Raw genomic sequence first — 144,179 nt, 5'->3', positions numbered from 1 at the left:
GTAGTATGGTTGTGAGTAGCACGTTTTCTTTACGTGTTATTTGAAGGTTCAGCCTACCTGTGGCGTAGTAACGAATTGTTTCTCATTATAGCATCCGATATTTACTTACTTATTTACTGCAATGGCAACTAAGAATGACAGTGACCGTCAAGGAACGTATTCAACAAATAAAAGCTTTAACTTTGATGCTCTGGACAAGCTTGGATATGCAAAGAGTCTTTCTGAAAAAAGAATTCAGATGTATGAAATGATTTCCAATAGTGGTACAGAGCTAATAAGGCGTAGAACAAATGAAGATGTAGATGTAACTGTTGCCGGGAGCCGCGGGGAAGGTATGTGTGTTTCATGTGACAGTGATGCAGACGTTCTGTTTATCCAGAGGAATGTTAAGTGTACAGATACTTTTCAAACTCCTTTCATTTCGGACGAAACGATAGCTGTGTTATTTCATCTTGATTTTGAGAATGTTCCAATTGGATATTCAAAACTGCGATTAATGTCGTCTGATAACTGTCAATTTGTGCTTAGAAACAACGTTGAATTCTTAACAAATCTTATAGATGCTCTTGTTGAAAGAAATGGTCAGAAATACCTCAGAAATGACAAGCCAACAACCCTTGTCTTTCGACATGATCGGATCGGCTGGGTTAAGCAACAATCTGTTTTTGACGAAGTTACCGGACCTGCAAGGACGTTAAGAATTGAAATGCCAATGCTACCCGAAGTTTATGTATCCCTTGACTGCGTTCTTACATTTAAATGTGAATATCCATCAGTGGTAGAAGACTGGTGTAAACGAGAACGAAAATATAGCTGGCCAAACAAAGACCTGGTCGAGAGGGTGAAGAATTTAGACGTTTTAGTTGTACCTGCAGGATGCAAGGGAAGTCCGGACGAAGACCTCCAATGGAGAATATCTTTGACATTAGCAGAGCAGGCGCTTGTACACTCATTCAACGATATCCAGATAAAACTATATGCTGCTTTGAAAATGCTAGCAAAACATGAATTGAAGCCGATATGTGAAAACATCACTTCGTATATATTGAAGAATTTATTGTTCTGGACGTTTGAAAATACCGACATTAATAACGTAACAAAGGACACCTTCGATGAAACTTTGATAGGAATACTTGAACATCTGAAGATGTGTATAACCTGGAAATATTTACAAAGCTACATGATTCCTTCCAAGAATTTGCTACAATCTAAAATATTTGAAATTGAAAAGAGAAAGTTGATTCAACGACTCATAGACATTATTTATGAAAATCGCAGTTTGTTAATAACATGTCCCGTGGTAAAACAATTATCACATTTATCAAGCGATGAACTTGAACAAATGATTGCCTTTAGAGAGTTATTGGAACAGGAATTCACTGCAGTATGCTGGGTGAGTGCAACCCATCCAGAAATAACAGACAAGATATGGAATAACACCGAGGAACCAATGGATGTTTTAAACACAATTGTAGACAAAGTTTTCCCACTAATTCGAAGACACAATCCAGACAGACTTTTTGACCGCTTAAATTCAATTTCCAAAGAGGATTTATACTTCTGTTTTGTTAATGGAATTATACGTGGCTACCATAAGTCATAACAGTAGTAATAGTTCTGACTGCATTCACAATCAGTCGATGGACATGGAGGTCATCATGCCTGTTTTGTACTGATGACCACTGTGATGACCACTGTTGTATATCATAACTTATATATTCAGAAATACGTTCAGATAATAGTGTACTTGACACAATTGTGTTTCTTGTCACTTTAAATTTCTTTACTTTAACAAACACACTAGTGTATCTTTTTTACTACCTTTTGAATCACATACAACCCGCCAACACGTGTTGCTCAAAATGGAAGCTTTCCGTTTGCCATCCCCGCCCCAACACAAAACCAGTTCTTTCTGTTGTCTGGTCAGTGTATTACCCTAGTATCGTAATTATAATGTTTCTGATATGGCATTGTTTAGTTATTCCTGAAAATATATTGTCTGTAAGCAGCAAAAGTAACAGAAGATACAGTGGTGTTTTACCCTGCTTTTGATGCAAGTCACGGAGAGACTCAGAACCAGCTGCACTGTAAGTGATCCTACACAGGTTTCAGTTACCACTCATTGAAAGTAAAGTTTTAATAAAAATTTGGCTTGGCCTTGTGTTTCTTGTCATTTCAAATTCATTTACTTTGACAAACACACTAGTGTATCTTGTTTACTACCTTTTGAATCACATACAACCTGCCAACACGTGTTGCTCAAAATGGAGGCTTTCCATTTGCCATCCCCGCCCCCACATAACAGTTCAATCTGTTGGCATAGGAAATGTTGTCTGTGGTTAGATTATAGATGTCTGTCTTCAGGGCTGCTGCGAAGTTTGTGTTAAAAAATCGTTTGTCATTGAAGTGTATCTGTCATTGTATGAGAACCAATAAAGTCTGAAATGAAAAACAGGGCAAATGTTAACGTGAAGTGACGATCAAAACAACACAGACATGTTGCTGGAGTTCAACACAATAACAAGATACAAACCAGAATGCAAAACAATTACAAAAAGATACTGTTTCTGCTAAACAGCTATTCTAAAGCACCTGCTTCTCGCTCGGTTAGAATGATACTGTTAGACAGTTAGACAATAAACAAGCTCATCAAAAGTAAAATGACGAGAATAATTTTTGTCGGTTATCAGTCTGTCACTAATTGACCAGACAGTCTATAGGGACATCTGGTCAGTGTATTACCCTAGTATCGTAATCATAATGTTTCTGATATGGCATTGATTTGTTTAGTTATTCCTGAAAATAGATTGTATGTAAGCAGCAAAAGTAACAGAAGATACAGTGGTATTTTAGCTTGCTTTGGTGCAAGCCATTGCGGGGCTCAGAACCAGCTGCACTGTATGTGATTCTACACAGGTTTCAGTTACCACTCATTGAAAATGAAGTTTGAATAAACATCAGGCTTGGCCTTGTCTAAGTACTTCTCTTTCCGGATGTGGTTGGTAGGAGGATTAATGTATCTATTCGCCTTTCAACAATGTATCCTTAAAAAGATAGTGTTGCTAATTAAGCTTACAATGGTTGGAATAATGGGATATACGGCTGTTAAGGAAACTTATCTTAATCAAAACAAAGGTTCCTGGTAAAAGTAGTTATGATCGTTTGACTTTATTTGCTTCATGGTTTAGTTTACTATATCCTGTAATATATCCCATGTTCCTTGTCCTGACTATGTTCAATATAAAGTCATAGCAACAGATCTTTCAGTCCAGTAACATAAAAACGGGCCTCTGGTGAGCTTTTAGAAAACCTACCCTGTATACTCTATGACTTACTTTAAGTACCGTGTGGCGGCTGTAAAAAGTCTCCCCGTACTTGGATTCAATGTTGTTATATTTTCTAGTCCTTTGGGATCATGGAGTTTATTCAATAGATGTGTAATAGTGTTCCGCTTAAGCCGGTGTTAGGGGTCGTGAGAGATGTTGCACAATTCCATTACCTCTCATGAACAGACTCAATCAAACCGAGTCTACTATTATTTTTTTTTGGTTGCATTCTATGCTTCCAAGGATCTTTTTACAGATTTTATTACTGTACGTAATGGCGCTGTATATAGGGAATGGCGATAATAAAGGGAATCGGAATAGACCCCGTAATGATCTCAAGAAAAGAATTTGATTTCAATGCCTGGCATTACCATCGATTGTTCGTCATGAGAAGACAGACTTTAATGCTCAGTTAGGTACCTGAAACTTTAAGCTAATTCTGATAGTCTTTTTTTTTTCATTACAATATCCGGTGCAGAAAATATCATCAGTACAGATCTGCGATTGAAACAAATAATAACACTGGCAAAAAATGTCAATCTTATTTAAAACAGATCTAGAAGATATGTTTCATCAGTGCTACTGTGTAGTCGTTTCATTTAACAAGATAAAATCATCACTGTAAATACAATTCCAACGTATCACCCTCCTTTATCTGTTTTCTTTTTCTATTTTCGACTGAATGATTATAGTCCTCTTACACTTAGGATTATCAATCTTTACAAGTTATATAACAAAAATTATTTAAACCACTTTTGTCCTGGGCGTATTTTATATTTCAATGATCACGAACCCCTTTAAAATACCATCCCGCTATTCGCAAATAAGACCGCCTGTTTCAGTCCCAAATAGCCCCATAAATCCACTTATAGTACCACTTTTAGAGATTTCATTCTTTCTGTTTTGTGCGGTCTAGGCGAAATAAAATACTGTGTATTGTAAAACTGTCATTTTTGTTAAACACAATTTTTTTTTTTCAGCTAAATTGATGTGTTAAATGAACTTGCTTTTTGTTTAATCACTGTGTATATTGCACAAAACAAAAACAAAACATTAACATGTATAAAATGATGAACCACAGAAGTTGCAGAATAGACTATATTCCAGATGTTTCTAGGAAATATCAGAAAAGTCCTGAATACCAGGCACTTTTACAGTCCTTGAATATTTTACATGAAAATTTGAAAACAATTACACAGTCGGCAGAAGAAAACAAGAAAATCGTTCAAGAAAATCAGGATAAGGTCAAAGCAGATATTCATAAAGTTTAGACATGAAATCAACTATGCCTTAGACAAATGGGAAGATCTGATGTACAAGGAAATTGAAAGACTCTTTGCCAGAGAGAAACAGAATGTTGATTCAACACTACACCTATGCCATGAACTGAAGCAAGAGATCGAAACTCAGCAGAAGATGTTTCAGAAGCTAGAGCTGGAAAACAAAAGCAACGTTTTATACACCCAAGGCAAGACGAAAGAAAATACCATAAAACGTGTAGAAAGAGATCAACAAAAACTGCATCGTGAAACTGTTTTAAACAGCTACATATTTCAACCAAATGCGGCAATCAGTAACTTGCTGATAACAGAATCTTCCCTGGGAAGACTTTTCAATCAAAAGAAATACTAGTATGCGATTTCTTCAAACGAACAAGACGAAAGTGAATGTATGCAAACACAGCAATCTAGAGACATCCAGAAACCGAAATTTTGCTATTTGGCTTATGAAAACATTTCTGCTGAATTTTCTCGTTGTGTTAGTGTAAAAACAGCTTCTGACAAATATAATAGCAGTATAACTGTTCTTGCTATCATTGATAGTAAACATCTTGCTGTTGCAGATAACTCTAATAAGAAGATCAAGGTTATTGATGTTATGCAGAAACCGGCAGTGGTTTCTGAATTAAAAATGAGCCGCGCCATGAGAAAACCAATATAGTGGCTTTGCGACCAGTATGGACCCAGACTAGCCTGCGTTAGGTCGCTAACGGTTTCTCTAATTGCAATAGGCTTTTAAACAGCATGAATCCTGACCAGACTGCGCGGATGCAAAGCCACTATGTTGGTTTCTCATGGCGCGGCTCAAATGATTTCGAATCCGTGGGACGTGACATTGTTGCCAAATACCTTCTGCATATTTGATCAAAATATTAACATTTTCTAATGGTTTATCAGACGTTCGTCAATTGCAAGTTGATAAAATGTGCTACGGATTAGCTTTCAGTGAAGAACGCCTAATAGTTGGGATGACAGAAGGAAGAGTACAGATTATAGATTTAGGAGGAGAGGTTTTGAAATCATTTGGCTCTATCAGACGACACTGCATATTACGTTGCAGCAAGTAATGAAAACAGGAATATTTATGCCTCGAATTCGTCTGGCGTTCTTTCTTACAGAAATGCATGTGATCAGATTGACGGCCACTATAAAGTCAAAATGACGTGGCCGTGTGGACTATCTTTACTGGAAGATGGTTCTATAGTAGTATGTAGTGGAAGCACATAAGCATATTTAATTTCTGCAGATTTAAAAAGCAGCAGGATTTTACAACAGGAAAATTAATGAGCTCATACGTTTATACTCTCGAGGACTTGACAGTGACAACTAAAATCTGTATGTAAGTAGTTTCTCATGTGACAGCTGCATACTTGTGTATAGGCTAAAATAAGATATGAAATTGATTCATAGACTGTGAGGGGCGCACCACAGCTTGCTATATATTGAGTACATCTAAAGACACACTAATGTAACGTAATGTTATGTCATGCAGTGTAGCATTAAAAAGTTACAATTATAATCGTCGTGTAGATCAAATAAAGAAAGTTTACCAACTTTGGACCATAGATAGCATTTCAACGTAAATCAAAATCCTGTAACAAGAACTGAGTTTAATACGCAGTGATCTCCCCTTACGGCCTCAACAATATTTATCAGGATTTCTTTTTAACAATTCATATCAGATTTTAGATTTTAGTTATTGAAATTGTTTTAGCTAGTGTGTGATGAAATGAAAAAGTAAAATCGAAAATCGGAAGCAAGAAAACCGAATTTCTTTGCGATGGTTGTAGGATTTTCATCCCGTAGTATGGTTGCAGCGATTAATGTAGCACTAGAGGAAAAATACTTAAAGGACATTGGATATATACTGATATATCTACAAAGGACCGGCAAGGACTTCACAATTCACACTTCACATTTTTCACTTCAGATTTCGCACTTTTTATTTCAAAATTCAGACTTGAATAATTATAATATTATATTTCGACTATGTCTCGAATTCTTCGAGCCCTTAAGACATGATATTAACATATACTAAATAAAAGTATCGCTTTATGTCGATGCTTCATTTTGAAACACAGATCGGGTACGTTGAATAGCCCGTATTATAGTGTTCACTCGGTTTATTATATTTCGATCTTACACTAAAACAAACAAGTATCCTCTGTGTAATTGAAAATTGATATGCGCTACGTCTAATACATTCCCTTACAAAAATGTACTCGTATAAGCCGAACATTTACCACAGACGGCTTTGTTGTATGATTATTCTACCGAGCTGCCTTTCTGAAGTCCGCAAACTTAACCACATTTGAAAGCTGGAACAAGTATACTTGTCAAAAGAGTAATTCGTTAAAATTTTAGATATAATTTAGAATCTAGTACTGAGCGATGTATTTGAAGGCAGAAAATGAATATACAGTGTTTCTTTATATTTTCAGTTTGCTTCATGTTTTTACATTTAATAGTTGAAGATTCAGATATTTACTTACTGTCTAGACAGTAAGGGTTCATAAAGTCACTCTTATCCAGGATGTCCTTTTCTACCGTATGGTCCGCTGGCACCAGACCAGAAAGAAAATACCACTGTACATGGTACATGTTATACCCTACTCCTAGCTATACTATAAGAACCATGGTCATAAATAATAAATATTCTAACACGACCAGCGAATATTAACCTACATACATGTAGAGCAAAATCTATCTCGGGTTATTCTGCAATAAACCACTCGCGTGCAATGACGTCATCCGTGCGTAGCACGGTCGTAAAAAGTAGTTACCGTTTTTGCTAACACTGTTGACACTAGTATGTCGTGTTAGAATCGAAATAACAAGTTCTCAAGTGTGGTTTATCGTAGAATAACCCTAGTTTTTCGTTCTTACGCGAAACAATATATCACTCAGGCCTACGGCCTTCGTGATATATTCTTACGCATAAGAACTCAAAATACGGGTTATTCTACGATAAACCACACTTGGGAACTTATTATTTCTTAAATATGCACTAACCCAGTCCAATCGTACATTTCTCACCCAATGACCAGTTATGGGAGAAATCAACAAACATAAAATGTGGTTAAATTGTCATGAAATGACCTTGTTTATTTTTACATCAGAAAAGTAGAAAAACAAATAGCATATGCGTATTGTATGAAAGAAACAGGTTTCTGAATTTATTTTACAAAGCAAAATAAATTTATAAAAGTAAATAAAGTAAATAAAATGTGGCGGTTTCTTTAGAAATGGCCAAAAAGATAGGACTTGAAAGAGAACTATCTTCCCCCACACTTTCTTACCGAACTGCGCGTTTTAGGTGAGAAGTGCGCGATTGTAATGGGTTAGTAAATTTTCCTGTTCATGACCATGGTTCTTATAGTATACCTGGGCCTAGGGGTAGGGTACAGTCTGGCCAGATTAACATTAAAAATGTGTAAAGATTTGAATATAGGATACGTTGCACCGACCTAACTCGACAATAAAAGACGGTACTAGATATTGTGGAATGTTGTATGTGGACTTTACTTGACATTTAAACAAATATAACGAAAAAATGTGTCTCGAAAGTCACTGGACATGAAAAAAGTGCAATAATTGCATGCCGAATGTTGCATATTGAACGCGCTCGACATCTCAAAAGTGTAAATATGAACATTGTATGCCTTTTTTCAAGCAAAATCGACATTAAAAAGAATTTGAGTTTCGAATAATACTAAGCAAACTGGTTCGATATTGAAAAATGAAAAATAAATCAAATGTCGCAATAGACATGACGACTGACAGACAGAACGGGCAGACAGGCATACATACATTCTCTCAGATATCATAAATCATTTAGACAGTCATGTATACTTTTAAAGAGCTAGACAGACAAATGGACGTTCATGTCACAAATTGTAAAGAAAGGGTTTTATCAATAAATAAACTGACTAGATTGTGCATTTATATTTCACACTATAAATCACACACATATTTGATAAACAACTCGGTCATTAATCATGAACAAAGATACACTTGATTAAAAAAGAGATAAAGCTGAATTTAGATGAGGGTTATTCAATGGGGGTATATTTTGAAAAAAAAATAGCTTTATGTACAATCTAAATGTTATCTAAATCTAAATCTTATACTGCGATAACTTATGTAAAGCACTATAGATCATCACACAATTTAACGAGCAAAGTGTTGGTTTCAACAAAAGTAGTTGAAATTTGACACCATAAATGAGTTACATATGGTTATCATTCATAAAATTCATAGTTTCACTGCGGAGAATCACATGATCAAAATAATCTCTTAACAAAAATAAATTTAGGAATAATATGGGATAATATTGAAGAATCTTTACACCATGGTATCACTAAAGCGTTCAACAGCTTGTCTACTTCTCTTCCTAAAATGGACATAGCTAATCAATAATTTAAGATCGCCTAAATCATGAAACAATTTTACAGCGTGGAAAGCAGAAATCATAGAACTTGGTGAAAGCAATTAATGATGCCAAATATATCGCAAAAGGAAATGTCTTAGCAGGCAAAATGTCCCCACTCCCAAACCCATTACACTCTGCCCACCTTTTCCAACAACAACTTGTATTTTCCACTCTGGACTTTCGTAACAAGGCCGGGAGTAGGTCCATCTTGTCTGCCAAGACTTCAGGTAATTCGTTAAGCGTCATTATTTATATTTGTCAACATAATAGTAATTTGGGAATCATTCCTAATCTTTTGCTGAAAATCTAAAATATAGCCTATCATATGCCAACATACATGTATCCTAAAACTACATAGATTTCAATCACAATCACCTTCTGATTATCTGGAACACTTCAAGAAACTGATACTTATTATTTTCCTTAGTGTTTGTAATTACAGGATATCTATCATTATCGCCAACTACATGATAATTTAACAATTTTCATTAGTCACACGATCACACTGTATAACCGGCTATCCTGACGCCCGCTGGAAATGTAACCCAGCTGTAAATCGGTAGGTAAAGTTTTTCATTTATTTCTATTTAAACGAAGCCAATTCTTGCAAATCAACTCGACAGTTTTGTCAAGGAATGACCATGGCTTACATTTACAATTTCTGGGCCAAAAACGATCGTTATGTTTTGAGGTATTCGCTAACAATTTCTTCAGTTTGAAAAAATCGAGCAAAAATCCAAAGTTTTGCGCAAATTGTTTTGTTTATGAACAACCTGTGAAAACTTTTATCATCTGGTTTAAAGATGTGGCCTTTCGGAACACCTGTGTGAAGTTTCCGGGTTCTACGTTATTTCTGAAAAAGTATATTAGCCGTTAAATAGGTATGGTCGAGAAAAAAAGACTGTCGAAAACGGCCACTGTATTTGAAATAGGCAGTCGGTGAAGTCAGCTGTATTAAAGTAAAAAAACTGTCTTATAGACATGGAATATGCTCCGTAGTGTCTCTTCTTTATGAATATTTTGTATCTGTTAAGTCTGTGTGTTTTTGCGATTTCTTTCGTCTTTCATTTGTGTAAAATGTGTATACTTGCAGTCAGTAAACAGTTTGAATATACTTATGTATGGTCCTTATTGCCATGTCGAGTAATTCTGATTGATTTCATGATCATTGCCCTTTTGGTTTAGGGTCTAAAAGTTGCTTTCTTCCTTCCGTCCGTCCGTCCGTCCGCAGTGTCTTGTCCGGGCTCTGATTCTACATGCATGGACTGATTTTTTAGTATTGATTTTTAAACTTCAAACATGTGTTACCAACGATACAAGTACTAGTGAGGCCCATTCATTAATGACCACCTCCAATGTCAGTATAACAAAAAAAATCTTTAACACAGAGCTAAATGTAAGTATTTTGTGTCAGACTGGCAATTCCTACATGCATAGATATAATTGGTGCAAGAGGATTTGGTACCCAGTACACGTGAACACTTTCCTCGTGTGCAGAACCTGAACTTGTCCTCTAATCGTGTTCTGGATCTAGGATATCCAAGTGACTTCTATTATGTTTTGAACTACGGGATTGGCAGTACAAATCGGTATCACTTTACCTCTGAGTCACATTTATACACACATCTTAGTATACACGAATACACTAAAAGTCTGTGTTTTATGGCAGCATAAAATAATACTGTGTATGCGTAAAGCATTTATTTTTATACAAAAAGACATTACGTATGCGAAACAATGTACAATACCTAGCGTTGTACAAAATAACAGTGTAAGACAGAAAGAGCAAATGCGTAAACTGCAAAAAAGGGGGATAACTCACGTGACATAAATTCTGTGATCCGGGATCGTAAGATCGTTCACAATCATAGAAGAGGTCCGATCTACCTTGTTATATGTTGATTAAAGCTACATGTGGCTTCCATGTTAAAATATAACTGATTGACAGTCATGTGAGATTTTGCAAAGTTCTGCTTATTTAGATTTGAAACAATCGTTTTCAATCGTTTGCCTCTTTACATCAACAACTTGCAGTTTTAGACCATGAATAAACTGGTATTTGTTAAAAAGGTATTTATGAATAAAACAAAATGGCAGATTTACATTAGGAGCAATTAAATAATTATGTATGAGCAAATAAAATTATACACCTATCTAGCACCGCACTAAGAACACTTTTCAAAACAAGAACGGGCATTTCAGATTCTTTAAAGATACTGAATTCTTCAAACGAAATTAAAAGGACTGACGACCAGAAGCAATCATTTGCACTTGCAAAACCCGAGGTGAAATTACTTTCTGTAGTAGCCCGGAGGCACATGTAGTGGTTTTCCTCCACCATCAAAAGCTGGCAAAATGGCAATATGTACTATATTGCTTCGGTGTAACTGCAAAACATATATGGTTGGCATTCGTCATAAAAGTTTTCACAGGTTGTTCATAAACAAAACAATTTGCGCAAAACTTTGGATTTTTGCTCGATTTTTCAAACTGAAGAAATTGTTAGCGAATATCTCAAAACATAACGATCGTTTTTGGCCCAGAAATTGTAAATGTAAGCCATGGTCATTCCTTGACAAAACTGTCAAGTTGATTTGCAAGAATTGTCTTCGTTTAAATAGAAATAAATGAAAAACTTTACCTACCGATTTACAGCTGGGTTACATTTCCAGCTGGGTTACATCAGGATAACCGGTTATCCAGTGTGATGATAGGCTATGTTTTAATTCCATATCTTATCATGACAGGAAATTTATTCATGTTCTTCAAAATATAACTTTGGTTTAGAGACTATTTTGATCATGTGATTCCCCACAGTGAGTTTATTTCCTTATCTTTTTAACATATTTTACTGTCTGGAAGCTTATCTACAATCTTAGATATATGTAAACTGAAATTTAAGCTTAAAGTTTATGGTACCACCTAGTTCATCATCATTTTAAAAACCATCTAAAGTAAAAGAAACATTTGAATCATGTTTTTTTACCAACTGATGTTGGTTTAAACATATCTTATTTATTCAAGTCATTACATGAATAATATACAACTGTGATAAAGGAATCAAACAGAAAGTTGATTAGCTTACGGTTGTCCTTTCCCTGCACGTGTTAAAAACAAGGATAAACATAGAAGGAAAGATAGTAGATATACATTGCCAAAATTTCGAAAACTACTTTTAATTAAATTTTGGATCAAAACTATGATCGCCGGATAGGAAATGATATAACTCAGAAAATGAGTGCTAACACTTTCATGTATCACGTAGAAAAAAGAACGTTAGTGTTACTCTTGTCGTTTCGGCATTCATGCAACACTGAAATACGTTCATAAATATATGGATTTATCAATATTTAAGATCTCGGCTTAACCAGTCATATTGCTTAAAAATGCCTTAAAGTAAATTCACCAACCACAATGCTCTCCAGTAAACACTTTTGCTATTATTTTACGAAAAGCGCACCGTAGCGGACAGGTACTCACAGGAAATGTCTTGTTCGCAGTGAATACAGAACTTCATTTGATTGTTGAATAATATTCATTACTCAAAAATAATGCAAGAAAAATTTCCAGTTGGTAGAAAAAAAATAATTTTCTTTTAAAAGATCAAGCATTGGCCAGAAAATGGGAAAAATGTCATTAATAAGCATAAAGACACATGAACGCGGCAAATAGGTAATGACGTCACCGTGACACCGGCTTTCCATAAATTTTGCAACGTATGATATTCGCTGTTACAGGTATGATGACACTAAAGTTTTTTGTTCTTTTCAAGGTTAAAGTCAGTAATTCAAATCCTTCTTTGTTTCATATAAAAAACGACAACTTCAGATCGTTTTTACGTATCTTTAGAGAACATCACTTTTTCCTACACCTATTTTTCATGAAAGTTCTATCAAAAACTAACAAAAAAATGAAAAGAAATTAGGGGGTTATGTAGTTCCTAGTGAAATGCCAGTCAGTTGTGGTCTGCTACCCTAAAAATGGCGCATATTTGCTCTCGTCCGCGCAATAAACACCTACTTCCGGTTTCGATCTGCAAAACATGCCAGGTGGGGTATATGAACATGAAAACCGTCTCATTTCATGCAGAATGTATTCTAGTAGTGAAAAATGGTGATTAAAGCACTCGTTCTACACGAATTTGCGCGAAAAATGGGAAAATTAGGATCTATTTATTATGGACTTCTTTCGACTACACCACGGAAGCACATTTTCGACCGAATTACTGGCCTTATTCCTCAAGTGAATAGGTTCTCGCGAATTATTTTGAGCAGTGAATAGTTTTGTCGTTTTAGCTAAGCTCGCTCAGAGGCTTTGCCTTTTTCATATCAATATGTATACACTGTGTTAGACAGTTTTATCGACATTTCGTAGATTTTCCTTTGCTTAAGGAGGTAGGTTACCTTAATATTTGTATGTGCGCATGCCCAATCGGAAGCTAACTTGACGATTTACGACGGCGTTAAGGACAAACTAAATGTGTTTATATATCCATTCTTCTGAAACACAATCATGAACCTGCCTCCGATCTGATGCTTCAGGGTTAAATAATGCAGAAATAATGAATAAATTGCCGCAAAAACCCTTCAAAACATTGTTGCCATAAAATGAATGACGTCATGACGTCACGTGTCGATTACCGCGCAAAAATAATAGCTTTTATTTTGAAAGTACGTAATTCTGTGCATTTTCTTTATTTGAACTATTTTTAAGAAGCCATTATTTGCAGAAATATTTTTATCTTTCGCTCTGTATAATAATCAATATTTTGCTTCTTTCATGTAGTTATATTGAAATGTTAGGCGGAATGTAAGAAAATGGATTATGATAACTGATGTTATTGAGAAAATAGTTGGATGAAAGGTTACTTATTAAGGCCATTTTCAAATAAAAATTGGACAGTTTGATTTGTTATATCTATTTTTCAGTTTCCGTTGATAATTTGTTACTTATATACTAAAACGAAGTTCTAAAATTGCTCAAATTTCAATAGAAAATTGTGGTTTCTTGAATTAAAATGATGTTACCATATAAACGAAGCCCGTGATCTATATATCTAAATGTAAATTTCAAAAGCGTTGACGCTGGACTATTTAAGGAACACAACTTCAGCTTTCTATTGCATTTCAACAAGAATAATAGCAGCATGCATAACGATTTTTCCATAAAAAATATCAGACGAGAGGTACTGCTTTAAGTGTTTTAAGCTGTAAAGGTTTGCATAAATGCAAATAACACGAAAATATTACTAACGTTAGAAATAAGATGTTTAAAGCTACATTAACAAGACAGATAATTTTATTTTATATCTTTTATAAGAAATTGCGATAAAAGCAAGATAAAAGCGATTTCAAACATCTCTTTTACTATGGTTACTTTAACCATTAAGGACAAAATAGAGTACGATGTAAAATGCTTGGTATTTTGCTAATGATATTACCCAAATATTCCATGTTGGTCATTAACAGAGTGACACTGAAGCCGTCGAAAACCCCGTTTTCATACGTAGTTGTTTAAAATGAAAGAAAGTGCATTACCATGGAAACACGAGCCCCGCGACATTTAAAGCTTAATTACTAGTAAAATTATCAATTATGAAGACTTCTATGGATAACAATGAAACCACAATACAATGAAAAGTGTTTTCCTTCTTCTTTCAATATAAAATACCTAATGAGGGTCATGTACTTCAAACTTGGAAAAAAGTTTACTTGGAGGGACAGAGATAAACAAAATTGAGATTGTAGCAGTTAAATATAAAATTACACGATATACAAAAAATTGCGGTGGTTTAACTAATTTGAATTTATCCTGGTAACAAATTAACCTACCTCCTTAACACTGCATGTGCTGTGAATCATTTTGCTCATCTTATATTATTTAACAAAACATGTTTTCAAAATCATTTCTTCTACCATGCAAAGAGTCCTAGGTTTTGTTCCTTGTAATGATAAAAACATGGTTGATAAACATTTAAAACGAGAAGAAAAATGCTGGGATTCAAAACCTGCATCATACAGGTCGAAAACAACCTTCAGATTACCCATGGAGACTTATGGGTCCAAGGAATAACAGATGTCGATGATAATAATAGCATACAGCATTTGTGACTTTGGCTCAGTTTTGTTATATTTTCTAGTCTTTCGGATCACGGAGTATGTATAGTAGAATTCTTCTAAGTCCGGTGCTATCAAACGTTAAGCTTGGACTGTTTGATTTTATTCTCCATTATCTTATCTATAAGATAATTATCATAACGATAATTATTTATAAAATTTTCTTTTGTAACAACACACCTGAAAGATGAAGGACCAAACCTATGACTTCATAAAATGAACACCATGGTATCACTAAAGCGTTCAATAGCTTGTCTACTTCTCCTCCTAAAATGGACATAGCTAATCAATAATTTAAGATCGCCTAAATCATGAAACAATTTTACAGCGTGGAAAGCAGAAATCACAGAACTTGGTGAAAGCAATTTGTATTAATGATGCCAAATATATCGCAAAAGGAAATGTCTTAGCAGGCAAAATGTCCCCACTCCCAAACCCATTACACTCTGCCCACCTTTTCCAACGACAACTTGTATTTCCCACTCTGGACTTTCGTAACAAGTCCGGGAGTAGGTCCATCTTGTCTGCCAAGACTTCAGGTAACTCATTCTTATCGTCTTTATACAGAGTAGGTCAACTTTTTCTTCGAAGACTTCAGGTAACTCGTCAATATCATCTTTACACGACTGCAAAAATAAATGTATAACGAAAAACTAATTCATATAGCATGAAAAATATGTCTATATTTATATGATCATAGTATTACTATGTAACATGCAAACATCAATATCTTGCATAAAATATTTATACATATCGCACATTTTCAAAGTAAGTCCATGTTATTCCACCATTGTATTTAATTTCTCCTGCAGTGCTGCTTTATTTCCGGCAATTCTGCCTTATTTTCATCCTTATACGTCTGCAGAAATAAACAAATGATGAAGAAAAAATAATATAGCATGAAAATTATTTCTATATCCAGGCGGTCGTTTGGCATATTTTTAGAAAGAACTGCATATTTACCTAGTTGATTTGTTACCTTTTAAATTAATATTAAGTGTTTATCATTATAATAATTAATGTCTAAAGAGCAATACCTCTTCCTTTTATTAAAGCTTTCTAAATTGGGCAGTCATGTTAAAAACGGTGGCAAACGTGACTAGATGGATCTGGAAAAACCAGACTGTGGCTTCTACTTGTAATTAATACCGGGTGATTTTGCGGGCAAAAATAAATATTTTGATAGCTTAACCTACCCTATGTCAAGCTTGTGCCTAATATCAGGGGCTATTTCAAAATGACAGTTTTACGAAATTTATATTACATGATCATGAAATATTGGTTGTAACTGCGTACTGAATAAAATAGAAAATGTCAATAAATTATCTCTCTTTATATGTTTTAAACAGAACAAGGAAGTGTAAGCTACATTACAATTCCTTAGAAAACAAGATATATTTTTGTTGACATTGACTTCATAAACTGTCTTCAAAAAACAGGAATAGAAAAAATCAAAGTGTTTCTTTTCGACCAATGGTAAGTTCGTTTTTTATGTATCAGCTTAATATTGTTAGAAAAAAATAAAAGTGTATGTAACTGAAGTACGGGCTAGAGAAAAATGAATGACATGGCGTTGATTTCAAATACTACCAATATTTATATATGTGCTGATGACTACACCTTAAATAAATCCGCCCATATTATTACGAATATTCAGTCTGAACTTCAGTATAGCCTCAATAATGTCCATAATTGGTGTAAAACAAATAACATGTCACTTCATCCTTCAAAACCAAAATGTATGTATTTAGCGCTAGAGTCAAAATTAAACGTACCAAAACCCTAATTAATTTAGATTGTTCAGTTATAGAAAACGTTGTGTCAGAAAGTTTTAGGTTTATACTTCGATGAAACTCTGTCTTGGCAATTCCATGTTAGTATCGTGACCAATAAATTAAACTCAAAAATTGCACTACATTTTTGTACTTAGAAGAATTGCATTTTTTTCTTAACAGGCGGGATGAATCTATTGTTTAACAATACATATATTATGTTGACCATGGAATATTGTGGTTAAACGTCAGTAATTCAAATCCTTCTTTGTTTCATATAAAAAAAAACGACAACTTCAGGCCGTCTTTACGTATCTTTAGAAAACATCACTTTTTCCTACACCTATTTTCCATGAAAGTTCTAACACAAATTAACGAAAAAATGAAAAGGAAACTGGGGGTTGAGTAGTTCCTAGTGAAGTGTCAGTCGGTTGTGGTCTGCTAACCTAAAATGGCGCATATTTGCTCTCGTCCGCGCAATAACCACCTACTTCCGGTTTCGATCTGCAAAACTTGCCATGTGGGATGTATGAACATGAAAACCGTCTCCTTTCATGCAGAATATATTCTAGTAGCGAAAAAAAGTGTAATTAAAGCACTCGTTCTACACGAATTTGCGCAAAAATGGGAAAATTAGGATCTTTATTATGGACTTCATTCGATACACCACGGAAGCATGTACATTTTCGACCGAATTACTGACCTTATTCCTTGTTGCAATGTCTGGGGATTTTGTCATAAATCGGACACTGATAAAATTACATCTTTGCAAAGACACGCTATGAAAATAATCACAAAATCAAAATCTGTCAAAACTTCTATCTTTTTAAACAGATGCAAATGTCATATTACATTACTAGTGTACAGCTGTAGTAAGAAAAAGAGATTGTCCTATATACATTTAGGATTTACTAATGATTTTGCTAATGATTTTGCTCATAATGATCGTTATATAATCTGCTTTCATCCGAAAACAATGATGTTTCTGTTGTTAAACATAAAAACGAACGTTTAGTTACAAAGCTGCACACATATGGAATTCACTTCCTTCTTACATAAAACTAAACTTAATAAAACATGTTTGCGTTCAAACGTGCTTTAAAGAATTTTCTCTTGCTACAATAGGATCTTTCTATTGTTAAACGAACTACCTGAAATAAACGTTTAGTTACAAAGCTGCACATTTATGAAATTCACTTCCTTCTTACACAAAACTTCATAACAATATGTCTGCGTTCAAGCGTGCTTTAAAGAACATGTATATTATTTCATGGAACAGACTTTCTTTTTTTGCACGTCTGATTTGTTGTGAATTAATCTTATAATAACTATCCAACTTATGTGGTTACAAATCATGGCAACTTCTCTGTTACATACATGCAGGTTTTGTAACACATGTATTTTTACAGTAAAATCTGGTGAGCATCAAATACCCGTATGCGGGGATTGTGACAACAAATTCTAGACTTCTTTTAAAACATAAGTACTACTGTTATATTTACATTTTTTGTATATTCTGCTTTTAAGACTTCTAAATTTTGAGACGTGTTTGACGAAGAAATATTTAAGTTATTCTGATATATGTAGTTTTGTATAAATGGTTAATTATATATGACTGTATGATTGTGTAAATGTATGAATGTATATAAATTTAATTGAAGGCCATACTGGAAATGTTTAGTATGCAACCTTCAGAAAATAAAATTCTTATCTTATCTTATCTTATCTTATCTTACGGTAGTTCATCAAAAGCATTGTAAACCACTTCCAATAAATTTTATTATTCATGTGATACTATTCATATACTGAAATTATTTCAAAAAGAAATAAAAATGGGAAGTATTTGAAAAATAATTGTTAGTAACAGTTGTACAAATTATAGTAGTATATACATGTACAAGGCATTAAACCAAACTACATTTTTCTTCTTCTTAACAGTTTCTATGGAAGTGTCTGGAAGAAGGGACAGAAAGGGAGATTTCACGTCATCCCTTTCCCGTAGTTCTGATGATGCAGACCAGATATACTGTCTACCGTGTAAACAAGATGGATCTTGGGTACCAGCCTACGGATACTGCAAGGACTGCGCAAAACATCTGTGTGAAACATGCTACAAGAGTCACAGGACACCAGCACCATGTAGGAACCATATCCTCCTAGGCAAGACAAAAATGCCAAATACCTTAAGTCCAGGTACTACTTATCTAGACTTAACAGAAACATGTGATCAACATCATGGTAAAGCCATAGAATATTTTTGCAAGGATCATGAATCCTTAGGCTGCAGTCAATGTATGACGATGAGCCACATAAATTGCAAACTAGACTACATTCCAGATGTTTCCAAGAACTACACAGCAAGCTCTCAGTACCAGTGTCTTCTAAAATCATTGCAAATTTTACATGCAAATTTGAAAGCAATCAAAATCTCAATACAGAAGAAGAAACGCATTCAAGAAAATCAGGATAGAATTAAGGAAGACATTAAAAAGTTTAGACAAGAAATCAAAGCTACACTAGATAAATGGGAAGCTCAGCTCTACAAAGATGTTGATAGAGTCTTTTCCAGAGAAGATCAGAGGACAGATTCCACACTATCTCAATGCCACGAAATGACAATAAACATTGAAACACAGCAAAGGAGCTTCAGGTCGCTCGAACAAGACCAGAAATACAACATGTTGTTCATACATGGCATGAAAAAAGAAGATTCAGGGTACACGAAAATCGAACAAAAATTGATAGAAGAAACCAAGTTAAGAGTTACATATTTCAACCAAACCAGGCAATCAAAAATCTACTGAAGACAGAGGATACACTAGGAACGTTATTCAACACTGAGGAGGAGTCCAAACCTAAACAATTACAAAGCCAGGCTGCAGACAATAAAACAGCATTAGCCATGCGCAGTCAGTTGCAGCCAAGACATCATGCAAGCGTGTCCGCTTCTGACATCTCTGTTACTCTATTAGATCAAATTAATGTTAAAACCGTCAGCGATGAGCGTGGTTGCAGCATAACAGGACTTGCAGTAACTGACACAGATCGACTTGCTGTCGCTGACTACTATAACCACACCATTACGATTATTGATGTGAAGCAGAAGACAATTGTTTCTGAGCTGAAAATGACATCAAGACCATGGGACGTAACATTGTTACCAGATGAAGAGCTTGCAGTTACACTTCCGCATGAAAATTCGATACAAATTTTGTCATTTTCTAATGGTTTATCAAAAGTCAGGCAACTGACAATGAATGACGCATGCTATAGATTAGCTTTTATTGAGGGAAGCATGATAGTTGGGATGAGAGGTGGAAAAGTAAAGATAGTAAAATCAGGGAACATTTTGAAAACCCTGGTCTTTGGTGAAGCAGATGATGTCAGATATATTACAGTATGTCCAAAGTTAAGATATATCTATGCTTCATCTGGTAGGAGTGTAACTCGTTTCAATATGTCCGGCGGAGCTGTAAGACGATTTATGCCTACATTTGAAAGCCTAAGGACGCAAGATGGACTAGCTGTATTGAAAGATGGTTCTATATTGGTATGTGACGTTAGTAACAGAAGCATTCACCTGATTTCAGAAAATATGAATTTCAGCAGGATGATAATGAAGGAAAAAGATGACCATATGAAACCGTTCTGTATGGCGCTTGATTATGAAAAGAAGAAACTGTATATAGGTAGCGGCACTCGATGCAACTACCTAAATGTGTATAGTCTAAAATAAGGTAGCTCTTCGTCATTCAAAGTTAAAGTAACTACAATAGACTGAGACTGTTTTTGTAATTGTAATATTCTAGAGATCTGTCCTATTGTATGTAGTATGGACATTGTCCATTGTTATTAGTTTTTTATCGACACCAAAACACTTATCCTACAACAATCAAGACATATACCAGTATATTACCAGGACTAGAACATCAGGTATTCATAAGGAAGAGCATTGTGCCATATACATTACATGTACCGAGAGCTACATTACATAGAACTTTTTTTTGCTATTTTGCTATGTTCACTTAACCGGGGCTGGAATAACTACCGCAAGCATTTACTACAGTTGTGTCACTAACTTAATTTTGTTCTCTGTCACACAAAGTTTTTGGGAGTTTATTTTTTTCTAAAACTAATCCATATACCTCTCTTTCGTATTATCACTGAATTTTTATATAGCATACTCTATGATACAATACTCTATGTGCGTTTATATCTGTCTATACAATTCTATTTTGATCAGGCTTTGCTTATCCGATTTATTAATTATTTTGTGATTCGAGATGATTTATTTCGACATACAAGATCAGGTTTCAGAAAAATACGATTAAAATTTTGTTAGCAAAAATATTAAACAAGAGACCCAAATCATTCAAGACCGTCCAAGACATGTCTATATTTCTATGCTTCTATACTCTCAATATTAGCTTCCCATCCATTTGAAAGAAATGTATAACAGAATTGTTGACAAAATCTAATCTACGAAGCTATGTATACTGATGTATAAATGAAGTAAATCCTATTTTCCTGTTTGTGATATTACTGTGGAAGGGAACCAGATTTGCTTCAAGTTTATATATCCATAGTGCATACATCAGCATACAATGTACATTGACAGTGTTGTTGCATTTTGCAGTCCTTTGGAATCATGAAGAAGATTGTGTTTTACTGTAATAGAATTCCATTTAAGATCGTGCTAGAAGGAATGTTTTGCACAATTAAGTATCTCTCATGAACAGCCTGCTGTTAGGTTGCTTGGATGATTCTATGCTTCTAAAGGCTCTTTTCACAGGTTATATTATTTAAACCCATTTTTCAGTCGGTGCTCCCGAAAATAGGGAAAGCTTGGAAATTATACACTTTACATTTTCACTTTCTCTGAAAAGATGTTTGAAATCTAAAAATTATTGGGTTTATATTTGTAGCTTGTAACATCTATTACATCATTATTCTGGCAGTTAGAATGATGAAATGAAACCATAAATGTGTCTTGTTTGAACAAGTCAGTAAATGTACTTCTTCAATAACAAGAGTGTCAAAAGTGTCTCAGAATACGCTCTTCACAGTCAATTACTTTTGATTTTTTAAAATACTGTACCCATTGCCATTTTTTCGATTTTGACTTATTCAAGGGCCATAACTCCTGCTGGTTATCAAACTTGATCACGGTAATATGCCTATAAACATTTTGACTGTAAGATTGTAGAACATTCGAAAAGAAGTGCTTAAGTTAGTAATCAGACACTCAATTCTCAGAATATTTTGTAATTCAGGGGCAATAACGTATGCCTGATTGGGACTACCCAGTTGTTGTCAGAGATATTATTCCCATTAACATTGTAACTAAGTCTGGAGATACTGGTCCGAAATAACTAGTTGTTAAACTTGGCCTAGATTTTAAAGTCATGCATCTTCTGTGTAAGTATGGTTGACAGCAAAGAAGAATTACTCGGGTTATCGAGTGGACACTGTCAATTTTGACCAATTCAAGGATCACAAGTCTGAAGATGCTGGTCCGACTTGCTGGTTATCGCACTCGGCCTATTTTTATAGTAATAGATCCTCTGTTTCAGTATAGTTGACAACAAAGATGAATTACTCGGGTTATCGAGTGGACACTGTCAATTTTGACCAATTCAAGGATCACAAGTCTGAAGATGCTGGTCCGACTTGCTGGTTATCGAACTTGGCCTATTTTTATAGTAATAGATCCCCTGTTTCAGTATAGTTGACATCAAAGATGAATTATGGGTTATCGAGTGGACACTGTCAGTTTTGACCAATTCAAACCTTTAAATCTAGAGATACTGCTCCAAACTTGCCCGTTATGGAACTTTGCCAAAATTGTATGGATATACACAATTTTCATTTAATCGTGATATAGAATATTCTACTTATTGAGCCGACACATATTGTTTCTGCCCACCATACTGCCCACCCATCCGTAAAGGGTGAAAACATAATATGTCCCTTTTCAGACGTGCTTATAAACAATCTATCACACTTCAGCATTTTAACTGAATTCCGTCAGTTTTTATCAGGAAGGAATACATTCGTTACTTGAACTCCACAAGTGCATTACATTACACCCCTGCTCAAGTTATTATGTTAGACTGTTTTTGTCTAAGATCAAAGACAGTTTTTGTGAAACTGAAACTAGAACTGATTAATTTGATTAAACGCCTATTTTTATACAATAAAATATTCAATGGCGTTGTACCTTTGATCTAACAAGCTTTACACAAAAATAAAATCTAACATCTACTGTTATCGCATTTGAAACAATTATCAAAAAAATCAAAACAATGCTATAAAGTATCTAAAAAACAGTCTTAAGATTTTGTTTGAATGTATCAAGTGATTCGCTTTAGGGTAATGCTATTGGCAGTTCATTCCACAGTTTAGGACCAATAGTACAGAAATCTCTATCAATGACTGTTTAGCACTTGTATGGAACAGCATAACGATATTTAGAATTTTCTAATGATCTCAAGCTTTGTCTACTAGGAACATACTCTGTAAGCAGTTCTGTTAAATACATAGGTGCTCTGCCAATGTGACAGCTATACATGAATAAAAGGCCACCAATGTACATGTAAGTCATACAATGCTTGTTTGGAACTGTCACATTTCCTCCAGTTAAGGACAGGTTTTGTGCACATGTTTTGAAAACATTGAATCTTACACACATCACCGTTAGCTACACTACACAATATGACATTGCAGTAATCCGGATGTGAAATAACTAGAGACAAAACTAAAATTTCAGTGGCTGCTGTGGTCAAATATTGTCGTACAGTCCTGTTGAATTACCTACTTAATTCGTAGGTAATGCAACATGACTGTACGACATTTGCGATTTATATAATTTTCAGTTCAAGGTTTCAACAAGAAATGCACCAAGATATCGTATTGTGTTTTAACGTTTGATATCATCACCATCAATGTTAATCGAATTTATAAAACATTTGTTCAATTGAGGTACTAGTATGCTACCAACCATATTACATTCAGTTTTTGAAGTATTCATTTTCAGTTTGTTTCTGTTCATCCAGTCAATGATTGTAACTGCGCTACTTTCGAGGTCTCCGACCGCTTGTGATTCTACGGAAACAGATGCAGGACGAAACCTTTTATTTGCTATATGATCATCAGCAAAACCGTAGACTGATATGGATTTGGGATTGACATAAAAAGAGAGTTCCAGCATAAGTGAGATACAGCCACGGATCAACTGCCTTGGGACACACTGCATTCAAGCTGGCTGTCTGATGAATATGCATTGTTGATATTAACCTTTCAAGTACGAGGCTTAAATAGGAGTCTTCCTAATAAAGAGACGTTTCATAGACACCATAATTTGCTTTTAGAACGTCTAGCAGAATGCCGTGGTCTACAGTGTCAAATGCCGCACTTAAGTCGATTGCAATAAGGGCCGTGACCTCCTCTTAGAAGATCATTAACCGAAGCAGCGCAATTTAACAGAAGTGATAGTTTCCATATTCAAACTGGTTCTTAAGCAAAAGACAGTTTTGAGTTTCATGTTTGTTTTATCAAACAGCATTCTCAAGTTTTGATAGAAATGTTAAGTTTCTCACAGGACGATAGTTGGAAAGCTCTAGTTCAAGACCTGCTTTTTAGCAAAGGTATAAAAACACCTTGTTGTAATGAGAGATTCGCCAATTTAGTGGTACTAGGAAGAAGTTCATGTACGTGTTTTTCGGCGAACGCCGTCTAAATTCGTTTTCGTTACCTATGCCACGTGAGTTCAGTTTGCAAATCAAACTACTTGATAACGCATTATAGATAATTTATCAAAATGGAAGATTTATGCAACACTCTGCCTGATTGGATGAGAGTGTCAATTTCTTTCACTCTGTTGATTGTGCTACGCTGAGTGAAATGTAGACAAAGCGTTTATCCTAAACGACGCTGTTCACAGTTTTAAAGCTAACTTTGGCTCAGTATATTTAGCAAGAATATTGATATATCTCAAAATGATAAGTAAGTTTAATATATATGATAAAAACCTGTTCAAATACCAACATATATCAAATTAAAGAAAGAGCTGAATACGGTCTGCGTATCACATGAATAAGGGTGTGATAAGAGTCTTTTATGTAGAGAAGTGCTTTTTAAAAGATTTTCCTTGTTACAATTGTCGTCTGTATATGAAAAGGTTTCTTGCTTTTGTGACTTATTCAGATTGCATATTAAAATGAGTACTTGTTTGCTTTGATATATTTGTTATAAATTATTTAACTGATTTATTATATATGAATATTTTTCTTTAGTATGGTATGTAAATATTGAACTCAGTTGAAATCTGTTTTATTATATATATGCTATATAATGACTGAATCTCATTACACTGAAATGAAGGTACGCTGCATACAGTTTATCTATGTGATATGACTACGGTCAAACTTACAGAAATATTGAAATAATTACGATTGTATGTTTTGCTTGACCTTCACTTTTTTATAGGTGTGACGTCATTGTCCAAAGATTCATGAATAGCGAATATGCATTTGTTAAAGCGGGATCAGTTGGCCTATTTTAGAAATAAATAAAAATAATAAATAAAAAAATCCTTGTATTGATTTTTTCTCATGTATTCTAATCCAAGTTGATTTGTAGCATCTTTATTAGGCCCGCAGCCAACTTTGTTCAGCTGGGACATTTGACCCCTTTTAGGGGCTGCTAGAGCTAAAACTAGAAATGCCTTTATACAGCGTCTCATGAACAGCTTGGTGGATCTTTGTCATACTTGGTCTGGAGCATCATTATAAGGTCCTCTTCCAAATTTATTTATATAGGAACTTGGGCCCTATTAGGGACCACTATAGCTAAAAGTATATATGCCTTTCTTCGCATTAACCACTAAAATGTAATGGATTTTTATCAAACTCGATGTGTAACAATATCGTAAGGTCTCCTGCTATTTTGTTACAAATTGGGATAGGGACCAGTTTAGCTAAAATATAAACACGTTTAATGACGTCTTCTCATGAACCGCTTCATGAATCTTCATCAAACTACTGCTGTAATTATTCGTCTAAGGATAAACGAAACAAAATTGCAACCCTACGAAACCTTTGCGAAAAATTAAAAGAGAACCATTTAAATTGTTAAAGTGCGGTGTTTAGTTTTGCAATTTGAAAAAAATGTTAGATGAAAGATGAATGTTACATGAAAAATTCATAAACTTCTTTCCTTATTACAATTCGCCGACCATCATTTTTAAAGATATTTCTTGTTTGTATTGTTAGGTCAATGTTACAGCGGTCAAGTCACTTAAATGACTCAAGGAGTCTGAAATGCGTGCTAGTTTTTTTCTGGTATTGACCGGAAACCATTTGCAGTTCGTGAGGTCCCTATAAGCAAAGCAATATACTCACTCATCTTCCCAGGAAGCATAAATATCAATCAAGTTAAAACATCCTTTATTATTATATTGTAATAATGTCACTAAAAGTCTAAACTTTCGAAAACATTATACTATGATGTCTTAATTTAAATAAAAGAAGTCTGCTTCATCAGAAGAACCAACTGACAAGTATTTGAGATAAGAGGGGTCTATGCTTTAGGCCGAGTTTATACTTCTTTGCACTTTCACTTTATTTCGGTTCTTAATAAATAAATATAATTCAAATTATGAAAAGTTGCTCCACATCATCACTGCCTTTGTATGTATTAAAAGCACGTTTGAATGTTATTATCACGAAAATGTAGCTATATAACTCTGGTATATTTTAATGCTTTCGAAGAACCTTCTTCTATTCACGACAATTCTGAGTAAAAAAGGGCACAATTCATTCAGTATTGTGCCATAGTTATGGACCTGGTGTCATATGATGTGGATGATGATGTGAACATCTATTTTAAGTTTAAATCAAACATCAAAAAAAAAAAGAGAGAGGATATCGGTGTCTATACATGTATTTATATCTGCGACCTCAGTAAGCTCAAAATGTATTTTAGTAACCATAAACTTTTTAAATAAGCATTTTAAGGTATCCTATCCACAAATAGATAACATTTCGATGCCCCGTGAATCCATATTGTCTTTGTTTCTGGGGGTTTTTTTTGTATCATTTGAAAGCTTTTTGTCTGCTAAACGAAGAATACGACCATAATATAATAAAATGCATGAATGACTACAATCATGTTTTGGACTGTTAAATGATAAATCTTAGCACTGTTGAAGTATCATTGAAAACTATAAAGTAAAAAAAAATAAAAATTCTATACATATTTTGTCATGTCATTAATAATTCTCTTTTACAAAATTCACCACTAATAGCTAATAAAATTTACTGAACTTCCATAAACATTGTTCATCTATTGCGCTGGAAACTAGCTTTCATCTTTACAACAAAGAGCTGACCTAAACAATTATATATTGAATTAGTGTCTATGAGAAGAAGAACTTTCATGGAATTATCGAATACATAGGGATGATTAGAATTGTAATACAAAACATTCCAAGCTTATAGATTATCACTAATACAGTCCAACAAAATATTAGCAATCGTGTGCACATTACCATTACAAAATCCATTAAGTATACCGGCATTAACAACAGTACATTTTCGGATGGTAGGGACATTGTATTGTATGGCAATACTCCATTCACTTGTTTATAACTATGTCAAAGGTCACTGTCACAGGAATCACTCAATACGTAAAGAGTATTTTGTAACAGAGTTTTCACACTCCGTCGGATGAATAGATTTACAAGGTAAGGACGCGGACGTGGATGGCTGCGCAAGGGTGAGTAGGATAGCTCTCCATATAGTTTGTATAGTCGAGCTAAAATTGTTATCATGTTAAGTATTAATTTCTACACTGAACGCTCACACTGACCCATCGGCACCATGTACGGAATTAAGTCACGGTATCTTAGTAATCAAGAGTTTTTTGTACTAAGCCATTCAACCTGTGGGCTGACTGATATAAATACCATAATCGAGATTCTTTGAACAGGATATCTGTTTTTTATTCGTTAAAGCACGAACAATTTGCTTTCTTAGCAACACATATAAGACAATAAATAAACGCATACCAGACTGTATTTTTGAATAATAACAAACAGTTTCAGCCTTCTTACATATCGCGTCATGTTAGAATAAAAAATAAATGAAAATAACGTGGATAGTTTCAAGTGTTGTAGATGTGTTTCCGTGAATATCTGTGATGCGATAGTATGTTCGTGCCCGGTGTTGGACTGCAGGGAATCCAAGTATCGTCTATACAAACATAGAAGTAAGATAATAGATCAGCATATGGTTGTTTTCTCTTTTGATATGTTTAGAACTAAATTCAGTTCATTTGTTACCAAGCAGATTCTCTTTTGATATGTTTAGAACTAAGTTCAGTTCATTTGTTACCAAGCATGATTGTGTGTCACTTTGCATCATATTGATTACTGCCTTTGTATAAACATACATCTACATGAATACCGCATTCCCAACTATCCTAATATATGACAAATAGGTGCGAATATGTCACACATTTGTGCAAAAATTATGTTCTGTACCTATACCCCCTCAAGGCAGAAACGTTGTTCATACGGAAATTTCACACATTCCAAACCACTGGCGCCAGACCAGAAAGAAAATGCCTCTGTACATGTTATACCCTGCCCCTAGGTATTCTATAAGAACCATGGTCATGAAGGGAAAAATATACTAACCCGTTTCAATCGCGCATTTCATACCTAAAACATGCAGTTCCGTAAATGTGTACTATGGGTATCAAACAAGTGGTTATTTATCTTCCATTGTGTACCGGTCACATTTCTTCAATACATCTTATCTTCGAAAAACAACGCGTATTTTATAGTTATTTCAATGTAACACAAAAAACTTGCTTGAACTTCCCTGGTGAAGTTCCGTTCTAGATTACAAAACCATTCTGATTGGCTAATGTGAAAATGTATGTCAATCGTCATTTTACTAGACGTGTTCGCTACACGTGTTCGCTAAAATGTGAAAATGCAGCATAAATGTGCAAACTGAATAAAATAAACAGAACAGATTCAGACCAATGTACGAGTTCAAATTAAAGGTCATATACAAGATGAATTTCATTCATCATTTCGAGTTTTATTGTAAAAATGTGATTTTTTTAATTCTGTTTTTGTTTGTTTACATTTCGCCAAACATGTGCACACTGCCGTGACCTCTAGACCGGATGTTCATAAGGGAAGGTCAAGCAAGATTTTTCTGTAACGTTGACGAAAGCATAAAATATGTTGATAATCTCAGCAATATGGAATATTGAGACAATGTGACTGGTGCACGATGGAAGATAAACTATCGCTTGTTCAATATACTAGGTACCCATTCACCGAACTGTGCGTTTATGTTGAGAAATTTACGATTGAAACAGATTAGTATATTTTCCCGTTCATGACCATGGTTCTTATAGAATACCTAGGGGTAAGGTATAACATGTGCAGAGGCATTTTCTTTCTGTTCTGATGCCAGTGTTCCAAACAACACATTATGCCATTTACACAGATCGGGGGCATATTGTTTTGCTATGCTTGACAGACCCTCATATTTCACAGGATGACAGAACATATTGAGTAGATGGTCAATGCAGAATTTGGGTCATTGGATCAAATGTCAAGGTCACAGAAGGTAAAATGTCATATTTTTCTGCACTCTACATCTTATTCATTTGACATTGATAATTCTGTCCACCACATTTCGTGTCCGGTCAATTATGTCATGATTCACAGATTGTTTTGCAAATAACTTGGCACATGTTTTGACCACATCATGACAATGTGTAGCGAGCAAGACCCAGGTCCATAGTATAAAGGTCAAGAGCACAGTGCACTTTGAACTTTGTTGATTTTCACTATATAAGAATAGTGATAGTGTTGTTGGTGTATTTGGCATTACTTTGCAGTGCATAGTGGGATTATAGAATGACTTGGAAAAGAAAGTTTACAATAAGACCTGCCGTCCACTTACAGCCCAATGCTTTGCGGAAGAGTTGCCGATAAATTTTGCTGGTTTCGGGAACCTTTCGGTATCATTAATCAATAAAATGGGCGGAGCCTTGACATCGGAAAGGTTGCGGTAACATTGAAGAACATGCTGAAGAGTTGCCGAATCGATCCGATAGAATGCTAAAATGTTGCCGGTTTATAAATAATGCTGAACTAATATCTTGTGGTGATAATTCAGTGATAGAGCGCACGACTTGGAATCTAAGAGTCTCGGGTTCGAGGATCACCAGGGGTTTAGTGCACTAGTCTTTCCCAGGAAAAAAAGCCCCAGTGTATCTGTGCTAAACATCCGGTACGTTAAGGAACCAAGGGAATCTATTGAAGAAGAGTTAGGGCCTCGTGCCCGGATTCCCTTGTATATTCACTCTGTCTTAAACTGCTCTCCATTGAGCAAAACCTGTGAGGTAAGTCACCTACACATACCTCGAAAAGATCGCTCGGTATCACTAAAAAGATAACGAAACCTTGCAGAAGGCTTTCCGAAAATGCCGAGTAAACGGCGACGGGTTCCCGAACATCTCAAATGGCTGCCGATGGTTTGCAGTTTGAAGATCCCGAAGCCGTCTCGAATAAAGCATTCGGCGTCCAAACTTTTAAACTTTAGATGCTCAAAATGTTTCGATACTGACTTGGCCCCAAAGTGCAAGAAGGGTTTCCAGAAGGACACGGAAGGGTTCCAGAACATCGCAAAGACATGCCGAAACATCCCGAGTTTGCGAATTCTGCCTTCGGGGAGCTTCAGGCGGTGGAGCTAGTGGACGACAGGATTAACATAAAAACATGTCACTGTAAGGTCCGTAGGCAACGGAAAAGGCCAGAGTGCACTTTTGAACTTTGTTGATTTTCACTATGTAAGTATGGTGTATCGACGGTACAGATGGTCTTGCGTTCAAATCTCGGCACTGGCATTCTATTCTTCATGATTATTTTGTTACTTGCTTTTCTTTTCTGAAAATAAAAATAAAATAAAAAATATTGCTGGTCAGTTGGTCAATAGCTTAAGTTTGCATTGTTTTTTGATAATATAACACGTTCTCTTCAAAATCTAGCCAGTGTTCAGTATCGGCCAACTTCAGTGTTTTCGTTGCTTTGCAGAATAACTCCAGCAAAATAGCAGAATAGGAGAACAACTTGCAAAATTGTTCACTTTTAACCCTGACCACACCCCACCCCCTCTCCCCTAGATAAGCCCTAGAAATTTGTCGTTCTGCTGTTCTGCTGGAGTTTCCTGCTATTCTGCTAACTTTGACACGCATCATCCCCAAAATACACCCCATCCTCGATCCCAAAAGAAAAGTGTTTTCCGAGATGTCCATCTCTGACCTTAATTTGTCCCTCCCCAACCCCCCACGAAAAAAAAACCCTGCCCCGCAAGTGATGCTCGAACCCACGACCCCTGGGTTGAGCGGCCGACACCTTAACCACTAGACCACCGCTCCCCTTACATCCGAATTGGTCGCATGTGTGAAAAATTTATACGAATGCCTCACACATGTAGGACATTTTTTGTGAAAATTTCGTTAGTACTAAGAAGTGGTTAAAAAACGGGGCTCCAAAAGTTCACAAATCCTACTAGTGACACATTCGTACGTATTTGTCACGTAATGTGTAAGGAATTCAAACGAAATTTCCACACGTGTGACGAACTCGTTTGTGTGAAAATTATGGTTCAACAAACGTCACTGCCGAGCACACCAGTTCAATTAATTTGTATAGAAACTGTTCTTTGAAATCAATCTTGATGGCAAGAGCATCTATTTTTGTTTTCCGTTTCACGTAAAGTCTTTCATCTTAAACATTGTACGAAAGTTTTCAGTCATTTAGCACTAATAGGAAAAACAAAGAAAATTAGAACGTTAACAAAATAAATGTTTTGAGAATAGCTTGCAGCCCTGTAAATAAAACAATGCCTATAGATAGGAACAAAAACTTGGACAAAGCAGAAAAAATCGCCATATTACTTTAATTGTGTCTGTTTGACTCTTTGTCAAACAAAAACAAAACAAAAAATAACTAGACGATGAACTATATACGTAGACATACTGTGATAACATACTAGTATATCATCGGCGAATCTTGACCCCTTGAGTTTTGTGACATTTCATTTTTCATGCAGAAAGTCAAAAGTTTTCATTTTGTGAATGCGTGCGCGTGTCATTTGTTTAACTCTATCAATGTTTTAACTTTTGTGATATATAGTTTGCTACTTTATTTTATATCGAATAAAAAATCTATTGCGCAAACTGAAAATTGATGTAATACGAATGAATATGTTCGAATAAGATATGTGTTATAGTTGTCTTCCTATAAAATGCGATTAAAACTTTAGATACGGGTATAACACGTTCATTCAAATACGTGCAGTTGCACTTGAATTAATATAACTCAGATGCTTATTAGTAAACCAGTCATAGTCAATGAACTTAATTAGACAGTTTTATTCATGTACATCATTTCGCTTTTGTGTTTCAAATGGCGGCCATTGTGTTTAGAAAAAAATATTGTAATATATGGCAGCCATCCTGTTATAAATAATGTTGCCTACAATCTCTACTTTGAATGCAGTCTTTCACTTTATTTGTACATGTATATGTTTAAATAGAAATAATATCAACATTAAAATGATTCTATTCGTCGCATGCTATTTTGAAACGGCCGACATTTTCATAGATATTGGTCTCTTTAATGATATTTGCTTCTTTTTGATTTCTGCCTTGTTCCATTGTGATTTCTGCTTTGTTCCCTTGTGATTTCTGCTTTGTTCTGCTTTGTTCCCTTGCTTGTGATTTCTGCTATGTTCCCTTGTGATTTCTGCTTTGTTCCCTTGTGGTTTCAAAGCAGTTTCTGCTTTGTTCCGTTGTGATTTCTGCTTTGTTTCCTTGTGATTTCTGCTTTGTTTCCTTGTGCTTTGTTCCCTTGTGATTTCAAAGCAGTTTCGACTTTGTTCCCTTGTGATTTCTGCTTTGTTCCCTTGTGATTTCTGCTTTGTTCCCTTGTGCTTTGTTCCCTTGTGATTTCTACTTTGTTCCCTTGTGATTTCAAAGCAGTTTCTGCTTTGTTCCCTTGTGATTTCTGCTTTGTTCCCTTGTGATTTCTGCTTTGTTCCTTTGTGATTTTTGCATTATTCATAGTGATTTCTGCATAGTTGCATTAGTTTATGTCACTTCTAATGTATTAATGTACTGTGGTGGATGCATGTGTGTATTTGGTGTCTTATTTTTGATAGCAATGTTGTAAAAGGTGCTATTCATAATTTTAACTTGTCCAAAACTTTGCGGAATGATACTAATTTCACTTGGGTAATGATTACATTTTACTCGGACTTTATCATAGACTCCCTGTGTAAAATCAAAAACTTTTAACTAAAATAAAGGTATTAAATCTATATAATATTTCAATGAAACTTCATAGTTTTGTTGTTTGTAGCATCATCTGGGGCATGTACAGTGACAAATCTTAATTTGATTTCTTAAATAATGTGGTATTTATTTCTAAAATCACTGTATGTTCAGTGTAAATATACTTAATTATACCCAAGTGGAAACTGGCAGGTGCTCGAAAATGCAGCTCTCTGATTGGTCAGTTAGAACCCTTAATGTACTGTGATGTCATGATAAAGTTATGAATATTATAATTTCCTTCATAATCAAGTTATGATATAAATATAAATTAAAATTACCAGTACACGCATGAATATCTTTTAAAATATATATACTGGATTTAATAATTTCTTTTATAAAGTTAATTTAACATTGATATTTGAACACGAGGAGTAACTGTATATTGAATAAAACAGAAATTATCAATAAATTATCTCTCTTTATATATCAAATAGAACAAGGTAGTTTAACCTACATTAAAATTCCTAGAAGAAAGGACATATTTTTGCTGACATTGACTTGATAAATTATTTATTTGAACAGAAATAATCAAAATCAAAGTGTTTCTTTGGACCGATGGTAAGTTTGTTTTTATATTTTATTGTGAGAAAATAATAAAGAGTGCATTTAGTTGAGGTACGGGCTTGATTCTTTTAAATTCAGATAATCTTATTACATCTATGTACTCATTTGATATTTCAAATATACTTTGGCGTATAACGTGTTTACATTCAGAATATGTAACTATATGCCTGATAATAAAAATAAGGCGTAAAAAATGTTTGTTTCCGATATCCCGACCTACTCTAAATTTTTAGCCCGACCCTAAATGTTTTTATTGCCTTGGAGAAAAATGTTTTCAACTTTTTTGATAAAAAGTTGCAAAACTGCACTTTTCCTGCCTTAAACATGGTCAGGGATGTTAGAAATCAACTTACTGATGCTCTAAAGGTATAACCCCTTTATTTGTATTCATTTTTTGACACAAAATAATTTCCAAAAAGTCCCATTTAATAAAAAAAAATCCAAAAAAAAATATTTTCCGACCTACCTACCCTAATTTTTTTTAGCATGTTACCGGAAACAAAGAATTTTTTTAGGCCTAAGAAGTGGTATTGTTTCAAAAAGAAAAAATGGGAATATTATGAAAATAATTGTAATAACAGCTTTACAAATTACGGTAGAAAATACATGTACAAGTGATAAAGCAAACTACATTTTTCTTCTTCACAGCTTGTATGGAAGTGTCCGGAAGAAGAGACGGAAAGGGAGATTTCTCGTCATCCTTTTCCCATAGTTCTGATGATGCCGATCAGCTATATTGTCTACCGTGTAAACATGATGAAACTCGGGTACCAGCCTACGGATACTGCAAGGACTGTGCAGAACACCTGTGTGAGACATGCTACAAAAATCACAGGAAACCAGCACCATGTAGGAACCATATCCTCCTAGACAAGACAAAAATGCCAAAAACCCTGAGTCCGGGTACTACTTCTCTAGACTTAACAGAAACATGTGATCAACATCACGGTAAAGCCATAAAATATTTTTGCAAGGATCATGAATCCCTAGGCTGCAGCCCATGTATGACGATGAACCACAGAAGTTGCAAGATAGACTACATTCCAGATGTTTCCAAGAACTACATAGCAAGTTCACAGTACCAGAGTCTTCTAAAATCATTGGAGACTTTACATGACAATTTGAAGGCAATCGCTAAGTCTATAACAGAGAAAAAGAAACTCATTCAAGAAAATCAGGATAGAATTAAGGCAGACATTCAAAAGTTTCGACAAAAAATCAACGCTACACTAGACAAATAAGAAGTTCAGCTCTACAAAGATGTTGATTGTCTCTTTTCCAGAGAAGATCAGAGGACAGATTCAACACTAACTCAATGCCACGAAAGGTTGAAACACAGCAAAAGAGCTTCAGGTCGTTCGAACAAGGCCAGAAATGCAACATGGTGTTCATACATGGCAAGAAAAAAGAAGATTCGATAAAAGGGGACACGAAAATCGAAGAAAAATTGAAAGAAGAAACCAAAGTTAAAAGTTATATATTTCAACCAAACCAGACAATCAAAAATCTACTGAAGACAGAGACTACATTAGGAACGTTATTTAACACTGAGGAAGAGTCCAAACCTAAGCAATTACAAGTCCAAGCTGAAGAAAATAAAACAGAATTATCCACGCATGGTCAGTTGCGGCCAAGACATCATGTGGGTGTGTCCGCTTCTGACATCTCTGTTACTCTATTAGGTCAAATTAATGCTAAGAATACCAGCGATAAATATTTTTGCAGAATAACAGGACTTGCGGTAGTTGATATATATAGACTTGCTGTTGCTGACTTCATGAACTGCACCATAAAGATTATGGATGTGTCCAAGCAGAAGACAATTATTTCTGAGCTGAAAATGCCTTCAAAACCATGGGACGTGACACTGATACCAGATGACCAGCTTGCAGTTACACTTCAGCATGAAAGCTTGATACAAATTTTGTCATTTTCTAAAGGCTTATCTGAAGTCAGGCAACTGAAAATTAATGAGGCATGCTATGGATTAGCTTTTTTTGAAGGAAGTCTGATAGTTGGGATGAAATATGGAAAAGCGAAGATGATAAATCTAGCAGGGGAAGTTCTGAAAACCTTGGTCTGTGGTGAAGCAGATGATGTCAGATATATTACACATGTCCAAAGTTAAGATATATCTATGCTTCATCTGGTAAGAATGTAACTCGTTTCAATATGTCTGGAGAAGCTGTAGGACGGTATACACATAAAAGCCTGAACCAGCCACGTGGACTATCTGTATTGGAAGATGGTTCTATGTTGGTATGTGACTATGGTAACAGCAGCATTCACCTGGTTTCAGAAAATATGAAAAGCAACAGGATGATACTGCAGGAGACAGATATAAGTATGAAACCGTACTGTATGGCGCTTGATAGTGAAGAGAAGAAACTGTACATAGGCATCGACCGTCAATGCAGCTATATAAATGTGTATAGTCTAAAATAAGGAAGCTCATGCTATTGATACTTTGCCATGTTCACTTAAGGTATTAGAAGGGTAACAGAGTACCTCCTTTTTGAAGAGTATTCAATTCCTACCATAAACCTTCTTTTACTGCAATTCTCGGGGTGGGGGGTGGGGGGGGGGGGGGAGGGGGGCGTAGGTTCAAGCCCTACTGGAACCAAATTTTTCCCCTTTTTTCTAGTAAGTTTTTACTTCTTTCAAGACTTCTAATTGATTATTGTACAAAAATGAAAAAAAGTAATTTGATAAGCGATTTCTTGCTGTTCAAAGTGAATTTACTACTTAAACAGAAGGGGTAGAGTTACAAGTCTTTAAAAATATTGAGTTACATGCGGTAAAAGTTCTCTATTTTGCTTCCATTCTTTAGATTACATATCGTGGAAGAAATTTAGGTAGGTTTTACGTCTGCCCCAAGGTTATTTTTGAATGAAGTAAGCAAAATTCAAAACAGAAACTGGAGTCGACCTTATTTTTTCAATGTTGAAGTAAGAATTCTGTCTCATTAAATCCGTTAACTTGAGGCACCCTAGAAAAAATCATATTCACATTTTTGTTTTGTGTTTTATAATTGTTTACCAATAGTTTGATGTTCCTTTTATTAAAACTAATGGTAAAATGGGTTCTCTGCAAACGTTTCGGATAGTGGCCATCACTTTGAAATTTGTCTCTACTTGAGCTTGAGGAGATACCATAAGTTTTACAAAATTTATACAAAACAACGGCACGGTAAAAGTTGTTTAAAAATTGCAAAACACTGCAAAACGCGGTCACCTTTAAGAATATACCAGGCAAATGCCATTTTGTAAACATTGCTATAAGGAATCTAATACCTTAACTGGGATGGGTATAACTACTGCAAACATTCACTGCAGTTGTGTCACTAACTTATTTATGGTCTCTGTCACACAGTGTTGTTGTTTTTTTCTAAAAATAACCCATACCTCTCTTTCGGATGATCACTGAATTTAAATAATATTGCATTATCTATGATACAATGTTCTATGTGCGTTTTATATCTATTTATACCATTCTAATTTTATTTTGATCTGCAATTTTGTACGAGCTTGTTAATCCGATTTTTTTGTAACTGAAGGTCATTTAATTCGACATACAAGATCAAGGGGTGTTCAGAAAAATAGGCATAAGAATTTCTTAGAAAAATATTAAACAAGAGACCCAAGTTACCGTGAAGGACATGTCTGTATGTCCATGCTTCTGTACTGTCAATATTAGTTTCCCATCCATTTCAAAGAAATGTATAATAGAATTGTTGTCAAATTCAAATCTTGCGAAGCTATGTAAACTGCTGTATACATGAAGTAAATCTTGTTTTCATGTGTATGATATTACGTCTGAAGGGAACCAAAGTTTATATACCCATACTGCATAAATCCGCATACAATGTAGTTTGACAGTATTTCAGTGTTGTTGTATTTTCTGGTCCTTTGGGAACACGAAAAACATTCTATTTTACTGTAACAGAACTCCTAGGGGAAATGTGTTGCATATTTCAGTACCTCTCATGAACAGTCTGCTGCTAGGTTGCTTGGTTGCTTCTATGCTTACAAAGGATCTTTTTACAGGTTTGCAAACCCATTTTTCAGCCGGTGTTCCCGAAAATAGGAAAAGCTTGGAAATCATACACTACACATTTGCACTTTCTCTGAAAGCATCTTTGAAACCTACAAATTATTGGGTTTACATAATGAGAGATTCACCAATTTAGTGAAACTAGCTAGGAAAAACTTCTACGTGTTTTTTTTCTACTGTTAGGTCAATGTAACAGCGATCAAGTCCCTTAAGTGACTTCAGGCAATCATTCTACTGAGTCTGAAATGTATGTTTGTCTTTTTTCAATTATTAACTGGAAACCACTTGCAGTTCTTGAGATCCCTATAAGCAAAGCAATATATCACTCATCTTCCCAGGAAGCATAAATATCATACAAATTAAAACTTCCTTTATTATTATATTGTAAGTACATGTATGTCACTAAAGGTCAAAACTTTCGAAAAATTATACTATGGTGTCTTAATTTAAATACTTGTGTTCATAGACAAAATAAATCTGCTTCATGAGAAGGACCAAATGGCAAGTATTTGAAATAAGAGCTTTAGGCCAAGTTTATACTTTTTTGCACTTTCACTTTATTTCGGTTCTTAATAAATAGATATAATTTAAATTTAGAAAAGTTGTTCCACATCATCACTGCCTTTGTATGTATTAAAAGCACGTTTGAATGTTATTATCACGAAAATGTAGCTATATGACTCTGGTATAATATAATCATTATAATGCTTTCGAAGAATCTTCTTCTATTCACGAAATTTCTGAGTAAAAAATGGACCTGGTGGATGATGATGTGAAACATCTATATTAGGCCACACCAAATTGATTACTTGGTCAACGGATTTCCCGCTCCATTTTTTCCAGAATCAAAAACAATTTTTTTTTTTTTTTTTTTTTTAAAAAAAAAATCAGCTTCCGCTCGCTGACCGATTTCAAAACTTCAGGACGGGCGTTTTTTGTTGTTGTTTTTTTTTTCACTGTTTAGGGGCCTTATTGTCACTGTGAAACGACAGTAATTAATAAATTTAATACTTTTAATCATAATTGTCCATTTAAACACCAGAAGAACATATCTGAGGCCCTGTGTTGCCCCAGTTGCAAAATTGACAGCCGAAATGACGAAGAGAAGAGTTTCCCAAAGACATTTTTTTTCTCAAGATGAACATCAATATCTCATTATTTAAAACAGTGTCATCTAATACTGGCTGGTTATTAGAACAACGTTTTGCTGCGATCCTTAAAATTATACACATATATCAGCAATAACTTAAATGACGAACAGGCGGTATAATTCAGTTTGGACTTCACATCCAGTGTTACATCATAAAATAATGTATTGTTGAAATAACTTTTGATTTTAAGGAATGGTAAATTGCTTCTATCAGCTGTGTAAAATGATCACAATTTCTGGCGGAGACGGGGTATGCACATAGAACTTTATTAGGGCAAAGGAATACTAAATAGCTTACTAACTCACAATTCAAGAAAACATGCATTAAAGGCTTACTTTTTTATTTTTCAAGTAGAGTTGAAATACAAGAACATTATATAACTGTTTATAGACCCTTTTTCAGATTTGTTTAATGGGAACCATCAGATCTATTTATCAGAAAGAAACTGAGGATGATAATGCATTTATTATTAAGACTTGCATTATCAAAAGTAAGTCTTTCCTTATCTGCTAAAGTTAAATGTGAAATCAAAGAACAACAGAAAAAGCAAAATTTGTTACTGAATTTACAAGTGAATTGGGCCATCAGTGGATGATGGATTTCCTGGCATCTGGTGAAATTGCATTGAAAGTTGACAGACACTATGACATATAGGTCATGGGTACCTAATGTACTGGTGAGGTGATTGCAGTATTTTCCATATATATAATGATTTCTATTATACACTACATGAGAGTGACAGTTTTCTTATTCTTATGTAGTGACGTAGAATCTAAGGCGAACCCCTTTATGTGGCTAGGGTACTGGCTTGCCTAGGATACAAACTTAGCGAACACATTAGTTCTATACACAAGAAATATGGTCGAACTGCCAGATTTTTTTCGTATCCGCCTGTTGTCCCTCCAGTTTGTTTAAATGTCTTAATGTTTGTAAATATTACAAAGTAGCGCGACCCGGTAAACATAAAGATATATTTGAGTCAGATATCGAGTGGCTGCCATGTATTTTGGGAACAGCTTGTCATCAAACCTGCAACATTTAAAGATCTTTGGTTCTTTTATGTATTTTTTAGCCATTTTGATACGTTTTTACAGTGCTTGTTGATTCATGTGACAAGGTTTTTGTTTGTTTTTTTTCTTCAAATCGCTTCTCGCCCGCTCCAAAAATAGGTGAAATCCAAAAACAAATTATTTTTTATTTCGCTCGCCCGCTCCTACCTTTTTTGGAAAAATTCCGATGACCAAGAAATTAATTTGGTGTTGCCTTAAGTTTATATCAAATATCAAAAAAAAAAGGGAGGATATCGGTGTCTATACATGTACTTATATCTGCGACCTCTGTAAGCTCAAAATATATCTTAGTAATCATAAACTTTTTAACTAAGCATTTTAAGGTGTCCTATCCACAAATAGATTACATTTCGGTGCCCCGTGAATCCATGTTATTTTTTATATCATTTGAAAGAGTTTTGTCTGCTAAACAAATAATACGACCATAATAAAATGCACGAATGACTACAATCATGTTTTTGGACTGTTAAATGATGAATCTTAGCACTGTTATAACTGGATTTCTGTCGAAGTATCATTGAAAACTATAGAGTAATAAAATAAAAATTCTATACATATTTTGTCATGTCATTAATATTTCTCTTTTTCTCTTTTACAAAATCCACCACTAATAGCTAATAAAATTTACTCAACACTGAACTTTCATAAACATTGTTCATCTTTTGCGCTGGAAACTATCTTTCATCTTTACAACAAGGAGCTGACCAAAACAATCACATACTAAATTAGTGTCTATGAGAACAAGAACTTTCATGGAATTATCGAATACATAGGGATGATTAGAATTGTAATACAAAACATTCTAAGCTTATAGATTATCACGTATACAGTCCAACAAAATATTAGCAATCGTGTTCACATTGCCATTACAAAATCCATTAAGTATACTGGCATTAACAACAGTACATTTTCGGATGGTAATATTAGCCGGTAAGGGACATTGTATTGCATGGCAATACTCCATTCACTTGTTTATGACTATGTCAAAGGTCACTGTCACAGGAATCACTCAATACGTAAAGAGTTTTTGTAACAGAGTTTTCATATTTCGTCGGATGAATAGATTTACAAGGTAAGGACGCGGACGTGGATGGCTGCGCAAGGGTGAGTAGGATAGCTCTCCATATAATAGTTTGTATAGTCGAGCTAAAATAGTTATCATGTTTAGTAATCATTTCTATACTGAACGCTAACACTGACCCAGCGACACCATGTACGGAATGAATTCACGTTATCTTGGTAATCACGAGTTTTTTGTACTAAGCCATCCAACCTGTGGACTGACTGATATAAATACCATAATCGAGATTCTTTGAACAGGACATCTTTCCTTTATTCGTTAAAACACGAACAGTTTGCTTCTTAGCCACACATATAAGGCAATAAAATCACTTAAAAAAACTGCGAAGTATGGGTGCATCTATTTCCCCCAGGCATGCTCTACGGTGATAACCTGGATTAAATACAAGTAGTTCAACAAGTTAAAGCATAGCAAAAGTTCCTTCTAGGGCACATTTATATAAATATTGTAAAATTTTGGTTGCAATGTCTGTTAGTCATCAGTGTGTGGAACCCCAGGATCAGACACAAGAACAAGACCAATCTACCTTATTGACATTCCGTATCCCCCCTGTTTAATCAAGGAATCAGTGGCGCATTGGTTAGCAGTTTGGACTACAACGACAGCGCTCCGGGCTAGATTCCCGCACCCGGATCAATTCCCGGTTGTGGCTAATAACCCGACTAGTGTTCAGTGCTGTGTGATTTACTTTACTTGGTACTGTTTCCAACAGTTTCGGTCTAGACTGAATGCTAGATAAGCTTACTGTCGCTGAATGGCTGCTTTTTAATTTCTGACTTTTGCAGCCACCAGTTTAACAGTCACAATAAAACAAACTGTATACGTCGGATAAGTTCGACTAGTCTGGATGCTGGGGAGATAAATATGACGCCTGCCGTGGGCTTGGCTGGAAATAAGTTGTTCCATCCATTCCTGGTGGGGCCTTTCGTCGACTACCCATGTTAAGTAGCGCCCCTAGGGCGTTACATTTTGCACCAAGGATGCGTTTATTTCTGTACCAAAATACAGAGAGAAAATCTAAAATTTTGAAAAAAACTATGTTGTTTTATACTGCCAAAATTGTCAAGTAAGTATTTATGCTAGTTATTTTTAACATAAATTGTTAAATCCAACAACAAAGTAAATCCATTTTCAACTTTCAGTTGAGTAAATACGGCAATAAGACTCCTGTAAGTATTCCAAAATCAAGGAGTTGGATTGAACAGCTTCAAATATTACATCAGCTTTCTATTGTTATATTACATCAGGTTTCTAGGTCAGCTGCCCATGATCAGTCAAGTGTAACATACCAAATTAAAGAGTTCTTTCGGAAAAGTTGCGGTAACATTGCAGAACATGCTGAGGAGTTGCCGAATCGATCCGATAGGATGCTAAAATGTTGCCGGTTCATAAATAATGCCGAACTATTATCTTGGGATGATAATTCAGTAGTAGACCGCACGACTTGGAATCTAAGGGTCTCGGGTTCGAGCCTCACCAGGGATTAAGTACACTAGTCTTTTCCAGGAAAAAAGCCCCAGTGTAACGGTGCTAAACATCCGGTACGTTAAGGAACCAAGGGAATCTATTGAAGAAGAGCTAGGGCCTCGTGCCCGGATTCCCTTATATATTCACTCTGTCTTAAACTGCTCTCCATTGAGTAAAACCTGTGAGGTAAGTCACGGTAAGTCACCTACACATACCTCGAAAAGATCGCTCGGTATCACTAAAAAGATCACGAAACCTTGCAGAAGGCTTTCCGAAAATGCCGAGTAAACGCCGACGGGTTCCCGAACATCTCAAATGGCTGCCGATGGTTTGCAGTTTGAAGATCCCGAAGCCGTCCCGAATAAAGCATTCGGCGTCCAAATTTTAAAAGTTTAGATGCCCAAATTTTTTCGATACTGACTTGGCCCCAAAGTGCAAGAAGGGTTTCCAGAAGGACACGGAAGGGTTCCAAAACATCGCAAAGACATGCCGAAACATCCCGATTTTGCGAATTCTGCCTTCGGGGAGCTTCGGGCGGTGGAGCTAGTGGACGACAAGTTTTAACATAAAAACGTGTCGCTGTAAGACCAAGGTCCGTAGGCAACGGAAAAGGTCAGACTACACTTTTGAACTTTGTTGATTTTCACTATGTAAGTATGTTGTATCGACGGTACCGATGGTCTTGCGCTCAAATCTCGGCACTGGCATTCTATTTTTCATGATTATTTTGTTACTTGTTTTCTGCGATTCTGCTTTGACCCACATCATCCCCAAAATACACCCCATCCTCGACCCCAAAAGAAAAGTGTTTTCCGAGATGTCCATCTCTGACCTTGGGAAAAATTAATTTGACCCCTCTCCCCACAAACATGGCCTTGAAAATTGTCGTTCTGCTATTCTGCTTGAGTTATTCTGCTATACTGCTGGATTTGTTCTGCTATTCTGCTAACTTCACACAGACCCTCTGTTGAACCGTAATTTTCCCACACGAATTAGTTTAGTTTATACTAATTTGTTTTAGCTCGATTGGGATGAAAGCTTCAAGCTTATTGGAACCACTCTCGAGTTCGCTTCCTGGAAAAACCAATACTGGTGTCATATGAGAAGTCATGGTCGTGACCCCTGGGTTGAACGACCGGCATCTTAACCACTAAACCACCGCTCCCCTTACACACGAATTGGTTGCATGTGTGAAAAATTCGTACGAATACCTCACACATGTAGGATATTTTTGTGAAAATTTCGTTAGTACTAAGAAGTGGTTAAAAAACGGGGCTCCAAAAGTTCACAATGCCTACTAGTGACATATTCTTACTTATTTGTCACGTAATGTGTAAGGAATTCATACGAAATTTCCACACGTGTGACGAATTCGTTTGTGTGAAAAGTACGTTTCAACAAACGTTACTGCTGAGCACACCAGTTCAATTAATTTGTATAGAAACTGTTCTTTGAAATCAATCTTGAGGGCAAGAGCATCTATTTTTGTTTTTCGTTTCACGTGAAGCCTTTCATCTTCAACACTGTACGAAAGTTTTCAGTCATTTAGCGCTAATAGGAAAACAAAGAAAATTAGAACGTTAACAAAAATATGTTTTCAGAATAGCTTGCAGCCCTGTAAATAAAACAATGCCTATAGATAGGGACAAAAACTTGGACAAAGCAGAAAAAATCGCCATATTACTTTAACTGTGTCTGTTTGACTCTTTGTCAAATAAAAGCAAAACAAAAAATAACTAGACGCTGTACTGTATACGTAGACATACTGTGATAACATACCAGTATATCATCGGCGAATCTTGACTCCTTGAGTTGCGATATTTAGTTTGCTACTTTATTTTATATCGAATACAAAATCCATTGCACGAACTGATAATCAGTTGATGTAATACGAAAGTCTGAGAATATGTTCGAATAAGATATATGTTATAGTTGTCTTCCTATAAAATGCGATTAAAACTTTATATATGGGTATAACACGTTCATTCAAATATGAGTTGCATTTGAATTGAGATAACTCAGATGATTATTAGTAAACCAGTTCATAGTCAATGAACTTAATTAGACATTTTTATTCATGTACATCATTTCGCTTTTCTGTTTCAAATGGCGGCTATTTTGTTTAGAAAAAATATTGTAATATATGGCAGCCATCCTGTTATAAATAATGTTGCCTACAATCTCTACTTTGAATACAGTCTGACACTTTATTTGTACATGTATATGTTTAAATAGAAATAAGATCAACATTAAAATGATTCTATTCAAATGCTATTTTGAAACGGCCGACATTTTCATAGATATTGGTCTCTTTAATGATATTTGCTTCTTTTTGATTTCTGCATAGTTCCATTGTGATTTCTGCTTTGTTCCACTGTGATTTTGCATTCTTCATTGTGATTTCTGCATAGTAGCATTAGTTGATGTCACTTCTAATGTATCAATGTACTATGGTGGATGCATGTTTGTATTTGGCGTCTTATTTTAGATAGCAATGTGGTAAAAGGTGCTATATTATAATTTCCTTCATAATTAAGTTATGATATAAATATAAATTAAAATTACCAGTTCACACATGAATATCTTTTAAAATATATATACTAGATTTAATACCATTTTTTATAAAGTGTATATAACATTGATATTAAACACGAGGGTTTACTGCATATTGAATAAAACAGAAATAATCAATAAATTATCTCTCTTTATATATCAAACAGAACAAGGTAGTTTAACCTACATTAAAATTCCTAGAAGAAAGGACATATTTTTGCTGACGTTGACTTGATAAATTATTTATTTGAACAGAAATAGTCAAAATCAAAATGTTTCTTCGGACCGATGGTAAGTTTGTTTCTATATTATATTGTGAGAAAATAATAAAGAGTGCATTTAGTTGAGGTACGGGCTTGATTCTTTTAAATTCAGATAATCTTATTACATCTATGTATTCATTTGATATTTCAAATATACTTTTATAACGTGTTAACATTCAGAATATGAAACTATATGTCTGATAATAAAAATAACAAGTGGTATTGTTTCAAAAAGGAAAAAATGGGAATATAATGAAAATAATTGTAATAAAATTACAAATTACGGTAGAAAATACATGTACAAGTGATTAAACCAAACTACATTTTTCTTCTTCACAGCTTCTATGGAAGTGTCCGGAAGAAGAGACGGAAAGGGAGATTTCTCGTCACCCCTTTCCCATAGTTCTGATGATGCCGATCAGCTATACTGTCTACCGTGTAAAAATGATGAAACTCGGGTACCAGCCTACGGATACTGCAAGAACTGTGCAGAGCATCTGTGTGAGTCATGTACAAGAGTCACAGGAAACCAGCACCATGTAGGAACCATATCCTCCTAGACAAGACAAAAATGCCAAAAACCATGAGTCCGGGTACTACTTCTCTAGACTTAACAGAAACATGTGATCAACATCATGGTAAAACCATAGAATATTTTTGCAAGGATCATAAATCCCTAGGCTGCAGTCCTTGTATGACGATGAACCACAGAAGTTGCAAAAGAGATTACATTCCAGATGTTTCCAATAACTACATAGCCAGTTCACAGTATCGGCGTCTTCTAGAATCACTGCAGACTTTACATGAAAATTTGAAGGCAATCACGAAGTCCATAGCAGAGAACAAGCAAAGCACTCAAAGAAATCGGGAAAGAATCAAGGTAGAGGTTCAAAAGTTTCGACAAGAAATCAACGCTACACTAGACAAATGGGAAGTTCAGCTCTACAAAGATGTTGATAGTCTCTTTTCCAGAGAAGATCAGAAGATAGATTCAACACTAACCCAATGCCATGAAATGACACGAAAGATTGAAACATAGCGAAAGAGGTTCAAGACGCTCGAACAAGACCAGAAACACAACATGGTGTTCATACATGGCAAGAAAAGAGAAGATTCAATAAAAGAGGACAGGAAAAACGAACAGAAATTGAAAGAAGAAAGTAAAGTTAACAGTTACTTATTTCAACAAAACTTGGCAATCAAAAATCTACTCAAGACAGAGACAACCTTAGGAATGTTATACATCATTGATGAAGTGTCCAAACCTAAACAAATACAAGACCCTGCTGCTGATAATAAAGCAAAATTATCCGCGCACGTTCAGTTGCAGCCAAGACATCATGAGAATGTGTCTGCTTCTGACATCTCTGTCAAGTTTTTAGGTCTAATTAATGTTAAGACTGTCAGCGATGTATACGATTGTACAATAACAGGACTTGCAGAAACTGACACATCTAGACTTGCTGTTGCTGACTGCGTAAACCAAGTTATTAAGATTATTGATGTGAAGCAGGAGAAAATCGTTTCTGAGCTCAAAATGACTTCAAGCCCATGGGACCTGACTTTGTTACTAGGCGGCCAGCTTGCAGTAACACTTCCTTCTAAACACTTGATTCAGATTTTGTCGTTTTCTAATGGTTTATCTAATGTCCGGCAGCTGAAAATTGATCAAAAGTGCTACGGGATAGCTTTTATTGAAGAAAGCCTGTTAGTTGGGATGGCATTTGCAAAAGTGAAGATAATGAATCTATCAGAGAAAGTTTTGAAAACACTGGACTGTGGAGGAGCGGATGATGTCAGTTACATTACAGTAAGTTTAAAGTTACGATGTGTCTATGCTTCGACTGGTAGCTATGTAATTCGTTTCAATATTTCCGATGAAGCCGTGCGACAGTATATGCATCGAAGCCTGATAATGCCAAACGGACTAGCCGTATTGGCAGATAATTCTATATCGATATGTGACCTTGGTAACTGCAACATTCACCTTATTTCACAAAATATGAAAAGCGGCAGGATAATACTGCAGGCAGCAGGCAAACGTATGGGCCCCTTCTGTATGGCGCTTGATAGTGAAGAAAAGAAATTGTACACATGCAGCTACCTTTCTTGTAATTTCATAAATGTGTATAACCTAAAATAAGGCAGTTCACTGTCATTCATAGTTAATGCATCTAACTACAACAGACTGAGACTGTTCTTGTACATAAATTATTTCGATTTCTGGAGAATCTATTCAGACACATAAGGCATTGTGCTCTCTGTAATCGTTTTTTTAATCAAGACATACACCCGTATATCACTTGAAAAAAAAAACTCATTTTTAAATCATGAAGTACTTTGTGCCATGTATGCTTTAAATATACTGGTCGCTATACATTACTTGTACCAAATGCTCCATACATTAGCTGATAAAGCGTGCGGATAACTTTCAGGTTCGCTATTTTCACTTACAGAGACTGGAATAACTACCGCAAAATCTCATATCATTTGTGTCAACTAACTTTTGGTCTCTGTGCCAGATCAAGGTTTTGCTAAAAATAACATACATAAATATGTTGTTTTGAATGAACACTGAATTCTAATATGGTGTAAGATATACGTTCTACATATTCTATGTATCGTTACAATACTATCGTGATATATTTCATTCAACGTTTAAATTATGATAATGTTTATGCTAAGGAAAAATGACAATTAACTTTTCTTTATTTCTGCAATGCTTATTGCTACCATGCACAATTTCTCACATGTTCATGTATTTATCTATTTCTTAGTTTCCAAGGAATACATTGTACTTCAACTGTGACCATTTATTAACTTAATATCTCATTCATCTGTATTTTGTGCAAATGCCTATTTCCAAAAACTACTCCTGAAATTTATTGCAGCGTGTAAAAATACATCGATTTTCATAAATTTTAGCATTTTGTTTAATGTGCATTGATAGGGTGTTAGAAACATATTTTATTCAATAACTGTCACTAATAAAACTTTACATAATTGTTCATTTTTGTACAAATAGTATATTTGTTAGGTCAGTCGCGGTCTAAATTTGAAACTTTCATCTCCGGAATTCCTCGTTTATTGCATTAGTTACATTTTATCTACCCAAAAATTGTCTGCATCATTTGATTTGCTACCATAAGAGATGTTGACATTGCGTTATATTGCTCACATTTAGTTGTATATCATGTTATTTCTGTAATTTTACTTGGATATTCCGCTTAGTATATTTGAGGAAGAGATTTCCTACCGAATCTTGATTGGCTTAGAAAATTCCTAATTGCAATCTGATTTGTTAGGGCCTCTCTCATAAAATCCTAAATAAGTAGAGCGACGAGTCTCACTTTAATTAGGACAGTTGCAAGCGTCATTATTTATATTTGTCAACATAATAGTAATTTGGGAATCATTCCTAAATTTCGAATTTCAATCTTTAGAATCACTGAATTAGCAGTATTTAAATACAAATATAGGTACAATGTATATATGAAATCGTTTTAGTACAAATTTTAGAAAATCCTAAACTTAGGGTTTTATAGCTTTTAGGAGTACTTTCTACTAATTACTGGGGCAACTGTTCCCAGAGAGAGCTGGCGTACTTTATGCTTTATTATCATTTAGGACTGAGGATTGCTGTTTCCTATGTTATTGTCAGTTTTAATGTAGTGCCACAGCTGATATCGTTGTCATCTTCTATTCTTTGCTACTGCTGGTGTATTCACACAACCATTAGTCCCGTATATTGTAGCGTATTTCATAAAAGCATCCTGACCCCTTGACATAAGTGCCATTAAATGGCATAAGATATGACACAATATTCGACATGCGTTTATTTTTGTTTATTTTTAATTTTTTTTTACAAATATGCATTATTATTATTGTTATTATTATGATTATTATAATGATATAGCACTCTGTTAATGCACATGTACATGTTCAAAAGTGCTTTACAAAATAAACTGCAAACAATACAAACAAATACGTATTCAACACAAACTAAAAATGCATTTCACATTAACAAAATTTATTAATGTAAAACATATAGATAAAACAAGACAACATGTATACATACTTAAAAGTATTTTAGTGACCCTAGGATAAAATACTGTTCATCGCTGTGTTATGAAAAGAAAAAAGAATAAAATGTATTGGTCAGTTAATGAAATGTTGTACAAAGAAGGGGTTTTAGTAGGCTTTTGAAAGCATCCAGCGTGTGAGCTTCTCCGATCTTGACGGGAAGGGAGTTCCAAAGCTTTGGAGCAGTGAACGAAAAGCTGCGATTGCCATACATCATGTTTTTAGTTTTTGGCATAACCAGTGACAGCGTGTCTTGTTATCTTAGGTTTCTGACCGGTTTATACACTTCTATCATATCCCTAATATAGGCAGGGGACTGATTGTGTACAGCCTTAAAGGTGTGGGTCAGAACTTTACACTGCACCCTGTATTTCACTAGCAAACAATGGAACTCTTTCAGAACCGGTGTTATATGATTGCGACGGGGCGTCTTTGTGATAACGCAAGCTGCCGTGTTCTGGACATGTTGCAACTTGTTAAATGTGCTGTTTGGAATACCACTTAACTAGGCATTAAATAGTCTAACCATGAGGTAACCAGGCTGTTGACAAAAGTCTTTGTGGCATCACGGGTAGGATACCGTCTTATGTGACCTATTCTACGTAGGTGTGCATATCCAGCCCGGCACATAGAGTTGACTTGTTGTTCCATATCCATACTGTTGTCGAATACTGCACCAAGACTCCTAACACATTGTGTGAATTTTATCACAGAGTCACCGACCTTCACCGAGATGTCGTCAATGTACTTGGAGTTATGCTTTGATGTGAATAACATTATCTCCGTTTTATCAGCATTGAGCTTCAACATGTTGCAATGCATCCACGAGACAATTTTAGCCAGACAGCTCTCAATGCGGCGCAAAGCCTCACTTCTAGCCACAGTTTCTATCGGCAGGACAGGTATAATTGAGAGTCATCGGCGTAGAAATGATGAAAAAGTCCATGACGTTATAGCACCAACGGGTTTAGTGTACATCATATAGTTCTTTGGACCAAGTACTGATCCTGGGGTACACTGTATTTCATCAACATATGCGTCGACAACTCACTATCAACGCACACAGTCACTAAGATATGATGACATACATGCAAGTGCTTTGTCTGTGACTCCAACATGATGTTCGAGTCGGTGTAACAGTGGTCAATCTTGTTGCATGCGGCAGACAGATCGAGTAGCACAAGGACTGTTACAGAAGTTTGGTTGAGAGATTTGAGAATGTCATTTTGTACCTTTATCAAATCCGAATCAGTTGAATGAAACTTTCTGTTTGCAGACTGCAGTCCCTATCAAGGTCACTGTCAATTGAATTCTCGACATAGTCTCTCAAACAATTTACATATGAAAATGTAATTGAATCACTAAAAGATGCAGTCGATTAGCAATTCAAATAACATAGAGAAAGTGCATTATACCTGTTAGTAGTACTGTTTCAAGATCTTCAAGAGAGATCATAAGAACTGCTAGATATAGACAGCCTTATCAAGAATGTAACTTTTAAAGATTAGCCAATATATTACAATATCAGATACTATAATAAAATCAAATATGAATACGTCTGGCGAGATAACTGGCAAAATCTGGTCAGGTGAAAAAAGACAACACATATTCGGTAAATGAAATATTAAACTGCAAGGCTTGCTTCAAAATAAAATGATATTGTATACAACAATAAAAGTAAAATTGTTTAATTTTCTTGTGGAGTTTTAACAGAAGTTCATAATTTGAGATACCGTGAACATATCTGTTGCCATGGCTACTAATTGCCCATGCATATTAAGATTTTATACCAATTTCGCCAGTTCCATGTATTTTAAATTTTTAAACGTCGGTTAAGGATTTGTAAAAAGGAAAATCAGTTTCTACTGTTCCCTATATTTGATCACTGTTTCAATGTCTATTTGTCAATATTTTTAACCCAGAATTTCAAAGAGAATATAACTCGGCTCATATTCTTTATGTTTCGATATGTCATTTTAATTACTATTCTTTTCACTTTTTTAGAAAACCACAACTTTTAAGGACGTGTATTGCAATGTTTATCTAGTTATTTGTGTTTTAAGTAACTATACCGGAAGAAAAAAACGAATATGAAGCTACATGGTATCAAAAGGTGTACTAAATGAAATAGTTCCAACTGGGGAAAAACAATCTGCAAGGTTACGGTGTGCGTGTTGTTTTTGTAAAATATGAAAAGATCATTACAAAAGTAGCTTGATCTTGGAATTTGCATTCGGCTCTCGTAGATTTTACCAGACCGTAAATTAATAAATTAAGGGGGAAATGAGATTTTGTTACAAAACGAATAATTTACGGGAGGTTTGGTCGAGTACGTAGCAATATACTGTACTTGATAATTTATATACCTACCTTACAAAAATGTTCTCGTATAAGCCTAACATTATAACCACAGACGACTTTATTGTATGACTACCGAGCTATTTTTCTGAAGCCCGCAAACTAATCCACATTTGAAAGCTGGAACAATTATACTTTTCAAAACTGTTATTCGTTATAATTTTTGATATGATTTAGAATCTAGTACTGAGCGATATATTTGACGGCAGAAAATGAATATAATGTGTGTTTCTTTATATGTTCAGTTTGCTTCCTGTTTTTATATTAAATAGTTGAAGATTCAGATATTTAGCCTACTTACTGCCTTTAGATGTAGCATATTATACAGAAAGGGTTCATAAAGTCACTTTTATCCAGGATGTCACATTCTTCCGTATGGTCCGCTGGCACAAGACCAGAAACAAAATGCTAGGTATACTATAAGAACCATGGTCATAAACGGGAAAGTATACTATCCCATTTCAATCGTACATTTCTCACCCAAAACGCGCAGTTCGATGAAAGGATACCAAGCTTATTGAACAAACGATAATTTATCTTCCATCTCAATATTTCATATTGCAGAGATACTCCACATATTTTTTGTTTTGGTCAACTTGACAGAAAAGATCTTGCGTGATCTTTCCTAATGTACATCCGGTCTAGAGGCCATAGCAGTGTACACATGTTAGGCGAAATGTAAACAAACAAAATAGAATGCAAAATATTCACAGTTATACAATATAAATCGAAATAATGAATGAAATAAGCGCTTATTATCGTGTTTTCGCCCCGCGCCCCCGACATACCAGTAATTAAATCTTGCCCCGCGTCCCCGCTAAATAGCGAGTTTTCGCACTGCGCCCCGCCATTTTAACTTGTTAATTCTCGTGTTTTCGCTCGGCGGGGTCGTGGGGCGAAAACGCGAAATGGCAGAAATCAGCCACCATAGTATCTTCACTACAGAAGTTCATCCAAGTTTTTTCTGTAACGTTGATGAAACTATAAACTAAGCGTTAATTGTTTCTGCGGTAAGAAATGTCGAAGGAACGGTACACAACGGAAGATTAATTATCACTTGTTCAATATCCAAAGTACGCAATTATGACCGGGAGAAATCAAGCAACAAAATGTGGTTAAATGGTCATGAAATGACCTTCTTTATTTTTACATCAGAAAAGTAGATAAACATATGACATATGTTTATTGTATGAAAGAAACAGGTTTCTGATAAGTAAATAAAGTAAGAAAAGGTTTCTTTAGAAATGGCCAAAAAGATAGGACTTGAAAGAGAACTATCTTCCCCCACATTTTCTTACCGAACTGCGCGTCCTGTTCATGACCATGGTTCTTATAGTATACCTAGGGCTAAGGTACGGTCTGGCCAGCTTAACATTAAAAAATGTGTAAAGATTTGAATGTCGAATACGTTGCACCGACCTAACTTGACAATAAAAGACGGTATAAGATATTGTGGAATGTTGTATGTGGACTTTACTTGACATGTGTAAACAGATAAAACGAAAGTCACTGGCCATGAAAAAAGTGCAAATAAATGGATGTTGAATGTTGCATATTAACACGCTCGACATCTCGAAACTGTAACTATGAACGTTGTATGCCTTTTGTCAAGCAAAATCGACATTAAAAAGAATTTGAGTTTCGAATAATGTTAAGCAAACTGGTTCGATATTGAAAAATGAAAAAAAATACCAAATGTCGCAATAGACATGGCGATGGACAGACAGAACGGACAGACAGACATACATACATTCTGTCAGATATCATAAGTCATTTAGACAGTCATCTTTACTATTAAAGAGCCAGACAGGCAAATGAATGCATATGCCAGAAACTGTAAAGAAATGGGTATATCAATAAATAAACTGACTAGATTAAGCATTTATATTTCACACTATAAATCACACACATATTTGATAAACAACTCGGTCATTAATCATTGACAAAGATACACTTGATAAAAAAAGAGATAAAGCTAAATTAAGATGAGGGTTATTCAATGGGGGTATATTTTGAAAAAGAAACATTGAGTAAAATCGGCTTTCAGTACTATCTAAATGTTATCTAAATCTAAATCTTATACTGCGGTAACTTATGTAAAACACTATAGATCATCTGTAAACACAATTTTACGATCTAAGTGGTTATTTCAACAAAAGTAGTTGAAATTTGACATCATAAATGAGTTACATATGTTTATCATTCATAACATTCATAGTTTATTTCCTAATCTTTTTAAAACATATTACTGTCTGGAAGCTTATCTACAATCTTAGATATACAAACTGAATGTAAACTAAAATTTAAGCTTAACGTTTATGGTGCCACCTATTTCATTTTCATTTTTAAAAACCATCTAAAGTAAAAGAAACATCATGAGTTTTTTACCAATTGATAGTGCCTGAAATTTATCTGTATTAGCTTTCATTTTATTATCAGAGAACGATTGAATCAATGGCATGCTAATGTATGTTTTAAAGTTTACAAATTTCATGAGAAAGAGAACCATTGAATCAATGGCATGCTAATGTATGTTTTAAAGTTTATAAATTTCATGAGAAAGAGAACCATTGAATCAATGGCATGCTAATGTATGTTTTACTTTTTCCAAATTTCATGACAAAGAGAACCATTGAATCAATGGCATGCATATGTATCCAACCGAACAGAAATGGTTCTCTTTCTCATGAAATTGCCCCGTAAGTTGTTCCTTTTTTATCAATAAATCGAATTTCCATACATGGTTATGATTGTTTTCGTCAGTTTGAAGTGGCACTGTACCCCTGATAACATGTTAAAACTTAAGGTAAACATAGCAGGAAAGATTAAAATATATACATGTATTTATCTCATATTGATAAACCCATATATTTATGAACGTATTTCAGCGCTGCGTGAATGCCGAAACCGACAATGTACAGTAAATATGTTCATAAATATATGGGTTTATCGATATGTAAGATCTCGTCTAAACGCAGCAAAAAAAAAATATGAATATGGAAAGAATTTCGTTTTTAGTTTTTACCCTGAAAAGGTTGTAGTCTTGAATATTTTTTCTTTTTCTTTTTCTATTTTATCTGAAAATAGAATTTTTTAAAGTACTTTAACAAGATCTGTGTAAGTAAGTCTACTGGGCTGGATGGTATTCCCGCTAAATTTGTAAGAGACGGTGCTTCAATTATAGCTTGTCCTCTCACTCATGTAATCAATTTGTCATTGATTCAAGGAGTTGTTCCTGATGATTTAAAATCAGCCAGGGTTGTCCCCCTTTTTAGGAAAAATGATAAAACTGATGTCGGTAATTACCGCCCAGTGTCCATACTTAGTATTAATTATTTCCAAAATCTTTGAACGGGTTGTGTATGACCAAGTTAATTAAATGATAAAATGTTATTGTATAGATTCCAGTCTGGTTTCGGAAAAAAGATTTTCAACTGAAACTTGTCTTGTACATCTTTCTGATTATATATAGTTTGAAATGGATAAAGGTTACCTCGTCAGTATGGTTTTACTTGATCTTCAGAAAGCGTTTGATACTGTTGATCACTCTATCCTTCTGATGAACATTGAATGGCTCGGTCTTGCAAAAGATATTATTCGTTGGTTCAGGTCATAATTATCCGAGAAACAACAGCTTATTGATGTTTCTGGTACATGTTCTAAACCTAGCAAAATTACATGTGGTGTTCCACAAGGGTCAATTCTAGGACCTCTTTTATTATAAGTTTATTATATGTCTGCAGTAGTCAAAAATAAATAATTACTTTATGCTGATGGCTACGCTATCTTGGTATCTGGTAAAAATAGGTCAGCCATTGAAAAAGAGCTAACAGAAGATCTTGAATCAGTTAGTCAGTGGTTAATTGATAACAAGCTGTCCCTGCATTTAGATAAAACAGAGTCAATTTTATTTGGCTCAAAGTCCAGGTTAAAATCAGATAATAATCTTCATATAAGTTGCAATGGCCAAACTATAATGTCCACTTCATCTGTCAAGTATCTAGGTGCAACTTTAGATCAGAGTCTTACTGGTGAATACATGGCTAACTCTATTAACAAAAAGGCTAAACAGAAATTTCTTACTGATCATACTAAAAGACTTTTGGTTTCACGGCTTATCTCAATTTTGGAAAAACAAGCTACAGGTTACCCAAAATAAATTAATCAGGTTTATACTCAATCTGAAAAATAGGTCCCATATTGCCCAAGAACATTTTATTTCATTGAATTGGTTACCCGTCTGTTAAAGGGTGGAACAAATAACATTGTGTCATGTTTTCAAAATTAAGAATGGTCAATCTCCTGACTATATGAGTCAATACTTTGTGACCCAAGATTCTGTGCATTCATATAGAACAAGGTGTAGTGACAGTGGGTCTTTTATGCTACCTAGGGTGAAAGGCTTTGGTTTGAAGCCTTTTTCCTTTTAAGGTTGTAAATTATGGAATATGCTTCCATCTCAAATAAGGAATCTGTCCAGCCTTGCTGTTTTCAAAAGTGCTATTAAGGATCTTTTTTAAAAATATTAGATTACACATGCAGAAATTTGTCCTTTTGTGCCAAACTTTGTACCTAGTCTTTAATTAAGTGCAAATTTTAATTAAATATCTTAAGTCTTTAATAATTAACATGGAACATTACGTGTTTTATATAACAATAGTATCTTCATTTAAGTATTTATTTTTATTAAAATCGTGTTACATGCCTCTCTATGTCAGAACATCACTTCCAGGGACCACAATGGAAACAAGAGCCATGTTAGACATGGCCAATCCCCCCGCCGGGCATATTATAATTGAACGCTAAAGTTCCTGGCAAGTTAGTGTCTGAAAGTATTCATTTTGGGAGAAGCTTTGAAAACCCGTTTAGTTGTGGTCCACATCAGGGGTTTTAAAGATGTGGAAGAAAGAATTATTCAGTGGTGAGGTGGTTTACTGCTAAATTTTATTAATTTTCATGAACAGTATAGCTGTATGATGTTTTTCTATATGGCTACTGTAAAAAGAAGGAATGGAAAGCTAACAGGGAACAAGAGTGCCAGAATGTCACAATATATGCCCGTCACAGCAAATTTCTTTACTCTAGCAGCTGTATTTGCAAATGGAATTTTAATTTTGTGGTTGTTTAGTAATCATTGTAAGTCTTTTGTTTTTCTAAGTCCACAAAAAAACTCCTGACCAGGTAGAGATGTCTTAAAATACACCTAAAATTGGAAAGTAACATCCAGGTTGTACCACAGAAAAGTGGTCTTGTTTTTTCCCTGTGGTCAATTATAAAAATGTTACAACATAAGTTATTTATAGTAACAACTAATGGAAGTTAATCTTTTAAAAAAAAAAAAAAAATGTAAGTCCACACAAAAACCTTTACTAGGTAGAGATTGGTCAAAATACACCTCAAAATTGGATGTAGCATGCATGTTGTAATACTGAAAAGTGGTCTCGATTTTTCCCGATGACTAATAATGAAAAAGTTACAATAAAAGCTATTTTAAGTAACAACAAAGGGAAGTAATTCTAAAGAAGGGAACTGCGCATGACACTTCGTCTCATGATGGTGTATAATTGTGCCAAGTTACATCAAAATAACTCCATGCATGAAGAAGAAATGCTTCGGACAAAGTCATTCTTGTATCTGACCTTTGGCCTCTAAGTGTGACCTTGACCTTAGACCTAGGGACCTGGATCTTGCGCATGACACTCTGTCTTGTGGTGGTGAACATTTGTGCCAAGTTATATCAAAATCCCTCTATGCATGAAGAAGAAGTGTTCCGGACAAGGTTTTCATTCTTGTATCCTTTGACCTCTAAGTGTGACCTTGACCTTAGAACTAGGGACCTGGTTCTTGCGCATGACACTCCACCTCGTGGTGGTGAACATTTGTACCAGGACATATCAAAATCCCTCCATGCATGAAAAAGATATGCTGCGGACAAATCTTTTTAAGAAAATATGATAAAGGGAAATAACTCAAAAAGTAGGTAAGGTAGAGTTATTGTTCTTGCACACTGCACTTCCTCCCAGTGTGTTCTATCAGTGTATGAAGTTTGAAGAAAATCCCTCCAGTACTTTTGGAGTTATGCTCCGGACAAAATTTTTAAAGAAAATGTGATAAAGGGGAATAACTCAAAAAAATAGGCAAGGTAGAGTTATTGTTCTTGCACACTGCACTTCCTCCCAATGTGTTCTATCAGTGTATGAAGTTTGAAGAAAATCCCTCCAGTACTTTTGGAGTTATGCTCCGGACAAAATTTTTTAAGAAAATATGATAAAGGGGAATAACTCAAAAAATAGGCAAGGTAGAGTTATTGTTCTTGCACATTGCACTTCCTCCCAATGTGTTCTATCAGTGTATGAAGTTTGAAGAAAATCCCTCCAGCACTTTTAGAGTTATGCTCCGGACAAATTTTTTTAAGAAAATATGATAAAGGGGAATAACTCAAAAAATAGGCAAGGTAGAGTTATTGTTTTTGCACACTGCACTTCTTCCCAATGTGTTCTATCAGTGTATGAAGTTTGAAGAAAATCCCTCCAGTACTTTTGGAGTTATGCTCCGGACAAAATTTTTAAAGAAAATATGATAAAGGGGAATAACTCAAAAAAATAGGCAAGGTAGAGTTATTGTTCTTGCACACTGCACTTCCTCCCAATGTGTTCTATCAGTGTATGAAGTTTGAAGAAAATCCCTCCAGTACTTTTGGAGTTATGCTCCGGACAAAATTTTTTAAGAAAATATGATAAAGGGGAATAACTCAAAAAATAGGCAAGGTAGAGTTATTGTTCTTGCACATTGCACTTCCTCCCAATGTGTTCTATCAGTGTATGAAGTTTGAAGAAAATCCCTCCAGCACTTTTAGAGTTATGCTCCGGACAAATTTTTTTAAGAAAATATGATAAAGGGGAATAACTCAAAAAATAGGCAAGGTAGAGTTATTGTTTTTGCACACTGCACTTCTTCCCAATGTGTTCTATCAGTGTATGAAGTTTGAAGAAAATCCCTCCAGTACTTTTAGAGTTATGCTCCGGACAAAGATCGTTGCGGACGCACGGACGGAGAGCATTTCTAATATCCCCTTCGCCTTTGGCGGGGGGATAAATAAGGGATATTTTCCCTTTTTGTGTTATCCCTGATATTGATTTACTGAGACGGTTTATTACATATGCATCTTTCATGAATTTTATTATTTTGTACCTTGCTAAAAAAATTTAATATCATATCATGAATGTTGTCATTGTTACCATTTTGTCAATATCGAAATAAACAAACAAAGCAATCGCAAACAAGGTATTGCTTAAAACTGTCTACTCACATTGCAATCAAGAAAACACTCATATTGTCTTTATTTTATTAGGTGTTAATAATCTATTTTTAATTATTATTTCAATATATCATTTTATTTGTTGATTTTCCAGTAAGTGATATTGATATGGCTTTTATATGTTTTAGGAGTAATAACATATAAATATTGCATACTTGAGAGGGCGATATGAAAACTTTTCACCCCTCGAAGTATGAATGTATGAATGTAGACCACCTCGGCTAACGCCTCGGTCAATATTCTTCTATCTCGAGATAAACATTTTTCATATCACCCATTCAGGAATGCAATACTGATATAATGGCCACCAACTTGGTGGTATCGTTTATGAAAGAAAAACACACCACATATAATTTGTCCTTTGGAGTGTCAAAGATATAGTCATTCTTAACTGCAAACAACATTTTCGTCACGTCCACCCACTGTTATCAGTTCATTATCTTGATGCATTAAAAGGACAGGGAGGTTGAAGTTACATTAAAATTCATACATGCTGTTACGTACTAAAATGTAACAATTTTGTTACGGACTGGGAGTTTGGTAAGTTTGATTTTGAATGCATTCGAAGAAAATTACTGGAGTTGTTACTAGATATCTACAATGTAACATTAATGTTTAAGTGAATTTTTATGTAATTAGCAGTACGGCAAAATAAAAAATATAATTACTACATTCCGATATTTTTAGTTAATTATGTTTGTTTGTTGTTGTTGTTTGGGACTTGTTTGTTGGTTTTGTGTGTGTGGTGAGGGGGGGGGGGGGGGGGGGGCTGTTTTTCAACAGTAGTTCAGTTATGTAACGGCGGGCAGTTACCTAACCAGTGTTCCTGGATTCTGTACCAGTGAAAACCTGTTCTCCGCAAGTAACTGCCAACTTCCCCACTTGAATCAGAGGTGGAAGACACAATGTATTTTATCAAATCGTCAAGGAAAACATACGCCCCGCCCGGGGATCGAACTCATGAACCCGTGATCCGTAGATCTCCCTATTGAGCTAAACGGGTGGACCTATGTTAATTAATTATATATCCTTCGACAAACTAAATAGAAAAGTTTTAAATACAAACGACGATCTTCTTTGTTATTTGAAAAATGTGCAACAAAATAAAGTTATTTCTATGGTTATTACTTAACGAATCTTAGATTTGAGTCACGCATACTTCTATAATCAATTAATTGTTTATGAATAAATTATTATTTTATAATATGTATATATATTTTTGTGCTACTGGACAGTTTATCGACATTTCGCAGATTTCCCTTTGTTTAACGCTGAATATGCTGCGAATCATTGTGCTCATTTTGTATTATTTAACAAAATAAGTTTTCAATAACATTTCTTCTACCATGCAAAGATTCCGAGGTTTTGTTCCCTGTAATGATTTAATAAATGGTTGATAAAAAATTAAAACAAAAAGAAAAAATGCTGGGATTCAAAACGTGCATCATGCTGGATAAACTAGAACTCTCACAGGAGTGACGAATAATACCCCCACAATACGGCCTTGTCACAGAAGTACGGCAACCATAAGAAAGAAATGGCCACGTCAAAAAATGGGGGTTTGTAGACAAAGTCGAACTTTACCTGTATATTATGATGTGTACCAAAATTTATTAAAATCTGTAAAGCCTTTCTTGATTTACATTCCGGAAACCATGAAAACCAACGGACTGGCAGACCGATAAGCTCACTCCTATATACGCCTCCAGCCCAAACTTCGTTTTGGAGGGTATAAAAACCGTCAGATTACCCATGGAGACTTATGGGTCCGTTGAATAACAGCTGTTGATAATAATACCGGCATAGCATTTGTGAAGTTGACTCAGTTTTATCATATTTTCTAGTCTTTTCGGATCATGGAGTATGTAATAGTAGAATTTTTCTAAGTTCTGTGTTATCAAACATAAGATTTCATTCGCCATTACCTGTTCCATAAGACTTTTGTAAATTATCATAACGTTAATTATTTATAAAGTTTTCTTTTGTACAAACATACCTGGAGGGTGAAGGACCCAAACCTATGACTTCATAAAATGTACACCATCAAACTTTGTTCCGTCAAACTATATTTATCAGCAAATACTGTTAAAATGAATTTCAAAAATATAACTTCATAGATGTATGATGTTAGGAACTCTGAATTAACCTACGTGTTAAACATGTTTATTTTTAACAGCTTCTATGGAAGTGCCTGGAAGAAGAGGCGGAAGGGATGATTTCTCGTCATCCCTTTCCCATAGTTCTGATGATGCCGATCAGCTATACTGTCTACCGTGTAAACATGATGGATCTCTGCTACCAGCATTCGGATACTGCAAGGACTGTGCAGAACATCTGTGTGAGACATGTTACAAAAGTCACAGGAAACCAGCACCATGCAGGAACCATATCCTCTTAGACAAGACACAAATGCCAAAAACCATGAGTCCGGGTACTACTTCTCTAGACTTAACAGAAACATGTGATCAACACCATCGAAAAGTAATAGAATATTTTTGCAAATATCATAAATCCCTAGGCTGCAGCATATGTATAAAGATGAGCCACAGAAATTGTAAGATAGACTACATTCCAGATGTTTCCAAGAACTACACAGCCAGTTCTCAGTACAAGAGTCTTCTAAAATTATTGCAGACTTTACATGAAAATATGAAGGCAATCACTAAGTCTATAATAGAGAAGAAGAACCGCATTCAAGAAAATCAGGAAAGAATTAAGGCAGACATTCAAAAGTTTAGACAAGAAATCAACGCTTTACTAGATAAATGGGAAGTTCAGCTCTACAAAGACGTTGATAGTCTCTTTTCCATGGAAGATCACAAGACACATTCCACACTAAACCAGTGCCACGAAATGACAAGAAAGATTGAAACACAGCAAAAGAGCTTCAGGTCGTTCGAACAAGACCAGAAATGCAACATGGTGTTCATACATGGCAAGAAAAAAGAAGATTCAATAAAAACGGAAACGAAAATCGAACAAAAATTGAAAGAAGAAGCCAAAGTTAAGAGTTACATATTTCAACCAAACCAGGCAATCAAAAATCTACTGAAGACAGAGACTACATTAGGAACGTTATTTAACACTGAGGAGGAGTCCAAACCTAAACAATTACAAGTCCACGCGGAAGAAAATAAAACAGAATTATTAGGAACGTTATTTAACACTGAGGAGGAGTCCAAACCTAAACAATTACAAGACCAGGCTGCAGAAAATAAAACAGAATTATTAGGAACGTTATTTAACACTGAGGAGGAGTCCAAACCTAAACAATTACAAGACCAGGCTGCAGAAAATAAAACAGAATTATTAGGAACGTTATTTAACACTGAGGAGGAGTCCAAACCTAAACAATTACAAGACCAGGCTGCAGAAAATAAAACAGCAATATTCACGCACGTTCAGTTGCAACCAGGACATCATGCGAGTTTGTCCGCTTCTGACATTTCTGATGCTCTATTAGGTCAAATTAATGCCAAGACTACCAGCGATAAATATGATTGCAAAATAACAGGCCTTGCAGTAATTGACACATATAGACTTTTGCTGTTGCTGACTTTAATAACCGCACCGTAAAGATTATTGATGTGAAGCAGGAGACAATCGTTTCTGAGCTGATTATGACTTCAAACCCATGGGACGTGGCATTGATAGGAGGCGACCAGCTTGCAGTTACAATTCCGTTTAAAAACGTGATACAGATTTTGTCATTTGCTAGCGGCTTATCTCAAGTCAGGCAACTGACAATTACTGAAAAATGCTATGGATTAGCTTTCATTGAAGGAAGTCTGATAGTTGGGACGGAATACGGAAAAGCGAAGATAATAAATCTAGCAGGGAACGTTTTGAAAACCTTGGTCTGTGGGGAAGCAGATAATGTTGGTTATATAACAGTATGTCCAAAGTTAAGATATGTATATGCTTCATCTAGTAGCAGTGTAACTCGTTTCAATATGTCCGGTGAAGCTGTAGGACGGTATACACATGCAAGCCTGATAACGTCACGTGGACTTGCTGTATTGGAAGATGGTTCTATATTGGTATGTGACTGTGGTTACAATAGCATTCACCTGATTTCAGAAAACATGAAAAGCGGCAGGATATTACTACAGGTAACAGATAAGCGTATGAAACCCTACTGTATGGCGCTCGATAGTGAAGAGAAGAAACTGTACATAGGTAGCAGCATTCTAGTTAACTACATAAATGTGTATAGTCTAAAATAAGGTAGTTCTTCGTCAATCATAGTTAATGTAAGTAACTACAATAAACCGAGACTGTTCTTGTAATATTTTGGAGATCTTTCTACTGAATGTAGTTTGGACATTGCCCACTGTTAGTGTTTTTTTTATCGACACAAAAAAACGCTTATCCCACAAACATATACCAGTATATTTCCAGGACCAGAGCATTAGGTATATATTCAGAAGAACATTGTGCCATATATACATTTAATACATTAACCAGTAGCTACCTTACAATGAACTTTTTTTTTTGCTACATTGCTTTGTTCACTTAAATGTGAGGGAAATAACCACCGCAAAACATTCACTGCAGTTGTGTCACTAACTTTTGGTGTCTGTCGCATAAAGCTTTTTCTAGAAATAACCCATACCCCTCTTTTGAGCGATCGCTGAATTTAAATACTGCCTCTATGATATAATATTCAATGTGCGTTCTATACCTGTTTATTCAATTCTAGCCCCATGTGGTTCTTGGACGATCTATGTATGAAAAGAATTGGAACCACTGCCTTACCCTTGCATGATCGTAAGAGGTGACTAAGGGTCTTAACACTTGGTTTTGCTGTAACTCTGTGATTCCAGCAGGTATGCAAACTTTGATTCCATACCTCATGTTTTTATTTCGTTGTAAATGAGATGTGAAACCAAAATTTGTAGTCCTGCTATGCGCCATATAACCTATAATGTGTTGGTGCGCCGTAAAACCCAAATAAATAAATAAATTATACAATTCTGTTTTGATCTGCAAATTTGTAAGAGGCTTTGCTATTCCGATTTACGTCTATCTTTTTTTGTAACTAAAGATCATTTAGCTCGACATACAAGATCAAGAGGTGTTCAGAAAAATAGAAATAAGAAATTCTTAGAAAAATATTAAACAAGAGGCTCAAGTCATTCAATACCGTACAGGACATGTTTATATTTCCATGCATCTGTACTCTCACTATTAGTCTCCCATCCATTTGAAAGAAATGTATAATAGCACTGTTGACAAATTCAAATCCTACTAAGCTTTGCATACTGCTGTATAAATGACGAAAAAGTGTGTGATATTACGTCTCAATGGAACCAAATTTGCTTAATGTTTATATATCCATAGTACATAAATCAGCATACAATTAAAGTACTTTGACAGTGTTTCAGTGTTGTTACATTTTCTGGTCCTTTGTGAACACGAAGCACATACTATCTTACTGTAACAGGATGGTGCTAGTGGGAATGTGTTGCACATTTTAGTACCTCTCATAAACAGTCTGCTGTTAGGTTGCTTGGTTGTTTCAATGCTTCAGATTTGATAAACGACATTGTGTCTGAAAGCATTAGTCCTCCACCTCTGATTCATGTGGGGAAGTTGGCAGTTACTTGTGGAGAACAGGTTTGTACTGGTACAGAATCCAGGAACACTGGTTAGGTTAAGTGCCCGCCGTTAAATGGCTGAAATACTGTTGAAAATGGCATTAAACCAAAAAAAAAAAACAAAGGTTCCTTTCACAGGTTTTATTAAACCCATTTTTTATCCGGTGTTCTCGAAAATAGGGAAAGCTTGGAAATTATACACTATACATTTGTACTTTCTCTCAAAACATGTTTGAAAGCTACAAATTATTGGCTTGATATCAAAAGCTGGTAACATATATTTCATCATTCTGGCAGCTAGAATGATGAAATAAAAATACAAAGGCATCCTGTTATAAACAAGTCAGTAAATGTACTTCCACAATAACAAAAGTGCCAAACTTGTCACAAAATACGCTCTTCACAGCCAATTATATTTTTGACTTTTAAAATACTGTACTCATTGAGTTGTCAGTTTTCCGAATTTCGGCTAATTCAAGGGCCATAACTCCAGAGTGACATAGACTATCCTGTTGGTTATCAAACTTGGCCAAGGTAATATGCCAATAAACATTCTGACTTTAAGTTTGTGGAACATTCGATAAGTTATTAATTGGACACTCAATTCTCACTTTTTTTTGTAATTCAGGGGCAATAACTCATGACTGACTGGGACTATCCAGTTGGTAGTAGAACTTGTAAGAGATATTATGCCCATTAACATTGTAACTAAGTCTAGAGATACTGGTCTGAACTGGCTGGTTATCGAACTTGGCCTAGATTTTACAATAATACATCTTCTGTATTAGGGCTGGAACGATTTCAAAATTTTGAAACCGGTTAATCATATGTGTGAAATTGAATCGAACCGGTTAATCAGCCGCCATATTGAAAATGCTGTTTTCTTTCCTGGCAACCGTATCAAGGTACTTCCAGCAGCTGACTTCATTAGGAACTTACGGCCTTTATCGTTTGCAAAGTGTGATAATTAATAAGTCATATTTTGGTGTATCTGATTTTAAATATATCACGACAGGCAAATCCAGTACTACTGATTATGTTGGTGTGTTTTAGTGGAAATATACTGCGGGTCTAAGTGCTGGTCAAAGAAATGTCACAGGGAGAGAAAAATGTGCAGTCAGCCCGGGGCTCGAACCCGGGACCCCTCGCTTACAGGGCGAGTGCTCTACCAACCGAGCTAACCGACTGTCTGACACATCTTCTCCCTTAACGTGACCAAGTCCGTACCATGACAGAAATGTATAAGATAAAAATGATGTGTATTGTTTGAGAGCGATTAGCGGTTTTGCAAAATTGAAACCGGTTTCACCTAGTAATCGAATCGGATCCGTTTAACAGAGTAATCGTCCCAGTCCTATTCTGTATAAGCATGGTTGACATCAAAGAAGAATTGTTATAGTTATCCTTGTCCGGAGTATTTCTACGTACCCACTGATGATTGTAATCTATAGCGAAACTTCACAGACTTGTTGTTCCGGTCAGATGATTTTTCACGGAGTTATTGCCCTTTGACTATTTAACAGTTCATACAGTAATATACTGTTATCGTTCAGAGTTTTCTCAACAAGCACAATTTGGAATTTAGCCGCTCTTCATAGGAAGCTTTACTATCAAGAGGGCATGTGCATAAACTTATTTTATTTGTGTTCCGGTCTGATAATGTTTCGAGTTATTGGCCTTTAATTAATCAAAAATAGTATACTTTAGTACAATTCTTGTTTTGAGTATTTCTCAGCAACCACTGGGTGGAATTTAGTGAAAATTGATAGGAAGCTTCACTATAAAGAGGAGATGCCCACTATTATTATCTTCATGTTCCGGTTTGATGATTTTTCGAATTATCGCCCTTCAATTATTCCACAATAGTTTACTATAGTACAGTTCTTGTTAGGAGTATATCTCTGCAACCGCTGGTTGGAATTTAACAGATCTTTATAGAAAGTTTCAGTATCAAGAGGATGTTATGTTTAGGTTCAGGTTGGATGAATTTTAGAGTTATTGCCCTTTCATTATTTAACAGTAATATACTATAGTAGGATTATTTCTCAGCAAACACCTGTTGGAATTTGGTGAATATTTAATGGAAGTTTCAAACTTAAGAGGAGATGTGGATATGATCTAAACAGATGTCAATATAGCACCAAATACCTGTCTCACTTGTTCTATATGGCCACAGTAAATGAAGGTCAATATAACACAAAGTTCCCATATGACTATGCTCAACATCTGAAAAAGTTTTTAAATGCCTTATATTAAGAAAGCCGACTTGAATTTTGAATACTGTTAAGCAAACTTGTTTGTTATTGAAAACAAATTTAAAATACCGCAATGGACACAAAAACGGATTAACAGACATACATACATTCGAACAGATATCATATAGATATTTAGACGGGCATGTAAACATTTAATGAAACAGACAGACATAATGGACGGACAGGTCACGCGGATTTTATTACTCATTTAAATTTACACTATAAATCACAGATAATTGATAAATACACCTCGTAATAGACCTTTCCGGCGTAAATGTATACGACTGTGTACATGTATTATGTTCTTCAGACAAAAGTAGGGGGGTTGTCTCAAGACAACAAAGTATCACCGGTTACTATTAATCCCAAGTCTCATAAGCATGGCACAGCTGACTTTGACCACCCTTGAATATTGAAATATTCTAAACGAATAAATATTCCAAAATGATCGGATATATGTGTCTCTTTTTACGCTCGACCTCCGTAGTTTTGTCGCCCAGTGTGAAATGTTGAAATCACAATCGTATTTCATAGCAATCCTGGAGCCAAGAAGCTATTCCTATATTAAAGCGATGACTATTAGAAAATTAGGGGCAAAGCTGTCAGTAAAAAAAAAACACTCCAACATTAAACTTAATATATATTAGTAGTCTTGTCTCAGTAACAAAGAAAATAAATGTCTGGAAATATATTCTAAAATATCATAGGACATTTTGCTCGCTTTACTCTCAATAAATATTTCAGTATTACAGCTAGCGGTCATGTATAATTTGCCGACCCTACTGTGTCGTTCATTTCAAATAAACTCCGGAAAAAATCATTTCTTATATTTACTCTACACATTGTTTTTCTTTTCCATATGCAAACAAGGTTATATTAAAAATTGCACACATTTTATTGCATCAAACATCAAAATCGGCTTGCCAGCTATTCTGTGATCTGTGAACTAATCTCAGAAACGCTCTCTGGACGTCGTCAAAACAGCGGCCCGTTCTAACAGCGTTGTCGTAACTTTGGCGTGTTTCTTGTTTGCTACGCATACAAAATGAACGTCATAATTTTCAATTGAAAATAATTGGGCGAATGTAAATATTACAGCAAGGTTATCCACATACGCTTCTCGTGCAGTAACTATGTTGCCTATTACAACTAAATTTAAGAAATGACATGACAAAATTTTACCTTTGTGTCCGACTGTCTACATCGTAATAAGTTCTTATTATACATAACCTGTGTTGTTTCACATATGCCTTTCATCCATTTATTCATGTCTATTTGCATATGATATTGTTTACAGAAGAAGTAAATTATGGTTGGAAAAAAACGCACACAATTGCATCTCGCAACTGTTATGTTAACAGATGATTTTCACCAAGTTTTCTATGTACGTAAATAAAATGGAAACGAGTCTCGGGAAATTCTGGAAGCCCAGGCTCATCTAACTGTCTAATGGCCATCTCCTCATTATTGAATCCCCAGCAGGGCTTTTATTCCACGGGTGTCGAAGGCCCACAAAGCATGCGGTATCCGTCGTCCATCTGTCCTTCATCGTGAATAATTGTTGTTTTCAGCTTTTTGTAAAGTTCTCATTTAAATCAAATAAAACTTGATATAATCATCAAATGCCTATTTTCGCTACGCAACCATTAATTAAATATTAACACCAAGTCTCATAGTCATTGCACAGCTGAAGTTAGACCACCTAAGGAAAAACTGATCTTACTAATCGCACCGCCGGAATTTTTATCAAGCACTTCCTGTTTTGACTGCTAAAATTATTGCTATTCAAAATATTTTTTGTCCAGTGTTTTTAAAAAGTCGTGTACATTTCCATTTACTCCGAAAAGGTCTAAAAAAATCTCGGGATAAACGTTAAGCATGAAATTCACCACTAATCTGAAGTACACACATTATAGAAACAAAGAACAGAATGCATCAAAAAGAAGAAAATAGTAGATTCGGACTGAGGACTGAGTAAAATGATTCCCAAGGCTTCAAAACTTTTAATACAGTTTCTTGAAATGTCGAAACTGTAGAAAAGAGCACGGTTACATTTTACATTCTATGTCTTTCAGTTTCCAAAACATATACACATTTTGAAAAGAAAATAAAAAAATAAATAAATCATGGGAAATAAACATTTGATAAAATGATAAAAACATAACAAAAATATGTAATGTTTAAATTCTACACAATATGAAGTTAATTATAGTTGCAAAATGATCTATTTTAGAAGGATCCGTTTAAATAGATTTGAAAAAGCAGGAAAATATTTCAAGACAATGTAAACTATATACAGACAGTAATATTGTTACTTGTTACATGGTGGACCTCCGTGACCGATTACTTTAAATCATTTGACCACAACCACCCATCCCCCACCAATCCTCCTCCCCTCACCGATGTGAGTTCGATACCTCGCTTGGGATTTAAAATCTTTCATTTTAGAATGTCACCTTGCTAGACTACGGAAGAGTGGTGGCTCTAACCAGATGCCTGCTCGTGCATAAAGAGGAACATCACTAGGACTTCCGCTACCATCAAAACCAGGAAAAATCGCCATTTGATTTAAATTGTCTCTGTCAAACAAAACGAAACCAAAAAAAAAACATAGACGATGTACTATATACGAAGACATGATGTGATAACATATATATTGACTTCTTTGGTTTTTACTGTTGAAAAACGGCGTTAAACCCAAAACAAACAAACAAACATATCTTTTGTTTTTTTGATATTTCACTTTTCATGCACAATGTCATTTTTTGTTCATTTTGTGAATGCGTGCTCGTGTCAGTTGTTAATTCTATAATATTTTTAACTTTTATGATATTTAGTTTGCTACTTTATTTTATATCGAATAAAACAATCCATTGCAAAACTAAAAATTAATCGATGTAATATGACTAAATATGATCGAATAAGTTCCGTTATTTAATAATAGTAGTAGTGGAGGACGGCACTCTAGACCACTTTTTTCCTTCTTTGTCTATAGGTTATAATGCAGTAATTCGGTCCAAAATGTGCTTCCGTGGTGTAGTCGAAAGAAGTCCCTAATAAATAGATCCTAATTTTTCCATTTTTCGCGCATTTGCGCGTAAATCGGGGGCCAAATGGGCATTATTTCACTCGTGGAAAGAATTTTACATAAAATAGGACACGTTTCATGCTAATACTGGCATGTTTTCGAGTTGTTTACTTGAAAACGAAAGTAGGGTGTTTATTCTGCAGACCGCTTTCTGAAATGCGGCAATATGAGGGTACCTGACTTCAGCTGACTTGCATTTCACTGCATACTATTCAACACCCCTTTTTCTTTTCGTTTTCTTGAAGCAAATGTATGGATATCTTGTGGAAAATAGGTCTACGGCGTAGTGAAAATCTAGAAACTGTAACAAAATTGGTCTGAAGTAGCTGGATTTTATATGAAACAAAGAACAATTTCTTTTATTGGTATATAGCCTATATAAAGCCGCCATCTTGGATTGGGGAAATTGGGAGCAGTCAATTTTCGGGATGGGACTCAATAACGTCACGTTCATATATGCTTGTCCGCCATTTTAGATTTATGAAGAGAAAATGCTTGAGAAGAAACTCAGGTAAGGAGTTATATAAAGTATTTTTGGGTGGCGTTCACGCCAGCCCAATGTCGTACATGGGATTTTCGATCAATTTACCTCCAGTGGATTAGTGCCCTTGAATAACGTATACAATAATGTAGGTACACGGTAGATTCTGAGACGGTAGACGGCTCTGCGCGATAGACCCCTTGCAAGCAAGGGAGATTTTCTACCCTAACACCGGTTGTCCGCCATATTGGAGGTATTCGTGAAACAAAGAAAAGCTGTAAAGGCTGATCACTACCAAATAGAATGTCAGCCTCCGCAGGTCTATCACAAGTAGTCCAAATATAAATAGTACTTATCTTTTTTCCTTTCCTAGTGCATTTTCTCGGCAGCAACGTGCTTACTTTTACCCTACCGCGTTTCAGTATGTATCACTTTGCATTGTAATGAAATCGGCATGTTCCTATCGCTTGCTTGATAAAAATGGCGGCGTAAGAATTTAATGTCACAAAAAGAGAAATTGAAAGAAGCGAAAAGTAGTAAATTCAGCGGGTTGTATTTAATGAACTGTAGTTTTCTTATATAAAAGTTAACACCCCCTTTTCTTTTTGTTTTTCTAAAGTAGCGATCTAGTTCTTTATGGGAATATAAGTCTCTGAAAATCTGATATGCTAGAAAATGTCGAAACACCGTTATGAAGTGAGCGGATTTTATATGAAATAAAGAACAGCTGGATTTAGTGGTGTTCAGCCTAAACAAATATAATATTTCAAAATATCGTCTACTTTAGATAAGATAATGACTAGTAAACAGTCAAATTTGTCAAAACGGAGTAAAGTATTGTACAGGGATACTCTCGAAGCTACAGAAAGAGCCAGATATGACAGTAAACTTACGGTAATTGGGGGAATTGCCAACGACCCCTACGAACTGAAATCGTTTTCTGACGACGTAAAATTTTTACCAGCTGTAACTTACCCAGATATTGTCAACTATTTTATATTTACTCCGAGCCCTTACACGACAGATGACTTGAAATGCTACAAAGGGTTAGAGGCGTTCAACCAGTTCGTCAGTGGATGGGTGTCTGGTGAGAAAAAAATATAATTTTGTTTGTATCATGGTGAAGATTTTCAATTTAAACGTTGATTTTATTCCTTAGTAGATCTAACATGCAGAAATAAATTTAATATTCTGAGGCATCTTAGCACATGACATCATGATTATAACTCCTTGATGAATTATTTATGTAAATAGCAGGTGCATATTTTGTGCTCTGAACCAGTCGATAGCTGTCTGTCGGCTGCTCATCACTAAACTAAATCTTGCTGAGACAAAGTCAATAGAAAGTTATAAAACACTTATTTTTATTAGATCTACTTGATTAGTAATATTTCACCGGTCCATAACAATAATTAACAAGAGTGCCAGAATGTCACAATATACGCCCGTCACAGCAAATTTCTTTACACTAGCACCTGTATTTGCAAATGTAATTTTAATTTTCTAGTTGTTTACAATGTTTTGTTTTTTTAGAAATTATTGTAATTCTTTTATTTTTCTAAGTCCACAAAAAATCCTTACCAGGTAGAGATACCTTAAAATACACCCAAAATTTGAAAGTAACATCAATGTTGTACCACAGAAAAGTGGTCTTGGTTTTTCCCTACGGTCCATTATAAAAAAGTTACAATGTAAGTTATGTATAGTAACAACTAAGGGAAGTTAATCTTGAAAGAGAAAAAAAATCAAAAAAAAATTACAAGTCCACACAAAAATCCTTACCAGGTAGATATAGCTCAAAATACACCTCAGAATTGGATGTAACATGCATGTTGTACTACAGAAAAGTGGTCTCGATTTTTCCCTACGACTTGTAATGAAAAAGTTACAATATAAGCTATTTATAGTAACAGCAAAGGGAAGTAATTCAAAAGAAGGGACCAGTGCATGACACTCCGTCTCATGATGGTGTACAATTGTGCCAAGTTACATCAAAACCCCTCCATGCATGAAGTAGAAATGCTCCGGACAAAGTCATTCTTGTATCTGACATTTGGCCTCTTAAGTGTGACCTTGACCTTAGACCTAGGGACCTGGTTTTTGCGCATGACACTCCGTCTCATGCTTGTGAACATTTGTGCCAAGTTGTATCAAAATCCCTCAATGCATGAAGAAGAAATGCTCCGGACAAAGTTTTCATTCTTGTATCCTTGACCTCTAAGTGTGACCTTAGACCTAGAGACCTGGATCTTGCGCATGACACTCCGTCTCATGATGGTGAACAATTGTGCCAAGCTACATCAAAATCCTTTCATGCATGAAGAAGATATGCTCCGGACAAAGTTTTCATTCTTGTATCCTTTGACCTCTAAGTGTGACCTTGACCATAGACCTAGGGACCTGGTTCTTGCGCATGACACTCCCTCTCATTATGGTGAACAACTGTGCCAAGCTACATCAAAATCCTTCCATGCATGAAGAAGATATGCTCCGGACAAAGTCATTCTTGAATTTTTCATTCTTGTATCCTTTGGCCTCTAAGTGTGACCTTGACCTTAGACCTAGGGACCTGGTTTTTGCGCATGACACTCCGTCTCATGATGATGAACAATTGTGCCAACTTTCATCAAAATCCCTCCATGCATGAAGAAGATATGCTCCGGACAAAGTCATTCTTGAATTTGACCTTTGACCTCTAAGTGTGACCTTGACATTAGACCTAAGGACCTGGTTCTTGCACACGGCACTCCGTCTCATGATGGTGAACAACTGTGCTAAGTTTCATCAAAATCCCTCCATGCATGTAGAAGATATGCTCCGGACAAGGTCTGTGGACGCTGCCCGTCCGCCCGCCCATCCGCCCATCCGCCCCCCAGGGGCGTTCCCATAATATGTCCCGTTTTTCAAACGGGCGTATAAAAATGAAAATACATTTACAATTAAGTACTTACTGTCAAGCTGACGGGCAAAATTTAGTCGAAATTGTTTGTATTTGGTAATGTGGTCTTGTAAAGGAAGCCATTCATTGTATATGTGTTATAAAAATAAAATGCACATGACACGGTCCGTAGTTTAAATTATTATAGCCTCGATATAGAGTTTTTCTATATTTCTATCCAAAAATATGCATTTACATTTCAGGTACTTCATTCACAGAGACTACGTGAGAAATCCCTGAATGCTTGGGTTGTGACGGAAGCAAATGGAAAAATATTAGCCTCTCATTGTGACTGTATGGCTGGGGTAGGTGAAGTATGTTCACATGTAGCATCTGTTTTATTTGCGATCGAAGGAACTATTCATATTAGGGACTCGAGGACAGTGACACAAGAACCTGCATATTGGCTACTTCCTTCATCATTGAAGAAAGTTGCATATTCCGAGACGAGAGATATTAACTCCGCTTCAGCCAAAACTTTGAAGAAAACATTTGATAGTTCATGTGACAACCCTGTTAACGTTAACTCATCCGCAAAAAAAGCGTAAAAAGGTAGTTCTAGAACCAACGTTAGATGACGTCGCGCTGCTGTTTACTAAGCTACATGCTACAGGGAGAAAACCAGCAATTTTGTCTGTTGTACCAGAGTACGCTGAGGCATATAGGCCAAAGGTAGAACAGTTGAACTTTCCCAAAGTATTGACTGATCTTCGAAACAAGAGTGCGATATTACTTAACTATAAGGATTTAATAGATGAATGCAGCACTTTGTCTATAACAGTTACAGAAGAGGAAGCTTCCAATGTCGAAATGTCAACCAGACAACAATCGGAGACCAAGTATGGTTTAAGCTCAGAGCTGGGAGAGTAACTGCCTCCAAAATGAAATCTGGTGGTACCACTGATATTCAAATCCTCGCAGAGTCTCATAACGGCCATTTGTTATCCGACTGAACACCGTTTTTCTTCTGTCGCGACCAGTTGGGAAATTAAAAATGAAAAAATGCCCTTGAAAAATTTGTGCAGGCTTTTACTTCAGAGCGACATGACAACGTAACTGTCGACACTTGTGGATTATTTATAAGTACTGAACATCCTTGGATAGCTGCCACCCCAGATGGCATAATCTCTTGCGACTGCTGTGGTAAAAGTATAATTGAGATAAAGTGTCCGTACAAGGAGAAGGACAATTTATTGAAAGATGAGGGAAACTTATATTTAAAGCGAGGAGAAAACGGAGAACTTGGTTTAGACAAAAAACACGCATATTATTACCAAGTGCAAACGCAGTTAGGTATCACAAAATGTGAATCATGTTATTTCGTTGTGTAGACTGAGAAGGACATTCATATTGAAGAAATCCTGTTCGACGAGAATATGTGGGAGGACATTGTTGAAAAATCTGGAAAAATATTTCACACGGCTATTTTACCTGAACTTGTGGGGAAATTTTACTCCAGACTACCTGGTGCAGGAGTACCATCTGCACCACTAAGAGTAACATCTGGTCCATTACAATTACAATCACAGGAAAATGAAAATAACATTTGCGTAACTGGGGGAAAAAACTTGGTGCTACTGTGACCAGGTTGAATCTGGGAAAATGGTGTTCTGTGATAATGAAAACTGTGACATAAAGTGGTTTCATTTCACATGTCTTAAAATGACCTGTAAACCAAAAAGCAAATTTTGGTACTGTCCGGATTGCAGGAAATTGCCCGAGTTTTCCAGGAAAAGGGTGAAAAGATGTTAAACAGTATACATAAACAAAGCAAACACATATAGATATTGCCTTTTAATACAGTCCTATAAACTAAAACAAACATAAGATGACGGATATCACTGTATGTTCAATGTTCATAGTGAAATTGGGAAATTTTATAAAATAACACATTTTAATAAGAAGTGTAAATAGTGTTTCAACAGTACCTAATGATGTTAAAGTATATTGTATGCCTGTAACTACATGTATAAATTATTAATGAATTCCCAACTTCTTTATTACTTTCAAATTTTATTTAGAAGTTTAACTTAGTGAAGTGTTATATACTATACTCGAGTTCTGCAGGTAAAAAATATCATTCGGTTAAAGGATCTGGTAGAGTGCACATAACGGTTTATGCTGTATGAACAATTAAATTAGGTATATCTGATTCATTTTCGTATCAGGTAAATAGAAGAAATTAATGACATTTTGCTATAATCATTTCTATAATTATGCATAAAGCGTTAACGCGCTGTTTCAAAACAATATATATGTACACTATAACGTGGATTAGACGTAAAGCAATACATGTCTTAACCTGCCAGGTGTATTGGAAAAGTGTTACCGCTTGTCAAAATACTGCATTGTGATTGACTGTTGGAAGTAAAACGATATTTATATTCAACCATCTAAAGTTTGATTCATTAGGTAAATTGGTCCGGAAGAAAAGCGCATGTATGTATAAATAATAATTTAGTTAATCATTTATATTTTATTTCGTATCAGGTTTATTAAAGAAATTATTATCATTTCTATAATTATATTAATGCGCTCAGAAATCGCGCTATGTAAAATCATCATATTTGTACGTTATAGCATGGTGTACAGGTTTAAGCGTGTCAAAAAAATTTATGCTCTGATAAGTATTCAGACTATGATTACGGATGTCACTTGGCGGTAAGATGAAGAAGAGAACACGTTGCTTATAACTGATTGAACAAGTTAATATTTTTTTTAAACATTTCTTATTGATACTATATTTAACTTATAAATCATATTGTATAAAAGTGGCTGGATTTGAATCTTGGATGTCGTGACACCAGCTTAGTACAAAAATTTGAGTGTCCTTTCATATGGGAGTCATCTTTGTGAAATAAGTATCTCAACTTTTTTATAAAAAATACTTTATGTAACTCCTTACCTGAGTTTCTTCTCAAGCATTTTCTCTTCATAAATAAACAAGCATATATGAACGTGACGTTATTGAGTCCCATCCCGAAAATTGACTGCTCCCAATTTCCCCAATCCAAGATGGCGGCTTTATATAGACAAAGAAGGAAAAAAGTGGTCTAGAGTGCCGTCCTCCACTACTGTTGGCTGCGTATAAAAGTGATAATTTTTTCGAAGTGGCTTGATTTGGCATAATTTCAAGACGTCTTTATTGATTCTGCCTTTGCGACCAGTGTAGATCATGATCAACCTGTACATCCGTGCAGTCTGACCATGATCTGCACTGTTCACTATTCTGTCAGTATCTTTTTCGTAAATACCCCTTTTTAAGAGTTAATGGCACTGTCCAAACGGAAAGATGGAGTTTATTATAGAAATTACGCTGGGTAAGGTTTAATACATAAGATTTAGATGTATCAAGTTCATTCAAAATATGTGCTGTTGCATTTGAATTTATTAGTAAACCAGTTCATAGCCAATGAACTTAATTAGACAGTTTTGTCCATGTACATCATTTCGCTTTTCTGTTCATATGGTGGCCATTTTGTTTAGAAAACAATATATGGCACTCATCCTGCTATTAATAACTGTTGCCTAACATCTCTTCTTTGCAGTCTGAGATTTTATTTTTACATGTATATATTTAAAGAGAAATAAGATCAACATTTAAATGACATTATTCAAATGTTATTTTGAAAATGGCCGTCATTTAAATACATTTTGGTCTCTTTAATGATATTAGCTTCCTTTTGATTTCTGCATAGTTTCATTGTGATTTCTGTATAGTTCACTTTCTGATTTCTGCATAGCTCCATTGCGATTTCTGCATGGTTCACATTGTGATATCTGCATAGTTGCATTGTGGTCACTGCATAGTTCACAGTGTGATTTCTGCATAGTTCACATTGTGATTTCTGCATAGTTCCATTGTGATTTCTGCATAGTTCACATTGTGATTTCTGCATTGTTCCATTGTGATTTCTGCATAGTTCACATTGTGATTTCTGCATAGTTCACATTGTGATAGTTCACATTGTGATTTCTGCATAGTTCCATTGTGATTTCTGCATAGTTCATATTGTGATTTCTACATAGTTCCATTGAAGTTTCAGCATAGTTCCATTGTGATTTCTGCATTGTTCCATTGTGATTTCTGCATATAGTTCATATTGTGATTTCTACATAGTTCCATTGAAGTTTCAGCATAGTTCCATTGTGATTTCTGCATAGTTCCATTAGTTCATAAAATATACCAGTGTAGTGTGGTGAATACATGTGTGTATTTCGAGTCTTATTTTTGATGGCAATTTTGTAAAGAGGCGTTATATTATAATTTCTTTCATAATTATTGTTTTGTTTTGGGTTTAATGCCGTTTTTGAACAGTAATTCAGTTATGTAACGGCGGGCAGCTAACTTAACCATTGTTCCTGTATTCTGTACCAGCACGAACCTGTTCTCCGCAAGTAAGGCCTAAAAAAAATTCTTTGTTTCCGGTAAAATGCTCAAAAAAATTAGGGTAGGTAGGTCGGAATTTTTTGTTTTGGATTGTTTTTTTTTTTATTAAGGGAGACTTTTCGGCAATTATTTTTGTGTCACAAAATGAATGCAAATAAGGGGGTAATGCCTTTAGAGCATTAGTAAGTTGATTTCTAACATCACTGGCCAAGTTTAAAGCGTAAAAGTGCAGTTTTGCAACTTTTTGTCAAAAAGTTGAAAAAAAAATTCTCAAAGGCCATAAAAACATTTAGGGTCGGGCCAAAAATTTAGGGTAGGTCGGGATACCGGAAACAAACAATTTTTTTTACGCCTAACTGCCAACCACCCCACATGAATCAGAAGTGGAGGACGAATGATTTCAGACACGATGTCTCTTATCAAATCGGCCCTCGCCATTTTTATGAAGTTTAAATTGCATGAATATTGAACACGAGGAGTAACTGCATATTGAATAAAATAGAAATTATTTATAAATTATCTCTCTTTAATATATTAAACAGAACAAGGAAGTTTAACCTACATTAAAATTCCTAGAAGAAACGACACATTTTTGCTGAGATTGATTTGATAAACTATTTATTAAACATGAATTAGACGCAATCAACGTGTTTCTTTGGACTAATGGTAAGTTGGTTTTTTTACATTATATTGTGAGCAAATAATAAAGGTGCATGTAGTTGAGATAGGGGATGACTCTTTTAGTAAAACAGCTCATCAAAAACATTGTAAAATACTTCCAATGACAGAATTTGCATTATTTGATATTTTTTTATATACTTTGGCGTATTATGTGTTTATATTCAGAATATGAAATTCTCTGTCTGTTAATAAAAACAGGAAGTAGTCTGTTGATTCCAAAAGAAACAATAGGCGTATTTTGAAAATAATCGGAAATAACTGCTAGTAAGTATATAAGTGGTTAAACAAAACTATATTTTCTTCTAAATAGCTTTTATGGAAGTGTCTGGAAGAAGAGACGGAAAGGGAGATTACTCGTCATCCCTTTCACGCAGTTCTGATGATGCCGACCAGCTGTACTGTCTACCGTGTAAACATGATGGATCTCGGGTACCAGCCTTTGGATACTGCAAGGACTGTTCAGAACATGTGTGAGACATGCTACAAAAGTCACAGGAAACCAGCACCATGCAGGAACCATATCCTCCTAGACAAGACTCAAATGCCAAAAACCATGAGTCCGGGTAAAAATAGTCTAGACTTAACCGAAACATGTGATCAACATCACGGTAAAGTCATAGAATATTATTGCAAGGATCATAAATCTCTAGGCTGCAGTCCATGTATGACGATGAACCACAGAAGTTGCAAAATAGACTACATTCCAGATGTTTCTAGTAACTACATAGCCAGTTCACAGTACCAGAGTCTTCTAAAATCATTGGAGACTTTACATGAAAATTTGAAGGCAATCACTAAGTCTATAACAGAGAAGAAGAACCGCATTCAAGAAAATCAGGATAGAATTAAGGCAGACATTCAAAAGTTTCGACAAGAAATCAACGCTACACTAGACAAATGGGAAGATCAGCTTTACAAAGATGTTGATAGTCTTTTTTCCAGAGAAGATCAGAGGACAGATTCAACACTAACTCACTGCCACGAAATGAAAAGAAAGGTTGAAACACAGCAAAAGAGTCTCAGATCGTTCGAACAAGACCAGAAATGCAACATGGTGTTCATACATGGCAAGAAAAAAGAAGATTCAATAAAAGGGGACACCGGAATCGAAGAAAAATTGAAAGAAGAAGCCAAAGTTAAGAGTTACATATTTCAACCAAACCAGGCAATCAAAAGTCTACTGAAGACAGAGACTACATTAGGTACGTTATTTAACACTGAGGAGGAGTCCAAACCTAAACAATTACAAGACCAGGCTGCAGACAATAAAACAGAATTAGCCGTGCGCGGTCAGTTGCAGCCAAGACATCATGCAAGCGTGTCCGCTTCTGACATATCTGTTTCCGTATTAGGTAAAATTTATTCTAAGACTATCAGCGATCGAAATGATTGCAGAATAACGGGACTTGCAGTAATTGACAGACATAGACTTGCTGTTGCTGACAACATCAACGGCGCCATAAAAATTATTGATGTGAAGCGAAGGACAATCATTTCCGAGTTAAAAATGCTTTCAGAACCATGGGACGTGACATTGTTACCAGACGACCAGCTTGCAGTTACACTTCCTTATAAAAACATGATAAAAGTTTTCTCATTTCATAACGGCTTATCTAAAGTCAGGCAAATGTCAGTTAATGAGTTATGCTATGGATTAGCTTTTTTCGAAGGAAGTCTGATAGTTGGGATGAAATATGGAGAAGTGAAGATGATAAATCTATCAGGGAAAGTTTTGAATACCTTTGTCTGTGGTGAAGCAGATGATGTCTCTTATATAACAGTATGTCCAAAGTTAAGATATATCTATGCTTCATCTGGTAGGAATGTAACTCGTTTCAATATGTCCGGAGACGCGGTAGGACGGTTTACACATCAAAGCCTTAAGCAGCCACATGGACTAGCTGTGTTGGAAGATGGTTCTATATTGGTATGTAACTATGGTAATAACAGCATTCACCGGATTGCAGAAAGTATGAAAAGCTGCAGGATAATACTGCAGGAAACAAATTATGATGTGAAGTCCTGCTGTATGGCGCTCGATAGTGAAGAGATGAAACTGTACATAGGCAGCGGCAGTGAATGCAACTACATAAAAGTGTATAGTCTAAAATAAGGAAGACTTTCCTGGTCACTAACTTTTGATGTCTGTCATATATAAAGTGTTGTTTTTTTTTCTAGAAATAACCCATGCCCCTCTTTCGAATGATCACTGCGTGAATTTTATTAATATGGCATACTCTATGTGCTTTTTGTATCTGTTTATACAATTTCAATTATATTTTATCTGCAAATTTGTTTAAGGCTTTTTAATCCGATTTACTTTTTTTATTAAAGATTACTTGATGACATACAAGTTTCAGAAAATACAAGTAAGAATTTCATAGAGAAATATTAAACAAGAGAACCAAATCATTAAATACCGTGTAAAACATGTCTTTATTTCCAGGCTATATATTTATAAGTTTCTAATCCATTTGAAAAACAATGTATCACAGAATTGTTGACAAATTTAAATCCTACGAAGCTATCAATAATGCTGAATAAACGACGAAAATGCTATTTTCACGTGTGTGATATTACGTCTGAAGGGCATCAATTTTGTTTGAAGTTCTCAATAGTGCATAAATCAGTATATTAAAAGTACTTTGACAGTGTGCCAGTATTGTTATATTTCCTGGTCCATTGAAAACACAAAGATCATTCTATTCAACTGCAGTAGAATTCCGCTAAGGTATAAGAGCACAAATAGTCATGTTTACAAAATGGCCTTTGCTTGGCATTTTCTGAAAGATAACCGAGTTTTGCACTATTTTGCAATTTTTGAACAACTTTTATCGTGCCATTTTTTATAAATTTTGTATAACTTATGGTATTTCCTCAAGCTCAAGTAGAGACAAATTTCAAAGTGATAGCCACTATCCAAAGCGTTTGCAGAAAACTTATTTGACCATTAATTTTAATAAAAAAAAACATCAAACTATTTGTAAACAATTATAAAATACAAATAAAAAATGCCAATATCCTTTTTTCTACGGTGCCTCAAGTAAACGGATTTAATGAGACAGAATTCATACTTCAACATTGAAAAAATAAGGTCGAATGCTGTGTTTCTGTTTTGAATTTTGCTTAATACTCCAATTAAAAATAATCTTAGGGCCGTCTTGAAACCTACATAAATTTCTTCCACAATGTATAATCTAAGAGTGAAAGCAAAATAGAGATTTTTCACCGCGTGTAACAGGATATTTTTAAAGATGTGTAACTCTAACCCTTCTGTTCAAGTAGTAAATTCACATTGAGCACCAAGAAATCGCTTATAAGATTCATCTTTTTCCATTTTTGTACAAGAAATTAAATAATCTGTCTTGAAAGAAGTAAAAACTTACTAGAAAAAAAGGAAATCAAGGAAAAAAATTGGTCCCAGTAGGGCTTGAACCTACGCCCTCGTAAGAATTGCAGTAAAAGTAGGAATTGAATACTCTTCAAAAAGAAGGTTCTCTATTAGTGATCTAATACCTTAAGATGGTTCCAGGAGTAATGTGTTGCACATTTCATTACCTCTCAAAAACGGTCTGCCATTAGTTGCTTGGTTGCTTCTATGCTTCCAAAGGATCTTTTCACAGGTTTTTAAAACCCAGTTTTCATCCGCTGTTCCCGAAAATAGGGAAAGCCTTGACATCCAATTTGAAAATTATACACTACACTTTCTCTGTATTTTATATCTGCAGATTTTAACATATGTCATCATTATTCTGGCATTTATAATGTGATATAAAAACACAAGGGTGTACAAGTCAGTAAATGCACTTCTAAAGTATTAAGCATCGAGTGCCAAACTGTCAATTACTTTTGACTTTTAAAATACTGTACTCGTTGTACAATCTAGTTTTCTGAAATTTGATTTAATTCAAGGGCCATAACACCAGAACGACTAAGACTAATCTATTGGTTACCATGGTAATATACCAATAAGCATTCTGACTATGTTTGCGGAACATCTGATAAGAAGTTGCTCAAGTTATTTATTGGACATTCAATTTTAGTATTTCTTGTAATCAGAAACAATAACTCATGATTGACTGGGACTATCCAGTAGGTCATTGAACTTGTCAGAAATGCTATGCTCAATAGCATTGTGACTAAGTCTGGAGGTACTCGTCCGAACTGGCTGGTTATCGAACTTTGCCTAGATGTTATAGTAACACATCTTCTGTATAAATATGGTTGACATTAAAGAACTATTCTAGTTATCCACAGTCAGTTTTGACCAATTCAAGGGCAGTCTGAAGATACTGGTCCGAACCGGCTGGTTATCAAACTTGACTAAGATTTTAAAGTAATACATCTTCTGCTCATCCTGACCTGATTACCCTGAGCTCAAAATAAAAAGAAAATTAAGTCATGTTATCCGAGTAAACTTAACGTTTTTTGTATTAAGCCATTCAACCTATGCATTGTCTAACAAGAGGGTCACGATGACCCTGGATCGCTGACCTGAGTGAAATGAGCCACGTTTCAAATGGCAAATTCATGCTAAAGTAGGTCAATAGATCACATTCATAGTCACTGAAAGTCACTTTTAAGATCGGTGTGCAAAATTGTACATGTAAGCAAAATTTCAAGGCTGTGTCTTAAAAAACAAGAAAGTAGATCAGTAGGTTAAGGTCAGTCACGTGACTCGTAATCACTTGGGGTCTTCGGGTAATTGTAATTAAACAGTCTAGGAAATATGATCTGATACTGTTTGAAGTACTTTTTCCTATAAAACTCGTATTACAACCAAACCCCAGGGCGGGGCCACTTTGTCACCCCAGGAGCATAATTTGAACAATCTTGTTAGAGATCCACTAGGCAATGCTACGTACAAAATATCAAAGGCCTAGGCCTTGAACTTTCAGACAACAAGATTTTTATTTTTTTCCCTATATAAGTCTATGTTAAACTTGGGACCCCAAGGACACTTTTCACACCCCAGGGACATATCTGAACAATTTTGGTAGAGGAACACTAGGCAAAGCAAAATACCAGATATCAAAAGCCTATGCCTTACAGTTTTAAGCAAGAAGAATTTTGTTTTTTTTCCTATACCAGTATAAGACTATGTAAAACGCGAGCCCCCCCCCCCCCACCCCCCGCAGCCTCTTTTTACACCAAGAACATAATTTGAACAATTTTGGTAGAGGACCACAGGGCAATGCAACACACCAAATATCAAAAACCTAGGTCTTGCAGTTTCAGATAAGAAGATTTTTAAAGTTTTTTTTCCTATATACATGATGTGTCTATGTAAAATTTGAGACCCCCACCCCCACCAGGACAGTCCTCTTTTCATCTCAGGGGCATAATTTGAAACAATTTTGGTAAATGACCAAAAGGCAATGATACATACCAAATATCATAGGATTAGGTTATGTGGTTTTAGACAAGAAGATTTTTTAAAGTTATTTGCTCTTTAAGTCTATGTAAAATATGGCCTCTTTTCATCTCAGGGGCACAATTTGAACAATCGTCATAGAGGACCATTAGATGATGCCACATGCCAATTATCAAGGCTCTACCCCTTAGGATTTTGAACAAGATTTTTAAAGTTTTTCCTTTTCAGGGGTGTAAAATTTTTTTTCACACCACTCGCCCTGCAGGACTAGTAGCCAGTAATATCTACTCGCCCTTAGTGCACAGCCACTCGCCCTAATAATTGACATTTTTAATACTGTCACTTTTATGAAAGGAGTATTATGTACAATAGTATAGAAATTTTCCCGAAAAATATTTATTTTGAAAAGTGTCTAAAAAATTTGGACACAATAATCATCGTCCATCCACCCATGTTGAAAGAGAGAAAAAAAAACGTTAAAGATTATCGGTAATTATTCAGTTGATAAACTAAGTAATTGACCTTGTTTTCATGATCAATTTACACCCCCTCAAAGAGCTAAAAGAAGAGTGTCAGTATCTTGACATCTGAAGTGGAGATCAAAGCGGTATTTTTGCTCGAGATTGTCATGGCATTACGTCATGTTTTCGCGCCATGTGACACATCACTGTCTGATCGTACCGCATCGGTTCTTAAAATTGCTGAGAAATAGAAATCAATAAAAAGTTTCTTCTTTAATTTGTTATCAAAAGCGAATGTGCTATATCCCGTATAAAAGGTAAATGTCTCAAATGATAGTTACTATAGTGGATATCCTACCTCTGTGACCTATTTGCCCTCAAGGAATTTACATTATTGTTTGACAAGAAAAACTTTTAAATTGTTGGTCAAAAAATACATGTACAAAGATTCATTTAAAACTTATTAAAAACCGCAGTGACATCACATTGCTTTATTTTAAAATCGCATTTCTATTTACGTTCACGAGGTCACCCGTAACTCTATTCTGCCGCACTAACAGAAATCTGTTTGCCAAAAATCGTTTTACTCCATGTATTGTAATTGCTGCCGCTTTTTCATTATTTAAGATTTTTTATTCTGTTTTTTGTACTTTCTGGTCAAAAATCTGAATTTTATGCCCAGAGTATTCATCATTTATTTACTTTTAGAAAGAAATAAGTAACTAAGATCGCGCTGTTTGAATTTTTACAAATGATTATATGAAAATTCGACCGTTTTTATAGAATTTTGCCTACATTTCTGTCGATATCTTATTAAAATCATTATAGAATTCAAATAGTATTATTTCTCAAGAGGTGCTGAAAACTTGAAGCGAAAATGTTAAAAAATGAATGCACTACGCACGGTTTTTGTGTACGTGTCGATGTAAATTAGATATTACGATAGGTCGCACGTGCTTGTGGAATAGAAAATTACCGGCATGACGTTTTGATATCTTTACGATTTGCGGGTAAATTCCAGTCAATCCAGGTAGCGACTGAACCATCTCAAAGTTTGTTGACGTTTTGTAATGTAAGTTCTGAATTTTGGTAAAGTAAGGACGTAAAAAACCACTCGCCCGATCGGTCGAGTAAACAGCGAGGTCCACTCGTCCTACTCAGACTTTAACTCGCCAATGCGAGCGGGCGAGTGGAATTTTACACCCCTGCTTTTAGTTGCCATGGAATTCAATTCTTTGACGATTTTGGGAGGGGGCCACCAAAGGATCATTCCTGTGAAGTTAGGTGTGACTCTGCCCAGTGGTTTTCAAGAAAGTTGTTTTAGAAAATGTTGACAGACTGACGACCCATGACGAACACTGAGCGGTCACAAAAGCTCACTATGAGCCTTTGACTCAGGTGAGCTAATAAAAATACCACAATAAGACTTTCTGTACAGGATATCTTCCTTTATTCACTAGTAAAACACTAACATTTTGCATCTTAACCACACATTTAAAGCAATCACTTTTTCAGCAACATATTTCTAAAGTCACTATTACTCATCCCAGACGTCTTTGTGCTACTCTTAGAATCACTTAATGTCTCTGAGGAGCTTTCATTTTTGTTCTGGGTAGCTGCAGAGCTTGTCTGCTTTGATTGGGTTTGAGGTCTCTTGGTTACTGCCCTTGGCATCAACATAACTTGTGTTCTTGCATGTCGACTGAAAATAAAAGGTAAATTTAAAACAAAGTTAGAGTTTTACAACATTTATATAAACAAGGAGCTGCGTTCAATAAACACTCGATGCCCCCGGTGGCATCCTTGTCGATACGAAGCAACCTAAGTCCAAAACGAGGTCAAGGTCAAACTGAGGTCAGGTGATGTTTGAAGATGAGGAATGGTCACAGGTTACATCTGTATTAGTACCAATTCAGTCTTGTAAGCAGTATTTATGCTAGACAAAACGGTCCCATTTGGTTAACCAAGAGATGGCCCATATTAAGCAACCTAAGTCCAAAATGAGGTCAAGGTCAAACTGAGGTCAGGTGGTGTTTGAAGATGAGGAATGTTCACAGGTTACATCTGTATTAGTATCAATTCATTCTTGTAAGCAGTATTAATGCTAGACAAAACGGTCCCATTTGGTTAACCAAGAGATGGCCCATATAAAGCAACCCAATTCCAAAATGAGGTCAAGGTCAAACTGAGGTCAGGTGATGTCTGAAGATGAGGAATGTTCACAGGTTACATCTGCATTAGTATCAAGTCATTCTAGCAAGGGGTATTGATGCTAGACAAAACGGTCCCATTTGGTTAACCAAGAGATGGCCCATATAAAGCAACCTAAGTCCAAAATGAGGTCAAAGTCAAGGTAAAACTGAAGTCAGGTGATGTCTAAAGATGAGGAATGTTCACAGGTTACATCTACATTAGTATCAAGTCATTCTAGCAAGGGATATTGATGCTAGACGAAACGGTCCCATTAGGTTAACCTCGTACGGACGGACGAATGGACGGAAGGACAGGACGATCACAATATGCCTCCCGCATCAGTAGATGCCGGGGGCATAATAAAAATAACTGTATAAATTTATCATTACTGCTCCTAAAACATTGCAATACTGTTGCAATGAAAGCATTCTTAAATACTGCAATGGATTTTAATAAAGCAATTATTAATTTTCAATTTACTTGAACTTTTTCAAATATCAATGAAAATTTCATAGCAAGTGCTCTGCAAAGCAGGACAACACATGCCCAAAGTACTAGATCAGAGGAAGAGGAAGTGTAATTGAAAGAATATTGTTTTTGGTGTGTGGCACACCACAAAGGACTAATGAAATGTGGTGGTGGATTCCTGCACTCTGCATATCATTTCATTGCCACCTACCTATATGTCAAGCTTTAAGTCAATACTCTAAATAGTTACACAGTTATGCTCCGGGCACAAAATATGAGAGGCAAATCTGACCACTTTGTGACCTTGACCTGTGACTTACTAGCCCTGTTCATGCGTTCTGCACATCACCTCATCCCCATCTACCAAATCGCTGAGTTTTGAGTAAGTATCTTGAATGGTTATTGAGTTAACGCTCCTGATATAAACTATGACAGACAGAGGTACAGATGCACCTGCCATCTAATAATACATCTTTTTTTTTCAAAACGGGCATATAAAAATATCAACATTGTTAAAACAGCAACATGTAAGTGTCCTCTATACTTTCAAACAAGACGTATTTGTAAAACACAAGCCGTCCATGACTGACTGTTGGAGACAACTGGTTATGTGAAATAGTCAGTCCTAGCATGCTGTAATCATGACCTTTTAACTTGCTGTTGATCCCATGGACATAAAATCGGCTTTTCTGTATCCATCTTTGATTAACAGCAGATCTATGCCAAAGGTTATAAACCCAGTCTCAACACATCACAATCTGATTGGTTGTTTCTGAGCATTAATTTGAAAGTGATCAATAAAAAGGCTGCATTCTAAGACTGGTACCCAAACTCATTTCCATGCTTAAACCAACTGGTTAGTATGACAGAAGTCAGTCTCCATTCACTACCAAAAACAAGGTCTATTTGACTACATGTTTTCATATTAGTTTATCAAAAATATTTTTATAACATTTAAATACAAATGCAGGTAACCAAATATCACTTCAAATCTGATACCTCTGTGTTTCCTTCTTTCCTCCTCCAAGAGAAGGTATAAATGAAGATTCCTCCCTCTGTGACACCGGAGTTTTTCTGGCAGGCGGGTTGCTAATGGCAACTGAGATCTCATGCTCTCCAATCTTAATTCCATCTGTTTTCACCACAGCTTGGGCTGCACTATGCTGTGGAATATATAAAGGTATCTTCTTATCAAACATTCAAGGACTTAGCATTGTATTTGTCTGATTTAGAGTTCAAATGTGCAGGAATGGAAATGCGGCAATACTCCAAATGATTATTATTCAAACATTTGAACAAGAGGGTCATAATGACCCTGAATTGCTCACCTGAGTAATATGAGCCACATGTTTAAAATGGTAAACTGATGCTAAAATATTAGAAAGTAGGTCAGTAGGTCACATGTTTCAAATGGCAAACTGATGCTAAAGTAGGTCAGAAAGTCATATTCATGGTCACTAAATGTCAGTTTTAAGATCGGTGTGAAAAACTGTACATGTCATCAAAATTTCAAGTCTGTATCTTGAACAAGAGGGTCATGCTGACCCTGCATCACTCACTCAAGTAATATGAGCTACATGTTTCAAATATCACTGATGCTAAAATATTGAGAAAGTAGGTCAGTAGGTCACATTCAAGGTCACTGACAGTCAATTTTAAGATTAGTGTCCAAAACTGTACGTGTCTTCCAAATTTCAAGGCTGTATCTTAAACAAGAGGACCATGATGGTCCTGAATCGCTCACCTATCCCCACATGACCCAGTGTTGAACTGAGTATGACGTCGTTATTTCTATTATTTGACATAGTGACCTAGTTTTTGAGCACATGTGACCTAGATGTCATCAAGATAAAAAATTCTGACCAATTTTCATGAAGATCCATTGAAAAATATGACCTCTAGAGAGGTCACAAGGTTTTTCTATTATTTGACCTAATGACCTAGTTTTTGAAGGCACGTGACCCACTTTTAAACTTGACCTAGATATCATCAAGGTGAACATTCTCACTAATTTTCATGAAGATCTCGTGAAAAATATGGCCTCTAGAGAGGTCACAAGGTTTTTCTATTTTTCGACCTACTGACCTAGTTTTTGACCGCACATGACCCAGTTATGAACTTGACCTAGATATCATCAAGCTGAACATTCTCACCAATTTTCATGAAGATCCATTGAGAAATATGGCCTCTAGAGACATCACAAGGTTTTTCTATTTTTAGACCTACTGACCTAGTTTTTGACCGCACGTGACCCAGTTTCGAACTTGACCTAGATATCATCAAGGTGAACATTCTGACCAATTTTCATGAAGATCTCTTGAAAAATATGGCCTCTAAAGAGGTCACATGGTTTTTCTATTTTTAGATCTACTGACCTAGTTATTGACCGCACGTGACCCAGTTTAAGATTTGACCTAGATATCATCAAGGTGAACATTCTGACCAAATTTCATAAAGATCCCACGAAAAATATGGCCTCTAGAGAGGTCACAAAGTTTTTCTATTTTCAGACCTACTGACCTAGTTTTTGATCACACGTGACCCAGTTTCAAACTCGACCTAGATATCATCAAGGTGAACATTCTCACCAATGTTCATGAAGATCCATTGAGAAATATGGCCTCTAGAGAGGTCACAAGGTTTTTCTATTTTTAGATCTACTGACCTAGTTTTTGACCCCACGTGACCCAGTTTCAAACTCGACCTAGATATCATCAAGGTGAACATTCTGACCAATTTTCATGAAGATCCATTGAGAAATATGGCCTCTAGAGAGGTCACAAGGTTTTTCTATTTTTAGATCTACTGACCTAGTTTTTAACCCCACGTGACCCAGTTTCGAACTTGACCTAGATATCATCAAGCTGAACATTCTGACCAATTTTCATGAAGATCCATTGAGAAATATGGCCTCTAGAGAGGTCACAAGGTTTTTCTATTTTTAGACCTACTGACCTAGTTTTTGACCCCACGTGACCCAGTTTCGAACTTGACCTAGATATCATCAAGGTGAACATTCTAACCAATTTTCATGAAGATCTCATGAAAAATATGGCCTCTAGAGAGGTCACAAGGTTTTTCTATTTTTAGACCTACTGACCTAGTTTTTGACTGCACATGACCCAGTTACTAACTTGACCTAGATATCATCAAGCTGAACATTCTCACCAATTTTCATGAAGATCCATTGAGAAATATGGCCTCTAGAGACATCACAAGGTTTTTCTATTTTTAGACCTACTGACCTAGTTATTGACCGCACGTGACCCAGTTTCGAACTTGACCTAGATATCATCAAGGTGAACATTCTGACCAATATTCATAAAGATCTCATGAAAAATATGGCCTCTAGAGAGGTCACAAGGTTTATCTATTTTTAGATCTACTGACCTAGTTTGTGACCCCACGTGACCCAGTTTCAAACTTGATCTAGATATCATCAAGATGAACATTCTGACCAATTTTCATGAAGATCCATTGAGAAATATGGCCTCTAGAGAGGTCACAAGGTTTTTCTATTTTTAGACCTACTGACCTAGTTTTTGACCGCACGTGACCCAGTTTCAAACTTGAACTAGATATCATCAAGGTGAACATTCTAACCAATTTTCATGAAGATCTCATGAAAAATATGGCCTCTAGAGAGGTCACAAGGTTTTTCTATTTTTAGATCTACTGACCTAGTTTTTGACCGCACATGACCCAGTTTCGAACTTGCCCTAGATATCATCAAGATGAACATTCTGACCAACTTTCATAAAGATCCCATGAAAAATGTGACCTCTAGAGTGGTCACAAGCAAAAGTTTACGCACGGACGCACAGACGGACGCCACGCAATCACAAAAGCTCACCTTGTCACTTTGTGACAGGTGAGCTAAAAAACAAGAATGTAGGTCAGTAGGTCAAGGTCACAGTCAAGTGACCCCTAATCACTTGGGGTCATCAGGTATTATAATTAAACAGTCTAGGAAATACAATCTGATAATTTTTTAACTATTTATTTCATATAACTCGTATAAAAAGTGATCCCCTGGGTGGGGCCTCTTTTCACCCCATGGGCATAATTTGAACAAGTTTGGTAAAGGACCACTAGGCATTGCTACATACCAAATATCAAAGGCCTAGGCCTTGAACTTTCAGTCAAGAAGATTTTTATAGTTTTTTCCTATATAAGTCTATGTAAAACTTTTCACCCCAGGGACATGTGAACAATTTTGGTAGAGGACCACTGGGTAATGCAACATAACAAATATCAAAAGCCTAGGCCTTGCAATTTCTGGCAAGAAGAATTGTAAAGTTTTTTCCTATGTAAATCTATGTAAAACTCTAGACCCCCGGGGTGGGGCCTCTCTTCACCTCCAGGGGCACAATTTGAACAATTTTGGTAGAGGACCACAAGGCAATGCTACAAACCAAATATCAAAGGACTAGGTCTTTTGGGTCTCTTTTCACCCCAGGGGCACAAGTTGAACATTCTTCATAGAGGACCATTAGATAATGTCACATGCCAAATATCAAGGCTCTACGCCTTGCAGTTTTGGACAAGAAGATTTTTAAAGTTTTTCCTTTCAGTTGCCATGGCAACCCGAGTTCTGCATGGAATTCAATGCTTTGAACAGTTTTGAAAGGGGATCATTCCTGTGAAGTTTGGTGTAATTCTGCCCAGTGGTTTTCAAGAAGATTTTTTTAGCAAATGTTGACGGACGCACGACTGACAATGCACAACGGACATTGAGCGGTCACAAATTAAAGCTCACCATGAGCCTTTGGCTCAGGTGAGCCAAAAATGAACCATGGTAAATAATCCAATAAGCTACTTGTATGTGTACTTTCATTCTAATATGCTAATTAAAACAAGATGATAAAATCTATCCTGAGCTTCAAACATGCATTTAGTAATGAAAGCATCATGTGACTATTTCACCTGTTTTTATTTAACTTAAACAAAAATCGAGCCATGTTAGATTATTTATTTGTCTGAAGGCATATATATCAACACCTAGCTATCAGTAATAGTTTTGTAAACTGTCGTGTTTAGTACTTTTTGTCTTTGACGTGAATATTTGTGAAAATTTCAGACTTATGCAAAGTAAAATATAAATTTCTCAGTACAAACTTTTAACAACAACTTACATTACTTAGACAGAACATATGAGCTGCACAATGAGAAAACCAACATAGTGCATTTGTGACCAGCATGGATCCAGACCAGCCTGCGCATCCGCACAGTCTGGTCAGGATCCATGCTGTTCGTTTTCAAAGCCTATTGCAATTAGAGAAACTGTAGCGAACAGCATGGATCCTGACCAGGCTGTGCGGATGCGCAGGCTGGTCTGGATCCATGCTGGTTGCAAACACACTATGTTGGTTTTCTCATGGCGCGGCTCATATAAATTTTTCTATCATCTTAAATCAGTCTTAAGACACTCGTTAATATATCTACATGTAAACATCCGAAACTAAGGAGCAATGAACAAGGTTTAACTAAACAGTAAAATGAATATCTTTAATTCTCTTCTTAGCAATAAATTTCATATTTTTAGAAAAGAGAAATGTTTCAACCTCATCAGCAAACTCAACATATGCAAGTCCCTTGGGTGCTCCACTTCTGTAAGTGACAAGTCTAACATGTTTCACCTCCCCATGCTGAAAAGTATAAAACCGATGCAAGTTCTTACAATCAAACATGTTTTTGACTAAAATCATAAATCTCAACCAACTGAATTCTGCTAAAATCATAAATTACAACAAGAGCACCACCTTGCAGGTGCAGTCGTTCATTTGATCTTTTTGTCTCTGTATAATATCAAAACAAAAAAAAAGCATTTAAATAATACTCTAATAATACGACGGATATTTCATTTTAATGTCTATAATGCTGTCATGTATACATTGACATAACATCAGTTGAAATAGTTATTTGATGCGTCGCTTTCAAAATAATAAAAAAAAGTTCACGATTTTCTGGGACAACCCTTGTATATGCCTTTAAATGATAGCTATATGTATTTGCATGCAAAACTTTAACCAAGGTGTGACGCCAACACCAGGGAGAGTAGACAAGGTGTGACACTGACACCAGGCAGAGTAGACAAGGTGTGATGCTGACAGCAAGGAGAGTAGACAAGGTGTAACACCAACACCAGGGAGAGTAGACAAGGTGTGTGTGACGCCGCCACCAGGGAGAGTAGACAAGGTGTGTGTGACCCGCCACCAGGGAGAGTAGACAAGGTGTGTGTGACGCCGCCACCAGGGAGAGTAGACAAGGTGTGTGTGACACCGCCACCAGGGAGAGTAGACAAGGTGTGTGTGACGCCGCCACCAGGGAGAGTAGACAAGGTGTGTGTGACGCCGCCACCAGGGAGAATAGACAAGGTGTGATGCCGCCACCTGGGAGAGTAGACATGGTGTGTGTGACACCGCCACCAGGGAGAGTAGACAAGGTGTGACGCCGTTGCTAGGGAAGTAAAATAGTACAGACTATTTTTCGAATAGTCAAGCTAAAAATTATTCAAAAAGCTTAATCAATGTATTTATGCTTAAGTTACTTTCCTAGAAATTTAATTAATTTTCATATGATTTTGTGTCCTTTTCCTGATATTTTCTATGCTTGGATCATTCGGAACCTTGGAATAACTCGAGCAATTTGGTCATCTGCTTGATATTTCGAGCAATCTGTGTTTTACAGTTTAAACTAAAATAGAACACTGCAATACACTACACAAACCTGTGAAAACAATGTCCTCAGAGCTTCCTCAGTACAGGTGAACGGGAGATTTTTGATGAATAACTTGTTCTTCTCCAAAGATGTTCCATACTGTAAAGCATTTAGTAATAACTATAGCATCAATACTGTCCAGAATTAATATTTTTAAAAAAATTGTCTTTTCACACTCCACTTGACTGAACTATTTTAAGATTTTTCTGTTCGTTACTGTTGGGTTTTGCCACTTTCCAGCCTAAATGGTTGATGAAGACCCCCAGGAACCACTCTAGATGTTAGGTACAAGCGGACAGCTTAGTAGTACCACCAATCTTCTGCAAGCCATCTGGATAGTTCTATCATAAGACAGAATTCTATACTTGAGCCCGCTGCAGTAAAGTCATTCAATCCTTTTTGTGAAGTATCCTGTGTTAAGCATCTGTCCATGTAAAACATTACCTTTTTTGTCTCTTGCACATCCAACTTATACCATAGCCATAACAAAAGGTGAAATTGGAAGTGCTTCAAATTCATATAGATAAAGAACTACTTAGAACTGTTTTGCTCTAACCCCTCAATACAGACATGATAATATCTAAAGTATAAATCATCAAGTTAATACTCCTTGATATTGTTCTAGAATAAAAATAATATGCCTCAACAGTGACTTTCTCTTGAATAACATCAGTCTTTCAGATGCATTCTCGAGATATAAATCTTTTTCATCTCAACTCCGATGATTTTATCCAATGATAATACCACAGTCTGGGATATATTATTTCTTGTTCTCAATTTGTGGTCTATAACATCAAGTCATACTGCGTGATTAACACTTTAGAGAGCTTTCCCACACATTTCACAAATGCTGCTGAGAACACTTTGATTCTTCATATTCCTACTTTTTACTTACAAATACTTAAGGATAACATGGTGTAATAGGCCTTAATTTCACCAAAAGCATACGACTTGATAATGTAAGCTTTAAAAATGTCAAACGATAGAAATAAGGTGCATATTGACAAGTTATATAGTGACAGAAGTTCTCAAAAATTTCCTTTAGATTACCTCCACTGATAATTTTAGTTTTTCCTGAGTTATCTCCCCTGAAAACTAGATAAAAAAATTATTTTCTCCTTTTCCCTACAGGGAATTTTAGATTTCTTTTTGATATTTGTATCAAAATCATACAATGCAGCTTTCTACCACAAAATGTTCTCGAAAACCAAGCTCAGATTCTCGTAATCAAAGAAATTACCGTATAAGTACTTTTTTCTGCAAGAACTTTATTTCTGCGTTTTTTGCGGAAGACAATAAGACCGCAGATTTAAAATCCGCAGAAAATTTTGTCCTGACATGTCTTGATACGACGATACAAGTGGCCATTATAATCTGGTTAGGTATAAGAAAATGTCTGATAGCGTTATCCGCCTTTGTCCAAATGCCAACGGAGCAAATTAAAAAACAAGAGGACCTTGATGGTCCTGAATCGCTCACCTTCTCCACATGACCCAATTTTCATGAAGATCCATTGAAAAATATGGCTTCTAGAGAGGTCACAAGGTTTTTCTTTTATTTGACCTGATGACCTAGTTTTTCAAGGCACATGACCCAGTTTTGAAAATAACCTAGATATTATCAAGGTGAACATTCTCACGAATTTTCATGAAGATCTCATGAAGAGTATGGCCTCTAGAGAGGTCACAAGGTTTTTCTATTTTTATACCTACTGACCTAGTTTTGACCACACGTGACCCAGTTTCAAATTTTATCTAGATATCATCAAGGTGAACATTCAGACAAATTTTCATGAAGATCCATTGAAAAATATGGCCTCTAAAGTGGTCAAAAGGTTTTTCTATTTTTAGACCTACTGACCTAGTTTTTGACCGCAGATGACCCAGTTTCGAACTTGACCTAGATATCATCAAGATGAATATTAAGACCAACTTTCATACAGATCCCATGAAAAATATGGCCTCTAGAGACGTCACAAGGTTTTTTTATTATTTGACCTACTGACCTAGTTTATGATTATACGTGACCCAGTTTCAAACTTGACCTAGATATCATCAAGATGAACATTCTGACCAATTTTCATGAAGATTCATTGAAAAATATGGCCTCTAGAGAGGACACAAGGTTTTTCTATTTTTAGACCTACTGACCTAGTTTTTGACTGCACGAGGGCTGACCGGGAAACTATTGTATCTGACATTTTGACCAAAAATGGTTTTATTGCATTTTCTTAAGCCTTTTATTGTCATACATCTACTGCAAAAATATTATAAAAACTTTCCAATAATTTCTTGTTCTTTTTTTAATAATGTGAAAATATTGTATCTGCAACCATCAACTTCTTTAAAGTTTTTTGACCGGGAAACTATTGTATCTGCCTCCTAAGCACATACAATAGTTTCCCGGTAACTTTTCCTGTTACAGTCTCAATTTGAAAAAACATTATTTGTGACATTATGGTCTGTAATTTAAACACCAAACAAGGAGAAAACTTGTTACTGTTGTTCAGGTTTTATGTGAATATTAAAAAACTAAAATAAATAATAGTTTACATTAACATTTTCACATAATGTGATACAGATACAATAGTTTCACGGTAACTGCAAACACACTGGTTATGAAATAAAATGTTGTATGTGCAAACTTGTATGGTGGTGTCAGGTCTTGATTTACTTAGAACAAGTGAATCCTTCATGCAAACAGTGAAGTCCCTAATCATACGTCACATTCTGTTGCATCTGAGGTTGGTCTTCAGCATTTGCCAAAGTCCTCATTCGCAGATTGCTAGGCATGAATTGTTTAAACAAAACCTGTCCAGAAATGTTTGTGAGGTGACCTCTACCAAGATGTTTCTACCAAGATATTTCAAGCTGTTGTTAAAATCACTTCTTTTACATACACTTATGTAGGAAAAGATTTGAAAATATTATCTAGTCTAAAACCAAGAAGCCAAGAGCTTTAATATACATTTGGTAAATTGGTATCACTGAGGTGAGCGTTTCACGACTCTGTGGATCCTCGTGTTATTTTTATTGTTGGAAAATTGTTACTATTTTTTCAGAAAGAACTTGGCTTGTAAGCTTCAAAGCCAATTTCCCAAAAAATTAATGCTGAATACTATTACATAATTGAGCCATGTCATGCAAAAAAGTGTCTTCAATGACAGAGTAAATTTCTGTCAAGACTTACTGTAGATCCAGGCTTTTCTGTGCTTTTAGGTTGTTGAAATAGGATCAGAAAATTGCTTCTTGAAAAAGTTTAATAGGTCTTTTGTTACTTAGCAAACACTTTGGGCCTGATCAGACTGATCTGGGCCCACTGTTTGCAAAGTCCTGAAGATTCCCAAAGGCAGTTGTTAGTGTGACGTGGCTCTATTATAACCATGTTAATTCATACAGTCATGGCTTACACTTTAATGGCTATGGACTTAATTTTGTACATACTTTAATCAAAATATATAAGACAGAGTTAGCCATGTGTCATTCTGTTATGTGACATAATGGCTTATCTTGTTGCTTTTTCTTGCCCTTTACTTTTGAAAATGGCAGCATGACCAGATTAGGTCAATGATGCATTACCTTAGTTTCCTTTGTGACTTCTCTCGGATTATGCTGTTCTGTCACATGGGAGGGTTGTATGCTTCGGAGAGGGTAAGGACACGACAAAATGCCTAAGTTTTTATTCATTTATCGCACATGCGTGTGGTCATGTGCTTGCTTTCTGGCTTTTCATTTGCTGTCTGGTCATTTTTGAAATTTTAGCCTCAAATATTGATAATGGTGATTAAGTTATTGTAATAAACTAAAGTTCTGTTAAAAACATCTTGTCGATTTTGTCCCTTTTTTATTTGTACTATAACGATTTAAATTTTTGAGTGTATATGAATACCTTTGTCCAAAAAAGAAAAAGAGACAGTGTCATGTAGAAATCTCTGTTTTAAGCAATTTTTTAAAATGATTCTTGATAATATTCTGTCTTTACCAAAGTTTCACTATACTACTGTCGCTAGAACACAGGTGAGGTAAATTAGGCCTTAAATTTTTTTTTGTTTTCGGTAGCATGCACAAAATAAATTAGGGTAGGTAGGTTGGAAAATGTTTTTTGTTTGTTTAAAATTATTGAGACTTTTCGGAAATTATTTTTATGTCAAGAAATGAATACAAATATGGAGGTTATGTCTTTAGAGCACAATAAGTTCCTTTCTAACATCAATGACAATGTTTAAAGCATAAAAAGTGGGAGTCCTGCATTTTTTTATTAAAAATTTGAAAAAAAAAATTCGCTAAGGCCATAAAAACATTAAAATTTTAGGGTCGGACCAACCATTTTTGGGTAGGTCGGAATACTGTAAACAACAGTGGAAACAAACAATTTTTTTATGCCTTACTTCAAAAGCAACAGAACTCAGTTGTAACCATGCCACTGCACATCAATATGGCTATAAGTTAAAACACAAAAGTGCTGTACCATTACTGAAATAATGACAATGGAATTCACGGACTGTCCTGAAAAATTAAATTCTTGTTGAATATTTGGGAGGGGTGAAACCGGTCCAAATTAAACCAACATAGCTGTGCATCTGCGCAGTCTGGTCAGGATCCATACTGTTTACTTTCAAACCCTATTGCAATTAGAGAAACTTACAACAGTTAGCATGCAGTAAAGATCCTGACCAGACTGCACAGATGAGCAGGCTGGTCTGGATCCACACTGGTCATAAATGCTCTGTTGGTTTTCTCATGCTGCAGCTCATTTCCCCTGGTATAACTTCATTTTAGCATAAATTAATTTCTTGATTTCTTGTACGAAATTTATATTGGATGTAATGAAATGTGTACAGTCAAGTATTAATGCATACGCTTGCAAAAAAAAAAATATATATAAATAATAATAATAATAATAATAATAATTTAAGGTAATGATAAACATATTTTTATTTTATTTGACCATTATTACTGGCTTAAGATATTGTTCAGTTTAATTCATTTACCAATTTATCAATGGAAATACAAAAATATAAATACAGATAAGTGATAATTCAATGAGATAATAATAAAAAATGAAAAAATAATTCAAGTGCAGATACAATAGTTTCCCGGTCATCAGAAAGAAAATACTGTATCTAACACTATTTTCATTGTATATTTGTAATTTATGTTATTTATAAGTAAAACAATAATTCTATGCTTAAAGCAATATGAATTTTATGAATAATATTTAATGAATAATGCAGATACAATAGTTTCACGGTAATTTTTTAAATTCAATAACGTCATTTTGAACGTGAAACTATTGTATCTGACACTTTTTGCTAAATCTTAAAAATAAATTATTTGAGTACATTTTTAAAGCCAACATATTATTTCTTATTTCAATTGATAATGATTTACTAAGAATGGTAATACTAAGCTGTGTTTTTTAAGAAAATATTCAGTTTTTTCTTTCTCCTGTAAAATTTACAAAAATGCAGATACAATAGTTTCCCGGTCAGCCCTCGTGCAGTTGACCCAGTTTCGAACTTGACCTAGATATCACCAAGATGAACACTCAAACCAACTTTTATACAGATCCCATGAAAGATGGCCTCTAGAGAGGTCACAAGGTTTTTCTATTATTTGATCTACTGACCTAGTTTTTGAAGGCACGTGACCCAGTTTCGAACCTGACCTAGATATCATCAAGGTGAACATTCTGACCAATTTTCATGAAGATCCATTGAAAAGTACGGCCTCAAGAGAGGTCACAAGGTTTTTCTATTTTTAGACCTACTGACCTAGTTTTTGACCGCAGTTGACCCAGTTTCGAACTTGACCTAGATATCATCAAGATGAACATTCAGCCAACTTTCATACAGATCCCATAAAAAATATGGCCTCTAGAGAGGTCACAAGGTTTTTCTATTATTTGACCTACTGACCTAGATTTTGATGGCACCTGACCCATTTTCAAACTTGACCTAGATATCATCAAGGTGAACATTCTGGCCAATTTTCATGAACATTCATTGAAAAGTATGGCCTCTAGAGAGGTCACAAGGTTTTTCTATTTTTAGACCTACTGACCTAGTTTTTGACCACAGTTGACCCAGTTTCGAAACTAACCTAGATATCATCAAGATGAACATTCAGACCAACTTTCATACAGATCTCATGAAAAATATGGCCTCTAGAGAGGTCACAAGGTTTTTCTATTTTTAGACCTACTGACCTAGTTATTGAGGACACGTGACCTACTTTCGAACTTGACCTAGATATCATCAAGTTGAACGTTCTGACCAATTTTCATGAAGATCTTGTGTAATATATGGCCTCTAGAGAGGTCACAAGTTTTTTCTATTTTTAGACCTACTGACCTAGTTTTTGAAGGCACGTGACCCAGTTTCGAACTTGACCTAGATATCATCAAGGTAAACATTCTGACCAATTTTCATGAGGATCTTGTGAAATATATGGCCTATAGAGAGGTCACAAGGTTTTTCTATTTTTAGACCTACTGACCTAGTTTTTGAAGGCACGTGACCTAGTTTCGAACTTGACCTAGATATCATCAAGGTGAACATTCTGACCAACTTTCATAAAGATCCCATGAAAATTTTGACCTCTAGAGTGGTCACAAGCAAAAGTTTACGCACGGACACACGTACGCACAGACGGACGACGGTCACTTTGTGACAGGTGAGCTAAAAAAATAGTAGTAATGGTAATATAATAGAACTGTTTTTTGTTATTTCCTGTCGAATAAACCATAATAAAAAACATCGAATTTGTTTTGATTTTCGTTCAACATTTAGCAGTCAGCTTTTAGTTTCAATTTTCTTTAATTATGTGACAAACACAATCCATGGTATCCTTTGTATCTATTGTCAACCGGTCTGTCTGCCAATGGTCATGTTTACCGTTATTTTAATGGGACTTGAAAAAGGCGTGATTAACAAAAATGATCATACCGTTACAATGCACAGATGGGTAAGTTTGCAAACTATAGATTTAGGCATTTTTCATGTCTGTTTGGAATGACTGTAATCATAAAACGATTATTTCTGCTTGCATTTGACACTAAATATTATGTGATGATCACGATGTTACATCAGTATCCGTCAACTTTTATTTTTAAAACGGAAGCCAACATAACTGTCAAAATTACAACAAAATACTTACCTGTCTATATGAAATTAATGAAACAACCGGTGATTACAGAACCGCAGAAATAAATCCCATTAATGTGAAGACACCGCAGAAATAAGGTTACGCAGAAATTTAATATACCTCTTTTTTTAAAAATCGCAGAATATTAAGCCCGCAGAAATAAGTACTTATACGGTATATATTTCTCATAGACATCAATGTTAACTTCAATACAACTTATCGCCCCAAAAAATGATTAAATTTGAAAAATCTCTCACTGAAAAGACTTTAATTTTGAATGCCTTTAAAGTGACCAAATTTCATTTAAATATTACCATCCAGTTACAAGATATGAAATATGGCTATTACACCATGTTATCCTTAACACATGTAAGTATTTTTCCAAATTTCAAAAATTTTGACAAAAACAGAAAATAACAAAATTCAAGCATTCATCCAAAGAAAATTTCAAAACAAAAGAACTTGATATTTTTTTTCTAATTTACCTTAAAATCTTGTTTAGTTGACTCGCCCTTCGCTTTGTATTTGGATACAAACATGGGTCTTCCTTCTATTGGGGTTCTATCATAGGTCAATGCGTTACTAACAGCCAACTGGTCAGCAAATTCCACATAAGCATAACCTCTTGATTTGCCTTGGTAATTCTTAATTAATCTTATCTCTTCTATTGCACCACACTGTAAAAAAAAAACTGACATTAATACTGTTGTTTTCATAACTTCATTTCTCATTTCTTTAAAAGCTGTGCATGACTTTAAATTGCTATAAATGTGCTAATAAATTAGGCCTGTCCCTACACAAGATGCTCAAAAGGGCCTAAGCCGCTCACCTAGGACCGTAACCATCTGACCCTTAAAGGGGTCAACTGCCCCCATTTGAATAAATCTTAGAGAGGACCTCATAATGATCCTACATACCAAGTCTGATGAAAACCCATCTAACTATTCATCAGATAAAGTTGTTTAAAGGTGTTTCTAGTTTTAGCTCCAGCAGCTGCTAAAAGTGGCCAAGTGTCCCAAATCTAAAAGGTAAAGGGCCTTATAAAAATGCTACAGATGAAGTTTGATGAAGATCTGTGAAGCAGTTCATGAGAAGAAGTCTTATGAAGGCATTTCTATTCTGAGTTCTAGCAGCCCCTAAAAAAAGACTGACTGCCCCCATTGGTAAAAATTTGGGAGAGGACCTTATAATGGTGCTACAAACCAAGTTTGATGAAGATCAATCAGACCAAGTTTGATGAAGATCAATCAAGCGGTTCATGAGAAGAAGTCATTTAAAAGCATTTCTATTTTTTAGTTATAGGAGCCCCTAAAAAGGGCCAAGTGACCCCACTTGAACAAAATTTGGAGAGGACCTTATAATAATGCCACAAACTAACTCTGAAGAAGATCCTTCCACCAGTTCATGAGAAGAAGTTGTTTAAAGGCTGATCACTACCAAATAGAATGTAAGCATCCGCAGGTCTAGTCACAAGTAGTCCAAATATAAATAGTACTAATCTTTTTTCCTTTCCTAGTGCATTTTCTCGGCAGCAACGTGCTTACTTTTACCCTACCGCGTTTCAGTATGTATCACTTTGCATTCTAATGAAATCGGCATGTTCCTATCGCATGATAGGTAAAAATGGTGGCGTAAGAATTTAATGTCACGAAAAGAGAAACTGAAAGAAGCGAAAAGTAGTAAATTCAGTGGGTTGTATTTAACGAACTGTAGTTTTCTTATATAAAAGTTAACACCCCCTTTTCTTTTTGTTTTTCTAAAGTAGCGATCTAGTTCTTTATGGGAATATAAGTCTCTGAAAATCTGATATGCTAGAAAATGTCGAAACACCGTTATGAAGTGAGTGGATTTTATATGAAATAAAGAACAGCTGGATTTAGTGGTGTTCAGCCTATAAGGCTGATCACTACCAAATAGAATGTAAGCCTCCGCAGGTCTAGTCACAAGTAGTCCAAATATAAATAGTACTAATCTTTTTTCCTTTCCTAGTGCATTTTCTCGGCAGCAACGTGCTTACTTTTACCCTACCGCGTTTCATTATGTATCACTTTGCATTCTAATGAAATCGTCATGTTCCTATCGCATGCTAGATAAAAATGGCGGCGTAAGAATTTAATGTCACGAAAAGAGAAATTGAAAGAAGCGAAAAGTAGTAAATTCAGCGGATTGTATTTAACGAACTGTAGTTTTCTTATATAAAAGTTAACACCCCCTTTTCTTTTTGTTTTTCTAAAGTAGCGATCTAGTTCTTTATGGGAATATAAGTCTCTGAAAATCTGATATGCTAGAAAATGTCGAAACACCGTTATGAAGTGAGTGGATTTTATATGAAATAAAGAACAGCTGGATTTAGTGGTGTTCAGCCTATAAAGGAATTTCTATATTTTAGTTCTAGTGGCCCCTAAAAGGGGCCTAATGCCCCCATATAAACAAAATGGGGAGAGAACCTTACAATGATGCTTACAGTAAATGATAATAAGTTTGGCAGAGTGCATCCATCATTTATATTAATCAGAAAATTATCAATATAATATATAAGAGCTGGAAGAGTATTTTGTATTTATATTGCTTTTCAGAATCATCAATATTCTATGGTAACTAAACAGCCATTATTAACTTGAAAATAACCCTCTTCAGAAGTAAATCAGAAGTGCAGTTCAACAGCATATTAAAACCATCTCTAAATTAGGGCAATTTCATTATTACAACCACTTCTTTTTTAAAGAATTGTAGTTATAGGTTATTAGATTTGTATAATGAGAAATATGCACAAGTTCTGCTGTGGAAGTACAGTATTGTGCAACTTTAGGAGAACATGTGCATATTTCTCAATTCAAGTCAAATAATCTTTTTATTATATTTATACATGTACTTATAATTATCACATAAATGATATAAATATGTTCTTAAGCCAGAGTAAAACTAAAGTATCATTGTTAAGCAACTTTTCAACGCTACGAAATACATGAAACTGACGTCACAAATGACATGACATACCCGATATGAAATTTTGGCGTCAATATGGATTAATACTGAACTTTTATGTTCCACTGAAACTTCATGGAGCTCATGAATGAAAATGTAATAATTGGTCTTATTAGCAGGGTTCTACTATACTACAACCAAACATTGACAGTGCCCACTCACCCACCAGCCCTATGACATTCCCCAGTCTAATAACCAGTTGTTTTTTTTTTAAACCTGGTAAATAAAATTCTGTAGTACCTTATCAAAAAATTTCTTGATTTGGTCCTCGTCGATTTCATAGGATAAATTACTGAGGAATACCATTCTGCTGTCCTTGCTGTCATCTATTGGTGAAATGCCACTGGACTCTGTATCTGTCATAAATAAAGTACACAATTCAATGTCTTCATTCATTTGTACTGAAAATCCTATTCAAATTGTGAAATCATCAGCGGTGGCACTGGGATAAATTTTGTTGTAGCCAAGCTTTTAGCCAAATGAAAAATCTTGTAGCCAAATTTTATTATTTTATCAATTTTTTCGCCTACAGACCTGCGCTTTGTCATACTTCCGGTGAAGATTAGAAAACCATTCTGTGATTGTAAACAAAATGCTGCGTGAAAATACTTCACCAAAAGTGTTCGCCAAAAGTGATTTTTTGTCGCCAAATTTTTTAGATTTTCGTCAATGGCAAATTTGGCGAACGACAGCGCCAGCCCTGAATCATTCAATTTTGTTGGCAAGAATATTTGTGGTATTTGACAAAAATGGCAATTTTGTGGGGAAATATATTTAAAGGGTAAGGAATGCCTGACTGTGATAAGAAGTTAATTTTGTATGAAATCCATCCTCAAGCCTTTCATAATGCTGAAAGTATTTTTAAAATCGGACCACTATTGAAAATGATATTGCAATTTGATATTTAAGAAAATGGCTGATCATGGCAGCAGCCATTTAAGTGTGTTTATATTGTCATTTACACTCTGCTGAATTCTTTATTTAGCAAATAACCTTTTAAACAGGTTAATTTCATATATTTCTTGAGTGTAAGATGTAAAACATGGTAATTTCTTTCATTATACCTGGAAAAAGTGGAGAAAATATTTTACAGAAAAAAATAAAACAGTTCAAATATGCATCTAAAAATACAATAAATCTGCCATTTTGTTTTTTGCACTTTGATCAAATATATAAATCCTCATAACTTTCTTATTTTTAAGCCGATACTGAAAATTCTTTCATTTCTTTAAGCGATTTAAGAAATCCTAGTAGTAAGTCTAAAAGAATTGTACGTCCACAAAAAAAACAACAATAATTCTAAGTCCACAGAAAAATCCTTAACAGGTACAGATACGTCAAAATACACCTAAAACTTTGAACCACAGAAAAGTGGTCTCACCTTTTCCCTACGGCCAATAATTATGAAGTTACAATATAAGCTATTAATAGTTACAACAAAGGAAGAGGTTCTAAAAACAAGTTATTAATATAATTCAGTATTATAAAAAAATGAATTTCAAATTTATGCCATAATATCTGTGACCTTTGTCAAGATTACTTTATTTTGGTTTAGCAAAGTTTTCAACATTCCTTCAGTTATGACATGGCGGGCAACTAACCTACAGTGCTACTGGATTCTATACCAGTACTAATCTGTTCTCCGCAAGCAAATGTCAACTTCTCAAAATAAATCCGAGATTTAGGACAATTAATTTCAGACAAAATGACTGTCTTGAAAAATATCTCCAATTCTATTCTGTTGACAGAAATGATGTTACATAACATGACGTCCCACTAAAGCTACTGTCATGTCTTACTTATCACATTCAAAACATATCCTTTTGCAATTTGCATACTTCGACAGTAATTCACCTAAAGACTTAAAGAAAGCAATGTATTAATTAGAGTTGCCATACAGGTACATCCAAGCATTCTACAGTTATTGACTGGATCCCATTAGTTTTATTACTGACCTACATACCAAGAAGCATTTACCAGCTCTGACTGCTTCCAAACTGTTAAAAACAAAAATATAATATAAACTTGGTACCTGTTTTCAATCTTTTTGCTGAAGATGCGTCTTCTTCCTCATTAGGTCTTTTAAATCCTGGTGGCGGGGATGATTTCTCTTCTTTAAATCCTGGGGGTGGAGCTGACTTTTCCTGTTTAAATCCAGGGGGTGGTGCTGACTTTTCTCCTGTATAACCAGGAGGCGGAGCTACCTTTTCTTCTTTAAATCCAGGGGGTGGGGCAGACTTTTCTTCTTTAAACCCAGGAGGTGGCGAAGTCTTTGCAACTTTCGCTGGTACAGGGGCTGGAACTTTAAACCCATCTTCTGAGGTATCCATAGCCTCCTGTTTCAAATCTTGATTCTGTTTAAAAAACAAGAGCTTGTAGAACACAAAATGCCCCCTTGATGCATTCAGTAGTTGCACAAGGAACAGAAATTATATGGTGACTGTACAGAAGTTCTACTGTTCTGGGTCAATGTGACCTTGACCTTTGACCTATTTACCTCAAAATCATTTGCTGTTCATGATCAACCTCCCTATAAGTTTCATGATCCTATGCCTAAGCGAGCTCAAGTTATTGTCCTGAAATGGCTTAACTGTTTCGGGTCAATAGGACCTTGACCTTTAGGGGTCATCTGCTGGTAATGACCTACCTCCCTATCAACTTTCATGATCCTAGGCCTAAGCGATCTTAAGTAATCATCTAGAAACCGTTTAAGTGTTCCAGGTCACTGTCACCTTGACCTTAACTGATCTCAAGATCAAAAGGGGTCATCTGCTGATCATGATCAACCTCCTTATCAAGTTTTGTGATCCTAGGTCCACGTGTTCTTAAGTTATCATCCGGAAACCGTTTAACTGCTTCAGGTCACTTAGACCTTGACCTTGACCTTTGACCTACTGACCTCAAAATCAATAGGGGTCATCTGCTGGTTATGACCAACCTCCCTTATCAACTTTCATGATCTTAGGCCCAAGCGTTCTTGAGTTATCATCTGGAAACCGTTTCACTGTTCTGGGACACTGTGACTTAGACCTTTGACCTGTTGACCTCAAAATCAATAGGGGCATTTGCTAGTCAAGACCAACCTCCCTATCAAGTTTCATGATCCTAGGCCCAAATGTTCTTGAGTTATCATCCAGAAACAGTTTCACTTTTCTGGGTCACCTTGACCTTGACCTTTGATCTATTGACCTCAAAATCAATAGGGGTCATCTGCTGGTCATGACTTACCTCCCTATCTACTTTCATGATCCTAGGCCCAAGCCTTTTTGAGCTATCATCCTGAAACGGATTGGTATACATACCGACAGACCAACAGACCTACAGACCAACCAACCGACCAACAGACATCTGCAAAACAATATAAAACAATATACCCCTTCTTCTTCTTCGAAGAGGGGCATAAAAATTCTGCACGCATTTTTCTTTGTGTGTTTGCTTTAATAACATTCTAACAGTCTGCAATTTATATCAGTTTTGGCACCTGACTATTTTCACAAAATCATGTCTTGAAACATTATTCTCAACATCCTTTATCTACTATTTCCAAAACAGTGAAACTAAGTAAACTGTGATAAAATGATGTCTATTTATGTTGGCAACAGCTGCAAATGTGATTGGTAAGTGAACAATTAAAAAGTATCATTATATTCCTTAAAAACCACCTTTATTTTTTCTACTTCTTTATTAAATTTATAAATTCTTTCCAATAAACAACTTGCTGACAGACCATTCTTCAACGTTGCTTTACCTTTCTCTTATAAGGTTTAATATCAGTTATCTGTTCTTGGTGTTGCTGCTGTTGTTGTTGTTGTTGTTTCTTTGGATATGACTGTTGCTTCTGTTGTTGTTTATTATGATGAGATTGTTGTTTTTGCTGAAACTTGCCAGGTTTCTGCTTGCCTTTGAATTTGTGCTGGCCTTTCTTATCAAACTTTTGCCTCTGTTCATGACCACCCAACTCAGCTTGCTGTTCCTGTAAAGAAATGATATGAAAACATCAAACAAAAATCTGACAATAAGAAAAGAAGCAATATTTGTCACAAAAGGATACCCAAAGGAAATTGCCTAAGAGATACAGACAGGTATTTGTTGATAAAAATGCTGAAAAAAAAATAGTCAGTGAAATGCTGAGAGAAATTTTTCCATGATGATTGTCCATGATGATATTTGTCAATGAGATGGTGACAGACATTTGTCAATGAGATGCTGACAGATATTCATCAAAGAGATTCTGATAGATATTTGTCAATAAGATGCTGATAAATATTTGTCAATGAGATGCTGACAGACATTTGTCAATGAGATGCAGAAAGATATCTGTCAATGAGATGCTGACAGATATTTGTCAATGTGATGGTGACATTTATTTGTTGGCAGATATTTGTCAATGTGATGGTGACATTTATTCGTTGGCAGATATTTGTCAATGTGATGGTGACACGTAATTTTTAATGAGATGCTGACAGATATCTGTCAAGAAGATGCTGTCAGTTATTTGTCAATTGGATGCTGAGATTTATTTGTCAATGAGATGGTGACGGCTAATTGTCAATGTGATTCTCAATGAGATACTGACAGTTATTTGTAAATGTGATGCTGACATCTATTTGTCAATGAGATGGTAACAGTTGTCAATGTAATGCTGACATTCATTTGTCAATGAGATGGTGACAGTTATCTGTCAATGAGATGGTAATAGACATTTGTCAATGTGATGCTGACAGTTATTTGTCAGTAAGATGGTCACAAATATTTGTCAATGAGTCACCAACAGATTTTTTTCAATAAAATTCTTACATGCATTTGTTCATATTACACTCAGAACAATGTTAGCATGAGAAACTAACACCAATGTGTATATGAGTTACCAAGAGCAATGTGTCGGTGAGGTTCTGTGTGCAATTTGTCGATGAAAATCTGTGAGAAATTTGCCAATATAAAACTTAAGAGCAGAAGTCTGTGAGAAACTGCCCAATTTTGCCCAATTACTGAAAGCAACATGTTTTTCTAGAGAAATTTAGTTAATGAAAAATGACAGCAGACTATCCGTGAGAAATAGAGAGTAGTTTGTCCATGCTGTCCATAAGAAACTGAAAGCAATTACTCAATAAGGAAATGTGAGTAATCTGCCCATGTGAAACTAAGTAATTTTTCTCTGAAGAAATTTAAACAACCTATTCATGGGAAACTGAGAGCAATTAGTCCATAAGGAAGTGGGAGCAAGCTGCCCATGAAGAACTAAGAGTAATTTGTCAATGAGAAACCGTGAGCAATCTGTCAATAAGAAACTGACAGCAATCTGTTCAATACTATTAAAGAGCATTCTGGTCAACACTGAAAGTAATCTGTTCATGAGAAACTGAGCAATTAGTACATAAGAAACCAAAAGCAATTTGTCCATGGAGAATCAAAGAGCACTTTGTCAAGTAACATATCAAGAAAAGGGCAAAACAGCGTGACCAGGCAAAAAAGGATCAGGAAGTAACATATTATCTATATCATCATGTGACTGAACTGATAATCTGTTGTTTAAAACTGATAAAAATACACAGCACATCCCGGTAGTTAGGTTTATCTTACCAATCTTGAGATAGTACAAGATAATCATCCATCAATTTCAATACAACCTTAAATGTCTACACCAACATTTATAGATAAAGTTTTAAAGTGACATTAATGAAGAATCCATAGAGACTGGATCACAAACTTTCGCTAAAACAGAAATTACCTCTTTCCGTTTTTTTGTTTAATTTTACAGACATGTTAGTTATTATCATTTACGCGACAATATCAATTCCTGAAGAAAGCAAAGAGGAAATCATCATAATTATATTTCTGTAAAGAAAAGCTTTTGCATGTAACATAATACAATAACCTGTACATTATTACAAACAGTACACCTAACAAACATGACAAGAAAAATTAATTTAGAAACTGATGCTGATGTCTTGTGTTGAAACCTGGATACTGACCACCTGTCTATAGTGGTCACCTGTCTATAGTGATCACCTGTCTATATTAGTCACCTGTCTATAGTGATCACCTGTCTATAGTGGTCACCTGTCTATAGTGATCACCTGTCTATAGTGATCACCTGTCTATAGTGATCACCTGTCTATAGTGGTCACCTGTCAATAGTGATCACATGTCTATAGTGATCACCTGTGTATAGTGGTCACCTGTCAATAGTGATCACCTATCTATAGTGATCTCCTGTCTATAGTGGTCACTTGACAATAGTGATCACCTATCAATAGTGGTCACCAGTCTATAGTGGTCACTTTCAATCAGTCCCTTCCAAGAGTGCTATAAACATGTTAGACATGAATAGAAATGAAGCAAAAACCTTGTTAGGTACCTAGGTGCATCAAACAATACATTAATGATCTTTATCTGTGAACCTAAAATACAATGTATATCAAAGTTCAGCCTAATGACGTAAAACAATCTGTTAACTGTTTGCCCCAATTCATTTGCTACTATTTAAAAATGATATCATTGTTTCATTTATCAAGCAGTTATGATATAAAATAACCACTTTGAACAAATAGTCATTCAGACAGATGTTTATCAAGTCTTTACTAGGTGATGTTAATGTTAGAAAACTTTTCGACATATGGTAAAAGTCGGTAAAAATGGCTGAAGTTTTGGGTTCAGATAGTTACAATACTGACGTACACCTTGAAATGTTTTGTGAAGTATGCAGAAAACAGAAGGACAGGCATACAATTGCTGAAGGTTTTTGTCCTGAATGTGTTAAATATATGTGTAAAGACTGTCTCATCTTTCATCAAGAATTTCATCCGGCACATGGACACCAAGATGCCGAAAATATGCCAACAGATTTTTGTCTGGAGAGCTGTACCACTCATAACGATGAAATAATTAAGTATTACTGTGAGAAGTGTGATCAATTCTACTGCGACATTTGTGTAAAAGAGCATGACAAATGCAGCACAGCACATCACTTACCGAGGTATGTCAAAAATCTTGAAAAAAGACCTGAATTTATCAAATTCTCTGAAAAACTAGATAATATGACAAGCAGTATTTCATCAATAGAAGACGTAATTGATTCAGACAATGAAACAATTAAGAACTGTTCAAAAGGAGCAACTGCTGCTGTTGAAAAGGTGCAAGAAGAAGTCAACAAAAAATTTGATGAATTGAAAGTAGAAATAGCAAGAACAATCGCTCCGATGAAATTGGAAGACCAACACAAAGTTCAGTCCTTAACACAGCAAACAGCAACGGTAAAACATACCTTGGACAGTTTGAAAACTGAAATTGATAGAGATGTATCAAACAGCCATAGAAGCCGACTCTTCATACAAATGCATAGCACCCAGCTAGTTATAAAAGACATGGAAGAAAGACTGAAAGAGATCGAAGAAGAATGTTTGACACCGCTACATCGCTATCATTTCCAATCCGCAACACAGATTCAAAATATTCTTTCAGCAGAATCAGTTTTAGGAACTGTTCTGTTAGACTCTGAAACAAAGAGAACAGCAGAACATGAAGGCAATTTAACAGTGCAAAATTCAACAACTCCATTATTTGGCATATTAGTAGATACCAGTAAGCCGTATGGTATGTGTCTTGTGCACAGTAAGTTTCTTGTCGTTGTAGGTGACTTTGACTCTTCACTACTTAAAGTGATCAATATTACTACAAACTCTATTATTGCAGTTATACGAAGGAAAACACTCAAACATGTTCCAAGGGGAATAACAACCATAAACAATGGGCAAGTTGCTTTCACATTACCAGACAATGGACAAATTCACATATATTCCATAACTACGTCCGGAGAAGTTTCTTCTTCTGGTAACATTATTGCAGGACCAGGCTGTCATGGCATTGCACATAATGGTAAAAATTTTATCATTTCATACACATATCCAAAACCTAGTATAAAAGTCTTGAATATGAATGGGGAGATATTGAAAACATTTCCAACGAACACAACACGCGAAGATATTTTCCAGCTGCCATGTTCTCTCAGCTTAAGTCCAGATAGATGCACTTTATATGTCGCTGATAAAGCCTTGAACACAATATCAAGCCTGAGTATGAAAGGAGAAATAATTAGAATATACAGAATTGACAGACTGTCTACACCAACATGCGTAACAGTGGATAAAGCTGGATCAGTGTACGTATGTGGCAACAAATCGCAGAACATAATTCAACTTTCGGAGAACCTTGCTGAAGTAAAAGTTCTACTTCAACAGAAAAATCAAATAACAAATTATCAATGTGTACATTTTGCTGATGGAAAGCTTTATGTTGGAAAAGAAAACACTACAAATACTGAGGTTTATAAAATTGTTCCAGAAGCAGAGAAAAATAATCTGGTAAACCAAGAAACAGATAAACAACAAGAGTGCCAGAATGTCACAATATACACCCGACATTCCGTCTCATGATGATGATTAATTGTGCCAACTTTCATCAAAATCCCTCCATGCATGAAGAAGATATGCTCTGGACAGTCATTCTTGAATTTGACCTTTGACCTCTAAGTGTGACCTTGACCTTAGACCTAGAGACATGGTTCTTGCGCATGACACTCCGTCTCATGATGGTGAACAACTGTGCCAAGTTTCATCAAAATCCCTCTATACATGTAGAAGATATGCTCCGGACAATGTCTGTGGTAGTCTTTTGTATGTCATCCTGATGGCTTTCTCAGAGTAAAAAATCTACTTCAAACCAACAATGGTCAGAGCAAAGTGATTATAAGTCAGTTAACTTAACAAGGCTGGTCACATTGCCCGATCAGGCTTAAAAGTCAAATCAAGCTATTATTGCCTGATAAGGCTTAAACGTATGAAAAGAAGTGTTACATTATGACCATATCATATACAACGACTTGACGGCGATTCTTGAAAGTCAGAGACTTGGTACATTTTGAATAAGTACATTTATGAGAAACGAATCTTTAAAATCGATGTAGCTATATGTGCAGATTTGTTGGAAATTTACATTTTTTGTAGATAAACTTATAACAAATAGCCTAAACAACGGTATCTTTGCAAATCCTGAACCGATTCACTCAATTTTTTCAGCAGACCGCCATCATCACTTCAGGATATGTAACTTACAATATTTACAACTATTCTAAAATGTATAGTAATTATATCGTAGGTATATTTTTGTTTACTTAATAAGTATGGACTGTGCCAAAATTATTTACTGTAAATTAACATATACTTTGAAGCTAATTAGTCTGAGAATTTTAAACATTTTAAGTGATTACGCTGTTATTAAATGAACAATAGTCAAACATATGTAAACATCGCTTCATTATGAAATTAAAATAAAATATTCAAAACCCTTTCTGTTGAATCTGTAATTTTCAGAGCTTTTACTAACTAATTCTGAAAGTCCAGTGAATGTTGTGCATATTCCACGTTTACTTCTTGTCAGTTTATTACTTACAAATGTCATTTCTAGTTTGTGTTTAATATTTTCTAGACCAACATCTAATGACCTTTGTGTCTAATGATGAAAAAACAGGAGGCGCACACACACGCACGCACGCACGCACGCACGCACGCACACACACACACACACACACAGTTTGTATACACTCTGGTGATTATTTATGAAATATATTATTCATTAACTTCCAAAAATCATGGAGTCCTACAAAGTGAAACACTGCTTGCTCGAGCATCGATGACTCAAGCACCCAGGCTTGCTCGAGCAATTCATGTTATCCTGGCACATTTCCATCTATTTTCTATATGATTATCATGCAGGATCGAGAAGATAATTATAAAATCTTAATATTCGTGCAGATAAAGGAAAAAATATGGCCTTTTCTTAAAACTGAAATGATAATTATGAGATCTTAATTATGATTTTGATTACAGTTTTTCAAATAAAAGTGACAGATAAAAAGCAGAAGTCAGATTTATAATTTGAAAATCTTCCATGTTTATGTTTCTATATGCACTTGTTGATAAATAAAAACAATATAAAGTCTTAGTTGTTTCTTCATATGTGCCATTTACAAATTACATATTGAAAAGTCTATCAACAGAGAGGACTCTAGTGGATAATGTGTCGGCCACTCTACCCAGGGGTTGTGGGTTCAAGCCCACTTGGTTTACAGCCATGACCTCATATGACACCAGTACTGGTTTTTCCAGGAAGCGGACTTGATAGTGGTCACAATGAGCTTGAAGCTTTCACAACTGAGCTAAAACAAATAAGTATAAACTAAATCAAAGATAAAGTTTGTAATACATTTTTTCTGAAAATGTCACAAGTGTATTATTACACATCACCATTTCCTCTGCAAATGGTCCCGATGACAATTGGTAAAACAAGTTTCAATTTTCTTCATATGTTGATCAATGTTTGGGTCGCTCGAAACCATGGATAACTGGAGCATAACTCATCCCCTTGCGACCTCAAGCGAGCGATGTTTCACTTTATTTTTTAATTAACTGTAGCAATTATTGAAACAATAGGATGCTGATGTTATATGCATTTTAGAATTATCGCAAATTTTGTAACATAAAACTGTCTTAGTGGTTTAGGAGATGTTCTTTAAAGAAAATTATGGACAATGTGGACAACAAACAAATGACGGACATCCAATGATCCTTAAAGCTTACCCTAAACACTAACAAAGGAATGAATACATTGCTGTACATATCCATACATGGTCCCTAAACTGAAGTGCAGCATATTCTTATGAGCAAAATATAAATATATATTCAAAAACATTAAACCAAAAGTGTGTCCATAGGACACAGAATGATGTCCCCACTCTTGTCACTGTAGGCATATTTTTGACTATGTCAAAGGCAATTGAGTTTATACATAATTTTTTTAGGTAGATTGTGAAGCAAGTTCTACAACTTATATTAATCACTCTCGACACCTCATTCGGGATGGAATCCATCATCACGAGGCTATGAAAAAAGTGGCCAATTTCCCTTTTTAATGCTGAGCGCCAAGCAAGAGTGATACTGGTACTATTTTTCACATCTTTGGTACGATGCAGCCGGGGATCGAACCCAGGACCTCCCACACTCAAAGCAGACACTCTGCCACAAGGCTAGCAAGGTGATCAAGGGCTATAACTGGTCTGGCTGTGTGAAATCCCAATTAAACGACAAGGGGCACAACTTCACATGCTGAACAAAATTCCTAAGAGGTTTCATGACTCTAGGTCAAATGCTTTTGGAGAACAGAAATTCACACAGACAGACAAACAAGGGAAAATCTAATCATACCACAATTTTTTTGTGGGGGCAAAAAAAGTACAAAACATAATGACATACCTTTTCTCTTCTTTCATTTATTCGTTCCATCTGAGCCTCACATTTACTGACGGCTTGCTCACACTGTTCCAAATTTCCTGAAATACATTTTCAGTAGTATTTCAATTGGTTGCCAAATTGAACTATTTCTACCAAAAAGACAGCTATGGTTCAAAGTTCAATAATCAGACATTTCATGTTGTAGAGGACTGATTTCCTTAACAGGCACCCACTTTTTCGAAATAAATATGATTTATGATTCTTAAGCACTATATGCTTCTAGCCATATAAATGACCTAAACTAAATTATCTTAAGCAAAGATGGGAAACAACTTCATCTTTCTATTCAGCTACAGTTATACCTCTTAGGCAATGCACTTTATTAAATTCACTCACCTTCCATTCTTTCAAAGTTGACATAAGCATCTACGATCGATTCAGGCCAGTCTGTGACAGAGTTAAGTGCCCTTTGCAGAACTCTCCGACAATGTTTGTTATCCCCATAGGTCCTAAAATAATCAAAATACTGTTAAATCATTTAATTTCGTGGCCTGTTAAGTTTCTATTGTGGACTTGTCCATCTTTCAATTTGGACAGTACCATTAACTGTTAAAACAGGTGCTTACCAAAAGATACTGATTGAATGGCGAATAGTGCAGATCATGATCACACTGCACAGATGTGCAGGCTAATCATGATCTACACTGATTGCAAAGGCAGAATCAACTGCGTCCAGCATGATTAGTGTTTTGGCAAAAGGGCTTCATGGGGATACAAAATCGTAGATTTCAACTTATTAAATGAAATGGAATTTTACTTTTTTGTTCAGATTAACTTTGAAATTCACAAAAAGTAGTCCCCTAAGAAAATTAGTAATTTTACAGAAATTGGATGTTAAGAGAAAAAGATGAAAAATAATCAAATTCTCTCCCTTTTGATAAACCTGTGTTGTAATACAGTCACTTTTAGAGGTTTTTACTTCATTAAATTCAGTCAATGCTAGCAACTTTGTTTTATGAAAATTTAAATCTGAACAAGAGGGTCATGATGACCCTGGATCACTCACCTGAGTAATATGAGCTACATGTTTCAAATGTCAAACTGATGATTTTTAGAAATTTTTTGGAAGATTTTCCGATGTACAATCAAGTAACCCCTGGGACGGGGCCAATTTTACCCCGGGGGTCATGATTTAAGTCTTCTGGTTTATTTTTAGCAAATTTATGAAGATTTCCCTATGTACAATCAAGTAACCCCTTAGGCTGGGTCAATTTGAATCTGGGGGGTCAAGATTTGATCAAATTTTGTAGAGGTCCACTAGGCAATGCTACATGTTAAATATCTAAGCTCTAGGCCTTCTGGTTTATTTTTAGAATTTTTTTGAAGATTTTCCTATATAAAATCAAGTGACCCCTGGGGCGGAATCAATTTTGACCAAGGGGTCATGATTTGAACAAATTTTGTAGAGGTCCACTAGGCAATGCTACATGTCAAATACCTAAGCTCTAGGCCTTCTGGTTTATTTTTTTTTAAAATTTGAAGATTTTCCTATAGAAATCTATATAAAATCGAGTGACCCCTGGGGCAGGGTCAATTTTGACCCCGGGGTCATGATTTGAACAACTTTAGTAGAGGTCCACTAGGCAATGCTACATGTCAAATATCTAAGCTCTAGGACTTCTGGTTTTTGAGAAGAAGATTTTTAAAAAATTTCCTTCCGGTTGCCATGGCAACCAGAGTTCTGCATGGAATTCAATTCTTTGAACAATTCTGAAAGGGGGTCGCTGAAGGATCATTCCTGTGAAGTTTGGTGTAATTCTGCCAAGTGGTTTTCAAGAAGAAGATTTTTTTAGAAATAGTTAACGGACTACGCACGACGCACAACGGACAACGGACATCAAGCGATCACAATAGCTCACCTTGTCACTTCATGACAGGTGAGCTAAAAACAGGTGAATTATTCAAACTCTAATTTGACATACATTCTAAATACATGTAATACATTATTTTACTTAAGACATTAGATAAATGTTTAACCACCTATTACCACTTGTCAACCGGACAAATATTAGCAGAAATATCATGCACAGCTATTACTCTGTCTAGAGTACATTATTAAAGTTGACAAAAACCTTTACCTTTCAAATCTAAAATACTCCATCCAAAGAGCTGCCTCATTTGCTCGACCAGTGGCCATTATCTCAGCCCACAATTCTCTTGCCTTCTCCAGATTCTTACAGAACTTGGCCTAAAAATGAATTTCAGGAGAATCAGCATTTGTTGATAACGAAAGTTTTTTTTCCAAGCAAAAAGTATGAATTTCTCTGGAATTCTATTGTAATTTCGTGATGACAAAAATCTGCTCATCTAAAATTGGAATTGGTTAATTTGTATGACATTAAACTCCTCTACCAGCAATTTATGGCCCCAATCCCCTAAGGTGAGGGCCCTGGGCACAGCCTGAAAATAATGTTTATTTATGCAATTTCATTTTAAATTTCAAATTTATGTACCCGGTATTAATTTTAAAGACTTAATTCAGTATTTTAAAAGATATGCTAAGGCATGAATGCCACAATGTCATACATACCTCAATTAGTGCCCAAAACTGTCTTAATGTACTGTTAGGGTCCCCTTCTGTTCCATAATCTGGAAATACCATAAATATTTCAGCAAGTGATAACAGTCCAATTCAAAATTACATTATTTTTAGCAATATAATAGCACAAATATATGACATAGGTGTAGTGGCACAGCCTCTGACCCCTAACACTGAGGTCACAGGTCAATCCCTGGTGAGAGGGAATTAAACCATTTTCTTTACAATTCCTTACTAAAGCTTGGTTACTACTGGCAATGATCCAGCAAATTTGTCGCAAACTGTCAGAATTTTTTCAACAATCAAAGTAAAATGTTGAGAAATCTAGTACTTGTTGGGGACTAATTTTCTTGAATTCTGTGGTGGACTAAATCCATGAAATGAAGTCAAATCCTCAAGCACTTTAACAAAGAACTTGTGTTTCAGTGGCTGGATTTGATCATGTGATGCATTTATTACAATGATGTGGCAAAATTGTGTATTTGTCAAAAGAAGCATTTCTGAAAATGAGACACTAAACAGAAGTAAAATTTATGTATCTGTTTAAGCACCAACTGTCATGTGATACATTAATGAAAAGGAGTTTCCAAAAGTTACGTTAAGGTAAACGAAAGTAAAACGGCTGTACATCTTTTTTTGTATTTGTTTTGCACTTGTTTTTAAATGAGATTACAAAACAAAAATAGATCTGATGCATCTAAACATTTCTTATAAACAATGTTTATTACATAAACTTCCACGAATTCATATCCCCATTAAACAGCTGTTTAGACCAAATTACTAAATTTCATGCCCACAAAATTTAATGATTTCACAGTAAATTTAATGGTTTTCCATAGCCAACTGGTTATGGTTGCTGACTTCAAATCATTTGCCCCTTGATGTAGGTTCGAGACTTTGTTTGGGTTTTAGAACTTTTCATCTCAGGAAACCCTCCAGCTGGCTTACAGATGGTCTGTGGTTCTACTTGGGTGCATGCTTTATCTGAAACGATGCCTGGAAGGGCACCTGATGTCCTCCCAAACCATCTAAAGCTTGGAAAGTCACCATATGACCTAAACTGTACCAGTGTAACTCTAAACCCAACAAAAAATGCCACAGATTAAGAGCCAGAACTCCAGGGAAAATCACTGAACCAAAAAATTCAAAAGATATACACAACTAGGTTTGACAGTGCTAATGCCTGTGAAGTATGGTGGAATTCCAACCAGTGGTATAGGAGTAGTAGCACAGATAACATAGAATTTTATAATTCAAGGGTCACGACTCCGCTGAAATTCATTTAATCAGAACATGACAATGATATGCACAACTAAGCTTGACACTAATCACTTGTGAAGTTTGGTGAAATTTAGCCTAATGGTATACATCAAGTGGAGTACACACTGTAACATACTGTAAAATCATTTAATTTCGTGGGCTTGAGTTTTCGTGGTTTTGGTCAAAACGGCAATTTCGTGGGGATTTGAATTCTGTGAGTTTCAACTTCTGAACATAAAATGAATGGGAATTTTACTTGTTCGTTGGGATAAGATTTAGTGGATTAACTCAACCACGAAATCCACGAAAATTAGTCCCCCATGAATATTAATGGTTTCACAGTATGACAAATCAAGGTTCAGAACTCTGCTGAAAACCACTGAACCTGAATATCCTGATGATATGCATAACTATGCTTGGCACTGTTAATTCTTTAAAGGAGTGGTGGAAATCTGCCCAACATTGGAAGAGAAGATGCCAGAATAACATTAAATTTGACAAATAAGTAGCCATAACTCTACTGAATGGGAACATACCGATAATATGCATAACAAGACCTGGCAATGATCACTTCTGAAAGGTTGGGCGGAAATCTGCCATATTACATTAAAACTCACTTATAGCGAACTCGGTTTTAAGGAAACCTCAGTTATAATGAACTAATTTTTCCTGCTTGATTTTCCTTTATATATTTCATATGAAAAACAAATGAGCCGTGCCATTGGAAAACCAACATAGTGGGTTTGCGACCAGCATGGATCGCTTTCAAAGCCTATTGCAATTAGAGAAACTGTTAGCGAACAGCATGGATCCTGACCAGACTGCGCTGATGCGCAGGCTGGTCTGGATCCATGCTGGTCGCAAACCAACTATGTTGGTTTTCTCATGGCACGGCTCATTAATGGATATAACAAACTCTTATAAAGTGAAAACTCAGATAAAGCGAAAACTCAGATAAAGTGAAAACTTACATAAAGCGAAAAATCTTAACTTCATGCTGAATTTCAATAAGCATCTGAGATGTCAAATTTCAGAACATTTCAAGTCACTGATACATTCTGATTATTTATACAATTAAGTGGCTAACATTCTGAATGTACTTGTAAAACCAAAATATGAAGTATTAACATTTTATGTGAATGGTTTAATTCTATTAAAACACATGCATATGACTTACAATCTATCTGTTCTATTGCTTTTTCCAGTGACAACCTAAATGTTTCTAGTTCTTCCTCATGATCTGTAACAAAAGCATCACAATGCATTTTGGCTGTAAAAAATTTATATACACCATTAATTCTTTATCCAGAAGTCATTTTTACTGTAAATCCCTTCCTATTTTATGTTTTCTTTTTTCAGAGATTAAAATTATTTTTAATAGTATTTCAGTAGTAAACCTGTCCAATGCTAATGGACTCCTCACCACTTCTAACCTGTAAGTAATCCACAGCTGCCTCACAAGAACCAAAGTTAGAAAACAAATGTCCATAGACATATTGTGTGCAGTCAGTAATTACAGAGAGCGTGAACCTTGTTCTAGATCTGTGATTGAAAACCTAAGGACCCTGTGTCTTACAGAAAAATAAATTATCGCTGAGTAGATAAAACAAAAACAAGAGCGCCGCCAAGCGGGGCAATATACGCCCGAAGGGTTACATCACAGGATGGGAGCAAAATTTAAAGAACATGACTGTTGAAGCCCAAAGGACAGGGACAACAAAAAGAAGAAATTCAAAAAAAAAAAAAATTCTAAGTCCACAAAAAAATTCTTACCAGGTAAAGTTATGTCAAAATACATCTAAAAATTGGATGTACCATCCATGTTGTACCACAGAAAAGTGGTCTCGGTTTTTCCCTACAGGCAATAATAAAAAAGTTTCAAAATAAGCTATATATAGTAACAAAAAAGGGAAGAAATTGAAAAAAAAAATTATTGTAAGAGAACAAAAAGGGATCTGCCAAATAAAATCAAGAGCACTGCAGTGCATAGCAATATATACAAAGCAAAGTCATATATGACCTTTGACCAATAAGTGTGACCTTGACCTTGAAGTCAGTCATCCAAAACAAGCGCTCTGCACGTCGTCTCAGTGTGGTGAACATTTGTGCCAAGTTTCTTTGAAATCCTTCAACCAGTTCAAGAGTTACAGAGAGGACACAGCAAAGTCACATATTACCTTAAACTCCTAAGTGTGACCTTGACCTTGAAGTTAGTCATCCGAAACAAGCGCTCTGCACGTCGTCTCAGTGTGGTGAACATTTGTGCCAAGTTTCTTTGAAATCCTTCAAGCAGTTCAAGAGTTACAGAGCGGACATGAAACACACTCATATAACCTTTGACCCCTAAGTCTGACTTTGACCTTGAAATGAGACATCCAAAACATGCGCTCTGCACGTCGTCTCAGTGTGGTGAACATTTGTGCCAATTTTCTTTGAAATCCTTCAAGCAGTTTAAGAGTTACAGAGCGGACACAAAACACACTCATATAACCTTAGACCCCTAAGTGTGACCTTGACCTTGAAATGAGACATCCAAAAGATGCGCTCTGCATGTCGTCTTAGTGTGGTGAACATTTGTGTCAAGTTTCTTTGAAATCCTTCATAGGGTTGAAGAGTTACAGAGCGGACACGAAATTGCTAACAGACGGACGGACGGACAGACAGACGGACGGACACCGGGACCATAACATAATACGTCCCTTCGGGCGTATAAAAATCAGTTCTTATTCATCAAAACATCAGTAAAAGTGAAAACTTATCTAGGTACACATGTCACCAGGGAAGACTAGGAGTTTTCAATTTACAGTTATTCAGAAATGCTTGCAGACTAGGAGTTTTCAATACAGTTATTCAGCAATGCTTGCAGACAGTACAATATGACATCTCATTATACTGCAGTACTTTCATTAATTTCAACTTACAAAATGTTTGCTTTGCTGAAAATTGGAACATTCTGAGGAAATCAGAGTAATGCAATTCAAATATTTTTAGAGGTTATGAGTGCTCATACTTGATTTTCTAGTTTAACTTGCGTATATCAAAGTACTCGGATACTTGCTACAGCCCCAAGAACAAACACCACTGGTTGGGTCATATCTTGTTTGCTGTACATCAGTTGTTGCTCTGCACATGCTGCACAGTCTATTTTAATAAGAATTTACATGCAAAAGAAAATGTCAGCTTTTGTATTTGAAATATTTGCTATTCAGAGGTGTCATTAATATGGGTTATAGTTAAAGTAAGAATTTCTTTTCATGTACATATTTACCTTCATTCCATTTGATTCTTCTCCTTAAATAATCTATAAATGTTGTCCACAGTGCTAACACTTCACTGCCTTGAGAAAATCCCGAAGTTAAAGCTGCCTCAAACATTCCTGAAATTGTGTCACATTTAAAAAAATTTTAACAAAAACATTCAAACACTTTCAAAAATTAAAAAATCAGTTATAATAAATAAATGCTGTATACTGTAAAATCTGTTAAATAAGCGTATACGCTTATAATAATTTTAGCGACACTTTTATGCACCTATTTTTGATATGCGCTTATACTTAAGCCAAAACTATGCGCTAATATTTGATATGCGCTTACCGGTATAGAAAAGCGTTGTGCGCCTATTTTTGATACAAGTATTAGGAATATTGACAGTGCTTACCTAGATTGAGAAAACGAAAGTAAAACATGGCCATGGAAGTGCGCAGTGAACTATTTCCTTTTATTGCATAGGCCTACAGTATTTATACATAATGAAAGCATAATGAACTACATAATTTGCAAATAATGTTCAATCTCTCGGACCATTCAATAATTGTTCAATACTATGATTGTAGCATTTTATCCATATCCTTTTCACAGATTTAGAAAAGAATGACAATCTGTTATGACAACTTTTCTGGTATTCAAACTTTTACCTCCATTTACTGAAAACATTTTCTATTCAAAAAGCATGATTATCGTAAACAATTATCGTTTTATCAGACAATAGATGTTAAAATCTTTTAACACACATCGGCTATTCAACAGGTAAGAACGCTTGTCACCTGTATTTGTCATAAACAATTATCATGGTATAATACCGTTAATTACGTCTTTTTGCTGCATCTGTTGTCTGTTTACCAGTAATCGGATATGCGCCTACTTTTGAGACAAAATTATGGTAAGGGCATGACATGCGCTTATTATCCCATATGGAATAACAGTAAGGCCGTATGCGCTTACTTTTGATATGCGCTTATATTCGAATATGCGCTTATTTACCAGATTCTACAGTATTAAAATGTTATTTGATAAAATCTTCAAACCAAATGTCATTAACAAACATTTCACAGGATTGAATATGAAGACTCATCTTGTAGAATGTAGACTTAAAGCTCTGAGAGGCTTTCAAATTCATGTTAAAAACAGATAAAACAGCCATCAAAATAGACGATGTGCACAATTACTGCATAATATTTTGTCATTAAATATAATAACAATTAGCATGAGGCCAATATTAGTGTCCATGTGAGCTGTTGAACCAGATATCAATATCTGGCTCTTTTCTAGCAATATTAGATACACTTCTGGGTATGCAAAACATTCAGATTATACTTTCACTGACAGAATGACAAATATCTACAAACTAACATTTATTTGGAAAAAAAAATGATTCATCTATATCCAATAACCCCATTAAACTTTGTTTTCAGGGATAATAAGGGAAAACTAAGTTCTGTCGACTTACCTTTCACTTTTTCAAAAGTCTCTCCAGATCTTTCCAATGTGAGTATATAATTTTGCCAGAGCTGTACGCACCATGGACAGTTCCGCACACTTCTCTCAAATACATTAATACTGACTGAAGGCACTCGTAATGTGTGATCCTACAATTGAAAGAAACAAATTTACCTTCACTTCTTCATAATATACACAAGCTACAGAAAATATGTGATAAATAACATACCAGATATCAATTTATTGTAGCTTACCAGATATTTAGTGAACTATAACATACCAGATATCAATTAATTGTAGCTTACCAGATATTTAGTGTACTGTAACCAGAGTGAAGAGTTGAGACAGTTCTCCTGTATCGCTCTCTCATACAGACACTGTATCCTGGCAGGGTCACCTTCTTTCTCCTCATATTTTATATATTCCTGATATTCTTCAAACCTTGGAGGCTCTGCTGCTGACTGAAACAAATGATAATTGGTATCAGGTGAAAAAATTATGCATAAACATTAGGAAACTAAGACCAAGTATCAAAGTTCTAACACTATCCAGTAGGCTATGAGGTCACTTACAAAAGTCCTCCCACTACTTTTTATAAACTCTTGCTATCACAAACTCACACACTCCCCTACCAAAATGAAACCTGTCTATGAATAGCCATAAACAACATATAATACATAAGTAATATAAGTATATTTTTGGGCATAAGGAGTAAACATTTCAATGTTTAGCCCCTATTGCCCCTAATGTACAAAAAATCAGCATACAGAAAAAAAGACACCAACATCTGACTAAGGAATACTCTTCAAACACTATGCCAGGGGCCTGGGAAGTTTACACGAGATCTTCCATTTTTATTAATCATCTGCTGAACCATAGCATGACAGAAAATGCACAACTTTTTAACATCAATTGACACAACAATTCAACATAATTTACCAGTTTTTCTTCATATGGTTTCACTTTCTCCAGTTTAATAAGCGCTTTATTGTATGCCTGCTTAGTGTACTTGTCAGGTTCCTCCTGTATCCAATCCTTGTATTCATCAAAGGTTTCTTCTAAATCTGAGTGATATAAAGAAATGTAGCATGACCATTTTCATTCAAATTCTATTCCGGAATGCTAAAATTTCTATTTGCTATGAATGTATTATGTAAGCATAAATTACACAACACTTTGTATGAACACAGATCCAGAAACATGAGAAACAGTGCAAGTTTAAGCAGTACTGACATATTATATTGGCAGATTATATTTAAGATTAAGCCGAGCTGATCATTTTATGCCTAATAGTATCTTAAATGTCTAACAATCTAAACTTTGAAAATGTGAACAAGAAATGCGAGCAAGAAGCACATATGACCCCGAAATGGCCCACCTTAAACAGTGCAAGAGATAGTACCTCTGTCTGTGAACTAGATATTTGAGACACAGACCTGACACACATGACAAACCTTCTCATTGGGATTAACCTCTGCTGCAAAGTCACACTGAAATCCCTTAAACTGTTATAAAATTATAGCTGAAACATAAATCATTTAGTCTGACGAACTGAAGACTATCCTACTGATTAATGTAATCTTTAAATACCAACTCTGAAGAGGAACTGTAAGTTGTCTTTTGAAAAGGGACTGAACTCTGTCATGCTGTTCACTGAACTTTTCTTCCTGTTCTTTGGTAGGTACACTGCCTGGTGCTGGCTGAAATAGTATTAGATACAATTTCATTACAGGTTTTTCAGTGAATAATTGAAATACAATAGGTAAATACATCTGAAATTTTTTTACTGTAAAAAATATATCATTTCACGCATACAAAACTACAAAATGGAAAGAAATTTGGTTAAAACCAATTGACAAGACATGTGAAGAACAAGAATATGTTTGTTTTACATGTTAAGATCAAAACAGATCCTAGGCCAAAACGTCCAGGCCAAAACGTCCTACATTTGTTGACACCATACATGCAACCACCTGTTTTATGTGGTGTTTCAATAAACAACTACAATAAATCCAACCTGAACAATTTTACTATATAAATACACTCCATTAAACAATTTGTTCATCATGTGATCAGTGACCACATAAGACAGAACCAGCAGGTAAAATTGTAACAGTATCTATTAGCCCATCTTTTGCAGCTAGTATGCAATTAACTTTTCAAACAGTCAAGCAAACATCTTAAAATATTTTTGCAATAACATACATGTACATGGTCAAATGTACTTGACATGTAACATATGGTTATTAAAGTATGTCAACTGATCCGCATACTGCTCATCTTTCAACATTTACTCAACTGTATTCAGAGACCATTTTATTAAGACAATTTTTTGGGCAGACTTTTGAGTGGTTTCTTAATACTATGTTGATTGTACTTTACAACCTTAACACCAGATCTATGTTACTCTTGAAAATACTGCATCTTGTGTAGGAGTGCAACTGACCGAACTTTTGTTTTACTAATTGTATAAACTGACAAATATGAAATACTGTGAAAATTCATGACAACACTTCTAGTACATAAAAAATTTATATATCTTACAAACAAACCAGCCAGAATGGCATTCTCAAATTCCCTGTAAGCTTCCCACAGGTTATCTCCCTTGGAAACATGAAGTCCACAGGCTGTAAGAGCTTTATCAAACACTTCTCGGACCTTGCTGACTCCATCTGTGCCTCCCATACCACCTATAGAGAACTGGACATACTCCAGCCACAGCGGAATAGCTGTAACAAAAATTTGAGCTGCACCATGAAGAAACCAACATAGTGCATTTGCGACCAGCATGGATCAAGACCAGCTTGCACATCTGCGCAGTCTGGTAAGGATCCATACTGTTCACTTTCAAACCCTACTGCAATTAGAGAAAGACTGCGTGGATGCGCAGGCTGGTCTGGATCCATGCTGGTCGCAAATGCACTACGTTGGTTTTCACATGATGAGGTTCAATTTTAATTTTACCAGTTACATGGCAGTTTTGACTATGTAAGTTGGGGTGCTCTCAGATCCTCAGGCAATTAGCTCAAGTATATGATGAATGTTTCAAACAACCTCATGATCTGTTCCTAATGCAACTGATCAGCATAAGAAACAACAGAGGGTCTCTGAGATCAAATAGTTAAATACTGAACACCAATCACTTGCCCCTCACATTTCTTGAGGTAGTTTAAATAAATAATTCTTTTTTACAAGAATCTATTCTGCTAGGTTGCTGGAGGTCCGTGGTTCTTTCTCAGAGTCCTCCAAATAATGCCTATAATGAGCACCTTTTATCTCCTCCATATTTCACTGATGTGTTTCAAACATGGGGACGATCACAGAAACATACTTCAAAACAACATCCTAAACAAGACAGTCATGATGCTATATCACTATGAATACTTGAAAACATTATTCAACAGTTTTATATTTGTACTATAAAGTAAAAATATATCAATTTTGAACAAATGATAGGCAAAACCTCTGCTGTTATATATATGTAAGCAATCTTGCCCATTATTCTGTGTGCCCAGAGGAGTTTCTATTTACTTACACAAGTAATCTTTGACACTTCTTCCAAACAGTTTTGTAATTTCTTCCCTACTTGAATCATCAGAGATCAGCCCTATCTCATCTTGCAGCCACTCAAGCCATAATTCTAAATAACAGATAAATCAATAAAATATTTCAGTATTGGACAGTTACCAGAGTATATCTGGGAAGCACGAGTATTGAAGAGTCATGATTTTCTTGTCTAAGTTGCTGTAACCATAAAATCTAGGTACACTAGGTCATCACTAAAGATAATGACAGTGAAACCTGCATTAAACAGCCAGCCAAGGGAATGCCACAATTAGGTTGCTTAAAGGCTGGTGACTGCCAAAGATAAGACAAAATTAGAACAGAAAATCAATTTCTTGCTACTTAACACAAGTGGCTACTAAATATTGGTGTCTGTTAAGGCCTGTTCAATTGTACATACCAAGTTCTGTTGTTTTTTTTTTCATTTACTTGCTATATTGTTTGTGCTTTGCTATTAAATTGTTTATAAATGGTTCTACACAAAAAATTTTAGTTATATAATATCATTTGAATAACAATTATGTACCTTCTGTCAAGGGAAAGACTTCACTCATTTTCTCTCTTGCACTGCGTAATTTCTCCAGATCTCCAAGTTCTCGCAAACACTTTATCAGCTCAACATGGTTATCATATAAGTAGGGATTGTCATTAAGCTGAAATAAAAATACCAGTCTTTAGAGCTCTGCAAAGCAGGACAATATATGCCCAAAGTTCTAGATCAGATGCAGAAAAAGTAAATTCAAAGGCACTTTTTTTCTTGGGTGGATATGTGCACCAGCAGTGATGAAAAACTATGGCACAAGAAACTGGGGGGAGGTTCATGTTGGGAGGGCCAATGTCAAGAGGGCTAAGACGTTTTCCTATTGAGGTGAAGGCCACTGGTTTGAATCCTGGTTACTCCCATTGCGGTGTGTCCTTGGGTAAGGCACTTTATCACGATTGTCTCAATCGACCCAGCTGTAAATGGGACCAGTAAATTATTGGGGGTAAAGTATAACTGGTTTTAAGTGTTCTTAAAACAGGGTCACTCAAAAACTATACAGAGCTTAATTATAGCTGTAGGATATAGCTGTAGGATGATTTTGGGCTCTGTAGTAAAGACTAGGTCCTTTTTAAGCCCCTCTTCTTTCGGACTCTATTAAGGACTTTATTACTGCAATTTCTCAAAACAAATTTGGTAGTTGTGTTGGTAACAGATAAACTTTCATGAAGAGTACTTAGTTACAAAAGTTGTCCCATGACAACATCTATTCTGGTCTCAAACTGGTACAACATGTCTCCCTGCCAGTGATGGTCAAATCTAATCTTACAACTATGGACATCCTTGGCATCAACTACTTCTTGAGGCAACCAATTCCACATGTCAATCACTCTACATGAAAACTGATTTTGACAAAAGGTTGTTCTACAATGGGGCTTTTCAAGTTTTAAGTTATGTCCTCTTGTAGATGATGAATAACAGAAAAATTTCTCAAAGAAACAGTCATCTATACCTTTAACAATTTTGAATCTGGATAGCATCACCCAAATTCTACGATGTCATGAGCAAGTGTTGGTAAATTCAATTATGTTAATTGTTTCACAAGACATACTGAATGCCTGATTTTATTCATATGTTATTTATGTTCTAACCGTTAGTAAGGCGATAAGAGAGAACTCCATCCTACAGCATGAAATATTTTGCAAACTTATTGGAACAGACCACTGGCACCAATCAGAAAGAAAATGCCTCCGTACGTGTTATACCCTACCCCTAGGTATTCTATAAGAACCATGGTCGTGAACGGGAAAATATACTAACCCATTTCAATCGCGTATTTCGTACCTAAAACACGCAGTTCAGTAAATGTGTACTATTGATATTAAACAAGCGGTAATTTATCTTCCGTTGTGTACCAGTTATATTTCTTCAATACTTCTTATCTTAGAAAAACAACGTGTAGTTTACAGTTTTTCAAAGGTACACAAAAAACTTGCTTGAACTTCCCTGGTGAAGTTCCGGTCTAGATTACAGACACACTCTGATTGGCTGATGTGAAAATGTATGTCAGTCGTCATTTTACTACACGTGAACGCTAAAATGTTTATATGCAGCATAAATGTGCAAAATGAATTAAATAAACAGAATAAATATATACCAATGTATGATTTCAAATTCAAAATCATATACAAGATGAATTTCATTCATCATTTCGAGTCTTCAGGGCTAGACACTAACTTTTTTCCAGTGGTGGTCCGAAGGACCAGCAGCTTTTGCAAACTGATGGTCCGACAGAATTTCAGGTGGTCCTACCTAGATGGATGTTGTTTTTTTTAAGTTAACGCAACCAGTAACATATGAGACCCCCTCTTCTTTCATGGAGTACTTTTTACAAACACTGCAAAACATGTGATTTTTATATTATTATTTTGATAAACATCTGCCATTTAATTATTAAAAATAATTTTGAAAATCAAATTTAAAATAAAGATGTCAATATTTATGATTTTTTCAGCAATTCATGTATTTTAAGTGGGTGGGGTTTGGTGCCTCTTCTCGAAAAATGCTTCAAAATAAGAGATTTTTTTTGCAACAGTTGTCATTTTTTCTTAAATGCAGACTTTTTATTGACTTTTCATTAAGATTGCACTAGAAAATCTCGTTAAAATGTCCGAAAATCACGGCCGTGAAAACGGGTGACAAATATAGAAAACGAAAGTAACATTAAATTCTTGATAAAATACGTGTTAACAATTTCTTTTTTTTTTCATTATACCTATTGAATACTTATAATTTCTGCATATTAAAAGCATTTTCATTTGTTTTTGCCCAAACAAAGCCTCGGTAATGATAATAAATTAAATAAAATGCTATAGATCGTAACGGCCGATCGGCTTATATAAACGTGTCAAGCACATAAAATAAATGAATTTCGTTATCCAATTTGTTGTTCAGTAATAATCGGCAAGACAATACAGCAGAAGCTGTATACCGCTAATTAACAAGTTGTACAAACACGATAATAGGCTGCATCTCGCATTGTTTATCAATTAACTTTTAACTTTTGATCAATAAACACTTTTGATAATGACGGGCACTAAATACAAACCGCGAGATGACAACGTGTCAGTCGGCGCGTGGCGTAATTGACATATGTCAGTAGCTAATTAATATACGACGCTCCGCCTACTGCCATACTTCCGCTTATGGCGGCAAACAATATTTAAATTCACTGGGATTTTGATTGGCACAGGGGCAGAACTTTCGAACTCGAGACGAATCAAAGAAAATTTCCGCGGGTCACGCCGACGCATGGGGCATTTTCTGTGCGAGTCAGATACGAGTTTTTCTCGATTTTCGCGGGTCAAAATCCGGAACCTCGGGTCTACCGAACGCTGGATACTGTACTGATACCTCAATAGTTCTTAAATGAATACTTCAAGCAGATAGATAAGTTACCGTGTTCCGTTCCCGGGTTTTAGTACCAGCGTTACATCCGGGCATTCCAAATTTCAAGAAAATACCCTTCTGGAAAACCAAATTCTATTTTTAAACTGCAGTACCGAGAACAATTCAATGCTTATTAATTTATTTTAAAAATGACTTGCTTGTCATTTTCGGTGGTCCGTCGGACCACACAGATTCGAGAAGTTAGTGGTCCTCCCTGAAAAGCACTGGTCTCGGACCAGCGGACCAGCGTTAGTGTCGAGCCCTGGTCTTATCGTAAAACTGTAAATATATTGCATTCTGTTTTTGTTTGTTTACATTTCGCTTAACATGTGCACACTGCCGTGACCTCTAGACCGGATGTTCATTAGGGGAGTTCACGCAAGTTTTTTCTGTAACGTTGACTAAAGCATAAAATATATGGAGCATCTCTGCAATATGGAATATTGAGACAATGTGACTGGTGCACGATGGAAGATAAATTATCGCTTGTTTAATATCAATAGTACACATTTACTGAACTGCGTGTTTTAGGTATGAAATACGCGATTGAAATGGGTTAGTATATTTTCCCGTTCATGACCATGGTTCTTATAGAATACCCAGGGGTAGGGTATAACACGTACGGAGGCATTTTCTTTCTGATCTGGTGCCAGTGGAACAGACCACAAATTATGGAAAATCATAAACTGACCTCAATATCTGGTGTAACGAATTGGCCCATTAAGCTAAAAAATTGTTTACATATTCATTGCTTGAAAATAAACCAAATACAAAATAGAAAAAAATGAAAAGAAAACCTTTTACTGCTTCGAACACATTAAATCACAAAATAAAATTACAATTAATCACAGGTTTCCGCGATACTTTACCCAGGATTTTACCTTGTTTTGAAGCAAATCACATTTACTTTTCAATTCTGTCTCTCTAGAATCATCGTCTTCCCCAGAAGAAAGATCACTTTCTTCTTCTTGACCACTGTCATCGTCTTCCATTTCGACATTCTCTTCTAATTCATCATTTTTATCCGATTTTGTCTCCGCTTCGCTCACGTTTGCATCCATTTTGAAATATATTGACGAATGCCCACTAGACGGCTACCGTCTGTTGATTAAATGAATGGGTGGAGATAATGGGGTGGATGGATGGATGGATATTATCAAAATGTTCAATCTATATTATATAGATCAGGATGAAAATATGATTAATACCCAATACATTTTATATTATCTTGGTAATCAGGAGCACATTGCTGTATTCCTGCCCTACTGTGTCTCCTTTCTTTTATGAGTTGATGAAAATTGCATATTAAAAAAAAAAGAAAAAAAAAACACCAAAAAGTATGCAATGCCTGCAACACACATTCCATAGTTAAAGTCACGTTTTCCATTTCACACTTTCCCTCAGGTATGGAAAACGCTGTCCAAATTACACAGGCAGGTGCATGTAAGATCCATATATATCTACTTTGTAGTCACCATGATTATTATGTTTATAAAAAGTTATAGGATCAAAAGTAGAGTCAAATTTGCAGAAAAAGATGCCATTACCTTTTTAAGGTTTCAAGTGATCCAGCTACCACAGGCCCCACCATAAGGCTACCGTTAAATGAGGCCTACATCAAGAACTAAGCAAGAGGGCTAAGAAGCATTGATCACCCGACCTACCTCTTACCAAAGATTACCTAGCAGTATCTGTGAAATAACTTTAAAATTTTAACAGGAAGATTTTATGTAAGTTCTTTTAACCTTCACCCTGCTAAATTGCTAAAATGGACTGGTCCATCATTCAATTTGGGCAATATCATTTATAATTCAAAGGGGTGTTCACTGATGTGTAGGCTGGTCTTGGTTTGCACTGGTCGCAAAGGCATAATAACTGCCGCCAGCAGGCTAAAGGTTAAATAATAGAACCATTTAAAGAACATCCATGTCAAGTTTCGTTAACTCCCTTCAAACAGATTCACAAAGAAATTAAATACAATGCAGACATCCCAACTCTCCCGATCCGATCGGGTTTCTCCCGATTCTGGTTGTAAAACCCGATCACCCCGATCAGAAGTCTCAATCTCCCGATTAAAAAAACCCCAACAAAACAACATAAACACACAAAAATTATGAAATAATCCGCTTCTTTGCGCCTATCTGATACTGTATCACTACTGACGAGTCTGTAAACAACAGCTTTCGGATATTTCGCACCTTATTCTACCCGTGCTGATTATTGTTTATTACACGATTTAACAAAGCCAGGTGTTGATTAATGTGTCACAGTTGAAATTAAAATCCAGACATTAGATATCTAATTAAATTCAATCAAATTTAGATTAGAAATTATACTGGCTTTACCTTTTTTGTAACTTTTTGAAATCGAAAGTAGATGGTCGCCGAGTCAACCTGCTAGGTTTTAAAAAACATTTCTCTTAAAATCATTTTGATAAGAGGAAATGTCATGGTAAATTTTAATATCACTTACTATCAAATGCTGTTAAACTGTCTTTGCATCATAACAATTTGTCAAACACATCCTTTTAACTGGAGATTTAGGCAAATCTACGAAAGTGTAATAATACCCGGACATTCAATTTTGGATAACAGGATTTTGATCAATAAAAGTATTTGAGCCAGGGGTTTTAAATACTGGTTGACAGGGATGAGAATCAAACAGTAAATTTTCTATTGCTTAAACTTTTATTCTTTTAGCTATATACATTTTGTTTTTACAGTTCTAACAGCTGCACAGTGTTTGTCATGTAAAATTCACCTGGGGAGTCTTCTTTCCAACAAAAGAAATAAAAGTGCAGGTTTAATTCTCAGTGGTGTTTTGAATTTAGACATAGTGCTCAAAGTGCCATAACTATTTAATTTTGCACAGAAGGCTTCATGTATTATTGTTCCAAAACATTAAAAATGCATGAATAATAAGATATAGACAAGTGAATTTTTTTAAGACTAGTGATTTTAAAAGGGCAAATAAGTTTATATTATCATTAGATTTGTTAAAAGCTTCGTTATCATGAACATTATTACCGCGGTTTAAAATCTCCCACTTGAACACCTCAATCTCCCACATCGGAAAGCAAAAACTCCCACTTGGCATTCAGAAAGTTGGGATGTCTGACAATGTAGAAGAAATGTTTACAAATGGACTTTCAACAGTGAATGATCAGAACAGCTCACCTTGTGTTCTGGCTGGCTAAGTGGTGAAATTTCTTTAAAGCAGAATATTCAACATTTGACAATGTACGTATTTAGACGAGGTTAATGAAAAATATAAACTGGCAAAAGAATTATGAAAATCGGACCAATAACAAAAAAGATATGGCAATTGAAATAGTATCATTAATTTTATTTATTTGGGTTTTACGGCGCACCATCACAGTATAGGTTATATGGCGCCAAACAGGACTACAACTTTGGTTTCACATCTCATTTACATCAATTCAATGAGATACCAGCCATTTTGGGTACAGCGATGTAAAAAGGCATTACCAAATGCAGAAATTATGTGGTATTTATGACAAAATTATGTGAAGTACAATTAAATAGAGGTATATACTTTTGCACACACACTAAAGGTTCATATTATGTTATGGCCCACAAATATGATTCTTGTAGTTGTTATTCACTGATTTACCATATATGGTAATGCACATAAGGGAAGAATGATGATTTGCAATCCGTTATTTATACTTTTTCGTCAGTGTAAATGTTTCTAATAAGAAATGATGCCAAATCTTGCGTATTCCCCTTTAAGAAGCTGTGATGAACGGGAATTCTGAGACCCATATGTTCTGTATACAACCATTACTACTAGTATGTTGACACTAGATAGACAGAAAATGAAACAGCAAGATTAAAAGGAACAGCATTCTAGAAAAGACAATTTTTTCTGCTAGTCCTTGTCAGAAAAATGAACATTTTGGATAATTTGTACATAGCTGGTACCTCAAATAGCCTTAATTCTTATGTGAGCTAAAAACAACAAAGTAAAATCATTTGGATCAATGAATGAAGCTTTATTTATCACAATGATGATAACATGTAAATCAATAAAGTACAAAGAAACAAAACATTTTTGCTTAGAGTAAGGCTAATTTACACTATAAAATAATTTACACAAATAATGTTTCATTTCTCAATGGTTTACTGCTTTCTAATAATGATGAAAACGAAAAACGTGCTAGTCCAAATGCTTTATAAAAAGAAGGAAACCAAAAAGTTTGATCTGTGCCTTTAAAATAAATACAAAAACTTTCCACATGTATTCTACAGCAGTGACAATGGAATATTCTTTTCAACATACAGACAAGAGATTCTCGAGAACACAGTAAGTTTGCTTAGGAAATATTCAAAAAAAGATGGCAGTACCATAAATATACCAAAAATCTGACTGGCAAATCTGGTTCTGATAATTTATACATGTACATGTGACAAGGTTCAAGTAATCAAGAACGAAAATTCAACTCCAGAGCTCTCACACTGCATACATGTTTTATAACCATTATACTAAAACACTGTGCTTAAAGATGTACTTTTCCAATCTTTCACCAAAATATTTTATCATCTGATATCGATTTAAATGTAGAAAATTTTCACCAAAACATTTTACTCAACTCAATACATTAAGTATGTATGGAGAGCTGTACTCACAATTAAATGTCATATCTACGAATAGCTGTTTCTCAAACAAACAAAAAATCCAGCTTTTTTAGCGGCATAACATATTCATACTGTGCTTAATACTTATATTTATTAGTGTGCAGTATTTTAAATCTTTTACACAGTAATGTTTATACACATTTAAAACCATATATATTCAATGTTTACATAGAATATTGTGTAAAAATTGTTTACATTTTCAAACATGAAATTTGGGCATAATATATATTCAACAGCACCAATCAAATAAGGTTTCTGTTTTTTGTAAGTTTAGATCGGCTAATATCTCACTCTACTACACTTGCCCTTAATGTAAGTTTCTCTTGTACAATGCTAGAACTTTCTTAATTTACAGCACAAGTTACAGCGCCCCAGCTAGAGACTAATACTAAGTTTTTTCATTTAATCAACTGTAGTCCCATGACCTTTACAGAAAGTTTTTACTTTTGTCAGTAACACAAATACACATAAACCCAGTGCAATAATTCTACTTAAAATACAAAAAAAAACTTACAAAAGAAAAATATCTGAATAATGTATTTCATTAAAAAAAGAACTTTTGACAAGTTCCGCCAACAAACTGTATTACTGATACATAAACGGCTTATTTCTGTAGTTTTTACTAATTTCTAAGACAACAACATGTAATGAACATCTCTCCTCTCCAGACAGTAGTATAACTCTGAACTTTTTTTTGAATGACCTACTATTTAAATAGACCATTGTTAGACATCATGGTTTCCACATGGGCCAATGGAAATGTATTTAGAACACAGCAATTTCTGGTTCCAAGCTTTGATAAATATTGGAACAGGGAACCAGGCACTTGGGACCCCAGTTCCTACTTGTTACTTATAGAAACCATTTGAACAAGGAACCAAGCATGCTTACAAGTTCTTAACACAAAACATATGGAAAATACTAGAAAAAGGTACCAGTCTCAAGGTTCAGTATATTTACATCTGCAATATATGAGACTTTGATACTACTACCACTTATACTTTATATTATGCCTCCATACTAGACAGGCAGAAAAAAATATCAAAAAACATAACTCATAGGTATACTGCTGTCTGTGAGAAACTTTGATACATTCAAAATGATTTAATCCTAAATATGTAAACTCTATTGATGTCTGTTTAAGGAATATATTTTAACTTGCATAAACTTCTTATGACATTTTTTGCTACAGTTAAAAATACTTAAGTGCAAAATGACCTACACTGGGTCAATATTCATTAATTTTTTAAGCATGAAAATATATAGACTTCTGTCTGACAGACTGCACAGTTTTATCCTGACAAACTCTTCTAACAATGTACTTTCACAATCTTAAAAAACAATTGCGAATTATTGTACATTTTCGACAAAAACATTACAAGGAGATAAATCTGCTAAGTTGTATGCAAGAAAATTGCCCCAAATGAAATGCAATACATTATACTGTATTGGAAAGTAACAATGAAATTCCAGCAAAAATAGTATGTGAAACAAGCGTATTCAATTTCAGAGAACCAGCTAAGGGGTTGATAACTTTCAAACAACTAATCTCAATTTTCAAAATTGGAAAATGTAATGAAACAGACATTGCATAAATATAGGTCAACACAAAAAAATTATCGAAAAGTTTAACAACCTAACTAGTACACACTCATAATATTTATCATTCAATAAGATAATTAATGAAATTAAGTGGTACAGTCAAACAACTCATTAATATGACAATGGCAACTTTTATTGTAATTTTATATGTGGATTACATACATATGCAATCTTCTAACAGTACTCTATAATCAACACCTTCGAAATCTGAATTATTTTTAAAAAAATTTTTTTTCGCCTTAAACTATCTCCTTTTCTCTATTTCTAAATTCAAAGAAACAAATTTTGCAACATCTCTTGCTAGTATATTACCCCTTTTTTTAAGTTACAAAAAACCTGGACAATAATGCCACAAGGGAATGATTAAAGAAACGAGTCATTTAACAGTATAATTATGTATAAAAAATTATTGGAAAAACTAAGGACTAACATTCATCTGCTTGTTCTGGCATGAGTGAAGGGAGTCCTGTGTTCATACTCAGGTTAACTCGAGGAACTTGAAAACGGTGTTTAGTCAAAAGGCTCAAACTGCCATTGAATACAGTAATGTTCAACTCTGAATATATAACTTTGATACACTAACTTTCTTTAAGGCATCGCCTACAGTGGCAGCCAATATGATCAAAATTTAACATGCAAATTTTCATGAAAAATAACAAAATGATAGTGTAATCTAATAAGTCAATAATTATGTCATAATTATGTTTTAAATTCTATGTGACATATGCAAGTAAATAGGAAGTGCATTTACTACCTGGTCATATGCCTTATTTTGCGATATTTTTTATGACCACAATTTTGCAATTTTATCTGACCAGTCAAACTCAATATATATCAATACATTTCAAAGATATTACTGCAATTGTAAAGGAGACCTGAAGAATAAAGTTTCAGAAATTATTGAATATTTTACTGGATTACTGAATTTACACAAAAATCGAACACCATCAATTTATCCAATTAGTGTTAACTGTTCAAACATTAATTTTAATGTATATAAACAGGTGATAATATAGGAATTATGTAAAGTTTACCTGGCTACTGTGATCTAGTAATGCATGTACAAACAACTTTTTAAATTAAATTTACATGGGTTGTCTTTTTGTTTAATGTAATACCAGGACAATTTCGACAAAATCCTTAAAGTTGCAGTATAAACTTGTACTATGAAATTAACTAAATTTTTTCTTTGTAATATTTTTTATTAATGAGTTTACTGCACATTAAGATTTCATTTTTAGGTAAATTTTCGGTCTTAAACGAGCTAACCAAATATTTTATACAAGCGGATATGTACTATAATCTCTTGTTCTTGTTGATGATAATTGACCAGTGTTAAGGTTTAGATGCAATTTTCAGAAAGGTAAATCTCTGTCTGAAAATATGAAACTGATACTGAGTTGTGACTGTGCATTCTTAATCAACTAACATTTCTGATATCCCCACAGTATTTATATGTGTCATCCAATGACAAAATCTGTATTAGCTACAAAAAAATCAAGATGCAGATAATAAAATATTCATGAAGAAAAGCAAAAATCATTAAACTGATCAGTCGTATAGAGGTTTGCTTTTAACACTTTTCATAAATTACTCTATTTTTAGTCTTACTCTTAGTGATGTTAATTTGACAAAAAAATTATAGTAAGATTTGGGTTTCTAAAATAGCAAACAATGAAATAACCAACACAACTTCAAGAGACTAAGATATTTATTTCCAGCTGACACAAGTTTGTTTTCTATCAGCAAAAGTTTAGGTCATATATGTCAACTTTTCAGCTTTTGATCTGGATGAAGACCCGAAGTGCCACTCCCAACAAGTTAAGGCCCAGTTGAGTTGGGCTGTTTTCTAACATGAAATAATTCTATACTCAAGTCAGGTTTTGAACCTGCAGCAGTGAGAAGCAAGTGATTTAAAGTTGGTGACTATAACCACATGGTCACAGGGTAATGACGCTACGTTTTTGTTTAATGCAGACATGCCAGAATAGCTAAACTCTTAGTCATTTCAACAACCTTAAGCTCAAGTGGTCTGAAAACATGAATTCAGATTGACTGATATTAAAAGCCTTACCATCAAGTCTAAATGCGAGGCCTATGGTAGCTGGAGCCTGTGCTCGGGCTGTTGCACTTGTAAACCCACAATCTCCCAATGTCTTATTGTCGTCTAGGGGCTACAAGAAAAAATTTAAGTGATACGGACAATGTATGAACATTCTGTAGTACAGATGAACTTGCCATAATGGCCATCTGTATTATACAGCCACTTGCTGTAAGCAGCCAGTCTGTTAATTTCCAGAACTGACGGTCTGTTCTTATTTAAACTTGTCTAAAGCAACCACTTTATGTTGTTCCCTTGACTGTCTGCTTATATACCGACTTGACAGTTCTCATTTTTATAAAATAAATTTTATAAATAAAATCCAAAAGAACTAACAACATTCCTTTTATCTAATGTACTAACAGAAATTTATCTGAGGCACAGACTACATCAGGTTTCCATCCTGCAACCTCACGACTTGATGACTAGCTCATTACCTTACTTATCCTATACAGACACATTCTACTTCTAAAACACATGCATATAATTTTTAAAACAAATTATAAGATGAAAAGTGCAATAACCTATTTATTGAGTAGTTAAGTCCACAAACAAAATTTGCAATATACCTGGTCATCTTTGAATAGTCTTTGATCTTCTGTCTTTTGTTTCACAATACCCTCAACAATTTTCTTGACTTCCAATACTGTGGTTGACTCCTTTGCATCTGTGAAAACTGTCACCTTCTTCCTTCGGATCATCAAAAATACGTCCTACAATGACAATGTAATTTTTCTTATGTTTCGGTTTTGTTTTAATGTCACAAAGGTTAAATTGTATTTTTCTCTTTTTTTGACCTTCATTAGTAATGGACGGCAAACTAGCATTCTAGCCATCAAGTATCAGGCTGTCTAGCCAGCATTCAAGAAATCCAGCGAGTAACCAGAGGCCTCACCTGTCCTCTAGGAGTTTTCAGAATATCCTGTTACCGTTTTGGTACAGGAGTTAATTTTTTTAGAAGCACTGGCTCTGACTACACGCACATACCTTGGATGACAAAAATATGACCTGACAGATAAAAATCTCTGTTTTCAATCTTTCATCCTAGATCAATCCAAATTGAAAATGAAAATATGTGATGAAATATGAGCCCCTATCAAATGATATATATCATCTACACAAGGCTAGAGACCAGAGACTCGAGCCTGCAAGCAATGTTTTCACTTCCTACACCACTGTAAAATAAATTGTCTAGAAAATAAAACAAACTATCTATCACTATTTATGTACGCATTTAGTTACAAAATGAGACTGACCACCAGTCTCGAGCCCTTCCTGTCCACAAAATATCTATCAGGAAATGAGTGATTCCTGATGAAAATCCCAGGTAGCTTAAAATGCGGCACAACGAAACAACACCAAAACATTCACTAAAATATGGTTATAATCCAAGCAACGGCCAAATTCGCTACCCACGAGTATAATGAAAGACATAAATTAAGGCCACTTACAACCGCCAGTAGCATCTGCTACACATATTAACAAGTAATTTTTCCCCTCGGTCTATAGATTGCATTCTCCCCGTCATTGAAATCAATAAGAGGATATCCAAGAAATCCTGTGTAAAACGTTGCAGTTGTGTCAGGGATGTGTAGCTATTGGCCAATCATAAATCATGTTCCATCATACTGAAGCAGGGGTTTTTTACCAAGAGGAGAAGGGGCCCAGGCCTTTAAATTAGGGGAAAAAATAGCTTGGTATTTGGACAAAGGGGAATAAAAAAACCTGATGTAAAGTCTAATTTTTTGGGAAAACTTCATGATTTGAAAGAAATTTTCTGAGGGGAAGGAAAACAAGTCCTGTGAAGGAATTCTATTCAATGGCAGAGAATGCAAATGGAAGAATGAGGAGAAATTAAAACCATAAATATCGCATGTAGCAGATGCTACTTACAGTTGTGAATGGTCTTAAATAATATTAAGTTAATTTACATCTATTTAGTTATATGTGAAATAGTGAGTTTATGCATGGCTCTCATTTGGCAAAATTGCCCCCTCCACCACCAACACCCTCAAAATAGTATGTTTTTCCCCATATACCAAAAAAATTCCTCCTCGAAAAAAGAAACAGAGTCAGAAAGTAATTGAGGATGAGGACAAGGAATTTGATCTGCCTGGTCAGATTTTTTTCATTGCAGCTCCGATGCTCATGCCAAGATAATGAGTTTATTAATTACGGGACAGGTCAAAGAGCTATAAAAATAAATAGATTGGCAACTTGAAAGGCATATAAAGTAAATCTCGCCAACATCTCATGGCAACTGAATGAGATCTCGTTGTAGTAGCAACCCCAAGCCATTTTTGGGAACTTGTTATTTCTTCAATAAAGTTATACCAACTTGAAGTAAGCGTCTGTTGATTTAATCACGATTGATCAAGTCGGCAACACTTAGAAATATGCGGGTTCCCTCGTATCGCGGTAATCTCCCTTTGCCGGAATTTCTTCGCGGAGCAGCACCGCAGTGACTTACGTTTGTAAACCGGTACCACGGGATTTTGTTTATAAACATTTTTTGCAAAATTCCATCGTAAATGTTAAGTATTACTTAGTTTTATCGCAACCATTCAATATCTCAAAATTATGCATCTGCTCATCACCCCTTCCCGCCAAAACGCTTTTTATTTAAATTAAACTAAATCCACAACCAGGACAGCTTCAGAAAGTTCGTCTGAAGCATTGTTTTTATGAATGAAATTATTGCGGTCACATGATGACACAAGTAGGCGTGTCCCACAGCTGTCAAAATCAAATACCGCGATATTTGAGAACTATGGGATTGTTAAAGTAGGTCAAAATATGGTTGACATTTTATTGTGTTTTTTACACATTCTCCACTGGCTGAGAAAGAAAGATGATTTGCAAGTTATAACAGACAGTTGGTTTAAAGTTTTAATGCAGAAAACAAACTAGATCAGACTTTATTCAATAAAGTTTATTGATATGCGACCGTTAGTACTGCGATACGAGGGAACTCCATCCTACCGTCAGTTTTATACTTCAGTAAGCATCTGTTGATTTGATCACGATTGATCAAGTCGGCAAATGCTTAGAAGTAAGATAACGCGCTAACACGAGCTGATGCGAGATTATCTCCAGTTGCCATTCTGTGTATTTTATACTAGTTCTTTGGACAGGCTCAGTATCAGAATAGACACCTTTAAATACAACGCACGTATGCACAGATCTTTTGAACAGCAGGGTATTTGTAATTCACCAAACATGACAGGTTACAGTTTTGTAATTTTAACAATTACATCACCAACATGAACTTTGACGATCCATGACCATGGTAACAAATAATTTTATGAATCATGAAAATGTCAATGAGAGAGAATTTCATCGAAGCGAATTGAAACAACGAAATAGTTGTATTATATGCGGACTCATAACTCAAATATCTGGTAAACAACTATAAAATCGGAGTTTATTATCCCGGTTTCATACCATGATCACTTTTTATGAAGAAAGCAACACAACAACAACGCCACCTGACGAAGGTCTCGTATGACACGAGAACCTCGTAGGTCTGAGCGGTAATCTGGTTCCCTGTCCTATATTGGTTCCCATTCAAAGGTCTAGGTTATAACACACTAAATAGTTGTTGTTCTTTATTCTATATAAAATTGACTTATTTCCAATGACCGCAGCACACATCAGGACCCATTTTAAATTTCTGTAACTTACATTTTCTTGAAGAATATTGTCAGTGCTAACTAAAAATCAAAAGAAAAGTGGGGGTCATGTTTGATCACAGAGTCGAAATTCTATCAATAAGACCACAAAGTCATCTTACAAAAAATACCCTAATATATAAATAACACCTGTGTTTATTTTATATAAGGGGTATTTTTTGAAAGATGACTTCTATGTCTATGATAGAATTTCAGACTCCTGGGTTGATGCAGAAATAATTTCAGCAAACACACAAACTGCAAAATCAGCTAAAAAATGAGACCCCAAATTATACTGGTGGTGTATGATCTAAGTTTCCATGAACAATTTTGTCAAGGTGTTATTTCATTATGAAAATGCTGCCTACATGTCAAGCATAGATCTGTCATGTGATTTTAGCAAAAAAATGAAAAGAAATTAAGGAAAATAGCCCTACAGAGCAAAAAAACTGAGGACTATTTGTGTCCGCCATTATGCGATACCATTTTTTTCGCGCCATTTTTCTATTTAGTGTCTGTATGCCTCTAGTCTGAGCGGTAGGCCTAAAGTGCGAAAATAAGGTTATTTTCGCGAAAATAAGATTTTTTTACGAAAATAAGCCATATAATTTTTATAACATATCTAATTAAAATTTATTTTATTTTATTCTAACTAATGAAATACTGTATTCTATCAGTTAAATATTTTCATATTTCATCACTCACACTGTGAAAATATGAATTCTATATTTTCACACTGTGAGAGATATAGCTCCACCCCCTCATTACATTGTGTATGAATTTTAAATTATTTGCTTAAAACAGGATGAAAACTGTAGTCGCACTTTGTTCTTTATAGTTTATTTCTCGATTCAAATTATTTTACTTAAAGAGAATTTCATAACGCTATGCAGCAAAAAATAAAATAAAATGGTACTTTATGTTGTGTGCGTCTTTATGACGTCACAGCACGTCTGACGTCATGTCTGTTTACGCACGTCTGTTTCCCGCGCTGAGATTAAAATTAGTTGCAAAATGCAAATCTCAATGTAATTGAGCATAAAATAAAAAGAAAATTTGTTTGTTTTCGTGAATATGGAATATATCTCACCTCAAAGTGAGAACATATTCACATTTTCACTCGCGCTACACGCTCATGAAAATATTAGAAATGTTCTCACTTTTCAGTGAGATATATTCCATATTCACTCAAAACAAACA

The 144,179-nt window shown here is 35.2% G+C and overlaps 9 protein-coding genes across 10 annotated transcripts in view; 7 read left to right on the top strand and 2 right to left on the bottom strand.

Moving 5' to 3' along the window:
- Window positions 1-2,846, top strand: part of LOC123535314 (uncharacterized) — a 4,920-nt gene extending 2,074 nt beyond the window's left edge. Inside the window, exon 2 of the mRNA XM_045317925.2 lies at window positions 1-2,846. This exon is cut by the window's left edge and continues 78 nt beyond it. Within this exon, the coding sequence (XP_045173860.2) occupies window positions 122-1,603 (1,482 nt within the window). The 5' untranslated portion in view covers window positions 1-121 and the 3' untranslated portion in view covers window positions 1,604-2,846.
- A 13,598-nt stretch (window positions 2,847-16,444) lies between these two features.
- On the top strand, window positions 16,445-21,458 carry LOC123534453 (transcription intermediary factor 1-beta-like). The gene is made up of 2 exons (XM_045316712.2): window positions 16,445-16,630; window positions 18,865-21,458. Exon 2 carries the CDS (start codon window positions 18,870-18,872, stop codon window positions 19,728-19,730), a length of 861 nt encoding a protein of 286 aa, XP_045172647.2. The 5' UTR covers window positions 16,445-16,630; window positions 18,865-18,869; the 3' UTR covers window positions 19,731-21,458.
- LOC128546164 (uncharacterized) lies at window positions 19,829-20,662 on the top strand. Its single transcript, XM_053520566.1, has one exon. It carries the CDS (start codon window positions 19,829-19,831, stop codon window positions 20,660-20,662), a length of 834 nt encoding a protein of 277 aa, XP_053376541.1.
- Window positions 21,459-33,793: 12,335 nt separating the features above from the next.
- Window positions 33,794-35,238, top strand: LOC128547128 (transcription intermediary factor 1-beta-like). Its single transcript, XM_053518859.1, has 2 exons — window positions 33,794-33,912; window positions 34,567-35,238. Exon 2 carries the CDS (start codon window positions 34,572-34,574, stop codon window positions 35,157-35,159), a length of 588 nt encoding a protein of 195 aa, XP_053374834.1. The 5' UTR covers window positions 33,794-33,912; window positions 34,567-34,571; the 3' UTR covers window positions 35,160-35,238.
- A 10,221-nt stretch (window positions 35,239-45,459) lies between these two features.
- Window positions 45,460-49,710, top strand: LOC128547382 (uncharacterized). Its single transcript, XM_053519992.1, has 2 exons — window positions 45,460-45,584; window positions 45,896-49,710. The coding sequence occupies exon 2, from the start codon at window positions 46,638-46,640 to the stop codon at window positions 47,697-47,699; it is 1,062 nt and encodes a 353-aa protein (XP_053375967.1). The 5' UTR covers window positions 45,460-45,584; window positions 45,896-46,637; the 3' UTR covers window positions 47,700-49,710.
- Window positions 49,711-59,435: 9,725 nt separating this feature from the next.
- LOC123535220 (uncharacterized) lies at window positions 59,436-64,696 on the top strand. The gene is made up of 2 exons (XM_045317784.2): window positions 59,436-59,855; window positions 61,492-64,696. Exon 2 carries the CDS (start codon window positions 61,497-61,499, stop codon window positions 62,889-62,891), a length of 1,395 nt encoding a protein of 464 aa, XP_045173719.2. The 5' UTR covers window positions 59,436-59,855; window positions 61,492-61,496; the 3' UTR covers window positions 62,892-64,696.
- A 13,906-nt stretch (window positions 64,697-78,602) lies between these two features.
- Window positions 78,603-81,402, top strand: LOC123534213 (uncharacterized). Its single transcript, XM_045316352.2, has 2 exons — window positions 78,603-78,733; window positions 79,059-81,402. Exons 1-2 carry the CDS (start codon window positions 78,731-78,733, stop codon window positions 80,859-80,861), a joined length of 1,806 nt encoding a protein of 601 aa, XP_045172287.2. The 5' UTR covers window positions 78,603-78,730; the 3' UTR covers window positions 80,862-81,402.
- Window positions 81,403-86,016: 4,614 nt separating this feature from the next.
- Window positions 86,017-132,030, bottom strand: LOC123533848 (squamous cell carcinoma antigen recognized by T-cells 3-like). 2 transcript variants are annotated; one of them, XM_053519990.1, is made up of 22 exons: window positions 131,829-132,030; window positions 128,044-128,170; window positions 127,489-127,593; window positions 126,498-126,682; window positions 125,548-125,653; window positions 124,893-125,017; window positions 124,259-124,414; window positions 123,964-124,102; window positions 122,507-122,614; window positions 120,416-120,478; window positions 117,970-118,028; window positions 117,518-117,627; window positions 115,776-115,888; window positions 115,401-115,477; window positions 107,843-108,067; window positions 106,127-106,448; window positions 104,335-104,450; window positions 101,595-101,786; window positions 93,974-94,063; window positions 92,809-92,892; window positions 88,244-88,407; window positions 86,017-86,285 (listed from the first exon to the last, which is right to left on the bottom strand). In XM_053519990.1, exons 1-22 carry the CDS (start codon window positions 132,006-132,008, stop codon window positions 86,087-86,089), a joined length of 3,045 nt encoding a protein of 1,014 aa, XP_053375965.1. In that variant the 5' UTR covers window positions 132,009-132,030; the 3' UTR covers window positions 86,017-86,086. The 2 variants fall into 2 exon arrangements, with proteins under 2 accessions (XP_053375965.1, XP_053375966.1); XM_053519991.1 differs by lacking the exons at window positions 128,044-128,170; window positions 131,829-132,030 and having other exon boundaries at window positions 125,544-125,653.
- A 7,165-nt stretch (window positions 132,031-139,195) lies between these two features.
- Window positions 139,196-142,862, bottom strand: LOC123533666 (elongin-B-like). Its single transcript, XM_053519988.1, has 3 exons — window positions 142,753-142,862; window positions 139,878-140,021; window positions 139,196-139,381 (listed from the first exon to the last, which is right to left on the bottom strand). Exons 1-3 carry the CDS (start codon window positions 142,753-142,755, stop codon window positions 139,211-139,213), a joined length of 318 nt encoding a protein of 105 aa, XP_053375963.1. The 5' UTR covers window positions 142,756-142,862; the 3' UTR covers window positions 139,196-139,210.
- Between the last annotated feature and the right edge of the window lie 1,317 nt (window positions 142,863-144,179).

Source organism: Mercenaria mercenaria, chromosome 12 (assembly GCF_021730395.1).
Source record: "Mercenaria mercenaria strain notata chromosome 12, MADL_Memer_1, whole genome shotgun sequence".
NCBI classification, from domain to species: Eukaryota; Metazoa; Mollusca; class Bivalvia; order Venerida; family Veneridae; genus Mercenaria; species Mercenaria mercenaria.
The sequence above is the reverse complement of the archived record's forward strand: the minus strand, read 5'-3'. Positions and strand labels throughout refer to the sequence as shown.

Bases quoted from the DNA above. Each gene is read 5' to 3' on its own strand.
- LOC123534453 (XM_045316712.2), top strand. From the start codon at position 18,870: ATGGAAGTGTCTGGAAGAAGGGACAGAAAGGGAGATTTCACGTCATCC.
- LOC128546164 (XM_053520566.1), top strand. From the start codon at position 19,829: ATGCGCAGTCAGTTGCAGCCAAGACATCATGCAAGCGTGTCCGCTTCT.
- LOC128547128 (XM_053518859.1), top strand. From the start codon at position 34,572: ATGGAAGTGTCCGGAAGAAGAGACGGAAAGGGAGATTTCTCGTCATCC.
- LOC128547382 (XM_053519992.1), top strand. From the start codon at position 46,638: ATGGTGTTCATACATGGCAAGAAAAGAGAAGATTCAATAAAAGAGGAC.
- LOC123535220 (XM_045317784.2), top strand. From the start codon at position 61,497: ATGGAAGTGCCTGGAAGAAGAGGCGGAAGGGATGATTTCTCGTCATCC.
- LOC123533848 (XM_053519990.1), bottom strand. From the start codon at position 132,008: ATGGATGCAAACGTGAGCGAAGCGGAGACAAAATCGGATAAAAATGAT. The intron at 88,408-92,808 runs GTTGAAACATTT...TATATTCCACAG, and splicing joins ATGTTGAGTTTGCTGATGAG to CATAGTGCAGCCCAAGCTGT. The intron at 86,286-88,243 runs GTATCAGATTTG...TTTTATTTTCAG, and splicing joins GGAAAGAAGGAAACACAGAG to TCGACATGCAAGAACACAAG.
- LOC123533666 (XM_053519988.1), bottom strand. The intron at 139,382-139,877 runs GTATATTGCAAA...TTTTTCTTGTAG, and splicing joins GACTATTCAAAGATGACCAG to CCCCTAGACGACAATAAGAC.